This window comes from Zootoca vivipara, chromosome 9 (genome assembly GCF_965207765.1).
Source record: "Zootoca vivipara chromosome 9, rZooViv2.hap1.1, whole genome shotgun sequence".
Lineage (NCBI taxonomy): Eukaryota > Metazoa > Chordata > Lepidosauria > Squamata > Lacertidae > Zootoca > Zootoca vivipara.
The window spans coordinates 36,281,500-36,425,678 of NC_142592.1; the positions used below are offsets into that span (position 1 = coordinate 36,281,500).

Below are 144,179 nucleotides of genomic sequence, written 5' to 3' on the forward strand. Positions count from 1 at the left end.
CTTCACGCCATTTAGGTCTCGTGGTTTTTTACGATCATTCGGGTTTGTTTACGGTTTGTTTTGTTTTCCATTTTCTTATTATGTCAACTGTGCTCTTAGAATTTTCATTGCCTGTTCAGACCTTTCAACCTCCCCCATAAATGAGTTCACACAAGACTCATAATTTTGGTTTGGTTTTTGGCAGAATTTAGGCCACAACTTTATTGATTACAGCAAGTGAGTGGTTGCATAGGCTCTGGTTCGACTAGCTCACTGCCTCATAATTTGCTGACCCAGGACACCAGCATAGGTCAGCCAAGGGTGAACACCTGGATAGGTGGGAAGCCGGGGAGATGCTATGTCCACCACCCAGATGTCCCCTGGACTCAGGCATGGGCACAACCCCTCTCAGGGTTGACCAAACCATTGAGTCCCTGGATTCCTTCACATAGGGGTGGCGAGAGCGTTCCCCCATCCCTATCACCTGAACCAGAGCCTACCCACAACCTTACAAGTTGTGACGATTTGGTACGCGGCAGGCAAAACCCAAATGGCACCAGCCAATCAGACAAGTGGGGAAAATTCCTACCGTGCCCCTGTCCCAACGACAGACGACGGCATAATAAATTAAAATAATAATAATAATAAAATTGTATTTATACCCCGCCCTCCCCAGCCAAGGCTGGGCTCAGAGCAGCTAAGACCAAATATAAAACAACGAGTTAAAATACAACTCAACAACAAGACTAAATACATTAAAATTAAAAATTAAATGGCATAGCAAGGCCAAGCACACAAGCCCTAAAAGTAGGGAGCAGTGGATGGGTGTTCCGATGCACGCACCAAAAGAGGAAGCTCTGGGTCACATGCATGGGCACGTGCATGGGGATATATAGGTCCCTTGATCCGTTTAGCTCGCATCCCATTGTCCTGATTGAACCCAGCATCAACACCAATAGGGTGTCCATTGGATGACACTGTCCAATCCTTCCCACCCACAACACAAGGGTTTGGTTGCCAGGTCTTACTGCAACGCGTGCCCTCTTTAAGGGAGGAAGTGATTTAGCAGACGATATAAGAACAGCTACAATAAGGAAAACGTTTTTAAAATGGAGATCTCCTGATGTCACTGACATTTATGATATCAACGCACTCTCAGCTGAAGATTTTGGAGAGCTGGCTAGGCCTTTGCTTTTTCCAGAGCCTTCCTTGGATTTTTGTTTTGCTTTTGCCTATCATCCAGTTGTCTAACCGCCCGCCCCCCGACCCAGCTTCATGCTTCCTGCATTTCCCAGTAACTGGAGCCAAGAATATAATATAATGCTGGGCTCAGACTTGTGCCAATTTAATGTCAGGTGAATTTAATGTCAGATGTTTGCATGGAATATGATGGCTAGGGACCAAAGCTGTTTAGCATAAAATAAAAATCGTGTTTGTGAATGCAAAGCTCCTGCCACATGAATGGAAGGCTCATCTGTACCTGTGAGGGTGGGTCGATATCAGCTATTTCTCTGCTCCAGTCTCTTGTCCCTGGTGCCACATGAAAAGTTGCTCTGGAGAATCTCCTCATCACCTGGAGCCCATTTTAGGCAAGCAGAGAGAGGGGACTGTCAACATGTATTCTGTGTGTTCCTTCCTCTTGCACAGTAGGTTTTGGCAGGGGCGTAGCGAGGCGCCACGACACCCGGGGTGGCAAATTGTCATGCACCCGGGGGGGGGGGGTGCGGTGTCGCTACGTAACGACGCATGCATCGCTACGTAACGGCGTTTTGTAGCTGGAGGTGCGCGGCTTTGGAGGCGCGGGGGCGACGATACCCCGCTATGTAACACGCATGCGCAGCGGGTATCGCTGCCCCCGGCGACTCCAATCGGTGCGGTGCGGTGGGGGGGTGCCACTTGGCGCCCCCACCCCCACGACTCCCAAGCTGAGCCTCCAGCCTCCCGGTAAAAAGTCCACTTGGCACGGGGCGTACCGCCCCCATGGCCCCCCCATTGCGATGCCCCTGGGTTTTGGATCCAACTCTCTGCGGTTAATTATTTTTATAAAATGTTGCTGCCTGGTTCTGTTCATATGCTGAGCTTCAGCCAGTTGCAGGAACATTTTTTATAACATCTTTGTCGGCTGCATTAAAGAACAGATTATCAGAGTCCACAGCTGATGTTTAACTTAGTTAATCAGGGATCACGTCCTACTTGCATAAGCAAACCAATTATACAAGCTCACTGGGCAGAGAAGCTTTCCTATCAAGTATCCCCTGTGGATGGATACAAAATAATGTGAAAGCAACAGATTAGAGATATTGGGAACACACTCTAAATTTAAGCTCTTTCCCCGGATACTATATATCTTTATGCCAGACCAGACCAGTTCAATTTACCTTCCAGTGTCCTGTTCCAAGTTGCAGAAATCGCAGAAGAGTAAAGAACGTTAGTATATATTTATAAAATGTAAATGTAGAATGTAGAAAAGTAAGCTCTGGTTACAGCTTTTAATAGCATACAGTCATTCACATCTGATACAGATAGTATGTGTAAGGGGTTGCATTGTTCTGAAAGCTGACCAAACCTTTCAAGCTGCTCTGACTTTGGGACTAGGAATCAGACCCGAATCTTAAATTGCCAGATGAAAGCTCTTGATTTAACTACACATCCATGCATGGTTTACACAGGATTGCAGAAGCACCAAAACTTTCTTTTGGGGGGGCGGGAATCCTTAATGGGAGCGATGCAAAACAATTGCCCAGGGGTTGGTCTTGGCATGCTCGGTTGCTCTGGAGTGCTAACCAACTGCTTGGGGGTGGGAACAGGAAACTGGGGGCGGGAGGGAGGAGTTTCATGAAGTGGGTAGAATTCTGAGCAAGACACACCATGCTGCAACATTTTGTTGTAGGTGCCATTTGGTGCCAAACTATTGCATGATTCATAGCTGATGGTTTCATAATTTAGTAATAATCTGTATCGAGACCAACCTTCCAGTATCAAACTTGGCACAAGGCTGGTCTGCATGAGATAATGCTGTGAAGGCCATCACTTTTATAGGTTTGGCTCTCTCCCAGTGTGAGGGTATCTGTAGCTTTCCTTCAAACATCATGGAATACTACAGAAAAAAACATGACCATATTTTTAAAAAGCAGCACAAAGGGGCAATGACAGAAAGCAAACCACAATCACTGGGGCATTTATTCATATTTTCTTTCTCCGGTTGTCTACAATATGCCTGCCACAAGTGCACAAGATGAATGGGACATTTGCTCCAGTTGCCAGCTCACTTAGGAGTTGTCAGCTGTTGGTTTCCAGCTGCCTTCTGGGTGCTAGACAATAGTGCTTGGTTGTCCTGCATACCTTCACATTGCCTAGCTACTATAGCATGCTTTCTGCTTCCCTGAATCTGAACCTGACAGTAAAGGTGGCTGGATGGAGGGGGACACACTTGGAACAGGAGAACAAAACTGAGTGGCAGAAAACTTTGGATGAAAGGTTTGTAGGCAAGGATAGTTCCTTTGCATAATCATTCAATCAACAGTGGAGGAAAAATCCATTGTTCACAATTTAGATACCCAGTCCTTTTTTCATGTGTATCAAGTAAACTCATTGTTGTTATATATATTCAGAGAATATTTGGTGTAAGCAAGACTTTTCTGACATTAGCAAGTGAAAACTGTGTGAAGCCATTCATCATAAGCAGCCCTATGGACATTTATTATCTTCTGGCATGGATCATTTACTAACAAGACACAAAAGAGGTGCTTCATTATCTTTCTTGGAGAGAAAGTGCACAAAATGTTGTAAAATGCAGCCAATAGAACTACATCAGACTGGAGTCACTTGGTTGATCTTACAAGGTGTTTTGTATTCATCTGGAGCTGTGGATGTTGAAATCTCTTCATCTGGTTTTGCCAGAACAACTTGGCCACAAGTTATAAATTCAACCGCGCACTCACGAAACTGCAAAAAGAAAAAAGAGGGAAATCAATATGCTTGTGCTTTGTGCTGTCACAGTGAGATAGAAACCCTTTCGGGTATAACCCTAAATTAGATTATATTCTGCTAACTGGGAACAGTGTACATGTCATCCTGTGGTCTTTCAGTAAGGTCTTCCTATCCATTTCTTGTTCACCAGAGTACAATGCATATGAGCTTCTTTCAGAATTATTGCAAGGCCCTTTCTATTTGGGCTGACCAGAGTTAATAGTTTCTCTGGGTGGGGTTTGAACAACTTCCCTTCATGTAATGGAACTTCTCTTTCTGTTCACCTCGTGTAGCCCCCATAACCTTCCCAAATCTACCTTGGGGGTTCCCCAACCCCAGAACAGGGAATGCAGGAGGGAGGAGAGGTTACATTGCATGAGTGGAACTCACTCTGCTCATGCAGTGACTTCACTGGAGTCATCCCAGAGTCAACCCAGCAGTGGCAATGCCAACCATCTGGAGAAATGGTCCAGCAGTGGGGGAAACCCCCCCCCCAACACACACACAAAAGAGTCCTGCTACTGCATCCAGAAATATTGATGCATGAGCAGACCCGAAAGAGGAGTCTGTATGTGAAAGTGTACAAATTGCCTTTGCCCAGTCAGTATGCTTGTGTAAATGTATATAAAGTCTCACCTAGATAAATAATTTCAAATATCCTGTTGAGGGACAGGTAGGGGAGAATAGGGTTGCCCAAACAAAGGATCTACAGTGACTAGCAGATTTGAAGTTGGAAGCATGCGATTGAATCTACAAAATGAAATACACTACAAAAGTAACTAGCCAACAAAATATACAGAAGACGGCGCCATACCTGTTTGTTCAAGAAAATGTAGATGATTGGGTTGTATACTGGGCTTGTTTTGGAGAGATATGTTGGGATGGTTGCAGCCAGAGGGGAAATATTCAGGGCTGGATCAATAACAATACTAAGAGCAAAGACTGTGTACGGTAGCCAGCAGATCAAAAAAGCCACCACCATCACAAGCACCATAACTACGGCTCGAAACTCTTCTTCTGGATTACCTTTTCCTCCCAGTTCTTCAACTTTCTTATTTAGCTGTTAAATCAAATCAACAGCATTAGCCATTCAATAGAGGCATTTATTCAGCTATGTGGACTCATGCAAATCCTATGTCTACATTAAAGCCTGCATGTTGTATATCTACAAGGTGCATGAATGAAAGCTAATATCTTCCAAATCACCATTGCTCTTATTGCAGTCTGGGCACCTCTTCTGTTAACCTACATTTATGTCCTTGAATTTTTTGCGTTTTGTTCTTATCACGATTTCATCATTGAGCTTTTAAATGCTGCTGTTATTTTGATTCCGTGCTGTAAATTACTTGGGAACTCTAGAAAGCAGAAAAGTTTGAAATTAAAACCAGCAGCTTATACTATGGTAAGATACTAGGCTTCAGAATTGGCTTTAGCATAAAGGGTTGTGATCTTCACATCATTTAACACTTGCTTTGAGTGACAGTTTCTAGATGGGGCACCATTTTGCAGCCCAAGACTTGTGTGTCTTTTTAAAAAAGAGTTGTGCTCTTGAGTTGTATATGTGCATGCACATGCTTTTGATTTTTAACATCAAGTGCAAAGATAATGTGGCCATAATTGCCTAAACTGCTTTGGTCAAGTCACTCTATAGTGCCTTCAGATGGGAACTCAAACATAAAAGGAATTTTCTGGTATTTAAAAAATCTGTCCATTGCTTATATAGGCATATGCAAGTTCTTTTTAAAGCTCTAAAAGTCTGCACTGTTTTACATGATGATGCTGACATTGACCAGATACAAATATGAAAAGAGCCAGGAATCCTTTGGGCTTTCATTTAGGCTGCAAACTTGTGCATGCATTAACACCAAGAACAAATTGGCTCGGTGACATAAAAGTATGGAGGTGGCATTGCTCAGCAAACAGGCACAGAGGTGGAATAGGATGGAGGAAACAGTTGACTACTTACCCCACGCAGTGACCTAATGACATTGCCATATGAAAACCCAATGATCAAGACAGGGATAAAGAAGCAGGACAAGAAGTATACAATCAGAAAGCTATAGTTGTTCCAAGATCTCTCTTCCCAGCCAATGGAGCATGATGTCTGGACTCCTTCGGGTCCATAAGAACTCCAGCCTAAGAGTGGGACCACAGCCCAGAAGAGACAGAAAACCCAGATAAAACCAAGGAGCTGGTAACCTCTCTTCGTGCTCATCTGGAGAGTTCCCAAAGGCTGGCAGACCACGTTGTATCTTTCATAAGCTAAAATGGTCAGGGACCAAAGAGAAACAATTCCTGGAAGATAATAAGAAAGGCAAAAAAAAATAATAATGCTAGGAATAATCAAACCACAATATTCCACATTTCAATACTGTTACTCATATTTCATAGGAAATTCCAAACATTTTTGAAATCAATGGGATGTACTTTTTCAACCCTATGCACACATATCTGGGAGTAAATCCCACAGGAGTCAATGAGACATACTTCTGAGTAGAAATGTATAGGATAGCACAATAAGTGAGCTTAAAATTTCAGCTGTGCTACCCAATCCTATCTATGTTTAGCTACTCAAATGTCTGTCATACTTATTTCAGCGGGACTTACTCTGAAAAAGGTGGTTTGAGCAGTGGTTTAGAAATAACAACAAAATTAGTTATTTGAATTGGGCCAAGATGTTCCAGAAATTTTGTTAAAACTTACCTTTATTCTTTTTTAAAAAAACTGCAAAGCACCTTCGTGACCTTCTTTCTTTTAACATAATAAAACCCAAAGATCTCACATCAGTTGTCGTTCAAGAGGGAACTAAACGTTTGGCTGTTTATTCTGGTTTTGTAGTTTGGATATTGTTGCCAACTTGTCTGTTTAAATGTATTTTAACTGTAAATTGTACTGTTATTTATCTTTGCAAACCACCTTAAAGAGGTTTGCCATGAAAGGCAGGGTATAAATGTATTTTAATTATAATAGCAATACAGCAGCAGCAGCAACAACCATATCTAGCTATTTTGCTTACCAAAATAATTGACAGCAAATCCCTGGAAAGTGCAGAACCTCTTTCCCAGGAAGAAATATCCACGGTAGTTTGTAGCTATAACAATGGTGGTGCCACAGAGGGACATCATAAGATCTGAAAAGGAGACGTTAAGAATGAATATATTGATGGGATTACGGAGCTGAGGATTCTTCAGCGTTACAGCAATAACCAAAAAATTATTAAATATTGAAAATAAAGCATTAAGAAACATCAGGAAAGCCAAGACTCCATATCCAGCTCTTGGGAAAGTGGTAGGATGCACGGTAATCTCTACAGTTGCAAGAGAACTATCATTCCCCATGGTGGTTAGACACACAGAGAACTACATGTTTTATTATAACACCTAATGCAAACTATGACTCATTTTCTAAATGGACTGGGAATCCTCTAATCGCACATGTTTTTTAAAAAACATTTGATGAAGTTAAATCCTAGGATGAAAGCAACAGCTGTCTTTTTTTTCTTTCTACCACCGTGAAGGAGTGGTGAAGAGTAACAAAGAAGAGTAACAAACAATTAAGTATCTTAATAAGATTACGCACAGAACAATAGCCTTCTCCAGTTGACAAAAAACACCACCTATTAGTTTAGAGGCAACCTTCCTTACACTAATTTTCAAAATGCAATAGAGTATTATTAACAAAAGAAGGGTGGGCAGAGACATCTTCACTAGCGGCTTGTGACCCCCGGGTATGGGATGGGGGGCAGCAAAGGGGATAACCAGAGACAGGATCAATTTCTTCTGGTTTTCTTGCCCCATCCTCCTGTCTTCCAAAGATGCTGTGGATTTTAAAACAATGCTGTTGTACAATTACTTAGAATCTAACTGAACTCAACTCTGTGGAATACGTTGGGCTGGAAGACTCTGTTTTGACAACCCACCAGCTTTTTAATGTTATGCTTGGTAGCACAAAATGGATAACACCGCTTCTCAATATTTTGTTGTTGTTGTTGTTGTTGTTGCAGGGGAGAGCTGAATTACCGGTCACATTATAAAGAAAAATAGCTTCCTGCCAACCTCCACAAGTGTAAGATGTATGTATTTTAAGATGGTAAAGAATAAACCCTGTATTTTGGGTGTGGCTGCTAAACTAGCTTCCCAGCAGGAGGGTCAGTGTTGCTTGCTCTGAAAGACAGGGGTGAGGTGGCAGGGTGGTTGGTGCAGTGCAAGTGTACCAGCAGTGCAGGGCCAACAGACCCATGAGGCAAGGTGAGCAAGCTGCCTCAGATGGTGGAAGCCCAAGAGACAGGGCCACCCCCTGCCGCCACGAGCAGAGAGGCAGTACCAGCATCAGCACCAGCTCCTAGCAAGGTCTCATGAGATCTCACTAAAATCTCACAAGATCTCACCAAGATCTTACAGAGCACACAGGATCTCATGGGATTTCAGCATGATCTCGCCGGAACCCACCATCATCACTGCTTTGCTGGCACTGCCATGCAACCCACATAAAAGAGGGTTTCAGTGGTGGGGCAGTGTGGTGGCAGAATGGCAAGTTCCTATTCACCTTGGGGGGTGAAACGGGATGTTGTGCCCCCGAGACAGGGGCACCAGATCGGTTCCTTCACAAGTTCACTGAGAGTTAGTAATTTGTATATACTGGTATTTTATCTCTATATTTTATATTCTAATACAGAATTATATACAACTCATTTTAGTAAAAGTTCAGAGGGGCCCTATCATCTATTATTTTAAAAATAATAATCTTTAAAACCCCACAGTTTAAACTTGTTGTTTTACTGAAAATGTCAACAACAATCAAACCTTTCTGCTCCAGGTACCTGCCAAGGATGTTTTAATGCTCAGGAGTCAGGGCCAGTCCAGACACATCTGAAGCAGGTATAACATTTATACAGTATTTATAGAAGCCAGTCACTGAGCAAACAAGCCAGGTGGTTCTGCAGTGGGCAGGCTGCCTGCCTTCATAAATTTAACTCTAGGCTGAGGAGTTACACCATGTACCATACAACACCAAAGTCAAATTCCTGATTTCAAGTGGTTGCGTCTTAAGAGTAGAGGTAGAAGATTCAGAATTGCATGTATGTATCCTATTTTCATGATACCATTACTATATAGGGACTGTCATTTTAAAATATTTACATTTTCATTTGACAAGTTGTTAGATTGTTAGATTGTTTTGTGAATTGTTCTTCCTATCATGCTTTTGGCATGTTGTTCGTGAAAAGTTTTTCTATATAATATTCAGTTTGCTAACTATAAATGTTTTTATTAATTGCAGATTTCACTAATGAAGGACCAGAGTACGTAGTTGGAAGTGCATTGGACAAAAAAACCTGTTCTGTTTTTCCTACCCTGTGCTTTTTGCTCCTTGTTTCAGTTGTTTCCCCCTTTTTTGTTGGCATAAGGAGTTGTAGCATGCCGACCAGTTTATTGGGGACAATCCCCATTTTTTGATACGTACTATCTCTGGTAAATCACCAGCCCTATTTTGTCCATATTTTGTTTGGTGTTGTTTTGCCATGTTACATTTTGCAGTTGCTCAAGTTTCATTGGGCCACATAAATCGAAGCTGAGGTGAGATTTGAAAACACAGGGATGTCCCGGCTCCCTGGTAATGCTCATTGCTACCAACAGAATTGGTCTTCAGCTGGTGAGTCAGGAACCTCTATGGGCTCATGAACTGATCTCTGGTAGGTCAAAACAACAGCACTACCACCATACATGCTAGAAAGAGAGAGGGATTGGGAGGGGGGATCCCCGAAAGCATTTGTGGGTGGAAGGTTGAAAAACTGAAGACTGCTTTGCTACACTATGTCATATCTAATAGTGTATATATAACACTACGATAATGGGCTAGGTGATCTAGCTAGAAAATATAGTGTTATCACAACCACAAAACATTCTACCAGTATTATGTCAACATGAGTCATCTATGCTATTATCAGCAGGGGTGGGAATACTTTGTACATTCACATGATATTGAAGGGAGATTTTGATAAGAAGTTTAAGGGGGGATTTTTAAAAGGGCTTCATTATTAAGGACACAGGAAGGTTCTTTGTGTGGAGGGACAGCAAAGGGAACATCACAAAGGAAAGGTTGAGCTGTTCTAATTGTACGCTTATTCACAAAGGACAGGCACTGGCTGTCAAATCTCCCCTGTTGACATATTTCTTGATCCTCTTTCATCCGTTGTTCTCCCCGAGTGAAGCTAATGTGTCAAAATGTTGAACTCATAAGCTGGACGGGGTGGGTGTGGGGTGGGTGGGTGGAATAAGAATTGGGAAGAAAAGGAGAATTCAACAAACATGCCCAAAAAAGCATAGAAAATCAGTTATGTGTTGCAGCAGATCATGTTACCTTCTGTAAACGAGCTTGCTACCACTTCCCTTTGCACTGTTGAGATAAATAAATCCCTTGGAAACATGCAAAGAGGAAAAACAAGTTCCCTATTCCTGCATTCAGAAAGGAGGCTGGGAAAGCGAAAAGAGGAATTTCCACCCTTCAGTCTAAAAGGGCAGAAAAACTACCCGTGGCTTTAGTCATTGTGTTAAACAACTTCCCTGTTACACATTTTCTCGTGCAGGATCATGTTTACACCCAAGGAAGCTGGCTGTATCAGTGATCCCTGCGCACCTGCTGTTGAAACAGTAAGTACTGAGCTAGAGCGTTATCAGATTCATGTGTTATGGTATCATGCTTCTGTTTATAGAATACTGCTAATTAACTCCCCTCGGGTGCTTTTCAGTTTTGCGTTGTAACCATTCAAAATGCTGCGAAATCAAGCTACTTTAAAATGATGGGCAGCACAACTTTAGCCCGATTTACTTGGAAATAAGCCCCATGCTGTCCAGTGGTGCATCGGATTGACCCTAACATTTCACCAACATGAACAGGTCTGTGCTGATTAAGCATCAAAGTCAGGGATTAGCCAGTATAAATTTATAATTGAATCCACGGCCTCAGAACAAAGTGCCTTGGTTGATTTCTGCTTCTTCGTGGAAAGCTTTTAGAGCCTCTCCTTCTGACTGCAGAACCCATTCCAATCTCTTACGCTGCCCCCTAAAACCTGGCATCAAAAACACCTTCCCTCCAGTGAATCACAATCGGAAAGGGTGTTGGTATGCAAGTCTTTCATTGCCAAAGGGGGTTCCTTGGATTGTAGCAGCACAAGGGTGTTTTTAAATATAAAATGTTGGCTTTGAGAATGAAATCCTTCCTTTCATCTCTGTTCTAATGGCTGTAGATCTTTCCGCTGTGATTAAAGGATTCATAAAAATGGAGTGCAAATCTTTTGACGTGGATGAAGCAGTCTGCTTGGAGGATCAATGTCATATTCTTGAGGTGACCGAACCACAAGAACACAATTTGGATTTGGCAGGAAAGCGTGACTTGGGAAATGCTGTCTTTTCATCCTGCGAAACCCCAGCCCCATCCAGCCCTAATAATATCACCAAGAGGAGGGCCTTTAGTGACAGCCCAAATCTACTCCAAGTTCCATCTGTGGAGCATGACGATGGTGACTTCACACCTTACCAATTTAACAGGCATGCTCCAGGGAGGATTTCTACTTCTCCAACTCTTAGGAGGCTAAGAAGCAGCACCTCATCACTCACTCAGGTCTTTTCACTACAAAACAGCACTGAGAGTGCAAGGGGGCACAACCAGATGCCACAAACTGAACCAACTCTTCTTGCTTATCAGAGGTGTACTCTGCATTCTCAGAGTTGCTCTTCGACCTCCAACTCTGGCATGCACACCGATTCACTGACACTGAAAGAAAACTCCTCATTGGCTGACGCACTATCAGTTCCACCACATCCTAAAGATTATTGTGTTGATGATAACACATTGCAGAACATGAGGGAGATCAGCCCTTTTTCCCTAACTAAGGGGAAACAGAATTCTCAGGAACGTGTTCAGGTAAGTAACACATTTCCTCTTTCCTTGGTTTGGTATGTTTTGCTGATTGCTCAGATGGAGCTGAAGACTGGTACTATAAATCAAGCCATTGCCTCTCTTAAGGTTGTAATCAACTAACTTTTACTCAGAGTAAGCCCATAGAAATTTCATGGCCATGACTAAATTAGGTCCATTAATTCCAATGCGCCAACCTTGAGTAAAACTTGGTTGACTACAGCCATTAGATTTAAGGAGAATGTGACAGTCTAATCCATATTTAGCTAGGCCAGATTACATGTGATGCCTCTCTTTGAGAGCAGGATAATAGCCATAATAATAATAGCACATAATAGCCAAACACCTGCACATTAGGGGGCTATAAAGTGGGGCATATTTTGTTTGCTTTTACTTTTAAAACTAAACTCAGTAGGGGGCATGGTAATGAAGCCTGTCCCCCGCCCTATTTCCTTTCTTCTCTGCTTTCCACTGAAGCCTTTTCTCTCCAGACTTCCTCCAATACGGGGAATTATTCCAAAGAGCAAACTGTGTGCAAGTAAGGAGGTGGAGGTGATGCTCATGTCAGAGGTGGTTTTAGGATAGCGTAACCGGTTTGGCTGGACACGACAGGGGGTGCTGCAGCAATGATGTGGAACAGAAAGTGAGAGGCAGGTTGTGTTTGCCGAATTTTAGCATCACACAGGGCGCCACTGAAATTTGAGAGCCCAAAATCTACCACTGTCCATGCCTGAGCCACCGCCATATTCTGTCTGGTCTGAAAACAAAGCTCCCCCCACCACCACCTCACTTTATAGCCAAACCAGCACACATCTAGTTGCCCATTCCTTATTTGTATCACTGAATCTTTTTTTAGAATTGCAGTAGCAGCTGCAATGAGAGTTTCCCTTCGGAAATAAATGGGAGCTTAAGGAGGAGGGAAAGGAGGAAACTTTCTTTGGGATCCCAGGGGAAGGTGAAGGGTTAAACTCCCCTTCCCCAAAGTTCCAAGCCTAACTAAAATGAGATGCACTTATCTCCACTGTTATGGAGGTTCGGTTTTTGCTCAGGGGTTGGGAACAGGTGAGTTTCGATTCTGTTCTGAAACAATTGTTTCACTGAAATGATTAAGATATAAATTCCACTTTGCAATTCCTTTCTTCAGCAAGAGCATGTAAGGATAAAAGTGCCATTCTTGTGGCTTTTTATAAAGACTAACATAGAATGCTTTATCCTTTTTCAGGAATTACATTTGCATAAACCTAGCAGGTACGTATTTCTTTAAAAAGAAAATGGCAAAAAAGAAACACTCCCTCGTTCGTTTTTATACTTTTGTTGACTCTTAATGAGCCATTAAGAGTCAAGAGTGACATATTTACTGTAGCTAGCAAGATCTGTTCTATATAAATTTATGGGACTAGCACTGTAACTTTCCGCCACTTGCACACCTTAATGAGAGTTGCTTTACAGGCTGAAAATGGACTCTCAGGCATGCCCCAGCTATTGTTTATTGAGAAGTCTCATAAACATCTCTTTTATTTTTGTGTTATTTGTTATTAATTTTTGTAGCTTTTCTAAATACATAAAGGTCACAGCCCAGAACACTGAAATCAATGGGTATGAGGCATGTGCCTAACTGACATCAAGACCACATTAATGCTACTTGTGGGCCACAAATCAAATCTGATCCATCCAGCAATCAACAGAATGCATTGTTTCTAGCAAATCTTGGAGGGGATAGCTCAGTTGATTAGAGTGTGGTGCTGATAATGCCAAGGTTGTGGGTTCGATCCCTGTAATATGGGGCAGCTTCATATTCTTGCATTGCAGGGGTTGGACTAGATGATCCTCAGGATCCTTTCCAACTCTACCATTCTATGATTCTCTGTCACTTAGGTTCCAGTTTTAGAATTTATGATAATCTCTATGTGACCTGAACACACCATAGAACAGAGGGTGTGACATTTCACTTTGTTGTTAAGGTTGACTGACCACAGCACATATTTGCTTTTTCCAAACCCGAAACATTATTGACCGTCCACAAATCTACAACGCTAATACACCATTACAACAAACATAATTCAGAAAAATCAGATCTGTCTCATAGAAAGTCAACCAAACAGTATCTTCTTCTTCTTCAATATAATTTTGGAGGTCTTATGCTTATTTCAGCTTCATTACAAATTTTTGAACATTCATCCATCTGTAAATCTAAGGTACACAACTCGCAAGAAAAGTCAGCAGAATAATCTTGTCATATTAGATTTTGGGGACAACTTAGTTTGCAAAACTGGCAGCAGGACTATCAACGTCACAAGGCTACCCTACAGTCCCACTGTGGCATGACACGATTCAGGCCAATTCTGGACCTGACTTGACACAGCAGAATGCCCCATGAATTCTGTGGTGTGCTTAGCAAAGCCAAATCACAAAATCCACTGACAATTGCTGAGTTTTTCCAGAGCATGTTAAGGTCACAAATGTCATTTACATTTGGGCTTCAGCTGCGATATCTGCACTGTAGCTTGCTAGCTACCTGCCATGCCAACACTATAAGGCTATCTTAGGGAACGGTCGCAGGTTCGCATGTGTAAATTCTTGACTACCTTATGTGAATGTTTTTATTTTTTAAAAAAAAATCTATATGAAAATTAATATTTAGATATTACTTAAATCTTAGACATTTTTGTAGTAAACAATAAGTAAATGTAATAAATAAATAAATAAATGTGCATATGGGTACATTTTTAAGCTGTATCGTAAAATTCACAGAAGTGTAAAATCTAGGATAATTGTGTTCTAATGTGCAACTTTGGTCACTATTTAAAAATGTGAACCAAACAAAATCCTCTCCCTTCCCTACCTAATGGTCATGTATTTGAATGTCATTTCTATTAAAAGGGTATACTGAATCTTCATTCGGTCATCTCACAGCTCTTTGGGATGGTGCACATGAAATGGCTGCTGTGTGGAAACCATTCTTAAATTAGCACTACAGCATCCATTGCCTTACCATGCCAATCGGACGGTTCTCTTCATGCCATAGTATTTTACTTTTTTTACTTTTGAAGTCTGGGATGGTTTGAAGAAACTGCCAAAGCCACTTCTTTGAGATTGTAATATTAAAGATCATGCACTATTTTCACACGGAGACAACCAGCTTCTTCACACACACACACACACACACACACACAAGTTGAGATAGCACACTCAGGTGACACAATTCTCCAGCAGCTCCATTGAGTTTAATTCTCCATAATATAAATTATAATATATATTGGTCGTTTTAATTATAATATAAATTGGTCGTTTTAATATTCAGTTGTTTACCAATACTGGGGGTCTTTTAATGGAAGATAAAATAAAGCTTAGTGAGTTTCAGGTTTTTTTTTTACCATGACTGACTCTCCTCAAACCTGAGTATCATTTCTTAGGAGGACAAAAGGCGTACATAAGGGTTGGCAAAACCAGCAGAGGTGCAGGCCCAGGGGGAGAGCAAAAAACACTACGGGATGTATGACGCATGTGTGAGGGGTGGCATGACACCACTGTTGCGGTGAGATGAAACACGGGAGAAGCTTCCTGTCCTTCTTGCACCACAGTAAAGTGGTTTTTTTAGAGGGGGGCATTGGTACGGCTCCTTGCCAAGGGCACAAGGAACCCTAGATATGCCTGAGTAGTAGTAGTAGCAGCAGCACACAATGTTTGTGTTTGCCTTGCAGTCTATACAACTCAGCTGAACGCAGGCACAGCTCGGTGGTGGTGAGCTTGCCTGGATTCGAGATGTTCCCAGGAGACTTGCTGATATCAGACAGTGCAGCAGAATTCCTTTACCATTCAGCATCTCTGCACAGCTCAGGTGAATACAGATGCCAATGGAAGAGATGGCCCTGTTTTTGATTCCCACCTTGCACTTCCCATGAAGTCAAATTTACCATGAAATACTTTATCGTTTCTATAGCTAACCCTTGTCCTTGTTTCTATACATTAGAATCCAAAAAGCCCTGGTGGCCATTTACTAAAAAAGGAACTGTGAGTATTTTGCAAATCCCGCTTTCTCTCCCTGCCCCAATATTTCTACAGATTGAACAAAACTCTATGGGTTTGTCTCCACCAGCAGTCCCCAGACCACATCTTTATTGCACATCTTTATTTTGGAATGCTGTTTTGAATAAAATGCAAAGAGAGCAGATTTTTAAAAGTTGCAGACATGTACTCAAACACACTTCAGGTATTGCTTGGACATGCAGATATTTATTAAAAAAGGAACAGGGAAACATCTCTAAGTGAGTGTGAAAGAGAGTGAGAGAGAAAGGTAGCTGCTTTACCTTTTCAGCCTTTGGGAATGCAGCAGCTCCTGGAATCAGATGCAGAGGCCTTGAGTTCTGTGCAACATTACAGCTGAGCCAGCACCTCAGCAGCCACCTGTTTTAAAGCAAATTTAGGCTATATGGCTCTATGGACACAGAAGCCTTGCTTCTAACTTTTCCACTCTGGCACTTTTTAATAGAAAGAGATTGGTGCACCACTATGTTTATGGAGGATGGATAGTGTGATTAAGGTTCCAGTTCTGTAATTCTGCTGAATACGAGAAATTAAGGAAATATATCTACCTAACAATAAATATATTAGGGGAATATATCTACCTCACAAATATTGGTATGACCATCTTTCACTACAGTGGCATACATATACTTTGTGTCAAACCTGACTAATCCATTATTCTAAAATAGACTAATCATTTATGGATCTATATCTTGTAGTAGTTAGTAATCATGTTACAATAAATTCAAAATTTGGTACATTTTCAAAATTCAGTTTTGAGAAAGCTGTCTGCTTGCACAAATCAGAATTTGAGGAAGAATCTTTAACATCCTCTATCTCCAACATCTTCCCCATGACTATGGATTTCACAGATTTATTGCTGCGTTTTTTGGTCTTTACAGAGTAAAGACAAACACAAACAAATATCAGATCTGGAAAACTGTCTGTCCACAGTAACCCTCAGGATACCAGACTATAGCGATTATGAATTTCAAAGTGTTAAGGTACGAAAATGCTTCATATACTACAATGATACAATTTGTGTGTTGGTCCTCATTTTTATTCTTCTGTTTGGTTTTCCTTAACTCTGCAATCCTATACCCGCTTATTTATAGATGAGCACACACACATATATACATGGTGCTTCCAGACTGCCACTATTTTGAAGGAGGGTTTCAAGTGCATACCAAAACTTTAGGTTTGTGCAATTGAAGTGGATAAAGGCACTCTGGGCTCATTCACACTTCCACATGTGCCATGCCTAGGAAGCACAGGTCAGAGCAGTTTTCCGCTTGACCTTTCCAAGGGAAAACCCACTCTTTAGTGTTCAATTGGAACAAATGGCAATCCAGGGAAACCCCAATTTGACATTTGCTCTCACTAGGCACTAAAGAACTGTTTTCCCCAGGGGAAAGCAGCAGGAGAAGCGGAAACACAGATAAGCCCTCTGTCACCTTGGTGACAGCACCACAAATCCACTTTAATAAAAACTCTTCCTTCTTATGGTTAGGAAAGTGACATACTGAATGCGAATGTGTGTAAACACTCTACAAACAAATCAGGATAAATGCTCAATAAACTGGTCATATGGAAGAAAATATACATGTATGCATGTATGTATGAACTTCTAAGCAGACATGGATTATACTTCTTTTCGGTGTAAATTGTAGAGTACTTCTAACTATACTTTAAGAGTCTTTTACAATGTAACACTGAAGCATAAGCAGAAACCAATGACAACCCAAACAAGGGTATTTAGCACCAACAACAGCTTCAGTGATTGAACGGAAGAGCTGTTTGTATAGAAATGTGCATAAATATTTGTGTTTGTGCTCTCAACTGATAGGGTAAATCTTGGCAGGAAATCATGAATATGCATCAGCTTGAGCCAAAAGCCAGTGGTGATCCGTTAGATACGAAGAAGGAAGAAGCCTTGTGGGAGCTTTTCACAACTGAATGCACCTACCTTCTTGATCATCTCCAGGTTCTCAAAACGGTAGGTTTGGATTTTGCAACCATTTCCTTCACATTGTAAGGTGTTCGCTATGTCACTAGCTATCAATCTAAATGGAAAGTACCTTCACACAACGGTTTGTTCCTGCAGGAGGCAGCCTTTTGCAATTAGCTCATAGCAGTACTTAAACACGGATCTCTGTATTGCAGCTCACTGGAGCATCATTCTGACAAGCGTTAAAAACAGGCTACAGATTAGAAAGTGCATTGAGCCATTCAGCTACAGAGACATCACTTGTTAGAAAATAGGGTCACAAACTTGGAAGGGCATCTAACCTCCAACTGATGCAGGAAATTCACTGCTCCAACATTCCCAATAGGTGACCATCCAACTTCTGCTTAAAAAAAAAAATCTAACGAAGGAGAGCCCACTATTCTCTGAGGGTGCCTGTTCTACTGCTGAATGCCTGATACCTTCAGGAAGTTCTTTCTGATGATTAGTTAAAATCCCTTTTTCTTGTAAATTAAACCCATTGATTTGACTTCTAGACTTTGGATCCCAGCAGAAATCAAGGAATGGCTCTGTTTTTCCACTGCCCAGTCTGCAGCTTCTCACTTTTGGCTTGCACACACAGCTCTGGAATTTGTCTGTCTAACTACCAGTATGTTGAGGGAAGGGCCCCCATCCATTTTCTGTCTGGCACAGAGCCACTTCCTTTGTTACCTTAATGACCCATACTCAGAAGGTCATTACCTCACCAGGGAGCTAACCTGGCTATACCAGGAACTGAATCCATGCTGGATCCAGGAATTAGAAGGGGGCTCGGGCATACAGCCTCCGAACCATCTACCCCATAATTCATAACAGCATTTAAATTCCTGAGCTATGTATCATCACTTGTTTTGAATGATAATTAAAACAAGGTTATACAAGGTTATCACCATATCAGCAGTTGGGTCTTTCAAAGAGAATGTTTTCAGAGACCAGCAAAGTATTCCGTGGAAAGTCCTGTTATGATGAAGATGCCTCATCCTCAATAATATTATATGTCACTTGAATAACTTGGTTACACCTGTTTACTGGGACGCAGGTGGCGCTGTGGGTTAAACAACAGAGCCTAGGGCTTGCCTATCAGAAGGTCTGCGATTCGAATCCCCACAATGGGGTGAGCTCCCGTTGCTCGGCCACAGCTCCTGCCCACCTAGCAGTTCGAAAGCACGTCAAAGTGCAAGCAGATAAATAGGTACCGCTCTGGCGGGAAGGTAAACAGCGTTTCTGTGCGCTGTTCTGGTTCGCCAGAAGCGGCTTTGTCATGCTGGCCACATGTACGCAGGCTCCCTCGGCCAATTGAGCGAGATGATGAGCGCCACAACTCCAGAGTCAGTCACGACTGGACCTAATGGTCAGGGGTCCCTTTACCTTTACATGTTTACTAGATGTAAGGGTCACTTAGTTCAGTGAGACTTACTCCTTGGTTAATGTGTAAGGATTGCAGCCTAAATTCTTTAGAATCTAAGCCATCAGGATAGCTTGATTCAAATTAATTGAGTGACCATTTTACTGAGACAAGGAAATTGCTCTTTTCAGCATGTCAGCAATACAGAATCTGCAATGTTTCCTAGAATATGACTGCTTATGTGTTTAGTGCATGCATGGAGGGTCTGTAGGGAAAGATTTCAAGTTTCAGGGGGGAAGGAATGTTTGTTGAGTGCTAGAGGCAGGTGTATAGCAGCAAGACGACAAATGAAGTCCATTTGTTATGTTTACTAGAGCTATAATGAACTTGGGTAGGGAATGTTTTTCAAAAAAGGAAATCTGTAGCAACCCTGGGGTTCAGGGATTTGGAGAAGAAATAACTAACTAGGCATTGATATGTTTTCTGAAGATATTTATGGATACATTAAGGTACCTGCAATGCAAGGAGTTTCTCTCGGATGTGGACTCTGGGCTACTGTTTGCCAACCTAGAGGAGTTAAATCAGGTGAGAAAACACTTTAATTTGTAGATTGACCGTAAACAACATGTATCAGCACTGTGGCTTTTCATTCTATAGCTTTAATACAATGTTAAATCAAAACTATTTTAACAAGCTCAAAGCAATGTGGGTCCTACTATTTAAATACTCCCTTTGGGAAAATTAGACATCTAAGACCTGTGGAATTACATCTTCTAGTGCATTTGTCTTAAAGCAACGATGGCTCACTTATAGTCTATGTAGCAAATGTTGCATTCAAGTCATCCCTGGGTATTTGTTTGGAGTAGTAAAGCTGAATGTGCTCACTAGGCTTTACATTTTTCTTCTACTAAATTATAAAAGCACAGAGCTCATTTAGTGCCTTGCAGTTGAATGTTTCATCCAAAGGACATCTTAAATAAGATTCTCTTACAGGTGAGCCTCAGTTTTGTGACCAGTTTCTTCAGTGCTATAAAGGATCACCTTGTCCAGCCTATGCCTTCCATAGATTTCATCCCTGTGCTCACAAAGGTAAGAGTGAATGGGTGTTAAGCTTAGCTTATGCATCAGTAAAAATGGTTAAATAACAGAAAGAAGAGACTAGGAGTAAATGGACAGTTTTCACTGTCAAGAAATGAAACAGGGATCTGTATTGGAATTGCTGCTTTTTAACTTGTTTGGAAATGACCTAGAGTTTACATGCTGACCATGGCATGATCCATCCACAGTTAAGTTGTGTGTGTGTGTGTGTGTGTGTGTGTGTGTGTGTGTGTGTGTGTGTGTAAAAGTAAAGGAACCCCTGACCATTAGGTCCAGCCGTGACCGACTCTGGGGTTGCGGCGCTCATCTCGCTTTACTGGCCGAGGGAGCTGCTTCTGGCGAACCAGAGCAGTGCACAGAAACGCTGTTTACCTTCCCGCCAGAGCAGTACCTATTTATCTTCTTGCACTTTGACGTGCTTTCGAACTGCTAGGTGGGCAGGAGCAGGGACCGAGCAAGGGGAACTCAGCCTGTTGTGGGGATTCGAACCGCAGACCTTCTGATCTGCTCTGTGCTTTAACCACATGCTTAAAGTTGTAGCCCCAATGAAACTACAATTCCAACTGCAATTGAGTTTGACTGACAGAGGGAAACCAGGGCAAAGGGGAAGGGGAGCATTATTTCTTGGCCTGACTTTGTTTTTAAAGTATTTTCCTCTTCTCTCTGTACATAGGGTATATAAACACCCACTTAGATAACCACTTCATAGCTCCAATGAAGTAGGCTCTGGCCCATGAGAGTTTTTATCACAGTACATTTCTTACAGTGCAGCCCTATACAAGTTTAGTTGTGCTCATGGAGCAATCTTGCTTGTGTCTACTCAGAGTAAGTCCCATTGACTTCAGTGAGGCTTATTCTCAGGTAAGTGGGCACAGGAGTGCAGCTTTACAGCCAGGTAAGTGGGTATAATGTTACAGCTTTAACATTTAAGATGCCAGCATGAATTTGTTGGCTGCATGACTACCGTTCTGGAATTCATCTTATTCTTGATTATGTGGAGGGGTTGATGAGTTTTAAGATTCAGCACCACTAAGCAAAGACCCGAGAATGACCTGAAACAGCCAGCAAGAATGTGAAGTTAAAATTCTCCAAAAGTTCATTTCTCTTTGTAAACAAAAAATACAGTCCAGCGAAAGGTATTTTAAAATTCATTTAGTTCAGTGGGGATTTTCTGTAGCACAGTGCTATGTATATTTAGGCAAAAGTGAATCCCATTGATGTCAGTGGAACTTCTTATGAAGGTAAGTGTGGATTGGGCTACTATCTTAAGCACACACTGGGGGAAAAGACTTTAACTGTGGGTGGATCATGCACTGGGAGTGGGGATCCATCCTTATTATGAAGTAACAAGGAATTATTTGCCATCTCAGATATCTCTGATCACATAGGGTTGTGGACAAGTACCAAAAAAAATATGTGCAATAAAGGTATAGGCTCCTTCTGGAGGAAAGGCAAGGTATAAATCTAATAAATGAATATTTGGTACTCACAATGCCAAGAGAGATATGCAACATTAGTCATACTGCAAGTGGACTCATTAGAGCATAGAACTGTAGAGTTGTAAGGGATCCCAAGGTCTTGCAATGGGCTTGAGTCTATTCTGAGTATAACTTATTTTTTGATATTGCCCTCAATGACTTACGTTTTTGTCTTGCAGTATTTCCAAGGGAACCTGTGTCAGAGTCATGAGATGTACTGCCTGAATTATACCTCTGCTATCTTTTACTTGGAAAAACTGAAGAAAAGAGAAGATTTTGGGATCTATTTGAAAGTAAAGCAATTGTTTTCCTGTTGTCCTTGTTCAACATTTACAGTTGTGATATTACAGCAGTTTTTTCAAAGTCAATTACTATCACAGTTCACCGATATGATTAAGGGTGAACTAAAGTACACATTTAATGAACTAATAATAAACATCAATACCCACCCTTGTTCATCAGAAATCACTCTCTCTCTACTATCATCCCCCTCCACTTCATGTGGCTTATACATCAAGAAATGTGTCATTTTAAATTAAAATATGATATTGCGGGGAATTATTGGGGATGATTTTCTTATGTTAGCCTGAACTGGGGACACCTGAGCGTTTGTAGGGAAGGAATGGATTTTTCTGGTATTTGGAGCCTATGTTGTTTAGGGTTTTAATCACTAATGTGAGTGCTTTCAATTGGGCCTAGAAATATGTGGAAATCTAGTTCCTGTGGAAAAGTGAATGCGCTCTGCAACCTTTTCCACCACCACCTTGAGGCCTGTACACATAAAAGACTTACCTGCATGATATTTCCCTTCCTTTTTTTTTTATTTAGGCGGATGATTCATCCCAATTATTACCACATTAAGTGTGAGGTATGAGAGAAGGGGGTGTATTTATTCCTCTGCTATGGGAACTGGGTTGCCATTCTGAAAGCAATGAAAATGCAGGGTTCTCATGAAATTTATTTCATTTGAGAAATGTGTATCACACTGCTGGTTGGCGGTATGAAGCATTATTTTGCTTCCTGTCAAGAGTACACTTGTTAATCCTAATACAAAATTTATATGTATTCGATAGTGGTGTGAACAGAACGAGCGGTGCAAACGTCTCCATCTCGCAGAACTGCTGGTTGCCCCTTTGCACAAACTGACCCGCTACCCCCTTCTCCTGAAGAATATATGGAAAAATACAGAGGCAGCCGAGAAATCTGTCATTGGTACAATTAAAGAAAAGGTGGAAAAATCTATAAGTGAGTTGGAGAAGGTCTGAAACTGCATTCTTGGTTCAGAAGTTGTTCCGAGTTGTTTTCACAGAGCCAGCCCTACCAAATAGGCAGAGTGGTAGGGCTGCCTCAGGCAGCAGGTTTTATGTGCCATGAAAAGGCACCTATTTCTTTAATTTGTTGTGCTTGTATTTTTATACCAGGCATGGGGAGAATTGCTTGTGGGATTTCATGCTAAGGCCCATATTAATGAAGGACAGAGATTTCATTTTCAGTAAGCCAACCTTGCTGCTCCATGGTGTATCTTTTCAGGAGATTTGGAAGGGAAAGTGAAATGGCTGGATAACTTCCAGAAATTTAAACAGCTACAAGAAATTATAGTTTGGCCTTCACTTTGGGATCAAGAAAAAAGATTTTTTGTTCCTGAGGTAAGCAATTTTTATTCATCTTAAAAATATGTCCTTAGCAGGGTCTTCTTAAATCTGCATAAAACACTTAAAATAACACTTAAAATATGGCTTAACTGCAAAATAGGTAAAGCGCTTTATATCATTAAATATAAAGCGGGTTGTGGAAGGGCTGGGAAGAAATCCAGAAAGGGTTTGGCTGGGGCCTAGGCCCCTGCAGGTGATGAGTAATGGGGGCGTGGATATTTAAATGTAAGTAATGTGATTGGAGGGAGGGCCCCTATTTAGACTCAGTTTCTTTCACTTTTGGATCACTCTGGCTTGGTGTTTTGAATCTCCCTCCCACCCACCGCTTTCTTTTACAGGTTTTAGCCTGACCTTGCTTCGCCTCTCACGGGGCCACTTGCTTTGCAAGGGTCCAGTAGGAAGTTTGCCATTTGGCTGATTGGCTTTTCCACTTGGTTTTTGCCTACTGCTTAGCAAATCGTCACAACTTGTTAGGTTGGCGGTTAAAGGTAAAGGTAAAGGGACCCCTGACCATTAGGTCCAGTCGTGACCGACTCTGCGGCTTTGTCATGCTGGCCACATGACCTGGAAGCTATATGCCGGCTCCCTCGGCCAATAATGCGAGATGAGCGCGCAACCCCAGAGTCAGGTTGGCGGTTAGGCTTTTGGTTATTGAATCTGGTTGGAAGAGGGGTGTGGCATCCAGATGCCTACCCCCCCATTCCTTTATGTTGCTCCACATAGAAGTATTCAGTTAAAGGAATCCTGGGGCTTACTCTCTCGCCCTTACATCCCCGCCATAGGCGGGGCTGGGGGGCCATTTATAGAGTACGAAGCCTTGGGAAACATTCTTGGTCGAGAGGGGAGAATGTCTGGGCACAGCTACCTCCTCTCACAGGGGTGTTTACTTGACTTCCCTATACCCATGGGAGGTCGGAGCTGGTATTGTCGCAAGTGGACAGATTGTGAGTCCTGTCCCAAGTGGACAGATGATGTGAGTCCTGTCCCAAGTGGGCAGATGATGTGAGCCCTGTCCCAAGTGGACAGAAGATCGGAGTCCTGTCCCAAGGGGACAGATGAATTGAGTCCTGTCCTAAATGGACAGAAGATGGTCCTTCTTATAGGACAAATGGTTAACCAAAAACCTAAGCCAACACTCAAATTAGAATTGTATTTGAATAAAGTTGTGGCCATAATTAATGCCAAAAACCCAAACTAAAATATTATGTCTGTTGTGAATTATTAAGGGGGGATTTCTGGCAGCCTCGTCACACAACTAGCTCTAGAATGTTCTAAATACACTCTGGAGAGGTGCCTCCACACAGACTGCGCAGATCTTAGACCAGCTCCCATACAAGTGAGCACTGAAAAAGTAATAAGCAAATATGGAGGGAGGGAGAAGAGGGAGAACTCTTCATGATGAGAAAATGGAGTGAATAATTTGGAGGACAATAAAATAATATGGGGGCTGAAGGTGGGAATGTAAATAGATTTTTTGGGGAATGATTCCTGGGGAAATCAATGGGGAGGAAGCAAAAATGGAAGGGGAAAAGAAAAGGGGTAGTTCTTTGTAATGATACAACATTTATAAATGGATTCAGTCAGAAGGCAAGGAATTAATTTGACATTGGCCATGCCCATTTTGACATGCAGCCCTCAAAGGGTTGGGCGTGTGTCAAGGTGCCCCTCAGACTGAGAAAGGTTAGTTACTGCTGCTGTATAGGATTGGCTGTCAAGGTGGTCTCTGTCTAACACATGTACCGAGTCACCCAATTAAATAGTCCATTATATTATTTCTGTTACTCAGAATTTTAATTGCACTGTTACCACTTTTTATTCAAAAGTTGCATGATTATATCTCTTTCTCCATTACCAGTGTCTCAAGAACTTATTAAGAGAAAACCCAAATGAAAACATCTTGTCACCAACAAAAAGATTTCTTGTTCATGAGGGGAGATTAACCCTAGCAGGTAAAGAGTGCTTTCTGTATCATAGTTACATTACACAGTGAACAGAAATGTATACCTAACTCAAACTACTCTGCAAACCTAAAGAGAGGATATGAATAAAAGCTGGACAGGTGTTGTATTAAGATGTTATGAACCTCCATGTTCAACATGGGAGCACAGAGTGGGGTGCACCACTAAACCCTCCCCTGGTGTTATGTCCACACCTGACATTTGCTCGTACAGCATGAACATCTGTAAAGAGAGGGCTTGTGTGGCAAGGCCCCAGACCAGCCCCCCTTATTAAAATAATTCACACAGACACAGAATTTTAGTTTGTTATTGGATAAAATTTTGGCCACAACTTTATTGAATTATTTAATTACAGGAGTGGTATTGGCTTAGGCATTGGCAAACGCTATATCTGACTCCTGCCCCCTTTGCAGGTAGTCAAGTAAGGTAAACCACCCAAGAGGGAGCCACATCGGGGGACCCCGCCTGCAGTTTACCTCGGTGTTCCCAGAGGCCTGGCATGGCCCTAGCCCCTCAAGCAGACTTCAAACAGGATCCAGGCCCCAGATTCCTATAACGGAATACCCCATAACAAATGGAGGGGCAGGCGATGGCTGACCTTTCCTCCCCCCAAAAATGAATGAGCCAATGCCTAACCGCCAAACCTTTAAAAAATTCTGACGATTGCTAAGAGGTAGGCGAAAAACCAAGTGGCGAGTGCCAATTTGCCAAATGGGAAAAAATTCCTACCTGGCCCCTACCCCAAGACAGGTGACCAACCAAAGGCCAAAGCAAGGCCAAAGCACACACATATAAAGACAGGGAAGGTGGGCGGGTGTCCGGCAGCGAGAAGCAGGTGCTCAGCACACATCGCGCTGCCGCTTTTAAACTCCCCACAATCATCCAGCTCAAAATTGATTGGCCAGATAGGTCTGGGATTATTGTGGTGCCACCCTGGCATGGAGGTGGGGGTGGAACTGGGTTGAGGTCCTGCCCGCAACCAGGACCATTCTAAAGATGATCCCATTTCCCTGCATAGAGTTATACATGCAAAGGCATGCCCACGCCCAGAATATGGAACCTCAATCATTCAGTGTTCCAGATTTTGATGAAGGCTTTGCATATACAACTATATGAGCAAAGGCCCTTGCTACAGAGGTTTGTGTACAGACATCACAGAAGGGGTGTGTGCTGTTAGTGGGGTTACTCAATTTAACACTACTCCTTGCTTCCATATTGTTGAACATGAGTGCTCATGACATCAAAATATTGCAGTCCAACAAGGTCAAAGAATAAAAATATATTCAGAAAGGATAAAATCAGTGTGAGTGATGTCTCAGTACCACTCTTCTAGATGGGGGGAACAAGATGTGTAAAAGTAGGTCTTTTAAATAAATATGCTTTTCCAGAAGAGAAATACGTTAAACTTCAGAGTTTTCTGTTCATAATTAGCAGCCAAATTTGAACTAGATTGCTGAGAGTGAAGCATAAAACAGATTATTTTTTTAATCTGCTGTCTGCTTTTGAAATGAACTGGCAGGCGGTGATATACTTAAAACTGATATGGAATCTTACAAATAAGTTGACAATATATATCCCTGGTTATTTTTGCTCTATAATCTGTTTGATAATCTTTTACTCGTGGGAGATTCAGTCATGTCCCTAGCTCTGCTAAAAACTATTAAAATATTATGTGAGTTATGCAAGCAATAGTGATTCACCATTCTTCCATACTACTTTGGCTGCTCATGTATTGCAAATGTTAAAGAACCCAAACTACAAAGCTGAATATTTCTCAAATCCAGAGTTTTTAATACTAAGGAGCAGGTGATATGGGGCAGCTGTTGGCTTCCTATTTCCTTTAAAATTAATCTCTAGAGCTTGAGCCACAAAACTTGAAAGTTCAGTTCTATTAATTAAAACAAACTTCCTAGAATTCTGGAACTAGAAAAACTATGCTTGAATCTATTAGCAAGTAATTTTCCAATTTTTTTCAGTCAAGATAAATCCAAAAGCAAAATGTAGTAATGAATTTAATGCAGAAAATGCGAAGTTTTGTTACAAAATAAAAAAAATAAGAACCAGTGTTTACTTTTGCATTTATTCCTCAGAACATATGAGACTTGTTGATGTCTACCTGTTTCTGTTTGACGATTTGCTGTTGATTACAAAGCCTAACCGGCACAGAAAGGTAAGAAGAAGCGAAGAAAGATCAGCTACAGCTGTCGTGTTCATGCACATTTTGATCTGTAGGTGCAGTAAACATTTACGTAATATTTTAAAATCATTATTTTAAAGTAAAAATGTTGAGGGAACAGTTGTGAATTGCTGACATATCAAAGGAATGAAGAACAGACCCTGACAATTATACAATGCCTCACAGTGGGCACATTTTGGTAACCCCTTAGGGGTACAGGTCCATATTTTGATTTCGTGCAAGTAGTCACTTTGCAATATGCACTTATTTTTTTAAAGAAGATGCAGTCCCCGGTGGCCCAAGCCTGGCTCCTTTTAACCCACCACCTCCTATTACCTTGTTGACTTAGATGTAAAAAGCAGGCATCTGAAAGTAGACGTGCTTTATTTAAATGTATAGTGTTGATGTGACTAAGGTTTCGTGTGCTTTCAGATACATTGAGGCACCATAGTTTGTATTTTAAAGAACTGGAACATAGCAGTCCAACCGAATGCCTACTTGTTACATTTAACAAAAATTATTAGAGCTTGCAATGTGTTTATGATACAAAGCTAGTGCCATAGAACAGGGGGGGGGGAGCATTTTAATCTTGTGGCAATTTTGACTTAAGTTCCAAGAGCTGCCATTCACAAATTTAAGTCAAGTACTACATGTCAGAAATGCCACCACTACAATCCAGAATATAGAATGCTTAGGTAATGTATTGGTTTTCCTTTCTGTTTCAGAAATCTGCAGTTTCTGACCTGAGTTTAACACCTGTTGGCCCCTTTTTCACTCCCGAATTGCAATCTTTGCTTGAAGGTGGTGGCTATTGCACTGTGCTTGACCAGCCTATCCCATTAGACAGAATGGTAGTAAGAAATATTGAGTCCTTCCACATAACAGGTATGTTAAATACATTTTACATATGGCTTGGTTACATTCTTCAAATATTGAGTAGATGCATGGCATATATGTAGGGACAGATATTTTCTGTGCCCATCTTAAATAGTTCTCTTTTACAATATTTGGAACACAATACAAATAAGCAAATTGCTACCCCTTGAGCAAAATACATATTCATTTCAGTCATCCCACCTCAATTTTTCTTCAGCCTCTGGGATGTACATAGGTCCAACAGCTTACAATGGTAGTGAAGAGAATTTACATGGTAAATCAGAGAAAATGTGATGAAGGAAATCAATTTTGATCAGACAGACCTGCCTCGCTTCAGGATTAAAGATGTAACACCACTGCCTGTGCTAAACCAACCAATGTTCAAAAGAAATTTAATTTTTTTGGAACACTTCTCATTTTGCCCACTATTCTAAATTGAAGGAAACTATCTTCACTCCTTTTCCTCTCCATGGATTCAGACTTGCTCCTGTTTCTGTATAAAAATAGAATCCAGGTGAAGACCTAGCTTTTGCATTTCCTATCTATGTGATTTTATGCAACCCCATGTGATCACTGGTTTAATATCCATCTAAATCATGTCCTCGCTTGAGTTTTTATGATATGCAACTATGTCAAATTGTCAAAAAAAGGACAGAAGTGCAGCTCATTATATAATTGTTGTTGTTTAGAAAATAGTTACACCACATAGCATGTAGTTTTATTTTCCCTAAAGGCAGAAGATTACTCTCAAGATTGCAGCTCACTCTCAATCCCTTATCCCCGGTTACTTACTTGTATATCCAAAACCAAGCTTAAGTACTGTTGATATTTCATGCAGTCTGAAAGCCAATCAATGGATTGTTCCATTGAAGTAGTTCATGTGGCCTGTTTCAAAGGTGACATATATTTGCTCCTTATAGAGGTCTGAAGTAAAAGCTGTGGAAGATGTCTTACCATATGTCAATTGTTTTCTTAGTTTTTGGACTACGAAACGCTTTTCTAATACAGCATAGAAATCGGTTTCAGCAGTGCATAGCAGCCTTTTTACTACAAGCACAGACTGAGTCTCTCAAAGTAAGTATTTTATTTTACGAACATTTAAAAAAATAAACACAAGCAATTCATCTAAGAGAGTGCTAACACCTTTCCACAAATGATTTGAGCTAGTTTATTTGTCGGTCTTGGGTAATGTCCCTACCCCACTAGAGTGAAATACCCTTCAAAAATATGAATAGATGCTATTGCCTAATTAGCTATACGGAAAGTATGTACAGTATCCCTACATTACTTTTGTTATTAAATTAAAACTTCTTTTTCACCTTACAGAAAACATGGGTGTCACAGATGGAAACCGCAATATCAAATTGCACAAAGAGAGAAAATAAACCTAAAACTTCATTTTTTAGTTTACCTGCTGAATCATCTGAAATTTAAGTTGTGGTTCATTGGGAACCACTAGACAATGTAACAAACTTACTTTAAAAACAACAACAAGGCATGCAAAATGTCTGTGAACATTTTTGGGAGCCTGGAAAGGTGAAACTCTGGAAACAATCTTGCTAGAACAGAATTCAGAGAAGGAAAAGAGCAACTTGGATGCTCATTCTTCAAACTGTAGTGCTATGCTTATGGCCTTTGTTCCTCTCAGGGGGGCATTCCATGATAAAAACTAGAAAATATATGTGATGTGATATGATATGGAAAAGGCAAGAAAACAAGTGTCATTAAACCAACATCTTTATAACTGCCTTTACAAGTTTTTCTGCAGTCAAACTGGGGTACCAGTAATCATGAGACCTGCTTAAATCAGAATATTTTGTTTTTTGATCAAATACTACCAGGTTATGAAAGAAAGAAAATCCGCACAATTTTTTCCTACCTCAGAAACCATTTGTCCAACCACCAAAATGTCAAACAAAGTAGCAGTCTAACACCAATCTTCACAAAAACACCTCTCACATTATAGAATCACACAACTCATTTTTAAGCAGTGTGGTCACCTTGAGATTACCTTCCTCACCTCATCAGCGCTTTGAAGAAATTTCATCAACATTATGATACAAAGAGAGATACCTACACAACTTGGAATGGGGTTAAACTAAGAACTGGGAAAATGTAATTTCTGGCTGTAGTGTTCCAGAAAAAAATTACTCCAACCCCCCCCCCCCAATTAAAACTGCAGGGTTAAATCAGTTCACACTGACTATACAACACCACACAGGGTTGTACATACTTTTGAGGTATACACTTTTTAGTAAAATTCTGGGTAAGAACCACATGGCTTCAGTAATTATTAGTTCAAAGAACTGTAGAATGAAGCAGAATGGCACCAATTAGAAGAGCCATTTTTATCACCTTTACCACAATTATGTTCATGATGTAACACCAAAAGGATACTTCTCAACTTTGCCTGACCACTATCTGAATTTGCAAATGAATAAAAGTGGATACAGCGGCAACAAAAGCACAGCAAATTAAGTCACTGCAAATGGTCTATTAGAAATGTCTAATTTTATTTCAGCCCAATAACAGATTAGAATACAAAAGTAACATTTCCACAAGTATCCACTCATGTTATTTCATACAGAATTAGCTGATGTAGGGTGTCACTCCTCAGCTTTCATTACTTTCCAAATGCAGAGTTTAGGGATTACAGTGCGTACTGAACTAAACTCTTTCACAATGTAAGGCACAACTACATGACCACAAGTCATAAACACACCACTGAGAGGAGGACTTGAGAGAATCCAACTGATAAAAATGGTCATGCAAGACTATCTACAGATAATGTGAGTTTAAGGGTCCAGTTGAAAAAGAAGTGCAGTGTTGTGTAGGTAAGGCTACCTTAAAACATCTGTAAATATAAGGTAAGCACAGAAATTTTCCAATTCTAATTTATACAATTATACATAAAAATCAGTAAATATTATGCACAATATTCACATCTGCGACCATAATAAACCAGTCATTAAAAAGAGGCCAACAGGACAGTACATTTTGTGGCACATATCCATTATAAGCTTAATAGCATTTGTCAACTTCTTGTCGAGACGGTTGCAAACAAGAGGCTAATTTAATGGCATGTTCATGTTCAATCCAGTTTGCCAATATTAAATACAGGTGATAAAGTCCAGCAGATTTATAACCAGGACAGCTTGAATTGATGGTTTCATTCCTGTCCAACAGCTACAAGCTTGTAGAACTAAACTACATTGGTCAAAAGAGCACAAGTGAGCCTAGAATAATTGGAAACTACATTAGCATACATATCCAAATATTACATTTTTGGTGAGACAAAACACTTTGAAAATTTGGCAGTTACCACAAATCATACCTAACATTATAGGGAAGGAATCCTATCAAAATGCACGAAAGTTTAATTTCATATCAAGAGGTAGTTTAAATGAAATCTTACATAGTGGCATCAAGTGTCAGAATGAAAGGGGGGGTTGTGTGTTTATTTTAAAGGTTTTTTAAAATAATAATTTTATTACAAAAGTGACAAATCCTATACAAGCAGCATTTTGGACAGATTTCTATTATAAAAGGTTTCAGTGTTTGCTAACCCAATGTGACGTTCTTTCTTATCCCTTTGGCGACGAGAGTTGGGATTTAACCACATGGTAGAATGTACATTGTATGAGCATCAACACTAGGAAATCTGGATCTGCCACACCAGTCTGTTTATATATCAACAATGAACAATGTGTTTAGATACTTTAAAACTCAAAGCCAGTAGTAAAACTTTTCCATATTGGGGTGTAAGGAGGGAACGATGACTAAAAAAGAAGTCTTCACTGAACTTAGTGGGTCTTTAATTGGCACACAAGAGAAAACAGATTAGTTTCCTACCATCAGATATGTTCTACTATGTTCTATTTGCCTGCTGTACAATGACTGCATAGAATATTGCATCACTCCATTAACCAAGACAGAACAGTCAATGCTAACAAATTGCAGCATTGTAAAATTGTAACTATTTTATAAATGCATACTACTCTTAAGTAGTATACTGGTTTTAAGATATTTAGCAGTTGAAAACAGAATGTGAACACAAACATGTCTGCTCTTAGGTATAGGGATTTTTGTATGTACTTATTGCTATGGCCTGGAAAACAGACCATCCATGTAAATTCTAGAGAAACTCAATACTAAGAAAACAAAAGCTCATACATGAACTATGGAAACCAGTCAACTAATAACACAAATGTGCAAAACTGCTATGTCCACATTTTTCGATTCTTAAGTCAAACAATGCTTGTTAAAACCATGTAAATTCCTTTGCTATATATACACGTGTCCTCTGGAGCACTTAGGAATTAAGGATGCAATATTCCGAACAAAAATGAAGTTTCTAGGAATTTCAGTGAACACTCGTCTAAGAATACATAGCCTTGTGGACCAATTACTACGTCAATTCTTGCAAAATAGCTGTTTCATTTCTTGCATATTATGTTGGTTACACGAGAAAGAAAGTGCATAGTGCAAGTGACAATGCTATTATCTTCCCCTTCCTGAGGTTCTTAGGGGGAGTTTCCACTGAAGTAGCTCAAATTTCTGAACTACGGATCCAACCTTATGCTTTTTCTCTCCATATATACGTGTGCAACTTCTAGAGCTGTGATGTGTTGTCAATTAACAAATCAAAGCACTTCAATATATATTCATCCGTTTGAATGAGGGAGCAGATGGTTTTCAGATATTCTTTTGAATGCAAGTACTTACAAAAATTGTGAATGGCAAAGGCATCTCCCCCTTCTGTTGCACAGAACAAAGGACGGCTTTTCTAAGATGGTGCCTGCTGCAACCCATGCGAGCATCATCTAAAACCAAAATACTATTTTCCTTCAAAACTAGAATTTATTCATAAGCATGCTTAATTGAATAAAACTGGTGTGGTTAATCAACTAAGAGTTATTTAATCAAGTAAAAGCCCTAATAATTCCCAATTACCTTATAGATGCTCCAGATATTACTTTACCGTTTAGTCCTAAAAAAAACCCACACCAAGTAAATGGGGGAAATGTCTACACATGTAGCCGCTGAATGATTAGATGTAAACTTGGCATATGGAGCATGCATATCCAACTCAAGAGGTTTTAAGGTTTCATACAGCCTATTTGTACTTGTTCATCTGGACATTTTCGAACAGCTTTATACTAAATCAGGCCATTGGATCAAATGTCGTCTGCTCCCATTGTCAGCAGCCTCTCAAAAGTTCCAGGCAAAAAAATGGTATTTGCTGGACCAGGAATGTATGAAACATTTTTTTTATCTGGAGGCATGAGGGATTGAACTTAGGACCTTCTGAGTACAAAGGTCATGCTAGCCATGACCCCTCTACAAATATATCTGTGTTAAGCTGTTTGTTTCTCTATTTCTTCCTAGCGCTGTACTTCAATTTTTCAGTCTACAACATTCTTCCTTGCTGGCATCACTTCCTTCATAGCATTTTAAATAGACCACATATCCAAAAGGTGTTAATTTTAAATGTCATGCTGTGTTTTAGTCACTCTAAATTTTACAAAGTACATTATTTTGTGTAATTACAATGTGCATAGAAGTATGTATATTATCCTCACCTCTCAAATCAAAAGAGAAGGGGAAAAAAGAATTTCTGTGTTGGGACTGAAAGATGACATTTCCTGCCTAAATCCAATCTTTTAATTTTAAAAGAGCAATTTCAGTACCTTTTCATTTGGACAAAACATGACACCATTGTACTATAAAACCTACGACTGAGATGTACCTCATTAAAGCAAGAGAAAGGCTCTTGGTAGTGGAATCTCAGTTACTTTAAAGCTATCCCATTAGCAGAACCTGGAGCTTCACTTCCGTTTGGCAGGGAGGTATGGCAAATCTCTAGCAAGAACTAAGAAACTGGAGACAAAAATTCACACTGAGAAAGGTGGAATTCCAAGGTGACTACTTTCTTTCCTAATGTTGTATTTTTTTAATTCCCACACTTCACGGTATTTTTCCCTGGGAACTTCCATGCAATGTTTCCTGTCATGGGAACTGAACAACAATGAAGATATAATAATAATAATAATAATAATAATAATAATAATAATAATAATAATAATACAGCAGAAGACCTCTGAAAGGGTATGCAGCAAAAACATGTCCCAACCTCAAAAAGGTTCAGAGTAAGACCTTGCATATTAAGGATGATGTAGTCCACTTAAGTACCTTTGATATGATGAACAGTATTCTTAGAGATGTCAAGCATACACTATACGCTCGACACTTGCTTTTCATTTTCAGTGAAGTATATAGTGACACTGTAGTGAAACATCCTGAAAAGTTTAAAACGTCAAGACAGTTTCCCACTATCTAAGCATTCACTGTAAGTGGAATCCCCAGAGAATGAGAAAATAAAAGAAATAAGCAAAAAAAGCTGCTTGTTTGGGCCTGCTACGTATCGTTCACACTTCAATGCAGCTATTAATTTGTAACCATCCCATTAGAGCAGCAGCATTTGATACACAAAATCCCTGCAAATGTGTTTACTTTAAAATGTGTTAAACAAGAAAATTAGGATTAAAAAAATACATTGTTACTCCTCTGTTTAAACTTTATTTACAAGTTACTGGGGACTTAAAAACTAGACACAGAAGCTCTTGTAGGATCAAAACCAAACAAGCCATAGATAATTTCAGCCTCACAAGAAGTACAATTGTTTGACTTTTTTATATGTATATTTTCAACAATACTATAATTTTGCCCATTGTTACAATCATCACCCAAACCAAAGAGTAGTCTGAGTGTTGTACGAAGTGCATAACAGAAACTTTATTCTAGCATAACATTTAAGAGCTGTGAGTAATTATCCTTGCAAGTCGTTGAAACATGTATCACAGACACGAACAGGTTTCTTAGAAGAAGGAGTTAAGGCATTCTTAGCTGAGCACTCGGCACAGAAGATATTTCCACACTGTCTGCAGTGATGCTGTGAAACAGGAAAAACAAAGCACGACAATGATATACAGGTGTACTCGCCCCCTCTCTCTTTAACCTCTTCTTAAATGACCTTGCCCCCATTATTAAAACTGGTGGATGCTCACAGCCCAAAACTCAATGCATCAAAAATTCCCATCCTCCTATATGCAAATGACATGATCCTGCTCTCACGGACAAGAATTGGCTTAAAGCGTCTGTTAAATGCCTGTATTGACTATCTGTCCAGAATGAAAATGAGCATGAACTTTGATAAAAGCAAAATAATGGTTTTCAGGAATTCTCGTAAGAGCTATAGTTGGGGTTTTTGTGGGGAGCACATCCAGCAGGTATCCGAGTTCAACTATCTGGGGATCACTTTCCACCACAGGCTCCGGTGGTCCTCGCACTGCGCAGCGGCGGTCTATGCAGGCCATAATACGCTTCTTTGTAACAAGATGCAACCAACACAACTCTTCTGCCCTTAAGGTTTTTAATGCCAAAGTTAGAACTCAACTGCTCTATGGAATTCCAATCTGGATGTCAGGGTTTACCCAGTCAGTGGAGCGAGTGCAGGCAGCCTTTCTATTTAAGATTTTCGCTGTCCCATGCTGTGTACCTTATGCAGCCTTATGTCTTGAGGGAGGCCAACATAAGCTAGAGACAGTTGCCTGGATGAGTTTTCTCTTATGCTGGCTAAACATTTGCTTTTCAGCAGACACAAAGTCACTTTACTTAGCGAAGTTCTGTCATACTCCTTCCCTTCCCCAGGACTACAATTGGTTTGTACAAAGATACGGCAACTTGGGCTTTCAGAGGATCTCCTAGGTGCCGTGGGTTTCCCAATCGCCAAAGCCATGTTAAAAACTAGGTTATGGGACATAGAGCGCCAGGAACTAATTTCAGCTGCGGAAAAAACATGTTCCCCTTTTTATTTTCGCCTCTCTTGGGCACAGGAATTTAACCCCAATTATTTACAATTTTTGTTTAACCTGCAAGAAAGAAGGGCTTTTTCGCTAGCTAGGTTCAATTCTAATCCCTCTAACCTCCTCTGGGGTAGGTTCGTGGGGATGGCAGAAGGAGATAGGATCTGCCCATGTGATGCCCACCTGGTGGAAACTCTAGCTCACATGGTCCTCAATTGTAAAATGTATGATGATCTCCGTCAACAATTCCAAGACCAACTATGTATCCCAATATGGAAACCAGAGGCAGAGGTTATACGCTTCCTATTACAGGGGAGAGATCAGGAGCTCACCAAGACAGTAGCTAAATTCCTCTATTCGATCTTTTGCCGCCAAAGTACATTACAGGACCCTGCCCTTGTTGGAGACCACAGAGGTGAAATAGATTGCTGGCCCCACTTCCCTGTGGCAAGTGACTGTACTGATGATATGGCGATGAGATTGTACTGGCCTATTTACTTTGAATGTTTGTAAGTGATGCCAATAAAGGTTTTGATACTGAATTATATACAGGGGGAGAGAGATAATGCCAAGCCATGGCTTGGTGCTTCATGAACACGCTCTCCACTCCTATGTGCTCCAAACCAACTTGTTATTGTGAACCTCGCTTTCACACCGCTCTCCTCATAATCCTGTCATTGTTTCCATCTGCAAGTATCCATTCAAATGACAAGGGAGGAAGATCCCCATGCCAGGCTGAGCAGGCTACGTCAAGTTGTACAAAAATATACAAGGCCTGAACACGGCTTGTACTGACAAGTCTCTCACTGCATTGCTTACAAAAGAAAGCATGAGACTTATACAAATATCTCCCTTACATAAATATACCAGACATCACCAAAAAGCTCATTTTAAACAATCACCTTTTAAAAATGCTTCCTTAACACACATTGGCTGTGATGGCACATCATGCTAAACCATGGTACCATATTTTTTGTGTATAAGACTAAGTTTTTTTCCTTAAAAAATAATGCCAAAAATTAGTGGGCATCTTATACACGGATAGTGTCTTCCCATTTTCTTAAATCTGAGTTCCCAAAAATAGGGGGCGTCTTATACATGGGGGCGTTTTATAGATGGAAAAATACGATATATCACGTTCGTGAACCATAGTGATCCTTGAACCCCTCTCTTCCACAGGGGGGTGTTTCAAAATTTTGCTTCCACTTTTATGTTAACTGTAGCTTTCTATGTTTTCAGAATGATTAATGTGATCCACAGCCAACTTCAACAAGTCAGCTTCAAAGGCCAGAGAATGGTGTTTGTTTCTTTGAAATTAACCAGTTAATATTAAATCACTTTGTTGCACCAAACAATACAAATACTGTAGTTAAAAGAAAGCAGCAACTTCTCAACCTGGCTGCATGGAAAATGGAGATGGGTATGTGAGCCTGTGATTTGCTCCAGCTCATTCACAGTACGCTAAACCATTATTATTTTTTAGCAAATACAGCCACTGCTTCACTGCTTTCACAAAAATAATTCTCAAAACACACACACACACACACACACACTTACTTCTCCAGAAGATATTCCCAGACATACATACCTTTCTTACTGTTACAGAAAAACCTTTCCCACAGGCCATGCAATTCTGAACCTCATTATCTTCAGCCCATTTCCGATTCAGGGCTTGTGAATGTTTGATCTAAAACATGTAAGAGTAAAGATTTTTATGAAAACCCAAATCACGTCAAAGCTACTTCAAGAAAATTCAACAACAAGTGTTATACACACCCACACACAGTACTCCCAAACCAGAATTGTTGCATACAATTTTACACATAACCACATCATTCTTACCACATTTGGTTTCTCTCCTATACCCATCTACTTGACTCACCTGAACAACTTAGCAAAGAGCACTGTTTACTTTAATAAATTTAAAGATAGCGCAGAGTCTGTCTTTAGGCACCAAAATGAAATACCTGCAGCGACTGGTTCTCTCTGCCTAGCTCTTGCATGGCAGCAGTAGTGTCATCCAGTTTTCTTCGTGCATCCATCAATTTGCTCTGAAGTTTTTCAATTTCTCCTTCACTTTTAAGGCACCTAAAGAAGAAATCATAACGCTATTACATTGCCATAAACTGAGGAAAAATAAAACCATCATTTGCATGCAAATTCATACTGCTAACCTGCCCTCAGACTATTGTCAAGAACCAAGGGTGGGCAGGGAATTGATCCTTTTGGTTTCCTTTGTATTAGTGAGAGAAATATTCCATTCCAACACTTTCTGAGTTGAAGCTACATTTCAAACTGTGTGAATCCCTATTCCAACATGCTTTCAACCATACTAGTAAGGTAACCTCCCTTACTGTAGAAGCAAATAAGGCCATTAAGAAGTCTACACTGAATAAGAACTGAGTTGGCTTCCTGTGTTAAGTGGCTAGTTCCATTCCAGGAGTAAGTCACCATATGCAGTACACGCCATTCCATCTAAACTGATTAAATCTAAACCGGAGTGGTGGGCTCCGATATTGGCTGATCTGTTCACGTTGGTCGATAGTTCAGGAATTATGCCCAGTGCCTGGCAACAATCCATAATTATCCCTATTTTCAAAAAAGGTGACAAAAAGCTGCCGGCAAATTATCGGCCAATAAGTCTCCTCTCTAACATCGGGAAATTATACGCTAAGCATCTGTTAAACAGACTAACTACCTGGCTCGATGACAATAACATCTTAGGCCCTGAACAGGCTGGGTTCAGACCAGGTAAATCGACCCTACGAAACTGCATGGTGCTGTCTCACCTAGTCGCTAAATCCATGCGATTCTATAAAGAACATCTACATGTGGCCTTCCTGGATATTCAAGCGGCATTTGATACCATCGACAGGAGGTTGCTTTGGGCCAAATTGGAGGCTATGGGCTTAGAACCCAGACTTCTTTACCTGATCAAAAAGCTTTATACCAATAACACCTGCTGCATAAAAATCAATTCTGGGAACGAAATCACAACACCAGTCAGTATCAACAGAGGAGTAAAACAGGGCTGCGTACTTGCTCCTACGCTTTTCAATCTTTTTCTCAATGATCTAGCCCCATTACTAAAGCAGGTGGATGCCCACACTCCAAAACTCCAGGCCATAAACATTCCCATCCTCCTGTACGCGGACGATATGGTTTTGCTCTCGCGGACCAGAATAGGCCTTAAGCGACTGGTAATTGCCTGCATCGAGTACATGTCCAAAATGAATTTATGCTTGAACTTTGAAAAAAGCAAAATCCTGGTGTTTGGTAACTCATGCAAGAGTTATAGCTGGGTTTTTGGAGGCAAACCCATCCAGCAGGTCTTTAAATTTAACTATCTAGGAATCACCTTTCACCACAGGCTCCTCTGGTCTCCACATCGAGGCACGGCGGTGAACGCCAGTAAGATATCCACGCAGGCAATTACGCGATTTTTTACAACAAGGGGCAACTCGCATATCCCTTCTGCGCTCAAGATCTTCAATGCCAAGACCATATCACAACTGCTCTACGGCATTCCAATCTGGATCCCGGGGTTCACCCAGACAGTAGAGCAAGTGCAATCAGCCTTCCTCTACAAGATTTTCTCTGTTCCAAGATGCGTCCCATATGCAGTTTTATGTTTAGAGGGAGCTCAACACAAGGTGGAATCTGTCGCCTGGGCAAGATTCCTTATATTCTGGCTAAAAATCTGCCTCGACCTTGACAGAGATCCCTTCCTCCAGGAAATGCTTTCGGACACCTTCCTCCCCCCAGGGATACAACACTTCAACAGGAAGGTACAGCAACTGGGGCTTTCAGTAGAATTCCTCCGCTCAATGTCCTTACAATCTGCCAAAGCCACAGTCTTAACTAGGTTGTGGGACATTGAGAGACAGGATCTTATAGCGGCAGCAGGCACAACATGTTCCCCCCTTCTTTTCCACCTCCCGTGGGCTCATGAAACAAAACCTAATTATCTTGACTTCCTACTGAACCCACAAGAAAGAAGGGCATTTTCGTTGGCCAGGTTCAACGCAAATCCATCGAACCTCCTGTGGGGAAGATTCTCGGGCAGGGCGAAGGACGAGAGGTTCTGTCTGTGTCATGACCCTCAGGTGGAAAGCCTTCTACATATGGTTTTTCACTGTAATCTTTACGCCGACCTTCGTCAACAATTCTTGGACCGGCTCGGCATCCCCAGAAGGAGACCAGAGCGGGAAATCTTACAATTTCTTTTGCTGGGGAAGGACCAGGCCCTCACCAAGATGGTGGCTCAATATCTTAATTTACTATTTTCTCGTCGCTGTACTCTGCAGTCGTCTGAATTATTAGAAGCCCCATTGTCGTGAGAGCGGATAGCGGATTATTCCCTTCTCTCTCTTAACACAGCGTTTGCCACAGTGACAGTTTTAATCTCTTATTATTTTGTCTGTGAGTTTGTTTGATGCCAATAAAGGTTTTACTTACTTACTTACTTACATGCACAGGGCAGTCTAAATGTCACATAAAACTGGGGTCAGTGTCAGAAGTTTGAATTTTAGCTTGAATTTTAGCTTCTCTGTCAATCTGGGTGATTTATTCTGACTGCATAAGCTTATTTCCATTATAGATTTGTTTTTAGCACAAAATTACACAATAGGAAGTTTTCCCCATTCTATTATATAAAAAAACAGATGTCACCACATACACACACAAAAACTATATTATTCTGCCTCTAATTCACTGACTTACCTTTCCAACAGCACTCTCCTCTCATCTTGGTTATTTTGCACTGTGGCTTCCAGTACTGCGATCTCTCCACGTAAATCATCTGTTTGTTTTTCTAATTCACTAACTCTTCTTTGGCTGCTTTGCCACTCTTTCTTCACCGTACCCAGATTTTCATTTAAAGCTGTGATCTGCATGCTGAGTTTACCCTCAGCCTCCTCATGACTTTTATATTGCTCATCTTTTTCCTTTTTCTCAGCTTGCTAAATCAATAAAAACATTTTTAAAATGTAAGTATTCTCCTTATTCCAAAATGGTATTTTACCCCTGGGATTGTAGCCAAAGAGGGAACATCTGACACCACCCCATTCTGCATATCTAACTTTTCTTGCTATGGAAAAAAGTAAACAACTAAATAATGAAATCCTGGCTAGGATCCCAAACTGCTTCCCTTCATAAAAGTGACTCCAATCCAACAGGTAGGTAGCCGTGTTGGTCTGGATCGAAGTAAAATAAAAAAATAAAATAAAAAAATAAAATAAAGTAAGTAAAATAAGTAAAATAAAAAAAATAAAAGTAAAATAAAAAAAAAAATAAATTCCTTCAGTAGCACCTTAAAGACCAACTAAGTTTTTATTTTGGTATGAGATATGAGGTATCTGAAGTATCTGAAGAAGTATCTTCAGGTATCTGAAGAAGTGTGCATGCACACGAAAGCTCATACCAAAATAAAAACTTTGTTGGTCTTTAAGGTGCTACTGAAGGAATTTTTTTATTTTACTCCAATCCAACAGCAGAAGATGGAAGTAAGGAATTTCCACCTCAGCCTTCCACAACATTGTCCCTCCAACCACCAGAGTAGATTTTTGAAATAAACAGGGGAAGCCAGTGAGAAAGGAGAAATCAGTGAAAATAACTTTCTCTTCATTCCACCAGAAACGGTATCTCATGAGTGGAGTTCTGCTCTTGGGAAATTAGGATAGAATCCTCTGTGTTTTGTCTTACTTAATATGGTATTCTCCCTGATACATAGTAAGTTAAATTGAGCAGGTTAAATATCTTGGATTAAAAAGACTCTGATAATAGTCTGTGAGTCCTGAAAGACCTCCCTCTGCCTTGCTGGCCTTTTCCACCTGGCCTGGGGGGGCGGCAGCCTGAATGACTCGTTACAAAAGTTGAAACTGCTGAACGGATGCTTAAAAGTATTTAAGCATGGATACATATATATACCAACCAGTTTTGCCTCAATCTCAGCACATTTCTTCTTCATTTCTTCTTCTCTATTTTTCAACTGATCTTTGATAACTTCTTGGTTCTTTTTCTCCTGCTCAAGAGCTGAATGAATGTTATCAACTTTTCCCTGTAATTCCAGTTTCTGCTTGATCAGTAGTTGTTTGGCATCCTTTAAATTTGTTATCTCCTGTTAAAAACATACAGTATTTACAATGACAAAAATAATACTTGGGTGAGAGCTAATTTGAAATTATACTATTTCCCACGAAATAGTGTAATTCTCGGCACAGAACAAGACAAAGATTCAAGTGAGTTGTTTTCTATATTTTAACAGGTTAAGTTTATAAACCAGATGAATGTGTCTTTTTGCCTCAGAGCATTTGTCGAACTGCTTACAATATTTTGGGAGAGCTCAATTTCACATCTCAAGGGGCCTGGGGGGGGGTGTAGGAGAAGTTCTGCAGGCAGGCAGGAGGAGAAGCTGAATGAATGAATGAATCAATTTATTTCAGTCACTGACCAGAGTGCAACATATGCAGCAGCAGAAACCATACAAACATAAATGGACACAGTCAGCAATTGACTGTGGTGAAAGAAAGAAAAAAACATCTTATGTTACAAACGCTTTCAAAATTCATGCTTAAACTAGCTGTTTTTATTTGAAGAAAAACCAGCCAGGGGGTCCAAAGCAAGGACATGCTTCCGATTTTATGCTGGAAATCCATTCTCCCCACCCACCACCTCAGCCCATTGCTATTTGATCCCGAAGAAGATATAGCTGATTTTTTTCTCCAAGATATAAATGTTGCCAGTTTAATCTATATTTCGGACCTGAAAAAAGGCACCAGTGGGAAGGATTAAACTCGGGAGGTAAAGTAAAAAGCAGCACAGCCAAATACTCACAGCTTTAAGAAAGGAACACTAATTAAAAAACCAACAAAAGGTTAACAGATATGAAAGGGTGAATGCAGTTGGCAGGAAAGGTGAGAAAGTTCACCAGAGTAAGCAGGCAGGGAACTTTTGAGTGAAATGGTAATATACTGAACAGAAGAAGTGGCCCAGCATAAATGGAGTAGCAACTCAACATACTTTTTCCAATTCCTGTTTGCAGGTTCTGGCTTCTTCTCTTAGTTTGGAATTCTCTTTTTCCAGTTTGGTGCTTATGTTCTGAAGCTCAGTTGTTTTAGATCTTTCATTAGCCAGATCCGTTTCTTTTCCAGCCTTGAAGCAGAGGAAATGGACAGGTATTTTTAAAGAGACCTCTTTTAACTGATTTACAAAGCAATGGTCATTTTCTGGCTGCCTCTTTAAAATCCTGTTCTAATGTATTTCTACTCTACAGTGGTACCTCGACATCCAAACGACTCGACTTCCGAAGGTTTCGACTTCCGAAGTTGACAACCCCGGAAATCTTTTCGCCACGCGCGCGTTCTGCACCTGCGCAGAAGTGGCGCTTCAATAACCAAAGACTTCGACTTACAAAGACAGTAGCGGAATGGATCGTCTTCGTAAGTCGAGGTACCACTGTACATACATATTCTAGCAGTATCGATTTTGACATGGCAGAAAAACATCACCTTCTAACCTAATGATGACAAATTAGTCCAGCAGTGAAAACATGCACGTTTCCTCATAAATAAGCTTCAATGTTCAATGAAACTTAACAATTGCATCTAGAACCATAGCCAAATGGCATATCACCATTAAATAAAAAATAAATTACCTTGTCTTTCTGTATTTCCTGTAACAGTTTATTCTGCTCTTTCAATTGTTGTTCTTTATTAGACACATCTTGCTCTAATGTAGATCTTACAGTCTTAAGTTCTTTGATCAACTGATTGTGATTACTAATTTGATTTCTGTTTGAAACCAATTCTTCTTGGGCCAAAGCAAGCTTCTCCTCTGTGGACTGAATTTTTGAAAAACACAGCTAAAGTTGCAGTCAGCCAGTCACAGTAGCAGATATTATTTTGCATTAATGTAAGAAACAGGAGTTGATTTTAATAGTAAAAAAACTGTTAGCAATAACAGTGCTTTCCAATTCAGCTCCAAATACAAACATGAAGAAATAATATTAATAAATGCTGATACAAAATTCAGAGTGCAAATAAAAGGACTTGCCATCGTCCCACTTCGCCAACCACAAGTCATCTGAGTCTTGGAAGCCCCTTGCTTTCAATTTGGGTCTCTGCACAAACTGCCATACAAACCACGCAAATGGCTGTGGTTGTAGCTGCTTTCCTATAGCCATTTCAAAATCTCTAGACATTGCATGAAGTTGGGCCATTCCATCTCCCTAGTGCCAGATATGTTGTGATGTGTTTGTGCCATAGTTCTGATAAGCACAGCTGAACAGTAGATTGTGCCATAAACCATCTATTATATTTGTTCAATTTTGCAGAGGAAACTTCAGGTATGTGTTTTCCTATACACCTTCTCCCAGACAGTGAAAGAAGTAGTAGCTAAACTGATGTGAGGAAGAGGAGAAAGGAAATCATTTGGGTGGGGGTGGGGAGGGAATGGAGGGTGCCAAACGATATTAGCGGGGGTGGGGGGGAAAGAACCTGAGGTTGTCTTCTTCCCTTTCTCCCAACTTCTAATAGGTCCCTAGATCACATAACTAATATTAATATATCACAAATGGCCTGAAAGCACTTTTGCCCCCAACTCCATGCCTCTTGCATCTGCTGCCGGGAGCCATCAACTATGACTTATAGAAGCCATAGATCAGGTGAAGGGCTCCAACATAGTAAGTCAGTCTTGTTATAATTTGAATAGGTTGAAAGCCGCTTTGAGAACTTCAGTTTAGAAGATCAGGTATAAATATTTCTAATAAATAAATGCGGCCAACACTGCACCTGCATTGAAATGAGCATTTACTGTTTTAATGATCAAAGTGGGCTAACTGTAATATTGTTAGAGGATGATACTTCTGCTGCTGTTGGTTGTAATTCTTTCCATTAGTTGTGTTTAGGATTACATATACGGTGGCTTGAGCACTTAAGTATAAAGCTAGTTTAATTTTAAAATGTCTTAAATCCTGCTATAGCTTTAGTTATAAGGAAAATGGGAAAAAACACAAATCAGAAGTATTTCTCCCAAATATTCCAGCAGAGGGTGCCATTATCATAGTTCAGACAACTCTGTATTTATAGGGGGTTTTTACCCTCAAAGTTAGCACTTCATATAACAGGGACTTTATCAAGGTCTTTCTTGTTTCCTTACAAATGTTTTGCAGTATATACACCTTAGACACTAACATTTTTTCCAAAAAAGAGCAATTGGAAGAGAGAACAGGAGCATTCCACACTGCAGTATTTTGCTGCAGATTCCACTTGTATCCTCTAAATGCCAATTTAAAAGGCACAGGAACAATACACTGCACACAATGAGAGAAGATGCCCTATAGCCTTAAAAGTGATGTAATGTACCTGAAGATCTTGTCGTGTAGCCAAGAGCTCAGATTCTTTGCCATAAAAATCCAACTGAAGTTTTTCCATGTTCTCTTGGGTCTTTTTATGGGTCTTCTGTAGCTCTGTTATCTTTTCTCTCTCTGCCGTAAGCTCTTGTGCTGACAATGTTATCTGCTGCTGCAGTTTATTCTCCAGTTCTGCCTAACACATACATGACAAGAGAGTTTTCTTTATACATAAGAGTAACATGGAAACGTACAAGTATGAACATTTTCTACTTGTGTTATTGCTAACACTTTCGCTGTTCCGTTTACAGAGTACTTTACAATACTTGTCCCTATGAAATAAAGACCTATGGTTCATTTAATCTTGTTAATTTATTCAGAGGACAGCAATGTTCAGATCAATCCAAACTGTTTGCATTTGGTAGCAAACCCTCTTTGTATGCTGTGGGCATTACCTTTTCTAAGAGAGCTGATTTCAATTCAGCTTGCTGTGTTTCATTTTGCTTTTTCTTCTGGTCAAAAGATTCCTTCAGTTCTTTCACCTTCAACTGCAACTGCTGTTCATTCTTTTCTTTTTCTTTCAGGACACTTTGAATCTGCAGGACTTGCGCACGTGCTGAATCAAGCTCTGTTGCCAGCTGCTTGGAGATCTACATATAGAAGAAAAGCAGAACAGTACTGTGTATTATCTTTACCATATGTAGTATTATTTTCGTGCTGCTTTTTAAAAACCCACTTTATGAATTGGGTTGTAGAAATAGAATATTGCAACATTCCTAGGTACATGTTCATACTTTTCTGAGTTAACACATGAACATGAACACAGCAGCTATTTAATCTTGGAGTGGTAGTCCATAGTTTTATTAAGTGAAATCTGTTTTGGGTATAGTCTTATGGAAAGTTAGCACTCTGTCTCTCTCTTTCAGGGTTTGATTCTAGCAACAACTATTCGATAAAGCAATTGCTGGTTTCACGTGCTTGCAGTCAAAAAGTCAGCATTACCCCTTCTTGCTTTTCCAGTGAGTTTTTCAGTTCATTCTGCTCTTTAGCTATAGATTCCGACTGAAGCTGGAGTTCATGTCTAGCTTCTTGACAAGATTTCTCCTGTGTGAAAAGGAAGGACTGGTGAGCTCATAAAATTTCCAAAATATAGACCTCTTTTTTAAAAAATAAAAAATAATAAATTGGGTAGTTTCAGCAATGAATTCTAACAGATTTTAAAATCCCATTCAGTAGAAAACAATGGACAGTTTCAAAGAAACTGAATATAATAAATAAATAGTGAAGATGGATGGATAGATAGATAGATAGATAGAGATACTGTGTAGATCAGAACCTGGCACCACAAGGTTGGTTATGAAAGAAACAAAGGTAATAATCTACAGTACTAATAAACAATGAGAACTTTTCTCTTTTCGCAATGGACCATTTTCATTAAACAGTGTTCATCATAAAGGTCAGTAACAAAACTAGCTATGTTAAAAGTCAAGGCTGCCATCTTATATCTACTCATGTGTATGCCCCATTTAACTCAACGGAACTTACTTGTGAGTAGAAATGTACAGACTTGCAATGCAACCATTTTTATACTTTTACATTTAATTGATGAGTGAAAATAAAGTTTTTGGAAACAATCTTTAACAACAGTAATCAAGGAGAGGAAATGAGACCTTTTTTAAAATAAGAACTCAACTAATTTCAAGGATTCTTTTATTGTTAAAACCAAAGCACTGAATCATACCATTTTTGGGGTAAAAAAAAATCCTAATACAGCACCTCTGCACAGATTTGAATTCTTTGCAGCATTAAATAAAAGTTTTGTGTATAACTGGTATAAAATAAGGAAAAATATTTAATTTACACATATTAAATATTTTAGAATGCACCACACTAAGAGAATATATTGTCATCATAAAAAAAGAAAATGAAATTCTGAGGGAAAAGCTTCTATAGGCTTTTGAAAACAGAAATTTCATCAAATGTATATTACTATTGTACTCTAATGTTGGCCTACAAAGAATTCAGGTAAGAGAGGAAATATGTGGATTATATTCATCTTTCAAAACAGATGTGGTTTTATTTTTCAAGGCATGGGTCATAGTGTCCTACACCAGCTGATATAGTCATATTGTTTATAATTTCTTCTAGCTGATATTACTTTCCCCCCTCAAAGCCAGCAATTTCAGTCGTCATATTCATAACAACAGGTGCTTACTCAATTTTCCTGCCGCTCATCTCCAACAGGGTACTAGGGTCACTTGCCTCTCTAAAAGGCCTCAAAACGCTCACAAGAGAGTGACAATTTTTACTGTAGTATTATGTTGTACTGTAGTACAATATAAGGAATTCTATATGATGTTCGAAGAGTCGGACACGACTAAACGACTAAAGAGTCACGAAGAGTCGGACACGACTAAACGACTAAACAACAACAACATATGATGTTCAGGAAAACACATGCGCATCTTTTTAAAGTTATGACAGTGTTCCTTAATAAACTGGGTTCTCCCCACTGCCAAAAACACACACAGAGATATTCCATGAACTTTTAGTTGCATTTCTTCCACAAACCACATCAAACAAACCTGTTTCTTTACCTCTCCCAATTCTTTCCAATTCCATTCAAAAATTAATCACAGCAGACGGACTTCTAATTCAGCCAGTGCCCAAAAGAACCACACATGTGCAGGCCAAGATAATACACTTAATTAGTGAAAAGCTCGATTTAGTATACTTGAGAGTATTAATTTCTCATTGTCAGCTTCATCAATCCTGGCATACTGCCCTAAAATCTCACAGCAAGTAGCAAAGGACAGCTAGTATTCATAGATGCGCAAATCAGTCACACAGGAAATCTCTATTTGTTTAAAAATTCATGACTCACTATTTCTGCCACTGCTGCCTTTCCTTTCTGTTTCTCTTTTTCCAAATCATCTTTTGCTTCTTTCAAAGATTCAGTGCTTTTTGACAGTTTGTCTTTGATGACTTCAAGTTCCTTTAATAGAGTATCTTTTTCCAACTTCATCTTCTGCAAATCCTCTGTCACTGCTTGCAGCCTCCCATCCAGTTCCTTGTGATGTCTGTCTGAATCTTGATGTAATTTCTCAATATCCAATTTCAGTCTTCCATTTTCTTCTTCTTGCTTCAATATCTGCTTGTTCGCTTCTTCCAGGCTATCACATTTCTTTTGTAGATCTAATTTGGTACTAGATATTCTGTACAGAGGGAGGGAAATAAAATTCAAAAATAGTTCAATACTAAACTGCAGCATAAGCCAACATTCACACTTAAAATATAACAAATGGGTCACATGTGTTATCCCCTTAAATAACTAGTGTTTTAAGTTTTCATCTCCTGATAGCTAAATGATACGCTGGCAACTCCAATAAACTATATATTGTGAGTTGAAATGCAAATTCTAGAATGAAGAGCCATTTAGATTCAACTCTTTTCCATTTAGAAATACGCACACTCTTCCGTAACTCTGCCCCCGTTTTGTGGAACAGCCGTCCTAATGAGATATTATCGAGGCTCGCTTTCTGAACTTTTCAGAAACAATTCAAGACATTTTTGTTTCAACAAGCTTTTCCAGCCGGAATAAAAAAATCTCCCTTATGTGCCCATTTTTTATTGTCTTTAAGGTGAAGTTGCTTTTTGTATTGCTTTTAAAACTATTTTTAGTTTTGTGGTGTAATGAGAAACATGTAAAAAGCCAATTCATAATTAGGTAAGTAACAAAATGCAGGTCTGCTTGGTCAGTTGTGTGAATTCCAACTAATCTTATTTGTATTCTTGTTGCTTATTCAAAACAATTTATTCATAAAACTTGGTACTAATAGTGAAAACAATTTATCATTGACATATCAATAGATCTGAATTTTCTGATGAGGACAAACCAATGACAAATCCCTGCACTTGTGGAGAGCATAGCTCAGAAGCAGAGCATGTGTTTTGCACATATAAATGTCCAGGATCAATTCATGGCACCTTATAAAATGCTTTTTGGTAGAAGTGTAGACAAAGACATGTCTGAGGCCTTGGAGAGCCTCTGCCAAACTCGGCCAATGGTATGATTCATTGGACCATCACTGAAAGGACATGTGCTACTGTGATGTGTCTAAGTAACTGTGGCATAAGGAGAACAGTGGTTCAAGTATGAAAATCAGAGACACCATAATGCATCTTGATCAGATGAGCAAAGCCTACAATTAGGTGTACTGGCAGCTGACAGCAACAGGAGGGAGAAATGTTTCCTGCTAAGATGCAGGGCATGTGAAGGGAGCAAAAATATGTGCCGTTTCTAGCTTTCTGCAGTTAAATCTCCAACCCTGCTATAATCCCAAGGTGGGGGTGAGAAGAGAAGAAGCATTCTGCAACAAAAATGCTTGGGGTACACATAACACTTCAATCCAGAGTTGGAACATAGTATGTTTTATGATATTTAGCCTACATTTCTCTTTCTCTGTCTAGTTGTTTGGTCAGTTCTGCAGCCTTCAGACTTAAATCTGTGCATTGTTGCCTTTGCTCCTGTAGCTCCTGAAGTGCCTTTTCCTTGCTTCCCATGACTTCAAGAATGTCAGATTCAAGTTTCTGAAATGGAGGATTTCAGAAAGTTAACAATTATCACAAAACAAACTGCCACATTTTTTTTAAAGTTTTTTAAAAAAAATAAAAATAAAATCCCATTCTTCTAAGTAAGCAGAGGGCAATACTTGTATCTGGTATAGCATATACACATGATATTTTAATGGTGTGATTTCTTTTCTTTAATTCCCCCAGTAACAGATAGAAACAAATTAAAAACCTTTCTCCACATTTAAGCAGGAGACGACCACAAATATTCAAAGAAATTGCCATTTTGAAGATTACTTGAGTAAGATCCTTACATACAGTCCAAATATTTATCCTTAAGCAACATATCCTGCTTAAACCTGAACTTGACTTTGATCAACATCTCAGTCTCACCCACTAAAACACACTACAGAGCAGGATATCCTCTCTGCTCCATGATGTTTAGGGATCAAATATGCCTCACCCACACTGACAGTCCAGCTGTGGCACTCAATGAATAATAATAATGAAGTTACACTCAAAATGCTACTTCTGAAAAAATATCCCTCCCCCTTTTCTGTTCATTTGTTCTGAAAAGAGATCGTGTTTTTATTTTGACGCATGTTGTTCCAGACACCCATATTTCAGGGAAGCTTACACAAATTTTATGATTAAATGTGAACTAGCAATTGTTATTTAAAGTACTATTTTTTAAACTGCGCTTTCAAAGAGACAGTCAAACGTCAAATAACCTCCAAACTCAATCATGCTCTAATAATCACTTAAGACTATTTATTTACTGTTATAAAGGCAAGTACATTACTGAAGCAGTGCTACTCACTGGCTTCTGTGCCATAGCATTTTTTGGAAACCTCCATTTTTCCACACCATACCTTTACTTTTCATTTTCTCCTTCCTTTTCTTTTTCTTTGTCCTACATTTGGTGGCCATTGAATCAGGTGAATAAAAAGGTTAATCCTACCTTCAGAGCAATTCTCCACCCATACCATCCTCACTTTGACAATGTTGATAATGCACGTATCATATATGCAGTATATGAACAAATATTTTTTTAAAAAAGGTTCCTGGATGCTAACCTTATGCTGACCTTCCAGTTCTTCATTTTTCTGCTCTAAATGAAGATGCTTTTCTTTGTACTCTTTAAGATTGGCTTCCAGCTGAGTACAGAATTCTTGTTTGTCATGCAGCTTAGCAGTAACCTGATCCAACTGTGTACTGACCTTATTTAGCTCCTTTTAATAAACATTGAAAAGGGTAATTTTTAGAGAAACCTCGTAACTTCCACACATCTTTAACAGGAAAAAAAACTTTGCAGCTGAAAGCCCTTATCTAATTCATTTTTAAAGTATTAATTATTGTTATTATTATTAAAATTTCCATACTGCCCTCCATCCAAAAATCACAGAGCAGTTTACAATATAAAAACACAAAAATGCATGCCATAGTAACAAACAAAAAGAATACCCCTCCCTCAAGTTTAAGAAGCCATAAATTCTTTCATTAGCCAATATGCATCAAGAAAAATTCATTCCCAGCTGAAAAAATATGGGCTAGGAACCAAAGAACTGCTTAATTTCCTTCATGAGCCACCCAGAGAACTCCATTATGGGATAGATATATAAATACAACAAACAAATAAACAAGAAGTATTGATTTCTGAATTTTACACCTACCCACCCATTCATTAGCTACCATAATTGAAATTCCTACAGTGGCTTCAGACAATCCTAAAAAGTTGTGTGAATCGAGTCAAATCTGACACATTTTCTTCCACCACAGTTCATTCACAATTGTAGTAAGTCATGTATGCATCTCCCGTCATACTTCATTAAAAAAAAATAGCTTAACAATATTGTTTTAAAAATTTCAACTGAAGAGGTCATCACAGAGTTATATTATTATATACAAGATTTCCCCAAGTGATGGTTTTAAGCATATCAGATTATCATTGTTAATCATGAAGGCATTTTACATGACCTTGTTGTTTCTCTCACCTGCTGTTTATCTTGTAATGCATTCTGGGCAGTGTCCAAGTGATTCTGGAGATCTGCTCTTTGAGCAGCTTTTGCTGCTTCTGCTGATAGAAGCAATTCAGTTTTTGCTTTTACCTGACAGAGAATTAAGAAAGTGCTTCAGTGTCAATCACTAATATTACACAACTGCAGTTTCTTTAAGTTTTATTTTCCTGAGGTAAGCAGTTTACTAAGTATTCTGATACCAAGTAAATCAATTATTCTTCCAAAGGATGCCACTGAAACAGAATTCATCACAGCAATTCAACTGTTCATCAATTCAGGGAAAAGCCACAATTCATCAGTTCAATTCCAAAAATGTTGTGAGTATTTTTGAAGAACTTTCCAAACGTACCTTAGTTTTTCTGAGTTTTAAACGGACTTTTAATATAGAAATGGTTTAATATTTCATATATTCTTTTCTAAGCCTATTTTCAATTCAAAACAGAGCTAAACCAACATTCCTCCAGTATAGCAGTTTTACAGTTCCAGGGGCTAATGGAATGTCCGTCTTCAGCTATGAGCAAAAAAGAAGCCCATGGAGCTGACCAAACTCTGGAGAGCTTCTAACCCACAAAGCCAATAACATAAAGCAAAGCCTTTTATTACTCTGGCTCTATGTTTTCTTACCCTCTTTAGCGTATAGCAAGACAATAAAGAGACAATAATAATACTTCCTCCAACCTGCCAGGATGTTCAATGCAAATGTAATTTGCAGGTAATTACATGGTTCAGCAATATCACCAGATTCAAGTCAACTACGCTTGCTGTTCATGCAAATCTTTGCTTCGTTAACTATAGCAGAACTGATAGCCCCAAGCTAGCTCCTGTCATCCATAAACACAAAAATACTGTACTTGCTTTGAGAGATCTTTTAAAAGAAAAGAGCTTCCAAAACAAACTGACAAAACATTGCAGCAAGGTGCAAACCAAAAGGTGAGCAGTGGCAATGCACAGGTGAGGAAAGAGGAAAAGGTACAAACAACTGGATGAGCAAATCAGAGCTCAAAAGCTATTTGAATAAAACTCTGATTAGCAATAAGGACACATCCATGCCATATATTTAAAGCACATAGCTTCTCTCAAAGAATTGTGCCAATTGTAGTTTGACTGATGAAGAGCAAACAATTGCAGCATGCAAGTTACAGAGTTACAAGTTACACAGCATGCAAGTTACACTTTTTTTTTAAAAAAAAGTGATGTTCGCATGGATACTGAGATAAGATAAGATATCTTTATTGTCATTGTCCCCTTGCGGGAACAACGAAATTACTCGGTTGCTACATCCACTCAGATAAAGCATTCCGCATAATCCAAAATTACAAAAACCTAATTAAAAACAGTAAATATACTACAAAATAACAAGTAAAATAAGATGACTTCAATACTGGTTTAATTTAAGGGAATGATAGAAGCAAATTTCTGAAGCTGATCAAGATAGATTGCTGTCATCAGGCTTACTGAAATTACTGAAATTAAACTAGTAACCCTCATATATTTTGATTCACACGCAGCACAAAATTAAATTACCTGCAAATCAAGTTGTATTACTTTTTCTTTGCTTTCACTTAGCTGCGTATTTAGTTCACTTATAGTTGCCTCTAAGGAGAGAACGCCGTCTTGAGAGGCTCTTAGGTGAGCCTTCTGCTCCTGCACCTGCTCATGCAAATTCTCCAGGGCCTGTTTATGACTTTCTGACTGGTTTTTCAGTTTTTCCATCAGCTGAGTAACCTATAAAGAAAACAAAATGATAATCAGAACAGGGAAACTTACAAAATATATTGCCTATAATATGAAGACCAACACTGACTGTTGGCCTTTCTTCTAAATTTTAGTAGTATAAGCACTACCTACATTTACCCTGCTATCACTAGAATCAAACGCAAATTAAAGTTGTGCTGCAAAACCATTTATAAAATTTAAGCATCAAAAGGGTAAGGGGTAAGGAAGTTGACTCAGAAGGGTCTATCTGATTATAGCCCTCCTATTAAGCTCTTTTTGAGTTCTTGGTGGAAGCTCAACTTTCGGTTCATTCCTATAAAGAAAGTCATTTTATATACACCATACATTGGCTCTTCTCCCCAGAGATCTGCCACACTTCGGCTCTCCATGGAGTTCTTGGGTTAACAAGAATAATCTTCCTTCTCCCTCGCAGTGCTCCCTGGCAAAACGTTTGGGGATTATAGACTACCACCCACCGTTTGGGCTGCTGAGGGTTTCAAGCCTTTGCCTACAGAGGCACCTGAAGCTCTTGATTGCATATATCAATTGCCACCTTTCTACATGTACCATGGAGATCTGTACTAAAGAAGGCGCTGACATCTCTTCCTGTTTTGCACTATGCCTAAGAAAGGATGTGAACGAAGGTGGGTGATATAATGGTATTGTTAAATGCTGTCATTTAGCCTTCACCAGGGCTTTGACTGATGCTTTCCATGCATAACTAATCTGGGGGCATCTTCAGCAAGCACGATCAGGGCAGTGTAATTGCATGAATGCTATAAGGAGTGGCCTTCAGTGTTGCTAGGTTCTCTCTTATTTCTACTGACATTATTTTGCTTTGTACTTTGCTGCAACGGGAGCACAGGACTCTGACAATGTTGTGCTAATTTGGCTAGGGTACACTGGTGTAGCAGTATGGAAACAGATCGTATCAGTGTATCCACAAACAACATACTCAAGTATTTATCTTACATATACACTAGAGGGGGGAAAGCATCATCTAACATTGAATCAGATTATCATATCCAATGTGAAAATAATATGTTTAAACTACAAAATATCAGCAAGATGGGTGTCGGCACTCTATAATATGGGTAGGGCTAATAACATATCATTGTATGTACTGAACAATTTTTCACATATTCAAGAGTATTAAAACAACAAACTTACAAGGGAAAAAACAAGAGTCTGATCTTTAAAATGCCTAAACAGTATTCTTTCGATTTATTTTTACTATTTCAGTCATGACACACTTTGTGAATCAAACAGAAAAGCAACAGCTCTTTTAAAACGAACCCAGAATTCTACCTTAGAAAGCTTACCTGTTCTTGCAAAGTGTGGTTCTTTTCTTGTAGCTGGTTAAGAACAGCAGTTTCTCCTTCACCAGCTTGAATTTTGGCATACAAATCCTCCCTTTCCTTTTCCAACAAGGTAATATTCTCCTTACTCTTTTGCAACAGGGCTTCAAGATTTTGGATTTTTTGATCCTTATCCCCAATCTGACGTAGCACTTGCTCCAAATCATTCTTGCGGGTGGCAGGAGAATAAAAGAGTTCAATTAATTATAACACATTTTTTTCTATCTATTTAATTATTTATGTATTTATTTACTTTCTGTATTTTGATATTGCCATTTAACCATAATGGCTCCTGGCACAGTTTACAGTAAGAACGTATTAAAATGATTAAAGTCTTTAAAAAAAATGTAACAGGCAACAAGCCTAACCAGAAAGCCACAAAAGAAGGACAATTAAAACGGTTTCAAAATGAGCAAAAGACAAAACAGAATTTACTGAATCTAATACCTGACCACCACCAAAAAGGGACAAGTTTTTAGTTCCTGCGCTCAAAAACTGTCAAACCTTCAAAGAGGTAGAGTTCGAAAAAGCAACTCTTCCCTGAAAACAACTGCTAGCTAAGGACAACCAGATGTCCACAACTGATGATACCTCGAACAGGGCCTCAATGGAAGATTTACTACTCCCTGAGATACACAGGACCCAGATCATTTATGGATGTAAAAGTTAAGACCCATAGCTTGGATTGGGCCTCAGAAATCTAGCAGCCAATGAAGATAACTTCAGCACAGATTTTATATGGTTGACATACCATTATACCATCAGCAGATAAACATCAAAACTCTGAACCAGTTGAGGTTTTCAGTCCATCAGCTGTAATGCTTTTTAAACTGGGGTGTCATTAATCCAATGTAAAAGTCACTGAAGCATGAATAAAAATGACAGGAGTCAAATCCTTGTTTTTTAGTGGTGGGCTCGCCTGGTGCATCAGAGGAAATGGATATTGCCACCTCTTGTACCTACTGCCAACATGATCTTTTTTTCTAGTAGCATGAGCTCTCTTACCTGGGCTTCTCGCAGCTTTGCTGTCGTGCTTTGCTGAAGATTCTGTTGCTCCTGGTGCTGCTGTTTCATTTTATCTAACTGATGCTGCAATTCAGTTGCATTTGCTGCTTTCTCCTTTAGCTTAGAAAAATAGTCACAGACTGTTGACTGAAAACTGATAAGCACAATTCAGTAGTTTAATAGCGTTTATTATTTTGTCTAATACTGAAGCAGTTTACAATAGATACCTTTTAAATTAGTTTAGAAGACATGTATTAGGTTTGTACTAGACAAAATGAAGTGTCAGTATTTCACCAGGGAATAATTTTTATATACCAGCAGGTGCCAAAGTACAAAAAAAGTGTGTAACTTGGTATGGTGCTTTACATCTGCATGTGAAATTTGCATGTGAATAAAAAGAGAATGGCTTCTGTTTCATTAATAAGAATTTTGACATAATTAGAATTTTGCATGCTGTGCCTTAGATAACAGTAACAATAATCTTCATAGGTTTAGTTAAAGCTAGATAGGGACCACTGCCTTAACCCCAGGATAAATCTTGATGGGGAAGTAAATAATAAAGACCTATTGTTTAATCAAGGAGGACCAATACTTTGATCCATTAAAATATATCACCTTACCTACTTTGTATGTCTTCAGAGTGGAGAAAGAGGAGAGGGAACAGAATAAGGGATTTTAGAAGGCACAGTTCTTCAGCTAAGACTGAAACCATTCGGATCCCCACCCCCCGTGTAGCTACAACTGAAGCACACAGGATACCCCAGAGAAGTACTGGAAGGGGAGCAGAGGGAAGAGACGGTTGGCAGCAAGCAGGATTGGCTACTGATCTCAGTAAGAGAAAGATGAGCCACGGCTCGTTCCACAAATTCCGGAGAGAGATCATCTCACAGAGCCCTGTGAAGACGATCAGTGTCTGTTCACCCTCTTTGCAGTGGCCACTTCAATTTTGACATCCCATCCTCCTTTATTTTAGTACTGATTAATAATTTGTGTCTTTACTGGGTTTTTTGGAAACTGTAAGTGGTCAAGAGACTTCAAAGTCTTCCCTGGATTAATTTGTCAAAGCAACTTGCACATTTATAGGGTACTGGCTTATACTTTATTAAAGTTCCAACAATATGATGAAGGATATTCCAGATATCTACTATGGAACATAATTTAAAAACTAAGCAAGAATTGCATGTTGCATATAATTCCTACCTGCTCCTCAGCCCGTGAAAGTTTTAGCTGAAGGTCAGCCACCTGCTGTTCCTTGTCCATCAGCTTTTCACTTGACAGTTGTCTCTGCTCTTTTAGCCGGCCATGTGCTTCCCCAAGCTGATGCTCTGTCTCCAGAAGTTTATTGTGCAACTGGAGGGAGAAACTGGTCTCATTACTCTCAAAGAAAATGTTTGGCAGACACTTAGCACTTTATCTTTTAATCTGCTATACTCGCATGCAAACTCTATCAGCACATCCACTAGGTAATGTGTATATAGTTCACATCACTGGATTGGGAACTGCACATAAAAAGGCACTGCCTTGGTGATATTTGTTAGGTGGGAGTGACTCAAATAATTTCCTTTCAAGGATACCTCACCTAAAGGATGGGGTCAATTTCATGGCATGTTTTTATTTACTTGTTCATTTTGTATATTCTGCATATATAAGCAGCAATTGATTAGATTTTGACAACTGTTTTATCTGTGCTGTGTTAAAGTACACAAAGGAAAGGTGGGTAACATCTACAGACTACTTCTCAAACTTCATCTAAAAAAGAGAAAGGGAATCAGAAAAAATGGGAACCAAAATACCAGACACAGCTTGGAAATGGATTGGGCACAGAATGAACAAAATATAATAGCAATTAATTTAAAATAAAATCATTTTAAAACTTTTTATCAATGGTATTTTACACCTTGAAAATAATTTTACCTGTATATTTGTAGTGAACACTAGGCATATTACCCACATATCTTTGGGAAGTGTTGTAAAAAAATTCTGGAATCATGTCTTAGATAACATCAAATAATTAACTGTATATGAGATTCTAAAGAACCCACTGAATATAAACTTACATTAGTTAGAGACTGTGTTGTTAAGGTGGACACTGAAATGGTCACTATTCTGTTAGCAGCAGTTGGAATGCCAATTTCAACTTAAGGATACCCTCCTTTGTCAGAGTACTTAGTGTGTCAACGCAAGAGAAAACAATTTATACGAAAACAAATTAATTGAAATATGGATAACATTCCTATTTTGGAATGAAAAAGTAGGGGATCATATAAGGCCATGTTCGTTCTTTGCTTTGGTTTTGTGAATTCACCTTTTTCATGCATTTTCTTTTTCTGTAATAAATATTTGTAATGATAATAAATGGCAAATATTTTAAAAACACACATATGAAGGCTATGCTTTTATTCAGACGTACAGTTTGTATGTGCACATATGAACTGCGTAAGTACATTTGCAGGAAGTTTGACTAGATGACCCTTGGCGTCCCTTGCAACCGTACAATTCTGTGATTCTATAAAAGGGATGTCTACAATAAAGAAGCACATACCATAAGACAAGGGAAGCCAACATGGTGCCCTTCAAATGTTGTCGGACTACAACTCCGATCATCTCTGCCCATTGACCCTGCTGGCTGTGGCTGATGGAAGATGAGAGTCCAATAACATCTGGCGGGCACCATGTTGGCTACCCCTGCTACGAAACTTATGTCAGTTGTATAGCTAAGGCAAATACAGAGTGCAAGACTTGAGAATGATTCTGTAAGAAATGTCTCAAAGAGCCAGAGACAAACAAACAACCTCTTTCAAGTTTGAGGCAAGTACAATAGCCCGGGGACCAAACATCCTTTCTATCTTTCTTCCATTAGAAACAGCTGGAACAGCACACTTGTCAGTTATTAGGCCTCACCAATCACACAGTAACACACAATCTAGTGTGTGTGTTAAGCATTCTCAGATTAAAGAACCAAGGCTTGCAAAATCTAACCTTATTTGAGATTGTCTGGATCTTTTTTATTAAATGCCATTTTATCAGGACTATGTCCCTATTAACATGTGCCACACATTACACCTGTGCTTTAGAACCTATACTGGCTATTCTACATCTTTCAACAGCCTTGTACTTAAGCACTAGGCGGCAGCCGTGAACAATAAAGATCTGCCTGCAGGCAATTGAGTTGGCTGACAGATATGGGATGGAGTGTTCTATCCATCCCCTGAGCCCAGCATAGAAACCAAAAGGGATGTCCAAGCAGGAATGTCTCCTCCTCCAGGCCCAACACAGCAATACAGTCCTCTGTCCCTCTTCTGTCTTTCCCCAGCAAGCTAGAAGTTTTTGTGGGATTATTTACAGGGTTGTCTTTTAACATGCTGGGTTTATGGATGAATTTTCTAGGAGCAATAAATGAGCTAAGAATTATAAAGCACTTTACAAAGAAGGGTTAAACGTGAGAAATATATTTACAGCCTTACAGATTTGTCCCAAGAACAGCCTCTCCCATCACACTGGATCACACTTCTGAAACAGACCTGCAGTAACACCTTGACTATATTGTCAACAGTTTGATAAACAACTAGAAAGAGGTCTTCTCAGAGGACATTCCTTTTGGAACCTTCCTGTAACACTGTGAAACCTTTATATTTAGTTCTGCCTTTAGAAATCAGAATTACAAAAAGGTACTGTGGATTCCAGACTGGTATGGTGTTATTTTTTAAGTATGTTGGAATGCTTTGTGGTCTACAGGGATAATATTAAGATTCTCCATTATGAAACCTCAAGTCTGGATGGAATGAATCTCTTTGTGATGTTATCACAGAAGAATTTCAGTGAGCTGCACTTCTTTTTCTTGAAATTTATTATTCAGTCCAGTATTTCTCCTACAGAAAATCATCTCATTCAAATCCCATTAATTTACAGCACACTATGATGATGAAATGAATTTCCAGATGAACTCATCAGTTAAAGATGCTGTTGCATTTACTCTTGGTTGCTACAGAGACAACTGCAAGTTCTCCAATCTAAATTCCAAACAGGATGTCAGAATCTTCAGTTCTGGCACATCACCAAAGAACATTATCAACCAATAGACTTCAATAATGCCACAAGAGGTATGTTGCACTAAAAACAGGCACAGCATGAGCACAAGTCTACTACAGGTAATTGGTTAGAAAACCAAAACGGCAAACAAGCTTTTCTCCCTGCTGGGTTAGAGGTTGTTTTTTCCTCCGTAAGAAGAAATCGCACACCACCGAAAAGCTACAGATTTGTATAAATTGTCTATATGCTACTTTATATTTATAGATGCAAATTTGGAACTAGCTACTCTGCACAGAAATGCAATAGACCTGGTTTGGGCATGGAAACTGCCTTGGTTGCAAGGAGTGTCTGATCCTGTTAAATCTCCTTGATCTCTCAGCAACCTTCGATATCTGTGACCATGGCATCATCCTGGAGTGGCACTGCTTTTGGCTATTTCCAGTCCTATCTGAGAGCCAGAGAGCAGTGACTGGGGTTTGGCCCCATAGAACCTTCAATGTGAGCTTCCACAAGGGTTTGTTTTATTCCCCCATGCTATTCAACATCTATATGAAAGTATTGTCATCAATATTTCAATTCTGGCATGGGCAAAGTGCCGTGCAGGAGGGTTGCTGACCATTCTGCTGCAATGGCAAGGCTGAAGTGGTGCTTCTGGAGTCCTAAACAGAAACGGGTGGGTAGGTGAGTGCCTAGGTGAGAGCATTCAAGTCTGCTCCCTCCCCTCTTCCCTTAGCACTGTCCGAGGCAAAAGTCTCAGTATGGCTAACAGGCAGGCTTGCCCTGTTCTTACACCACAGAACAAGCAGCCCCCACAACTTGCTTCCACCACCACCACTATAAGCCCCACTTTCCTCCAATGTGGGTTACCTCAGCTGTGAATTTATGCTCTATTTTGTAATCCACATATGAAAATGAATATATTGAAATATGTGTGTGTGTGTGTGTGTGTGTGTGTGTTCTGTGTGAAAACCATTCATCTTACCTGATTTAGTTCATTTTGAAGTTGTAGGCCATGCTGTTCTTTTTCCTCCCTTTGTTGTTGTAGCTGTTTGAACTCAGCCTTGAGGTGTTGGTACTTGGTCTCAGCTTCTGACAATTCCTCCTTAAGTTTCTGACTTGCTTCTCTCCTTTCACCCAATTCTTTCTGTAACCTCTGTAATGAGTCCTCAGATGCAGACAGCCTTGCCTGAAGTTGCTGACAGTCCACGTCCCTTTGATTAAGGGTTGCTTGCAGATTTTTTTTGCCGAGTAATTCTTCATTTAGACTTTCTTCTAACTGAGTATAACCCAACTCTCTTTTTTTCAACTTTTCTGACAGACTCTACAGTATTAGATTAATTCAAAATTAAAGTATAGGTTACTCCATTATGCTGTGAAGTTATTCTCAACTAAAATTCTTATGAAGCGTTGACTGGTATCACAGTACCGTTCTTTTACGAGGAGATAAAAACAAAGTATGCAACAAGTAAGAAGGCCAACTGATTCAGCCTAAAACACATGCATAGTATGCTCTGCTCAGTGAATGATATCTATGCTACAAGTCCTGTTTGTGCTTGTTTCCACACAGGTGCCTTGGAAGTCTCACAGCTAAGTAATACTCATGTGAAGCTGCTGCTGCAAAAAGGGCCACATCCAGGGGCGGAGCAAGCACGGGGCAGGGGCGGTCTGCCACGGGTACTGCCCTGGAGGGGATGTCACTTGGTGCACGGCAGCCTGAGGGGGGGAAAGCTGCAGGCGTGCCTGCCGAAATCGCCGCGCGGGTGCCTGCTGGAGGGGCGGTAACACTCAGGGCCGCACCCCCGCCCCGCAATCCGCGCCTGAGCCTGGACCATTTAGGCTCCGTTTAGAAGTCGCGGGGGTGCGCGATCCCCCTCTACCTAGCACGTGTGTGCAGCATCCCGCTGCCGCACCAACGAGCTATCTACCTGGAGCCTGGACGCTCCATTTAGGCTCCGTTTAGAAGTTGTGGGGGGCGCGATCCCCCTCTACATAGCGACGCATGTGTTATTACGTAGCGACGCCGCACCCCCCCCCCCAAGGGCATGGCAATTTGCCGCCCCGGGTGTCGTGGCGCCTCGCTACACCCCTGGCCACATCCACATCATAGATGAACATTTTACACGGTTGTGGCGGCCCAAGAAAGGTCTGCCACCAAGGCACAAATTATAGCAGCTGCACACATGAGCATACTGTTTTTCACTATCTCTATACCTGTCTGTAAACATCACAGCAATGTCATGTATTTCCAAACCTCGGGAGTATGGGAAAGTTGACATGGGTATGAACCCATAATTTCTATCTTTTATCTCTCCCCAAAATCAAAATGCATGCCCCTTTAAATACCAAGGGGAAGTACCATGGTCTCTGTTTTCTTGTTGTGTTCTTTTAATAACAGAAAGAAAGAAAAAAGTCAAAGGGCACCTGTACCACTGAATTATTTTACTTCTGCCAGCTTCATCAACTGAGTTCTACACCTCTGAAATTCCAAGGATGCAACGTTGAGAATTTTAGCTAACCACTTGAAAATGCTAGGTTTGGTGTCAATTGACATTTTCAAATAAAGTTAATAGCTCTAGGATTCTTACCTGGTTTTTCTGTGTTAATTCATTAACTGATGTTTGAAGCTTCTGAAGGTCCCGTACATATACTGCAACCTCCTGTGGTCCTTTGGCAAGTTCAGCTCTTAACTGATTTATGGTAGTCTTAAAAAGAAAAAGATAGAAGAACAATTCACATATTTGGTTCAGTGTGTGTGTGTGTGTGTGTTCCCTGAGGGTTTTCTAATGAAACTGAGTTTTTATTAGTTTAGATTACCACCAACAAACTGAGCATATTTAATTGTATCTAGAATCTCTGGAAGGGGATGCTTTGCTCCTGTATCACTTCTTTTGATTTCTTCAGGATAAGAAGGAAACTTTGTTTCCCATTTTATTGTGGTAACCAGAAACAATTTTTCAGAAAGGAGACGGCAGTGTGCTATTTTTTTTCACAGTTTTCTGATATAGATGGATACAGGGCAATGTGATGGTATAAAGCTCAAAAGGTTTTACTAACCAATTACTAAATCAGTGTTTAACTTTTATGTATGAAATGCAGGCCCCTTACTCTTTTACCACAAGAAGTTATTGTTTTTAAAAAATGAAAGTTAAAAATATTGAGTGTCCTGGTGGGGTGGGGAAGCATGTTTACTATCAACACGAGAGAGAATTTGGTGACACAGCTCAGATCCTTGAAAGGTATGTGTGCATGTATGAACCCATTCTGCATGTGTATGCACTCTCATATGCTATGGCTACGAAACAGCTACCGGGATGTAGTTCGCAATGAAACTACTGGCTTTCCATAACATAAAAGTATAAGCAGTCACTACAGACAGGGTTACTTTTGAACAACTGGTCCCTTTCCATGGTCATTTTTTGTAGTTTTATAAAGCAAGTACATCTACAGACTGAAGGTGTTTAGACTGCTTGTGATAGATGGAATTGGTTTGTCTACATTTTAACACAAGCTTTGCGAGTGGTCAGGTACCCCACCTTGTCTTTGGACAAGCAGTAGCGATTGTAGGGTGCTTCCTAGCTACTACGCTTTTTGTATAAGCTCTAGCCCTTTTTATTTCTATAACTTAACACCCCATTCAACCCAATGAGATTCCCAATAAATTCATATAAAGCTACACTTCTTGGCCATGAGGGACCTTGCCACGCTAATCCAAGTTGTCATAATGTACAGGATTAGCTGCTATAATGTGATTTATTATGCCATTTTTGTATTTTCTAGCTGTGTGTTTTATGCTCCACTCGCAGGCTGAACTCAGCAGGATATGGCAGCTGTACTGCTGTTCTGCTCTCCTCCTTCTGACATAATTAGGAGCATAGGACTCCTGTTCCACTGATGTTATATCAAATGAGGTTCTATGTCAAATTTCCAAGTCGCTTTTTAAAGCTTAGGAGGACATGTTTATTTTATTTAAGTAAAAAAAGGTGAGTTAAGCAGGGGTTGGCTCTAAGGTACTGAAGGGGGGGAACCAAGCCACATCCCCCAACGCTTCCACAGATGTGAAATAATAACCACAGCCATTAGTTTTTCTTCCTCTGTAATCACACTCTGTGGCATTGTTCATCTACTTACCCGAACGTTTTGCTGAATTGTTAAAATATTTGCAAAAGGTTTACTGAAATGTCTTTGATTTGCACACAGATACACAGTAAGTTCCTACCTGATGTAACAAGATATCGAAATGATCTTTAGAACTGAACTCAATGTAATAGGTTGGGGTTTTGTTTTTGTTTTTTTAAAAGGTATTACCTCAAGTTCCAAGACCTCCATGAGAAAGCAGCAAAAAATAAATAAAACAGATGGGTGAATGGTGAAAGAAAGCAATGATAAATGCGAGTACTACGTTAAACACAGATTTCATGAATTTCATGGGTGTACTTTTAGCAGGGCTAGGCTGCAATTCTGTACACACTTTCCTGGGATTAAATACCACTGAATTCAATGGGTCTTACTTTTGAGCAGAAACATAGAGAGCTGCACTATCAGGCTGCAACACCTATGCACACTTACCATTGGACGTATTAGGACTTTTTTCCAAGTAAACATATATAAGATTAAGTTGCAAGTATTTAGATAACTCTTTGTGGGCAGCACCTTTTTAATTCAGGGCCCCAGGCCCACTACAGTTTAAATTATTCGAGTAAAGAGTATTTGTTTTGCTTTTTCTTGCTGGTTTATCCCCATTATCTATCAACAGCAGTCCGCTTTGGGTAAGGAACCTGTTACCCTCCAGATACTGTTGGCAGCATGGCCAATGCTAAGAGACAATGAGAATTTGAGTCCAACAACATCTGACAAGCCACAGGTTTCACACCCATACTCTCCATCAGTGGTTCCCAACTGGTGGTCTGCAGACCCCAGGGGGTCCACATTACCCACCCAGGGGGTCCGTGGTACCATTCACATAGCTAAAACCACCATAAGAGATATTAAAATTTTCAGAAGTAGGGGGTGCATGGCTTAGCTTCTGAAAAACGGCGGGGGGCAATACTTCGCTAGTTGGGAACTATTGCTCTATATAAAAAAGGTAAAGGGGCCCCTGACCATCAGGTCCAGTCGTGTCCGACTCTGGGGTTGCGGCGCTCATCTCGCTCTATAGGCCGAGGGAGCCAGTGTTTGTCCGCAGACAGCTTCCGGGTCATGTGGCCAGCATGACAAAGCTGCTTCTGGCGAACCAGAGCAGCGCACGGAAACGCTGTTTACCTTCCCTATTTATCTACTTGCACTTTGATGTGCTTTTGAACTGCTAGGTGGGCAGGAGCTGGGAGCGAGCAACGGGAGCTCACCCCATTGCAGGGATTTGAACCGCCGACCTTCTGATCAGCAAGCCCTAGACTGTGGTTTAACCCACAGTGCCACCTGGGTCCCTATTGCTCTATATAATCAAGTTATAAAGCATTTTTAGTATCTAGTATCTAGAATCCAAGAGGAAGATGAGCACAGATGACTAAAAAGAACATGTCACAAACACTGAATAAACAATATGATAAATGCAAAACTAACAATCTAGACAGGCAACTTGTTTATAGATTTTCATATAGCTGACCACCACAATCTTAAGCACTTTTTTTTTGGTTAAAAAATGAGATGCCAGTGAGTACTCATATATTGATTAAAGTGGCATGGGTGCCAGCAGAAAATGGCTCCAAGGGCAGAGGCACACACACACACACACACACACACACACAGAGAGAGAGAGAGAGAGAGAGAGAGATGCCAGTGCTCTGTACTAGTGGGTACTGTCACAAAAAGCCCTGCCTAGAGATATCACCATGTAATAATGAGAATAATGATATTGTGAACTAGGAATTGACTTGGAAGTAGCAATGCATGCAGGCTTCCAAAGATGATATGATTTGATAATGATAACATATTATAGTAAAGGTTTTTTTAAAAATATTACAGTAAAGAAAGAACTCAAGAAAGAGTCCTAGATTAATATTTATTTTTACATGATAAATATTTTTTGCTAGATACTCTACCTCTGAGGTTGAACATTCTGCTCGCAAATGATTACACTCATCTTTCAGTTTCTCATATTCTTTCTCACGCTCCAAAGTCATCTTGTCCATCAGCATTTGAACTTGAACTAATTCCTTCTTTAAAACAGCAACGTCTTCCACCCCGGGCCTCTGAAGCTTTAGAAAAATGAAAGAATGACAAATACATCTTATGGAAATCAGACTGGCAGCATATTTTCAATATGGTTTGCCAGAAATTTTCTGACTTGACACTTGCGATCTGGGATATTAGCAGCACACAAAAATATTCTACACTGCACTGGCCAGATTTAGATCTGCTTAAAACCAACATGGTCACTGCATCATGTGCAATATTTCTGTATTTGAACAGTTCTAGAACAGCAAATCCAGCTTTCATTTCTTAGGTCCAAACAGTTGGTTTTAACTTCATGGGATGTCTTTACACTCAACTCCTGTTGCTACAGTACTGTGTAACTACATCTACTGGAGCTGCTCAGAGAAATTCAAAGTCATGTGAAGGTTAAAACTTGCAACAGCTGTGGGTAATAACTTGTATCTAGTTACTTTTTGTACTCAGGAATAGTTTCCTGGGTAGAAAATTCACTGTGTAGTTGATTAATTGTGCCTACATACATAAATTTGAATGTGGCAACAGACTGTAAAAAAAAAGCCATGATAAATTTAGTAAATGGGGGAAAATAAGTACAAAATCCATATTTCCTAACAACAATTTCTCTTTCCCTCTTTCATTAGTTTTTTTAGATTTGGGCAAGACAACAGATTCTTACATCAGGGCCTTGTTTTGTAACATTAGTAAATCACTGTCAAAGATGAACAATAACGACTTGTTTTAAAAATGCAGTTAAAATGATCAATAGCTAGAACCGTCCCCTTTCAGTTTGGACAAAGCAGAAGTAAAACATGAGCACAAGATAATAAGTTACCAGCTCTGTTTTCAAATCTTCGCATGCACCTCTCTCTTTTTGTAGCTCTTGTGTCAAACTGGCCACTTTCTGTTCAGCAGCTTGTCGAAGGCTTGTTTCTTCATCATATTTGGCTTTAAGATCTCGTTAAGAGAAAGGTCACACAAAAGGTCATTCATTTAATTTAAACTGAAACAAGCATTGTGTTGCATAACAATTATGGACACTTACCCACAATTTCAGTGGCCAACTGTGCTGCTTTCTGTTCAAATAAGTCTTTCATCTGCTTAATATTAAAGTTTTGTACATGACTCTCTTCTAGCTGCTGTTCTAATGATTCTAATTCTAAAAAGAAAGCATGTTTATTGAATATCTCAGAAGTGGAATAATGTTTTACAGACACCTCTACTGATAAAAATAACATTTTTTCACATTAAATAGAATCTTGTCATGTGAATAAAAAATGATGCTTAACATAATCAAATCCTATATAAATCAGTACATTTTCTAGGAACTCCAATTATATGGCAAAACAACTATGCAAACATGCTGCATTTTCATGCAAAGTACAGGCATGTTTCACATTTACTCACAGCAATCTTGAGCACTGTTATTTAAATTTATTTTCCCACATTACTCACTTAGATTATAAGGATTTCCTCCTTATTTTAACATAAATACTAAAGTGGAGGACTACAAGTAATTTCCATAGCAAATAGATCATCAAATTAATCAAATTAACTGTGTGTTAATTGTGGTTTCCCAATTATTTAACCTGGTAGCAATTGTGGTTTAAATCATTAACTATAACAACCTGCAGCAAAAAGAAATTGTTCTAAAAGGGAACAAACAACAGGAACATTGTACACTTTTACAAGAAAATTAATCTCATTTCCTCTAATTAAAACATAGAACCGGCATGACTTTCTAGAGGTACAGAAATGGCTCTAGACAAAAGCAGAAAACAAAATTTTAGAATATTTGTCAGCTGCATTTCAAATTGAAATATTTGCACTACAGCTGGTTGAGTCACTTTCTTGAAGCAGACATAATGGAAAAAAAATGTTTCAAGAGATATGTGAATCATGAATAATATTTTCTTGACAATTACATTTGTTTAACCACCACAAAACTGTGTTTAAAAAAGTATGTTACCTGTAGATGCAGCAGTTTCCAGTCCATCAGGTTTAGACTCCTTAAAAAGAAAAAGAAAAATTTTCAGAAGTATTTAAAAATATTGCCATTTAGTTCCACACACTTAAGTTGCAAAAGTTAAGAACTGGTTAATTTCAGCATATTTTATTGATCAAATTCAACAGTTACCACTAGAGAAAAGAATGCCAAGGTGTTGTGACTAAGAATAATCCTGCACTTGAGTAAATTACCAAGACAAATTATTTAGTACATACAAGTGCTTCTATGAGTCCACACTCATAGGGCACAATAAATAATGCTATGCTTTTATGCTATCTCCATTCACAGGACTCCACTAAATTGAATAAAGATTGTAAAGTAGTTGCATTTGTTGGATTACTATGCATTCATTCTGCTAGGATCAAAGGACGGAGCTGCAGGATGAAGCCCCCATGGTCTAATCCCACCTGGCACTCAAACTGCCAGAGAGAGGCAAAGCGACCAGAGAAATGAAGACAGATGCAGATAGGATCAGTAGGTGATATTAAATGCATCATACTCAAGAGTAGGCTGATTGAAATCAATAAACCTAAGTAACTAAGTACACTGATTTCAATGGTCCTAATGCCAAGTATGACATAGCTGGATATCACCCAGTAAAAATAGAGGGGTGTGTTTTTCTCTTTAATAGAATTTTGATCAGTACATGCATATTTGTTTTTCACGTGTTTCACAGGTTTTAAGAGTGCATTTAAAAAAAAGAGAGCACACTTTAAGCAATTCTTCCTTAACTGGCACTGCATTAAAGAGGGGTAGAAGGAGAAGATCAGCAGAGTAAAGACAATAGAGAAGAAAAGGGTGGTAGGAGGAAAAGGAAGCCATGGGGAGGAAAGAGAACAAGATGGGAGGGAAGGGGACAGAAGACTTAAGAGAGGGGGGGGGGAATAGGTCCAGAATAGGAATATGAAAGCTTTGTAGCTGGTCATACTGTTGACACTACTACTGTATAGTTGAGGGGTGGGGAACTGGTGGACTTACAGATGCTGCTGGACTTTTAACTCCCCATCAGGGGCACTGAAGTTCAACAGTGTATGCAGTGCCACAGGTTCCCCACTATTGGTGTAGGTTAAATAAATCTATTAAATAAATCGATTAAATGATACACACACACACACACACACACACACACACATGCAATTCTTAAACTACTTCAGTAAATGAGTTATGGAACTAACTGAATCAGGCCACGTGCCTTACAAAAAAGGGTTTTAATCTTCCATTTCAAGGATGATAACAAACTGCTTGTGGTAAACCTGCTTCAAGTATTTTTAAAGCAATTACTTGCTGCCTCTGCCCTTGAACTTTCTCTAATTCTTTCTTCAGCTCTTCAGAGTACCATCGCTCCTCCTGAGCAAAGGAAGTTAAAAGCATTTTATGAGCTTACAGGTTTGGCAATCTTCTAATGCACTTTTTAATTTTAAACAAAGAACTGCATTCACAAGTAATGCACACTTCCAACCTTAAGTGAAGCTTGCAGGTCTTGAACTTCTTGCCGTAGTAGGGTTACATCATCTCTGAAAACATCCCATGTTAAAGAGGAGACAAATAATGTTTGAACTTGTGTTAAAATCAATTTTTGCAGTTAAATTAAATCACATTTATTTCTCTGAGAAATATTCAAACAAACTACTTTCAATTAGTCTTCTGAATTCCAGATACAAGTTAAGCATATTTCCATTAGCTCCCCCTCATATTAACTACCATATTTAGAAATGCTGCAATTATTAACACAAGTACCTTAAGATGCAGCCCAAACTTTAGCTGGGTTTACTTCCTAGTTAAATAAACTTGGTACTGCAATCCAGTTTTGAAATGGATATGCAATCATTTCTCTACATGAAGCATTAGGAAAACATCTTTTAAGAAAAAAAATGTATTTAAAAAGGTGAACCAGAACAATCAATAATTACTACAACAATGATATAATATTACAGAGAGAGAAAAGCATCTTTGCAACTGCAGCAACTTATTTTATTTGTGTGTTCCTTTCCTGAAAAATCTTGAAGCAACCAATAATAAACATAATAAAAATAAATCAGTATTAAAAATTGTACACTAAAAGTTCATTCATAGAAAAGAAGTGATGGACAGTTCAAAGGCCTAGCAAGTTTTTACAAACAGGACACAAGAAAATCCCATTGTACCTCATCTGCTACAATCAATAGCATGCAAGCTGTTGAAGATTCTAACACTGGTAGCCTTCATCCTTTCATTTAACTGAACCATTTATCTACTGCAGATTAACATGCTTCAATATGTTATTCTATGCTCAGATTACTACATGCTTAATATGCAGTTATGATAAGTTATTACTGCTCAGTATTGTTTAGTACCTGTTTGGAGACATGTTAGTTTCTCTTCCTTGGCTTGTATCAATACCAGATTCATGAACTGCTTCATAGTGCTTAAAAAGTTCTTCAGCTGATCCATGAGACTTCATACAAAGAGGACAAATAAATCCCTGTAACATAAAGAAAAAAAACAAATATTTAATAGTCTTCCCTTGCTTTTTATATTACTTCTAATTCATCATCATATCTAAATATAGAATATTCTGTAAAGAAACAAGAAAACTACATTTCAACAATAGTTTTCAAACCACTCATAAATATGTGTCAAACGAAAACTATAAATTGAGATGGATGAGCCTCCAATAGTTGCAGTAGTAAACAATAAATTTAATTTTGAATATGATAAGCAAATAATTGCTAATTCAATGCCAGACATGCCATACTTATCCACTTTGACTTTTGGAACACTTTTAACTTACATTTTAAACCTATATCACTTCTGTCATTGGGTTTGTCTACACTTTGTCTTAACACATGTATGATACTGATCCATAGGATCTTTCTGCAGAATTCAGATTCCAGACTCCAATTCAGACACTGTGCCAAAACACAGCTAAGGAAACTTACCTCTAGGCCACATTTGTATATAATGCTGAGCTATGTGAGTGAAGTAAAATGAGCCCAAACAAAAACTCAAGCTCACAGACTCTGCCTTCACCTTTCCTTCCACATTGCCAGGAGGAACACCTCTGGAACATTTAGTTTCCCTTTTATAGATGCTTGGCTTAGCTTTACATATTAAGCAGAGACAGTGATTTAAACTGCTTAGCTAAATAAGCCAGCTTCATAACTCCTGGACTGAAGCAGAGGCGGATTTAGGGAAGCACAACAGGTTCTGTCACACAGGCCGTGAGGCCTTGGGGTCGCTACATGGGGTACAGCAACTATTATGCAGAATGGAAGGCGAGATGTGGGGGATGCCAAATTTTGGAGTTGCATGGGACGCTGCTAAAGTATGAGACCCGAAGATCCACCAATGACTGTTGTAAACCATGCATACACGTGGAAGATGAACATGTTTATTTTAAATAAATTCTGGTTCATACATAATGCTAAGCCAGCAATCTGCAGAAACTAACTGCTGCAAAAGTTTTTGTCCTGGCAGCATGGATGGAAGAGAAGGAAGAGGGACCATTGTCCAAAGTATAAGGCAACTCCCTATTGGCAACTGCAACACATGACTATCTTTGCAAGCTTCATGCTTCCCCCCCCCCAATGTGGAGAGAAAACACTTCTAAACAGGAAACACTTACAATGTTAGAAATTTATGAAATAGGCCAATGAGCACAGATTGCTGGCTCAATCTTTGAAACATGCCAATGAGTGGATTCCCCATTCTCCTTGATGAAATGTTCCCTCTGAATACTGGGGTTTCTAATTTGCATGTAGAGCATTACAATGCTGCAGAAGAGAGCAAGAAGCACCAGCACTGAATTCTGCAAGCACACCATAACCACTAGATTGCACAGATCATATCAGCACAACCCAACAAGTTAAGTCTACTGTAAATACACATTTGGTATAAAACATCAATATACTAATAATGAAGAATGAGCTCAGCAATTCCCTTTGAGCTATTAAATTCTTATTACTACCTGCACCACTGCCAACCTCCTTTATGCTTGACATTAAGAATAGGTAGGTAGTATCCTTCCTATGACTTCCACTTTAAAACAAATTGTATATTCACTGTAGAGCTTAGCTTACGCTATATAATTGTTTTATATGTAATTTTTTAAAAAAATATATGCAATGTGTGAGGGACAGGGGATATCGCGAAGTCCCTCCCCTCCTAAGTTCAAGCCAATCCCCGAGCACAGGGGGAAGCAGAGAGAGTTCCGATTCCAGTGGGGAAGCAGGAAGTCGTGTCCGAGGCTCAGGCAAGGTAGAGGAGCCAGGGTCCCAGGTGGGACAGGAAGGGGCGAATAAGGGCGGGAGACCCATCCCCCCAACTCCGGAATTACGCAGAAAGAGGAGGGGAAAGAGGATGGGTCTGCCAAAGCTTTTGTGTTGGAGAAAGACGCGCCAAAAGCCATTAGGAGGTTCTGAAACCGACTGACAACATCACTCCGTGTAAATAGCAATGACTTGAGCACTGTAAATACGCAGCACCAATAAAAGAATAAAATGCAGAGCTGCGTAGCGTCGTTACTCTGAAGTAGTCCACTCCGGCCACTGTGACAGCAACCTCCTAATCCTTTTTGGGCTACTTTGGAGTTGCCGGGATGAGCGTGTCAGAGGCGGAGAAATGGCGGCAGATCGCGGAGCAAGCCCAGCAAGAACTGCAGCAGCTGTCGCTGCAGGCGCAGGGGGAATTGAAGGCAGCTAAAGAGGAGACTAAGAAGGTCCAGGACGACCGGCTACAACTTGCGGAACAGGTGAGAGCGCTTCAGGAAAAAGAGCAGCAATTAAGGGCGGTGGCGGTAGACCTCCAAAACAAGCTGGATGCAGAGAAAAACAAGGCGGGAGGGGCACCCCAAGTCCAAGTGCTGCCAGGAAGGAGAGCTGGGACCCTAGTAAGCAAGTTCAATGGAGACCCGAGGGAATTTCAGGGCTTTGAGACTGAGATTGTGTATGCTCTTGAGCTGCACCACGATGAGTTCCCTGATGATGAGCACAGGGTAGCGTTTATTGTGGAGCACCTTACCGGGGCAGCCAGGGAGTGGCTAAGACCGTTAATTGCAACAAGGAATCCTTGCATGAAGAATGTCAAACTATTTCTAGAAGGTTTGAAAACGATGTATTCGTCCGATAGTCATATGGATCAGACTAAGGAGGAACTTCATAATTTACGCCAAGGAAATATGACAGTTCGCGCGTATTGGGCGAAATTCACCATGCTGGTGCACAGATTGGGGTGGGAACTTGAGTCCCCCCCAATGCAAGCGGCGTTCTACTTGGGGTTGCATGAGGAGGTGAAGGATGAGCTCTCGAGAGGTCCAAAGCCCAGTAATATGGATCAGCTGAGCAAAGCGGCTCTGGCGGTGGGGGTGAGACAGGAATCCCGGTGGAGCGACAAGCAAGCAACGCGCGCAAAGCGGGCTTGGTTCCCACGGTCGCAGGAGAAGCCACTCCCCCAACAACCCTTTCAAGCCACGCCTGGGGCCAGTCAGGACCAGGAACCCATGCAGATTGATAGCGCGCGCGCGCGGGCTTTTCAAACCCCAGCGGCGCCAAGACGCAAGGAGGGAAGGGGTGGGAATTGCTTTCTCTGCAACTCCCCCCAGCATCTCGTCAGAGACTGCCCACATCGCAGGGAGTGGCAAGGAAAGGCGGGAACGGTTGTGCCCTCCCCCACTGACGCAGCACCACAGCAGGGAAACGGGAAAGCCTGGCTGCAGGAGACAAGGGGCGGCAGCCAGGCACAGTCAGCAGACAACAGCCCCAGCCCACCCACCCGCACAGAGAGGAGCAGAGCCAGCCCACCCCTCCCAGAGCAGGAGTGGTTCTAGAAGTGACGCTCACGCTTCCAAATGGCTATCCCCTGACAGTCCTCGCCCTAATTGACAGTGGGGCGTCAGCGAACTTCTTCTCGAGAAACTTTGCAGAAGAGCACCAGATCCAGCTTCTGCAGCTGGATTTTCCTCTGCACGTGGCAACCATTGACGGCAGAGAGCTGCTGGGAGGGGCCATCACGCATCAAACCCCCCCCATGAGAATGACGGTTGGAAGGCACTCAGAGACACTGGCATTCAACGTCACCACCATCTCAGACCCCCCCATCGTTTTGGGCATGAGCTGGCTGGCGCGCCATGACCCCTCCATAAGTTGGCACCAGAGATGCATCACTTTTGGATCGGACTTTTGCCTGGAACATTGCATGCAGCACCAACCAGGGGAGGGGCCTCCGATAGCCACGGTGGCCACCATGCACGTCAAAGGGGGTGAAGCGATACCCAAGCCGTACTGGGACCTGCAGGAGGTCTTCAGCGAAGCGGAGTCCGACCACCTACCCCCACACAGGCCTTTTGACTGCCAGATCAACCTGGTGCCAGGGGCAACTATACGCCCAGCCAAGCTGTACGCCATGTCAGACCAGGAACTGGAAGATCTGCGCGCTTTCATCGACAAGAACCTCAAGCGGGGGTTCATCAGAGAAAGCAAGGCAGCAGGGGGCAGCCCGGTCTTCTGGGTGGACAAGAAAGACACGCAACAGCGCCGTCTTGTGGTGGATTTTAGACGGCTGAATTCAGTGACAGAGCCAGTGGCTTTCCCCATGCCCAGAGTGGATGATCTCCTGACAGCGGCACGCAGGGGCAAGATTTTCACCAAGCTAGACCTGAGGGGGGCGTACAACTTGATCAGGATCCGGGAAGGCGATGAATGGAAAACCACGATGTTCACGCCTCTGGGCTCTTTTGAATATCTGGTGATGCCCTTCGGGTTGCAAGGGGGCTCAGCATGCTTCCAGGCCTTCATGCACCACGTCCTGGGGTCCCTCCTCTTCAGGAAATGCTTGGTCTTCCTGGATGACATCCTTATTTACTCCAACGACCCAGTGCAGCACGTGAAAGATGTCAGGGAGGTGTTGCAGCGCCTGAAGGAGAACCACCTGTATGTGAAGCTGGAGAAGTGCAAGTTTCACACCAAGGAGGTGGACTTCCTGGGCTACAAGCTGTCAGACAAGGGGCTGGCGATGGACAAGGACAAGGTGCAGGCCATCCTGGACTGGCACAGCCCCAGGACTCGCAAAGATGCCCAACGCCTACTAGGCTTCGCCAACTTCTACAGGAAGTTCATCAAGAACTTCTCTCGCGTTACGGCTCCCATCACTGACTGCCTGAGAGGCAAGCAGAAGTTCAGGTGGACACCAGAGGCGCAAGCAGCGTTCGAAAGCCTCAAGAGGGTGTTCGCCTCAGACCAGAACCTGTTCCACGTGGTTCAGGACGCGCCCCTACGCGTGGAGACAGATGCTTCTGATAAAGCTGTGGGCGCCATTTTGTTGCAACTGGACGCCAACCGAGAGTGGAGACCCTGTGCCTTCTTCTCCAGGAAATTGACTCAGCCAGAGCGAAACTACACAGTGTTTGATCGGGAACTTCTGGCGATCCACGCTGCGTTCCAGCACTGGAGACACTTCCTGGTGGGCGCCAAGCACCCCATCCAGGTGTGCACAGACCACAAGAACCTGGAGTTCTGGAGAACTGCCAGGGTGCTCAACCAGCGGCAGATACGGTGGGCAGAGTTCTTCTCGAACTTCAACTTCTCCATACACTACATCCCGGGAGAGCAGAATGTCAGGGCGGATGCCCTCTCCCGCAAGCCAGAATACATGGAGGAGGAGGCGCCACCGGCACCCAGGCACATTTTCCCCCCGTCAGCATGGTCCTGCGGAGCAGCAGTGGTGAGCGAGGCAGAACTCACAGCACTGACGGCAGCGGATGAATTTGCCAACCGCATCTGCAGAGAACTGAGAAGGGGGGGGGAGCAGGCAAAAGACTTTGCAGAACGCAGGGGGCTGCTTTTCTACAAGGGTGCACTGTACCTGCCCACCACCCAGCTTAGACATACGGTCCTCAAGCAGATGCACGACAACCCAACGGCGGGTCATTTTGGGAGGGACAAAACCACTCACCTAGTCATGAGACACTTCTGGTGGCCAGGGGTGCGGGAAGATGTTCGAGACTATGTACGGGGCTGTGACACCTGCCAGCGGGCAAAGGTGGTCAGAGCAGCGCCACCGGGATTGCTGGAGCCCTTAGCCACGCCACACAGGCCGTGGGAAGTGGTGTCCATGGACTTCATCACAGATCTGCCTTCTTCCAGGGGCAAGACCGCAGTGTTGGTGGTGGTGGACCTCATGTCCAAAATGTGCCACTTTATACCGTGTGCCAGGGCGGTCTCGGCAGAAGAGACAGCCAAACTGTTTGTGGATCACGTATTCAGACTGCATGGATTACCCTTAAGGGTTATTTCGGATCGTGGCCGCCAATTTGTTTCCAGGTTCTGGCGGCGGCTCATGAACCTCCTGCAGGTGGAGGTCAGCTTGTCGACGGCTAGACACCCGCAGACCAATGGACAGGCGGAGAGGGTCAACGCCATTCTGCAGCAGTACCTGAGATGCTACGTCAGCCAGAGGCAAACGGACTGGGTGGATCGCCTGCCACTGGCAGAATTTGCCTACAACAATGCGGTGCACGTCTCCACAGGGGTGTCGCCCTTTAAGGCCAATTACGGGCGTGACCTCAGATCTTTCCCTGAGAGGGAGGGGGAGGAGGAGGAGGAGGGCCCACAGGCTGAGGATTGGGCAGAGGAACTGGAGACGGTGCACCAGCAGCTCAGAGAACACTTGGAGAGAGCCAAGGAAGCGTACAAGAGGGGGGCAGATCGCCACAGGCGACCGGGGGAGGTCATTAGGGTGGGGGACAAAGTTTGGTTGTCCTCGGAGGGCCTTCCCATCAGAGGGCGATGCAAAAAGCTGGCGCCCAGAAGGTTGGGCCCCTTCACGGTCACGCAACAGGTCAACCCGGTGGCATACAGGCTGGCACTGCCAGAGGACATGAGGGTGCACCCAGTGTTTCATAGATCGCTGCTGTCACCGTACAGGGAAAGCAGCAGGCTCCGAGACAGTGAACAAACCCCTGAGGGAGGGGGGGAGAGGGAAGGCAGGGAGCAACTCAATGAGGCCACAGCCATCCTGGATTCAAGGTGGGGGGTGGGGGGCCTGGAGTACCTCATGGCATGGGAGGATGCTCCACCGTCCCAGAATGAATGGGTCCCAGCCACTCAGATACAGGAGGAATTCCTGGTAGAAGAATTTCACGCCCTTTTTCCCCATAGACCCAAGCCCTGGCACATGGAAAGGGAGGGGGAGGGGGAGGAAGCACGGGAGAGCAGTTCACCATGGCGCTGGGAAGCGGAGTTTGAGGAACCAGAGGATGAGGTATGGGTGTCACCGAGATCCACCCAGTCAGAGGAAGGAGCAGATTGGCAGAACATTTTTACCCCCACCAGCTCTGACGCCACAGACTTTTTGGGATTCCCGTCCTCCCAGGCGGAAGGGGGGGGCTTGCAGGACTGGGGGGAGGTGTTCACACCAACGGGCTCGGAAAGCACTGAGTTCTTAGGCTTCCAGTCGTCACCGACACCTGGGGGGGACCTGGGGAGGGGTGAAGGAGAGCTTGGGAGGGGGGTGGATGTGAGGGACAGGGGATATCGCGAAGTCCCTCCCCTCCTAAGTTCAAGCCAATCCCCGAGCACAGGGGGAAGCAGAGAGAGTTCCGATTCCAGTGGGGAAGCAGGAAGTCGTGTCCGAGGCTCAGGCAAGGTAGAGGAGCCAGGGTCCCAGGTGGGACAGGAAGGGGCGAATAAGGGCGGGAGACCCATCCCCCCAACTCCGGAATTACGCAGAAAGAGGAGGGGAAAGAGGATGGGTCTGCCAAAGCTTTTGTGTTGGAGAAAGACGCGCCAAAAGCCATTAGGAGGTTCTGAAACCGACTGACAACATCACTCCGTGTAAATAGCAATGACTTGAGCACTGTAAATACGCAGCACCAATAAAAGAATAAAATGCAGAGCTGCGTAGCGTCGTTACTCTGAAGTAGTCCACTCCGGCCACTGTGACACAATGTTTATGTAATATATTGTAAATGTATCATAAATACCTTCAAGAAGCCTCAGAGAAAACAATTCACAAAGGAAATAAATAATAGCTGTTGAGTGCAAACTATTATAACATTGCTGAAAACAGACATGTTGAAAAACATGTTTTTAAAAGTATTTACCAACCCTATGAGAAAAAATTTACATAGTGATCAAAAAGTTGTTAAAGGCACTTGTATACATGGCATTATTCATCACTAAGAGCTGCTTCTAACAGTACATTTTCCTTATATGCAAGTAGAATCAGGAAGTATGGGTAACTAAAATGCAGATATAGCATTCAAATGGAAGCGCCCTCCATTTTATTTGCAAACCAATCACTCAGCTTTCAACCAGGCAACCATTAGCAACTAAAATGCACAACTAAGGCTGCCGTGTTTTATACAAAAAAATTCCTTAGGGCTGGATCAAACGCTCCAGCTCTCTCACGCAAAAGACCAAGATTTAAAATAATAGTAAACACATTTAACATAAAAACAATGCATCATAATCTACTTAAACTATAGGAAGACTATAAATTTAAAAGTTTGTACACATTGTAATGCTGTCAACTAGCAATTTTATTCATGTGCTAAAATTCAAGAGATCACGTCGTAGTTGCTATGGTGATCCCACAAATGATAGGCAACTATTATGTTGTTATCTAGGGCAGAGTTAACTAAACTTTTATATTAATTTTTTTTGCAAACAATCTTTAATATTTAAAAACACTATATTTAGTTAGGATTTACATGGCAACATTTGGTCAAAAAGAGATGGCAGCAAAAAGAAATCTCACTTGGGGGGTAAAAATGGCACTCCCAACAAGTGGTCAAACTTAGCAGGAGGAGAATGAGCACAAACTAAAAAATGTTTTCATAAAGGGCTATCAGTTCATACCACACAGATTTAGTTTACAGCACAATCCTATGCATGTCCATCCATAACTAATTCCAGATGTTTCCAATAAAGCTTACTCCCTATTAAGTGTGTTTAGGAGCCTTAGGCATTGATAGAATGAATCCATTGGCCCCCAAAAAAGCAAAAGCCTGTTATATTTAATGCTTTCTTCCAAACATTTCAACAAAGGCATGCCTAAATAAAGGGGAAGCTAAAATGGACTTACATATAAGATTTAGCACTTGTATCAAGCCACTCACATTTACGGTTGTTGGCATCCGTCTGTCTCAAGAGAAAATGGAGTGAACCTCCAGGGGTGAAGTCAAATAGCTGTGTTAGCAGCACCAAAGTGACCTGCAAGTCTGTGCAGTGTATGGAGGTCCTGGGCTGCCCAGACGACAAGACCCCCCCACCCAGCTTCACTGATGTGGTCCAAAGGAAAGCAGAGCAATACATTTGGCACCAGCTGGGTATACAAGAACTCTTAGGATTTGTGTTGGGTTTACTCCTCAGCCTTTTCTTCTCCTGAATATATTCTGCAAGGCAGCAGAGGTTTAGGATCAGAGTTCTCCTTCTCCTAGATCAGGTATCCCCAAACTTCGGCCCTCCAGATGTTTTGGACTACAATTCCCATATTCCCCGACCACTGGTCCTGTTAGCTAGGGATCATGGGAGTTGTAGGACAAAACATCTGGGGGGCAGCAGTTTGGGGATGCCTGTCCTAGATGGACAACCTTCCCAGGTTAACGTCACATCTGCTCACTTCCCTCTACAACACCTGAAGACCGCCTTCTTGACGATTGGCGGGATTGTCTGCTCAATCCGCCAAAGCCTGTCTTTTCATGCAGGGGAAGTCCCTAACTCAATGAGAGTTTAAGACCCATCAGCTACCCTCACCTGGTTTAGCTGGCCAGTCAAAGCCTTTTCCCGAAGTGTGGCTGCTGTCACATGCTGACAGCTTCTAGGAGCCACAGGTGATGACCAAAGGTGGACAAACTACTCCATTTACTGTGCCTCTTTAAAATATATATATATATTCATACTAGTATGAATGAAGCTACAGGAGAGAAGTTAAACATATTCCATATCTGCCAATGCTAGTATGTAGAGTTATGCTGCAACATTTTAATTGTTGAATGTACGTGAAAGCAAGACCTTTTTAAAACGCACAGTGCAAAAGCTACTTGAGCTCATTCCCAGATTATCCTGACAGTGCCTGAGTGCAATTGTTTTACTATTGATTGGTGTTATATTAAAAAGACGGGGGGGGGGGGAATTGCAGCCCTTTACCATAAGAGGTAACATTTTCTAAGAGAGGTTTCACTACATACACTACAATTTTTTATTAAAAAATCCTGACTTTTCTTGCCTTCCTTGTACGCCTACGATCTCTCAATAGAAAACCCCAAGCAAAACTACAGCTGCCTATGTATGAGCCATGTTGAAGATGGTGGATTCTTCACCACTCTAGCCTTCTAAAGGTTTGAAATGCTCTGGCAAAAATCTCCATCTTGGTCCATAGCACAGACCAAGCTGCCCAATATCCAGAAACCTAGAAGCAGAATTTCTAGTTAACAAGTCTGTCAAGCCTCAAACACCTAAATGGGAAGATGATTTTATATACTGTTCTGTAAGTTCACAATGAAATATGCAGGAGAAAATTCAAGTAATGTATCAAGTTGTTCAAATAACTACATGAGGAACAAAAACATGCAAACCTATTTTCAATATGTAAATGCCAATCTTCGATACCACAGCCATTCCACAAAAGGCAGCTGCAAATCAGAAAGAAGGAACCACAAGACACCCTCAGGACAATACACAATATCTGGCACTGGCCTTCTGTTGTGGATATAACACCACCACCACCACTTAAAAAAACGAACCACCACCAATACACCTTGTATATTCCTAGAGTAGGAAGTATCCAGAAAAGCTGAAGAGGCCCACGCCAGAGCAACCAGAAAGGAAAAGCATTTATTTTTCCAAGCATCCCAGAACCAAGCCACTGAAGCCAAATAAACAAGACCCACAGTGGCAGTAGGCAGTTCATGAAGCTCCAGTCTTCTTGTTTCTATCCCAACGTGCTCATGGTAATGTTCGGACAGATCAGTGGCAGTAACACACTTTTTCATGCACACTGGACAGATGAAGCCCTGTGAAACAGTTGCTTTTAGGCATGTATATATTCTAAAACATTGTAAACAAACTGAATGTCAGAAAGGTAGCACAGTGCTCAGATTTTCTGTGACAGCAAATATATACAAAATATGGGATTCACTAAATGGAGAACCAAACACAATGCAAAACAACATTTTATGCAATATTGCAAGATATTCAATCCAATTAAACACTGAACATTGAAATAAGTAGGACTGGGGAGAAAGCATTCCCAGGCAATTTTTCCAAAGAGGTCAGATCCAAGGTTTAGAACAAATCTAAGTTCAAGCTAAGGTAAAGTATTATTGTAATACAGTACCTCTGAAGAGCTCTCATTGTTGACATCCACCACATTTCCTGGGACTGCAGATGAATCAGAATCAGAACTCTGAGATCCAACTCTGCCCGGAGTCTGAAAACAAAAAGGCAGATGTAATATATTAAATTTCCTTATTGCATAGCAAGAAATAAATAGATATTAAATCAGTCATACTTTATAAAATCTTTCACGACAGATGCACATGTGAATTGTTTAAATTCTCTGTTCTAGCATAACAGGAAATTACATTAGTGCCTCCAACTATATTCAAATGTACAAACTGAGCAGGAGTGATAGGGCTATAGCAACAAGCATACAGGCTTGCACCATCACAAAAGAAGAATCTTTATCTTATTAGTAAAATGTGTAGAATGTGTAATAAAAACTATCTATCGTCCAATAATTCTCTAGGTTCCATGGATGTTTCAAGACACATGTATGTTGCTTTGGCTTCACGCATTTCCCATATGCAACACAGTGCAATACTGTAGCACAAGCTTTGTTTTTAAAGCATAGATCTCCCCTTATTTTTTAACACAGGCGTTTTGTGCATATGCTAGACACTGAATATGTTCTTAAAAACTTTTGCGGAACAGCTGAACATTTTTAAGGCCTAGTGAATGCATGAAACTTCCACCTGTCCTTCTCTGGACTGAAGCTACCATTGGCAGATTATTATTTTTTTCAAATATGGCAGCCATTCTACATTTTAACAGACACAGCAGTGTCGAATTTTAAAGAAAATCTGATTGACAATAATGTACACAGTACTTATTTCATCTTTTTAAAGAAATCACATATAGAAAACTTTTCACTTGTAAATGAAGGAAAAGTACAGTAATCATCATCATCTTCTTCTTCTTCTTCAACATCATCATCATCAACAACAACAACAGGGCGACTGGGCCATCTCAGAGTTGGGACAATTAACCTTTTTGCCCCAAGGACCACATTCAAGATAGGTGACCCCCCCCCTGAGGTTTGCAAACCCTGAGGTTTGCACAACAGTGGTCACAGTCAAAGTGGTTGTGCCTAAGCAGATGTGCATGGGGCCTCCTACCTACCCTTTGGAACTCCCTCCCATTATATATCAGACATGTGCTCTCTTTATTTTCTTTCAGTGCCTACTAAAGATATTCCTCTTTCATCAAGCCTTCTGTATGGAGATATTTATTCCAGCTGATAGTTGCACAGAGTTTGAATTTATTTTATATATTGCTGTTGTTTTAATCATAATGTTTTATATATGAAACTGTTTCACAGGTTTTTATTATATTGTAAATTGTCTTATGGGAAGCAATTTTTAAATGAAATACCTAGTAATAGATGATGGTGGTGGTGATGATAATAATGTACACACTCACCACATATCACACAGATGCATAGTGCACACACAAAGGCACACTTCACTCACACATACACATACACTTCTCTCACACACATACATACATGCAAGCAACCCTACATATATAGGCATATATTACTCCGTCCTAGCACTCTCGTCCTAGCACTGCAATGAGGCCATTTCTCTATCACAGCACTGAACTAAGAGGAGAAGTTTAAAACTCTACAAAGCCCAGCACTGTGATGGAGCTTCAAATTGCATCAGTGCACATGGCTAAGATAAGAGTGTGCTGATGGGGCGATTTCTCCCCATCTGTTTAACTTCAAAGGCACCTCTTCTTCCTCTGACTCTGCACCATTATAAAGAAGATCTTACTGGTCAGGAAGAGGAAGAAGTACTCATTCCTGTTTCCTGAGCACCTACCAATGGCACTGTGCCAAAGGGAGAAGAGGTGCATTTGCAGATAAGAGAAGGCACACCCAATTCAGCAAGCAGGTGGAAGACTACTGGCAGCAGTTTGGCAGGCTTCATCCAGCCCTCTCATGCATTCACTACCTCTAGCTCAGCACATCAGAGGGCACCCTTTTTGTTCTTATTAAACTTGGTATATATAAAGTTGGTAATTACCTGGGAAATCAGAAGTAGATGATGGAAACAGCTAGCTAAAACTATAACAATCCTGTAGAAATTGCACCGAACAATACAGTACACACATTAGAAGAACTAAGTTTCTACCTACAGAAGATCCTTCCTTGTCCCTTCTCCTGCTTCCATAGCATCAGAACAGAAACCAGCCCTTCTCTTTCTTACTGATTAGTGCGCTGAAATATTTCATATCAGGGTCAGTAACCTTTTTCAGTCCAAAGCTACATTCTCTCATGGTCAATCTTCTTTATATGTTGGGGGCATGCCATCAGTGCTTGGGGCAACAGATGTTACTCTTATCTTTGCATAGTAGGCTACACTCCAGCCAAGCAAAAGCCAGAGGTTTCCATACGTACAACTCTCCAGCCAAGCAAGAGGCATTGTTACAGTTCAATGACATTTTCCAGCATGTGTGGAGAAGGGTGTGGAGCAAAGTAAGGGAAGGATGTAGCCTGAGGAAAGTCCTGAGGGGCTGCATTTGGCCCCTTGAACCAATGCTCCCCTCCCCCAGGTGTATATGAAAGTATGGAAGTGTCCAAGTCAGACCATTAATGAATCTAGCTCAGTGCTACGGTATCCATAGATATTTTTCCAAGCCCTGCCATCACAGATCCTTTAACTGGTGAAGTCAGGGACCGAAACTGGCATAAGCATAGCATGAGCTATGGTCTCCTCACAATATCACCATGTGATAAATGAAACAATTAGCAAGACAGATAACAGCAAGTGTTGCTGTAGCCAGGATTTGGGGCAGGACAGGCTTTGGTTGGGGGGAACAGGCTTTTGTTTGAGGGGTAGAGCCTCAGATTTGTATTGATTTGTATTGATTTTGATTGATTTAGGGGGGCAGCTGCTATGCCCATGACAGCAAGATAGTTTTGAATATACCGTAAGCAATGACCAAGATTAAGGGCAGAGCTATAGAAGACAGCCACACAGTGTTCATGGAGTAGCAAGGTATTCAACATACGATATGCCTTAACTTGGGTTTACAAGTCAACAGAAGAACAGGAAGTCAAATAATTGTGCACTACCCAAGATTACTGTGGATATGAGCCTGAAAACTCTCACCACATAAATGTGAAGCAGAAATGCCACTATTCTGTACCTCCAATCCAATCCAAATAAATTTATTGTATTAGCCATTGGCCATGGCAAATCTGAATAAAAAATACAAGCAAAAGGGGTGTTGTGAAAATAATGCCCTTCATTTAGATCTCTGCGACTCCCTTACAGTTTACTGCTATATTGCCCAGGGTCTTCTTTCTGATCTTTTTGGCTGCCAAAGCAAAAAGAACAAATTTATGAGTCACTGAAGTGTCTACATTGCTAAGAAGCCATAGGACCTCTGACAGGTGAGAAATTGCCTCTGACCATTATGTACCTTATATCTGACACATCTCAGTATTCAAGCGTATATCAAAGGTGGTGATAAAGAAAGTGATCAGCAAGATTACAGTCGTACCTTGGTTTTCAAACAGCTTAGTTCTCGAACGTTTTGGCTCCCGAACTTCGCAAACCCGGAAGTGACTGTTCCAGTTTGCGAACTATTTTTAGAAGCTGAACGTCTGATGGGGCTTCCGCAGCTTCCGACTGGCTTCCTGCAGCCAATCAGAAGCCATGCTTTGGTTTTCGAATGCTTTGGAAGTCGAACAGACTTCCGGAACGGATTCCATTCAACTTCCAAGGTATGACTGTACTAGGAAGGGTGATGGTGCACTTACTCTGAAGTAATGGTCACAGTAGTAGTTCCAATTTATGTATGTGTAAGTTCATATCATGGGCCCATATGCGAATGTGAGACACTTCCATCTACTCAAATAAGCAAATACATAATCACACAATGGTAGGAGCCTCTGCCTCCCAAAAGTACTTTAAGCACCATTCAGTTTGCACAACACAGTCATTCTGCCACTGGTTTTAAAACTCCCCCTATAATGGAAGAGGGGGGTGGTAAGCATAGAGAGGAATGTTAGGCCAGTGGTTTTTTTTATTCTGGGGTAGGAAGTCTCCATGCTTTCAGTTGAATATAATTTCAAAGACCAGGGCAGAGAGCATGGAGGATGCCATGGCTTCTGAAGGCATATTTTAGTCAGGAGCTTTTAATTGTTCTCCTAGCCCTGGGAATTACTTGACCACCATAGCAGGCTAATGCCCTATGCACTCTGTGCACGAACTGCTACTAACTACTGTACTTACAAGCACAGGACTCAGCGGTGTTTGATTTGCTTGATTCTCCCCCTTTTCATTCCTCTCCTCTCTCACAGTCCATGTCAGCGGCAAATGGCATGTGCTGCCCCAACCAGTCATCAGCCACTGAATACACACTGCCACTATTTTCCCACCCACTTCATGTACCTGAGAACACGGCCAACCCACCCCCACCCCCCGAAGTGTGCAAGATTCGAAGATATGCATACAAACATGTGCAACTTGAAACAGAGATTTAATCTGCTGCAATATTTAATAGCACGAGCCTTGGAAGAGTCAGTGAGTAATGCCTTCCACCCTCAACAGAGACACCTCCCTGTCAGAGGGAGAAACCAGCCGTGATTAACCCCGTCAAGTGCCAGGAGGCCTTCAGCACCAGGCTACTCTGCTAAGGCAACTGGAACCAGATGGGCAGGAGGAAGGCCGAAGCCCCTTCAGAAGCTGCCTGGGCCCCACATATTGGGGGCAGGGGAGACAAATGAGACTCCATTTCCTTCGCACTCCCCATTGCTCCCCTTCTGTAGTTCACCCCTCCTTCCCTTCCCCCCTCAGTAGCCCTGAACTTCCTCGCCCCCTATCCCACCCTCGTCTCGCCCCCAACCCTCTGGCAGGGACCTAAAACCTAACAGCGCACCCCCACCTCCCCAAATCCCCCCACGGGAACAGGCGTGGGTCCTGTGCCCCCTCCTTCCCCTCCCCCCCATACCCCGCGAAGCGGCAGAATCGCCCGACTCCCCTGTTGCTCCAGGCCCGGCTCAGCCAGTTGCCTGGGCCACTTTCCCCGGCCATGAATGCAAGGGAAGAAGAAGGGCCTAATCGCACCAGCAGCTACGGCCTGGAGAAGAGGGAAGTAAGGGAAGCGCCGCCGCCGCAGAGGTGGCGGCGGCGGCTGGCGAGCCGGCCCCAAGGGCCAGGAAGCGGGCAGCCAGGTTCCCTGCTACTGGGATGGGCTCGTGTCTATAAGCGTGTGCGTGAGGAAGGAAAGACCCCGGTCAGGTGCCGGTTGTCTGTTCCTCGGGCAGACTCCAGGAAGTGCGGCTCCCTCCGTCCCTCCCCATGTTCCTGCTCCTGCTGCTCCTGCTCCAGCCCGGGCAGGCAAGCGCTGCAGCGGCGGAAGAAACGCCCTCTCGCCGCCGCCGCCGCCGTCCTCCTCGCCGCCGCTCTCTTACCCTCTGCAAAATCCTCCTAAACATTGTGGCGGAGGTCACGTCCCCTCCAGGGCGGCGGCGGCGACAAGTCCGAGCTCACCACGGCGAGCTCCCGGGAGTCATCCCCTAATCACGGGGCCACTCCAAGCCCTGCTCGCACGGCCCGGCCCAACTGGCTCCGTCGCTCCCTGACAGAGGAGGAGGCGGAGGCGGCGCTGCCAGGACTGGGGCGGGAGCAGGAGGCGGCGCCGCGGCGGCGGTGGCGGCAGAAGGAGGTGCCACTCTCTGGGACTGGCTGCGAGGTGGGCGGAGGCCTCGAGGCTCTTTCCTCCTCTGTCCGCCCCGTGGAGGAAAGCGGACCGGGAAAGCGGGGCCGAGCTGCTCTTCGAAGTCTCTTCCGATAGACAGGGCTGGGTAGAGGCGAGTAGCATTGGCGGCGCTTTCCCTCAGGCACGGCGGGAACGGCCGCTTCCTCCTCCCCTAAAGCGACGCGCGGCGGAGAGGGGAAGCTTCTCATCCTCACGCCCAACTTCTGTTGACAGGGCTTAGGCGCCCAAGGATCGCACGTGAGGAGGAGCGGGCCCCACGATCTGCTCCCAGGACCTAATCCAGCCACGGATAGCCATCAAAACGGAAGAAAAGCGTGCTCCTAGGCATGCGTAGAGTGCTCTGCTCCAGGTATGGCTCCAGCCATGTCCACACATAGGAGTTGTGGTGGCATCTCCTGAGGCCTTTATATAGGAAAATTGAGCATTTGTGAGTTTTCAGTCTAGGCGTTCAGATATCTGAGGTAAGCCTGTAAATATCAATCCCACACTTTCCTCTGGCCTCCTTAACTCCAGATCCCAAGGTCCCACAGTCGTGCTCCACAGTCCCCACAGTTTCTGCACAGAATAAATTCTTGGAGAGAACTAACCCCCTCCATTTAGTACCAGAATCGGTGAACAAGGCAAGATGCCACAAGACTCTGTCGTTTTAATCACCAAAGCAGTCTTGAAAGCTTTACGAAGCAGTTGTTTTATGGGCCCCTACAATTAGCAAAGAACATAAGAAGAAGAGCACAGCTGGATCAGACAAAAGGCCTATCTAGTCAAAAGTCCTGTTTCCCAGAGTAGCAAAACAGATCCCTTTGGAAAGCCCACAAACAGGACAGGAAGGTGTGAAGGAATGAAAGCGTTTCAACGATTGTTTATTTTGAGGGTTGTAAAATGATTGCTTTGTGCTTTAGTTAGTGGCTGTTTTTCAGTGGAGGATCAAAAGATCACGGAGTTCAAAAGTTCTAGAGTGGCTGGGGCAACCCAGACAGATGAGTGGAGTATTATTAATATTAATATTAGTATTGGTATTAGTTACCCTTGAGGTTCATCCAGAGGCTGTAGCTAGGCTGCTTGCGGGCGCAGACTACTAGGTGGCTGCCTGGAGTGGCAAAATTAGAAGGGCAGAAACAATTGAAAGGTGGCAAATGGTGGTGGCAGGAAGGGGCCAGCAGCTGCAAATCACAGTGGTATTTGTTATCTGGAATCTAGAGATGCATTTTATGCCAAAGAGACTCACTGTGGCTGTGAAGATGATGTGGGCCCAGTCAGCCTTCTTCCAAAGGGAACCATCCAAATATGTTGTTAGGACTATAGCTCCCATTGGCCAGAGAGAGAAGGGGCCAAGTGGGCAGTGATTTCCAGCACTTATGGGAGTTGTAGTTTGAATTCTCTAGGGGAAGCTGCTTGGAAAACCTGGGGAAGTCCACTTACCGGTATAATAACAACAAGCCTCTTAACTGTCAAGTCACAGAATTGTAGTGAACAGGAAATGGATTTCTTAATACTCTTGCAGCACTTTATTTGCTCTTCCTTCCAGAGAAAGTCTGTCACTTTTGAGTCTTCTGACAGATGCATGGTTGTTTACTCAAAAGTAAACTATTGTGTCCATGTGGGTGGTTCTTCCCACTAAGACCAAAGGATGTGAATGGGAGCTGCACATTCCAATGTACAGCATAGAAAGGCAGCATGTGCCTTTAGATGTGCATCCAGTTAATGTATGATTTCTGATCCAATGTGTTGTACACACTTGCATCTCTTTATCTGGATCAAGGCCAATATAACATAGGATTAAGTAAAGGTGGAAAATAAGGGGAAAGGGAAAAACACATCCTTTCAACCAGTTCTTTAGTTTTCTTGAGTTTTATTCAAACAGAGCCACCAAGCTTCATTAAGGGGGAAAGTTGTATTACAAGGAAGAAGCCACTCTTTGCTAAAAGTTTATATTTTGAATTTCCTCCAAACAAAGCCATGAAAAACAAACCAGTTCACCACCAAACAAACCATAGTGCCAGGTTTGCACATAGCAACAGGCCAGAGTTTGGTTTATGTCCTTCCCCATGCTGCACATTTATTTAAAACCATGGTTTAACATTGCTTATGGACACAAATAATGTGAAATGTCTATTTGAAGTCTGCTTGTAGACTGTTTTAAAAATTTCATATGAAAACAGAGAAAAAAACATAAATGAGGTATTAATTAGTTGTTTTGGTTCTTATTAAGTAGTTGGGATTAAAATTTACAGAAACAATCATTAGACACCATGCAGTTTAATTAAGGTCAAAATCTTGGAATATTTTAGTAGATGACTCAGAGAAATTATATCCTGTCATTGTTCACATAGAAAAAAATAAAATTTTAGGACCCAGTGCTTCACAATTAATTCACATCATACAACATTGAATTAAGTATTCTCTTAGAACAGAAGAACTAATTTAAATCTTCCCTGAAACTGAAAAATATTTTTTTTATTACTATTATTATTACTATGAAGTAAGAACTGTCTGCAAACATCAGACCTGAACCTCAGTTCCATGAAACATTATGCATGTGCCCACCTTTGAAAACAAATTTAAAGAAAAGATTATTTATATTATAACTGGAAAGCTAGAATTTTGGTCATTGTGAATGTGATGTACTAATTCTGTGTGTATCTACTCTCAGTGCGTGGGGTACTGACATAAGAGACTCCTGCACCTTCAAGGAAGCTGCTGTTTTTTAGGAATGTTATAGATATGCTATCTAGAAAGAGCAAAACTGGGAACTGTAGCTCTGATGGGTCACCTAACAACTTTCAGCTCCCTTAACAAGCTACAGTTCCATGATCCTTTGCAGGAAAGCTATGAGTATAAGTGTATTAAATGTATGGTGTGGGTGTGATGTCAGTCTTCAGACTGTCAAATCACTGGATCTGGCTGGCATCCCCTTGAGGGTTCTTAAAGAACTCAAATGTGAAATTGCTGATCTTCTAACAAATATATGTAATTAGTCCCTAAGATAAGCCTTCAAAACTGAGGACTGGAAACTTCAGCAGTCCAAGGGGGAATCCTGAAAATTGCAGGCAAGTTAGCCTTATGTCTGTTCTTGATGGAAAAAAGAATTTCCAAGCATATAAAAGAGCAAGCCTTGAAGAAGAAAAACCCACCTAATGGCTGCGCCAGCCCTGACCAACATGACTTATGCAAGGGTAAATCCTGTCTCATTCACTGTTTAGAGTTCTTTGAGTGTCAACAAGCATATAGAGCAGGCACCCCCAAACTGCGGCCCTCCAGATGTTTTGGCCTACAACTCCCATGATCCCTAGCTAACAGGACCAGTGGTCGGGGAAGATGGGAATTGTAGTCCAAAACATCTGGAGGGCCGAAGGGGATGCCTGATATAGAGAGAAGTGATCCAGTTGACACAGTGTACTTAGATTTTCAAAAAACTTTCAACAAAGTACCTCACCAAAGATTTCTGAGTAACTTTAGAAGTAATTGAATAAGAGGAGAAGTCATCTTGCTGTTTAGTAACTGGTTGAAGAACAGGAAGCAAGAGTATAGGGATAAATGGACAATGCTCCTAATGTGGGATGTAGAAAGTGGAGTTCAGTATTTGGACCTGTGCTTTTTAACTTGTTTACAAATGATCTAGAGTTAGGAGTGAGCAGTGAAGTAGTTTGCTGAGGATAACCAATCGTTCAGAGTGATTAAAACTAAAAGGAATTGCAAAGGTCCAAAAGGATCTCTCCATACTGAGTGAATAGGCAGTAAAATGGTAGGTGCAATGCAATGTAAACAAGTGTAAAGTGATGCAAGTCAGCACAAAAATCTTAATTTCATATATATGCTTACGGGGTCTGAACCGGCAGTGACTGACCTGGAGCAAGACCTTGGGGTTATAGTAGATAGCTCAGTGAAGATGTCAACCCAGTATGTGGCAGCTGTGAAATACTGTACTGTAAAGCAAACTCCATGCTAGGGATCAGTGAGAAAGGAACTGCAGTAAGAACTGCTATTATACAGCATCTACAGTATGGTGTGACCACAGTTGGAATAATTTGTACCATTCTGGTCGATCCACCTCAAAAAGGATATTGTAGAATTGGGAAAGATTCAGAAAACAGCAACCCAAAGGATCAAGGTGAAGGAGCAACTCTACTGTTAGGAAAGGTTACAACATTTGGAACTTTTTAGTTTAGAGAAAAGGCAAGTAAGAGGAGACATGATCAAAGTGTGTAACATTATGTATGGTGTGAAGAAGGCTTTTGTCCCCGTCCCCGTCCCCCAGAACACCAGAAGTTATGGACATTCAAAGAAATGGAATACTGTATTGGAAGCTTCAGGCAGACAAAAGAAAGTACTTCTTCACACAACATATAGTTAATCTGTTGAATTCACTCCAGCAAGAGGTTGTGATGGCCAGCTTGGATGGCTTTAAAACTGAATGAGACATACCATGTTTCTCATATTATAAGACATGTCTTATATTTATTTTTTCCTCAAAAAAACACACTATGGCTTATTTTCAAGGGATGTCTTATTTTTTTCTTCCTTCTCCTGCTGTGGCCGGCATTGCTGCTGCACCTATCACTATGTCTTATTTTCGGGGTATGGCTTATATTCCTTGAATGCTTAAAAATCCTGCTATGGCTTATTTTATGCGTATGTCTTAAAATATGAGAAACAGGGTATTCATAGAGCATAAGGCTATCAATGGCTATTAGCCCCCATAGCTGAAGCAGTCTGCCTCTGAATGGCAGTTGCTAGGTGTCAGCAAGTGGGGAGAGCACTGTTGTGTTTAGGTTCTGCTTGTGGGTTTCCATTGGGCATCTGGTTGGCCACTGTGAGAACAAGAAGCCGGACTAGATGGGTCTTTGGCCTGATCAACAGGTCTATTCAGATGTTCTTTTTTTCTTTGTAAGTATTAATAATAGGTTCTGCCCCCAACTTTTTGCTCCAGTGTCATATCATAATCCCTTGGACATGCTGTGCTCAATGTTTGGCAGCAGTGTCTGTGATTGACACATATGGCAGGTTTCTGGCTGCATTGTGAAGACATCTAGTACTGTATATAATTATAGATACATTGCCCTTGTCCACAAACCACTCCATCCTCTGACACCTGCATCAGCCAAGTCCCCATGTGCTTTGAAAAAAAATCTGCTTTGGAGGTGCATTAGTCTTCCCCACTAAATCATCTATTCCATGATCTCATCTTTCCCTGTGTTTCTGTTATTTAATGTGTGTTAATCCCAGTCACTATCCTTCACCTCTTCCCTAATTTTTCTTTCTATTTTCTGAAAACAGTTCCCCCACCTGTCCATCTCCATTTCTCCTTGCAGTGGAATTCAGGTTCTGTGCCTCATCCTACCTGCAGTTAGGAGTCTCTCAGTTTTATGACTGTGAGTAAGACAAATGATGCCTTTTTTGTGAATTCATAGCCTTTAGATGTTTGCTTAGCACCACATTGTAATATCAGGGTTCCCAAACTGTTGTCCGCAAGGTGTTCCATGGCACATCAATCATGTTAAATATTCACATTTGTTTTAATGGTATTTTAATTGCTTATTTTATTTCTTATAATATCATTTTTGTATTCTATGCAATTCAAATTCTAATACAATATATACGAAATCATATATAAGAAATGGGGGTTGGACTAGATGATCTCCCAGGATCCCTTCCAACTGTACAATGCTGTGATTCTACATATACCTAAGATTAGAGCCCTAGACATTTTTAAAAAGTAAAATAAATGAAATAGCAGTTGTTTGACATGCAGTTTCAGATCAGCTTCCATGGGAAGGGGTTTTTAAAATTTTGAATACAGGAATACCTTGTTTTATCGTGGTTCGCTTTATTGTGCTTCACAGATATTGCTCCTTATGAGGATGTGAGGTACAGGCAGTCTGGCGGCTTCCAAGGGAAGAAAGCCCCCACCCTGCCACCCCTTTTCTGGCCATGGGAGTGGAGCTGACTAGGTTTGGTGCTAAGTTTCCCCCCTCCTACTCCTGCAACCTGTGGGACTTGGCTTAATAGACTACAGTACAGTGTAAGCATAACTTATATATTTATGTGCTTGGCTGGAAAAGGGGGGGGAGTGGGGGGAGTGTCAGAAGGGGCTAGGAGAGCAGGAGGGAAAACCATCAGAAATCCCACCTGCCAATGCACTCACCTTGGGGGAGCATTCAGAGGCACAGGTTCAGTGGCCTTGGGAGCATGGAGGTGGTTGGAGAGTCTTCCACAGCCTTGGGAGAGAGTGCGGCCTTCAGTACATCACAGTACTCCTATTGTAACATTAAGATTATGCAGATGGAGAGCACACACTGTTCAAAGAAAATATTAAAGCAATATTTTTGAAATGGTAGGCCTCCACTGTGAAAGAGTAGGTCACCCTGTGCTTTTCTTTTTAAAAAATACATAAGTGATTATCTCATGATATTATTATTATTATTATTATTATTATTATTATTATTATTATTATTTGTCCTCAGTGTACATTCTGCCTTGCAGAAGAACACTGGCAACAGAACTGAAATCTGAAATACACAGTGGAGGGAGGGAGGGACTATGGGGCACAAATTTTATACAGGGAGAAGTGACTTGCCTTGGTAACACACAGAGTATGGAGAGAAAGTCAATAGAATTATTGAGGATGAAGCCAAGGCTACATGCCTGATCAACAGGGGATGTTGTTGGTGGATAGGAAGAGGAATCAAGGAGGGGAAAGCTTTTGAGGAGAGAGAAGTGGATCAGTTTTGGACAGGTTGAGTTTGAGATGGTAGTGGGACATCCAAATGAGGAAAAAAGTGGTATATGTATTTTTAAAACTTAAAACCATGCCAAAACGGTTTGAATAAATGTGTTGCTTATTACAGACTATGACAGTCACACCAAAATATGAGTGGTCAAATCTCTGAATGCTAGTTTCAGCTATCTTATGTGCTGCAAAAAATATTCAAAACAGATTTCACAGAGGCAATAGCAAAACAGAGGAATGAAAGATGCACAGAAATGGCAATGATGGCTGTGCAATATTCTCTTGAAGTACTCATTTGTACAGTCATAAACAAATGAAACCTGACCAGGTATCTGCTGTCAGTAGTTTATGTTGAAATGATTGGCTGCCTTAAACTGAAGCTGCAGGAGGGTAGATGATCTCTCCTCAGCCACAAGAGGGTGCACACAGTCCCAAAGTAGTTTCTTTGGCTAAAGTTGTTGAGCTTTTTTAAGAAAACCCCAAAGTTGTTGAACTTTTTTTTTTTTACAAAACGCCAAAAAAAAAAGAGCAGCATGTATTCCTAGCCAGAAGAGGGTGGTGTGTGTTTCTATAAAGCACAGTCTGAAATTAAGTTTGTCATCTCTGCTCCCAGACAGTTTACTTGGTATAAGCCGTAGGGCAGTGTGTCCATTCAGAAAGGTCATCCACACTGAGACACATGATGGAGCCATTTTGCTGACACTAAACAGGCCTGATCTGAGCCTAGATGAGGGTCCACCCACAGACCCCATGTACATCACTCTGAGTTGAAGAATGTTAGGAAATAGATGTACTAAAATTAATGAATAAGTAACCTACTCGAAATCGAAATTATAGGGCGATACACACTCTAGCTACCTTTCGGTTGCAATGGAGCATGTGAATGGAATCTTTAAAATTATAAACTGAATTGGAGTTACAGTGCAGTGCCCTTAAAATATGTACATCTCTTCTATGTGATTTCAAACCCCAGAGACATAGAGACATTCTAGTTTGAACTAAACTGATCCCAGCACAAAAAAGAAGGGAAAATAGATTTCAAAAATAAAAGCAGTTATTGAAAACAGTATGTTCAGCTTGAGTTCTCTCAATAAATAAGAACGGAGATCACAATTATAAATTTACAGTTCTGAACTCAAAAGGGGGTGGGGAAATGATTCCACTAATATACAGAATTTTCAAAGTAACTCTGGTCTATTTGTAAAGGGGTATAACCCACCCAGCTCAGAACAATGTGCAATGGATATTCAAGTTACATGTTTTCATGGCAGAATAATATCCTTCTAATCTACAAGCAGAGTTAAGTAGGGTTCAGGTTGGTGGGATCCTGAGTGCTGCCTGAGAAACAGAAGAGACCTAGTAGGAGCTGGGAGCAAATTCAGCAAGATATTGTCAGCATCGGCAGATCCTTCACCTATTTACTGCAACTTCCATTTTGAATTTAAGGTGTGAGATGTCAAGAAAAGAGCTAAGAATAAATTGTAAAGAAAGAATAGGAAAATATGATGAATTATAGTGAGTCATGCAATAAAGCCCTGACAGAAATACAAATTAACCTATTTGGAATTATTGTTGAAAATTTGGAATAAATAAAACCATGAGAAATGTATGCTTTCTGCTGCAGCCTGGGGAGATGACAGACAATTGGGCAACATACATTGTTGAGGAGATAGCAGACTGCAGCGAAGCTGTCTAGACAAGTAAATTACAGGAATTTATGTAGTCTCAAGAAGTAAAAAAAATCATTAAATTAGGTTGGGGGGTTGAATTACTGCATATTACCCTGAAAATGTACTAATCCTAATTGCTAATGAGTGTGAAAATTCTCCAGATACAAATAATGCATTGAAGGTGTCATAATAATTATTATGCCCAGGAATATTTAATTATTTCATTAATTTTTCCCTCACAGCACTTCGCTTAGAAATTAGCTGAAGCGCAGTGCAAGGCTTGGCAAAGGGATAATGCTGAACTCCAGTCTCTACCATAAATATGCTTCAGGGATGCGGGTGGCACTGTGCTCTAAACCACTGAGCCTCTGGGGCTTGCCAATTGGAAGGTTGGCAGTTCAAATCCGCGCAACAGGGTGAGCTCCCATTGCTCTGTCCTAGCTTCTGCCAACTTAGAAATTCCAAAGCACGCTAGTGCAAGTAGATAAATAGGTACTGCTATCGCAGGAAGGTAAACAGTGTTTCCGTGTGCATGCTGGCCACATGACCCGGAAAGCTCTTTGTTGAAAAAACACCAGCTCCCTCGGCCTGAAGCGAGATGAGCGCCGCACCCCATAGTCGCCTTTGACTGGTCTTAACCTTCCAGGCGTCTTTTACCTTTAAATATGCCCATTAAGTTCCAGATGGTAAAATATAATTAAGAGGATCACATTTACCCCTGAACTTTCACTTTTCAAAGTGATGCACTTATCTGCCTTTTCCTTCATTTTAATAATCTTAAAAGGTTGTGTGTGACTCACCATTTATGGTAATTAGAGGCATCTTTCTTTTATCAATAGTTTTTGAGCACATTGTACGCACTAATTAAGAAATTATTTGATGATAAAACATGAAAATTGAGCAGGTCGCAGATCACAATGCTGTGTGAAAAGATGTGTTAGGCAATAAGCTCAGCTGCTGAAGAGAACATTCTGCTATTTGCCTTCATCTGATACCGGTAGGACCAAGCAGAGGCACCATGATGTTGCTAGAGATATTTGCCATGGAAAACAGTGTACTGTATGGTACATTTTCCTCCATGTCTGATTTTCAAAGGGCTATTACTCATTCTGTGTATGCAAAGCCAGGTTTTCAATAATCCTTCCTGCAGTAATATTTACAGCCTTTTCAATGTAGCTGCACTTTCACAGTCAGGCTCAGTGTGGTGCAAATACACAACAGGTGAAAAAAGCTAGGAGAGTTTGACACCTAAAGTTGTAAACAGAATTATATAGTGAGCCCCATGACAATCTCCATTTAGCCTCCAGAATTTTCTAAACATGCTCTTTGTTGTGCCAGAAATACATAGCATCAGCAATCAGGAAAGATCACATCAGTACAACAAACCCAGATTACCCGACAAAGGCATAGAGACAAGCTAAATGCCAGCATCAGGCAAGAAGGTACAGTTTACTGGGAAGTGCTAATATACATACATGATTTTATTTGTATGCCAGCTTTCCATAGTTAAAACCAGTTTGCAATGTGAAAAAATACATAATTGCAAACATAACAAAAAATAATGAACATAAATAATGAACATAAATAAAACATCAAAAGATAAAAAAACCAAATTAAACAATGTCCACGTGAACCATAAGATCTAAAATAATGATAAAAAAGCAACAACAACCCCTGCATGCTGCCACCGCTGCCCAAACAAAAGCCCCTAAACAATACTTCAACCCAAGAGTCTGTTCAGCAGCCTCAGATTTTGTAGCAGGAAGCCGGTATGTTTTAGTGTTGCAGCTACAGCCCTCTGGACTCAGAAGCAAGCTGAAATTAGACAGGCTATTAGCATCTTGATGTTAAGGTGGCTACTGGAGATGTTTTGTGTTTGACTTGTCTGTGGGTGGCTCGGTTCCATATTACCTTTGTGGCAGAGGAGCAGTTACAGTGTCAACAATGGTAAAACCAGAAGTTTCAGAGCCCAGGACCACCCATCCCATAATCTGTACAGTTTATTTACGGACAAATTAAATAGCACTAGTCTCAAGGCTGTTTTTTTAACCTTCCCAGCATTGAGAAAAATGTTTCCAGGACTCAGCTGTACAGCTGCAAATAAAATGTTTAAAATATGTTGTAAAGTGAGCTATGGCAAATGCAATATATATTTTTTTAAAAAAGCATTTTCACAACATTTTTATATGTGTCTACTGGTAGATTCCACCCCAGATTCCTGTTTTTATACCACTTAAAGGTACTGTAAAGGTAAAGGGACCCCTGACCATTAGGTCCAGTCGTGACCGACTCTGGGGTGGCGGCACTCATCTCGCGTTATTGGCCAAGGGAGCCAGCATACAGCTTCCAGGTCATGTGGCCAGCATGACAAAGCCGCTTCTGGCGAACCAGAGCAGCACATGGAAATGCCGTTTACCTATTTATCTACTTGCACTTTTGATGTGCTTTTGAACTGCTAGGTTGGCAGGAGCTGGGACCGAGCAATGGGAGCTCACCCCGCCGCAGGGATTCGAACCACTGACCTTCTGATCAGCAAGCCCTAGGCTCTGTGGTTTAACCCACAGCGCCACCTGTGTCCCTCTTTACCAGTTCTTAAAAGGATGAGTCCTCTTATCCCATGGCTGCCAAATTTTATAAGACGCCTTTGGCGAGGGGTGTTTTTGAATGTCATAGCAAGGGGCATTGCTAGTGGTGGATCCCAAAACACCTGCCTATTTCCCCATTTTTAAACCTTCCCTCCACCTTACAAGGTGGCTTGGGGCAAAGCACAGTGCCAGTGAGACCCCAGACAGCCACCAGCTTCTGTGCCCCAAGACTTTTAAGTACCCAGCAACACCTCCATGCACAAATACATAGTTCTAGAGAATCACCTCTGTTGCTGTGTTATTTTGTGTTCCAGGCAAAAGGAGTGTGCCTCTACACAGGGAACCTTTTCATACCTAAAGAGTAAACAAAATGCAAATGGCATTCCAAATGCCTATATTTTAAAGTGGGTTGCTGCTTATCTCTGTGTCAGTCAAACATGCATAGTGTAAAAGTTTCATAAGGCAGCCAGCAGCAAGGTGAGAGATGAAGAGATTGCTGAATAATAGAGAAGGGCATCTTCCAGACAGCTTAGGTTCATTTGAGAACAAACACAAAATATATTATACAATCTTTTCATTCCACCAGCAGAGCTCGAGCCTCCCTCAGAGCTTTCTGCCACTGAAAAAGCCATACAAACAAATGAGGGCTTTGAGGAGCCAAGATGCAAAGTTAAGGCCAGTATTATTGAGGGAGACAAATGGGTGGCATAGTGGTTAAGACTAGAATAGGGAGACCAGAGTTTCTTGGAGAAAAGGTGGGAAATAACTGTAATGAATACTAAATAATAATAAAAATCCAGGAATTAGGAGAGAATCAAGCATAAAGCCAAACTCCCCACCCTAACACACACACACACACACAGAGAGAGAGAGAGAGAGAGTAAAACTCAACAACACTAATGTATTGCTCTGTGATCCAAGACAGTTAAGGTCACGGAGCCAGTTGATCCCATAAGGTGGGTGAACTGTCTGAAAGGAGGAACCCTCTCTTCTTTCTTCCTGGATTGCTTCCTGTAGCCATATAATTTGTGGCCATAATTTTGGCAAAAATGCTAGCATATTTCAGCTAAGGATGTTGTCATAGTGAACACTACAATTTCCTGAAGAGATTACAAAGTCTTGCCAAGAATTGTGCAACCCTCTCTTTTATGATGTTAAGCAATATTAAGACAGGCATTGTCAAGTCCTTCGTGCAGCCTCTGCCCTATGGCACACTTTAGGGGGAAGCAATTAAATGCACATTATTTACAAGGTATCTCCTTAATCTGGCATGATTTATTGAACAGAACCGAGGGTAAACTGTGCTGCCTGAGGAGGCCTGCTGTGGGGAAATGCTGTATGTCTATGTTTGTGTTTTGAAGGAATAACTATCTTGTGACCTCTGTGACTGTCAACATACTATTACTGTACTGTATAGCAAGCCTGTTTAGCAGTAGCTGTTTGGTGGCAGGTTCAGAGAGGAGAAAGATGGAGGATTGCTTTGAATATTTATTAGGTGGAGCTTGGATCAGGTAAATTCATTCTAATTGGTCTGCGTGACAGCAGAGGCTAATTGGCTGCAGATTCCAGCCCTGACAACTGAAGAGATGGGGGAAAGGGATTTCATGAAGGAGGTATGAGGAACAGACCAGAGAAAAGCTGAGAGGAAAACAGGCCTGGGTATCTGTACTCAATGTGTATATAGACACTTATCTAGTGAAAATCAAGAGAAGAGAAACGGTAGCTGAGTTAGTCTTAGCCACTTTGCCATCCAGATAACTAAGCACCCTGCAGCCATTTTGCCATCCCATAATCCCTTTCAGTGTCACAGAGGACATACATAAGGGCATAGCTCTCTTGTTCCAGCACAGCTGCACTCAATCCAAGAATTGTGATGTTGCAAATGGCCCACATCTCAGATCATATGTTATTTCACTGGCACTCATAATAGTACCAGCCACCCCCACCCCCCAGCAACTGCGTCAAGTGTTTCTGCAATCAGGCTGGCCCTGGTTGTGATGACAGTATACCAGAAATCACTTAGCTGTCATTTCAAGACAGACCTTAGGATATGTCTGAGGAGGATACATGAAATGCTTGGAGATCTACACCTGGTCCCAAGTTGTTCCCTTGATAGGGGGGGGGGGCTCCACTTCAGTCATTTCTTCCCACTCCCTGCCATTGACTCCATCCTTCTTGTCATTCCAGATCCCAACACCCAGGCTATAGGATATAATGATGTTACCACCTAGCTTTGGATAATTCCTTCTGCGTCTTTATTCCTATTTATATATAAATGACAGATATAATCAGAGAGGAGCTTACGGTCTAAATTTAAGCAGGGGAAGTAAGAGACAGGAGGAAAGGGGGAAAGGAAAGGGGGGCACAAAGCTAGCAAGGGATATTTGCAAGCAAATTCAGTTTGCATGTCATTTTGGTTGGAGGTGCAATCCATTGGTACTTGCTGAACTCAGTCACCCTGTGTAGCAGCAGGCTCTCCGGGCATGGAGAGTTAGAATGCAATTCGTGACTAATGAGTTGGCTACACTTCTTTGCTTAGTTCATGCACATCTGGGTGCAGTGGACTGGTAATCCAGCTCCATCAGAAACTGCAGGTTAATGTTTAAAACACAGTGAGTACAATAAATCAATTACAGGGCAGTACTGGGTATGCTGCAACATACGAGGAAGAAAAAGCCTTGACACTGCACTTGACACATGGTGCCAAAAAGACTAATGTCACAGCATGATAAGGTGCCAGTGGCCCTATCTACTTTCAAATAACTTACAAGAAAGGGGGGTGGTAGTAGAAGAGATGAATGAATTAGCTCTTTTCTGGGAGTTCAGTAGCTAACTGCAAGTATAACCTTCAAGGTTAATGTAGTCTAGCAAAAAGTCATTCATCAGATCCCCATTTCAGCATGAATCCAGTATCCTGGAGCTGTTATCATAGATCCATATGAGAGGATGATGCAAATGAAACACCATCAATTGCTGTTATTGTTCTACATCGAATCCTTCTTGCCAGTTGCTGGTTCTACTCTTAGAATTGTAATCTAAGACTTACAATATATACAACGTTTATTCAAGTATTATAGATGCGCATAACTCTTTATAAGGTAGGATCGAAAAGTAGGTAGTTCTCTTGTTTTGAAGGATGTAATTAGATATAAATATTTATAAGTAATTACAGATAGACTGAGTCCTAACAGCACAGTGTGGAGGGCATGACCCAGCCACAGTTAAGCACATAATTTAATTCTCTCTCATGTAAACCAAATGGCTTTTACTCTCCCTCACCTTGGGAAGCAATTTGCGATGACTCAGCTTTAAAATGTGACTTTTGGCTATTTGGAGCAGGGGCATTTTAATCAAAGTTAGTCTCCAGGTCCCTTTCTGCTTTCTCGACATTGACACCAAAGCTGGCTCTACACTGCAGCAGGACACTGTAGTTTATTAAGGGTTCTGGGAATTGCAGCTCTGTGAGGGTGGAACTACAGTTCCCAGGATTCTTTGAGTGAAGTAAAGGTAAAGGGACCCCTGACTGTTAGGTCCAGTCGCAGACGACTCTGGGGTTGCGGCACTTACCTCGCTTTATTAACCGAGGGAGCTGGCATACAGCTTCCGGGTCATGTGGCCAGCATGACTAAGCCGCTTCTGGTGAACCAGACTGGTGCACGGAAACGCCGGTTACCTTCCCGCTGTAGCAGTACCTATTTATCTACTTGCACTTTGAGGTGCTTTCGAACTGCTAGGTTGGCAGGAGCTGGGACTGAGCAACGGGAGCTCACCCCGCCGCTGGGATTCAAACCGCCAGCCTTCTTATCGGCAAGCCCTAGGCTCAGTGGTTTAACCCACAGTGCCACCCACATCTGTGTAACATGCTTTAAATGTGCATTGAATGTATATGGTGTGTGGAAAGCAGTGGCGAAGCAGGAATTATTAGAAAATATTCTGCCAGAAAGAAAAAGGTAGTACCACAAACCAGTAGGGATGCTGCAGATAGGAGGCAATCTTGCCTAAGGAGATGCAACATTCCATTTATAAGAAGTTATGTGGGAAAATCAGCTTCCTGAGATTGCAGATCTAGGTTTTAGAATATCTATCAGTGTCTTGTCAAGGCAAACCTGGCAGCTGAATTCTTTCACAAGAGTTTACTGGCAAAGATTGCCTGCTTTACTGCCAAGTTGTGGAAACAGAATTAATGCCAGTTCTAAGAGATGTTCTAAGCCAAGGTTACATCTTTCTTATGTCATCTCTCTTTCCTGTATTGTAATAGACCCTACTCCTTTACTATGTGTTTGCACTATTTTCCCCACTCTTGTTTTCAAAAAAAACAAAAGCAAAAGCAAGGATAGCTCCTGCAGAACCTACATTTTGTCATTGTCTCAGCTAAGTGCCAGAGCATTATACTAAGTGTTTAAGACAGATCTAAAATGTTCAGGATACTGATTTATTCTGCTAGTAAAACTGGGAGAGTGGTGTGCGTTTCTTAATTCTTACAGCAATTGAGATTTCCGATGTGCTAAATGGGTGGCTTTGTTGTGAACTAACACACTTCACTCTATAATTAGGTAACTGCATGCTAGTCTAGCATTAAATTGAAATGTAGTGCAGAGGAGGGAGGCAAAGTGCTAAATATAGCCTATTTCAAACACTTAATTGGCTGAGGGTTTTTTCCCCCCCTACCTGTACTACAGATATATTACTGCTGAAACAGTATTGGCTTGGTTATATAAATATATCCTAAGCAAGACATTGTAAAATCTCTCAGTATATAAAATGTGTGTTTCACTGATTATTGCTTTAGATATTGTATCATTTCTAATGGCACTTCCAGATGACTTTATTGAGTATTCATCCTGATTTGTTTGCTGGGAGATTAGATGATGTTGACATTTGGGTCCTGAGGTTCTCCGCTCAAAGTTTAGCTCATGAGTAGGGGTTGGCACTTGGCAGGACTGGCCACCAGCCTAAAACCACCATGGCACTCTCTGGTTTGCTCAAAGGACTGCAGCCTCTATAAGACAAAAAAAGAAACAGAGGAAACCATATCTACAATCTGACATGGCAAATGCACAGTAATCGCTGCCAAAGAAGGGAGAATTATTCTCTGGGTTTTGGTTTTGTTGTTTTGTCTTCTTAGCTGTAGCAAGGAGAGCAAATGTAGGCTGCATACACACCATGCTTTTAAAGCACGCACCCCTCCCCAAAGAATACTGGGGACTACTGTTACCCCTCACAAAACTACAGTTTCCAGCACCCTTAGCAAACTATAGTTCCCATGTTTCGGGGGGGTTGCTTTAAATGTGCTTTAAATGCATGATATATATGCAGCTGTAGAGATAAATCTATCTTCCCAAGGCACTGGCAAGAGGAAGGAATCAAAGAGGTAATGCCACCCCTCCAACTTTCTCTAGATTGTGCCTGTCTAGAAGCCTAACTGACTATGTGACTGCTCTCATTGCTTGCTGCCCCTTGGTCTTTCACAAGTTGTGTTCAGATTCCCTTATACCACCCCAGTGACCCAGGGCACAGCAGCATATGTAACCTTCCAGATCTTCATCTCTTTCTAAGAATAAGACTCATCATGCTATTCCTCTTACATAATGAGTTGGCATGGCAAAATCTCCTCTCTCCTCACTCCCAAAAATATATACTGCATTTTTGGGAAGTGTATCTAGCTTTGTCCACGGCATCTCCATAAGTGCATTAAGTGCTGCCTGTCAGCTAATACTTTGTAAGGGCAATAAGAGAGAGACAATGACATCAGATGTACGCCAAAGGGAAAACGTGCCAGCGTTAGCTTTGGAAAAGGAGGAGGGAACTTTCCGAAGTATGCCACTCATATTCATCAGACTCTTATAGACTCACAAACACACACACACACACACACACACACACACACACACACACACAATAGTATGGCATTTGTTGCTGGCAAGAATTCTGCTTCTGTCACCTGGTACATGGCCAAATGCGTCCATTAGCAACTGCAAAGTTTAAACTGGATGAGAAGTTGCAAAAGATACGAACTCTTGAGTGCAAAATTGCCAGGGCCAAGAAGGGTTGGTGTGAGCCACCAATAAGTGCCATTTATTGCTTATTATAAGTCCTATTATTTTAGCATGCTAAAGGGGAAGCGGCTCACATTGCTTAGCAATATTCATTGTGCACACAAAGCCTTAAGAAGTTATTGAGCCACGCAGTGTGTTCATCTTGTTAACAGGGATGACTGAAGGAATGTGCTCTTATCTTTGCATCAAGCAAAGATAATCATTTTGATGCTGTCTAAACTGAATGGCTCGTTTTTAGCAGGAAAAGATCAGTTTGGCAACTGTAGGATCAATGGTCAGCTTTGGCAGAGATTGGGAAACTGATGTGGACTCGGCCACATGCTCCAGCAAAGGATGGTTCATCGTAGCCAAATGATCATCTGCTTGCTGTAATCTCAGCAACACAAACTAAAGACAGACAATTGTCTGTTTGTTTTCGGATACTTGGAAATGGTATGGCAGAGGCATCATTGCCCTTAGTGTGAACATTCATCCCACAGTTCTCTGGTTTCACAGGGCTTGGAATCTGCTTAACCTGTTGATGAAAGACCAGTTGGTACACAATGAGAAATGAATTTGTATACCACAAGAAATGATGCCTCCATGCTACCACATTAAAATCTAGCATGCCTCTCCTGTCCATGCAGACTGCTTTAAAAAGATGTTTTAGGAACAAGACAAGGAGCTTTGAAAAGCAAATAGCATAGCTGCCAAGTTATCCCTTTTTTTAAGGGATTTTCCCTTATGCTGAATAGGCTTCCTCGTGAGAAAAGGGAAAACTTGGCAGCTATGGCAAATAGGCAATGAATTCCTTCCTTCCAAATGAGAAGCTATGATGGCTTCACAGAACAAACTCCAATGCAACTCAGAGCCTGCCTACACATGAGCAAGGCCACAAAGCAATCATTGTAAAGAAGACTTGGCTTTTGCCCTCTTTTTCTGTTTCCGCAGATTATCTATGCCAAAGTTTGATGACTGCATACATTTTATGGCTTGAGGTTTGGACTTCCAAAGCATGGCCCACACCTATCTAGGCTATCAGTGTTTTCAGCAGAGGGCAAGCTTCTCAATCAGAGCTTCAATGTCATCATCCCATTCCTGTGTTTACAGAGTGCTGAAAGCATTTGTGTACATACGAAAGAGAGGACCAATTCTTCTATTTTTGAAGTTGACACATAGAAGGAACAGTGGGAAGAAGAGCCCCATGGCCCCTATGTGCATTATTAGAATGAGAGGCTCTCATTCATCCACCACACGTCTGCATGGCAAACGCCAGTTTGTGGCTTTAAAAATGTACCCAAGAGCCTTGGCCATTCACAGCTCACAGGTACATTTAATCACACGTTTCAGATACCCATCTCTTTTTCCATATTTTACAATGCTCACCACACAGACATGCAGTAAACAAATTGGAATTCATCGTTCCTATAAGTGTGAAGCCATGATTAGAAGATACATATGCTTCTGACTGGTTTTGTTAATATGCACTATGGATAACGCACCATACGGTGTTTTCCCTGCTAATAAAGCAGACTCCTTTTATAACTAACTGGAATGTTTATTGTAGATTGTATATTCCTTTACAGTGATTTCTATCTGTAATTATATCACTTTAAAAGATGTATATACTCAATCATTCAACCATTCTAGAGGGAAATGGACTAAATTTCATGAAACATGTTCCATTAAACAGGTTACACAGATTTCTCATGCTTTTTAATAGATTGTGCATTCACAGCTAGGGTTGCCGGACTCAATAGAGGACAGGACTTCTGTGCCTTTAATTGCCCTGCTCTCTTTTGAGTCTGGAAACCTTAAAGAGAAACCAGCAGACCCTTTGTTTAATTTCCAAGCAAAGGGTCTGCTGGTTTCTCTTTAAGGTTTCCAGACTCAAAAGAGAGCAGGGCAATCAAAGGCACAGAAGTCCTGTCCTCTATTGCAGTGTTTCTCAACCAGTGTGCCTCCAGATGTTTTGGGACTACAACTCCCATCATTCCTGACCACTGGTCTTGCTAGCTAGGGATGATGGGAGTTGTAGTCCCAAAACATTTGGAGGCACACTGGTTGAGAAACACTGCTCTATTGAGTCTGGCAACCCTATTCACAGCAATAGGTGAAGAAATGCACTGTTTCCACCTTGTCTCCATTCCTTCTGTTTCTACCTGCCCACCAGCAGCCAATGAGCGCCTAATAGGCACTGCCTATATTTTGGCTAGGGATGCAGGTGGCGCTGTGGGTTAAACCACAGAGCCTAGGGCTTGCTGATCAGAAGGTCGGCGGTTTGAATCCCTTCGACGGAGTGAGCTCCCGTTGCTCGGTCCCAGCTCCTGCTAACCTAGCAGTTCGAAAGCATGCCAAAAGTGCAAGTAGATAAATAGGTACCGCTCCAAGCGGGAAGGTAAATGGCATTTCCGTGCGCTGTTCTGGTTCCCCAGAAGTGGCTTAGTCATGCTGGCCACATGACCTGGAAGCTGTACGCCGGCTCCCTAGGCAAATAATGCGAGATGAGCACCGCAACCCCAGAGTCGGTCATGACTGGACCTAATGGTCAGGGGTCCCTTTACCTTTACCTTTATGTTTTGGCCAGGGCTATGTTCAACCTGAGAAAAAATACCAAATGACTCATTAGTGGAGCTTTGCTGGGCAGTAGGGAAGGATTTGGGTTTTTTGTTTTGCCAAAGGCAAACCACTGGAAGGGTCACTACTAAACAGGATAGTCTCTTTGGGATGTCAAATGATGTGGGTGTCTTTTGGACCACTTATCAGAAATAATTGCCTAGTGTTTGTGTGCATTTAATAAGCCTAGCTCATGGGCCATTGAGTGGTGTGGGAACAGGTTTCCCTTTGTCATTTATTGCTTGCCCTTTATTATTTGTGGCTCATCCATTGAGATTAGTGGCCCCTGCAGACATACTTTTTATTGCACAGTCATGATGATTTGTGCTCTTGATGTTGTTGGGGCAGTCACACACAATCCCACTTTCAATACTGTTTGCACCTGCATAAGTTTTGGAGCGGTCATATTGCTTCACTTCCAATCAATGCATATCCCATAACTTCCTGTTGAAATCCCATAGCTTTTTATACCACAAATGTTCTGGTTTATTTTTGTCCCACTTCTGTTGTGCTGTAGCCCATCCAGAAGGAAATTATATGATAGCACTGCAAAACAATCTAAAGCAGAATAAATCCACCACTAATGCACTATTATTGTGTAAAGAACATGCTGCAGAATAGACCTGCAATAAAAGTCAGCCTTGAGGGCTCTTGGGTGAATGAGCTACATCAGTTGACTCAGTTCCAACCCAATAAAAGTGATTAGGGTGGGGCAGATCATAAGACTTTCATTGAGAAAGGGGAAGTGTTAGTTAACACCTTATTGGCCTGGATCACACATTATACTAAGCCAAACCTAGCATGAGTATATGGGCTTGCAGGCTGCCAGAGAGGAGACCCCAACCAATTTGTTCTTACCTGGTTATATTGTTGCTGTGCAATGCTGAGCTATAGTTCATTAGCTCATGGTTTAGCTCTTGGCAGACTAACCACAAGTAGTTACCAATATCTGTCCCATGATTTACGGATTGCGGATCATCTGAGAGAGCTAAACCACGAGCTTGGGTTTGGGTGATACAGTGCATCAGCCAAACAAGCGGGGAGCAACAAAGCAGCTGGGTTCTTCTCTCCAGGAGCTGGCATGCTTATTTGGTTGCACAAAGTCATGGTTTGGCTTTACAATGCCTTCTTACCATTTCCCCATTGGTTCAGGTAATGGCCCACGCTGACCAGCCAGGCTGTTGCTACAGAGATCTGCCAGTTCTGAGAGCTTGCTCAAGAGAGCAATTAAAAGCTTTCCTTTTGGGTTTGTATTTGTCTTAAGAGACTCTTAGAGTACACATATTTTTACTACTGCATTTATTAAATAATTACCGGTATCTTGTATATTGGTTTCACCTTTTAAGTTGCATTACTGAAATAAATGCACTTTTTGACGATATTCTAATTTTCCAAGTTTCACCTGTATAAGGGGCACAAAATTTCAACACCTGGTGCTGCCTCAATACAGCTGCATGCTTCTATCACTGGCTTCTCCATACAAGCCAGGAAGTGACCTCTCCAGACAAACTTTTTCTGATCTCTGTGGCTACAATCCAGGCATCCCCAAACTTCGGCCCTCCAGATGTTTTGGACTACAATTCCCACCATCCCTGACCACTGGTCCTGTTAGCTAGGGATCATGGGAGTTGTAGGCCAAAACATCTGGAGGGCCACAGTTTGGGGGTGCCTGCTACAATCTCCTGGGTGATGCAGACGCCATTAGGCAGTTGAATGTGCATGCATACTCCATCCTTTTCCCTCCCCCCTCCAAACAGCCCCGTGTGCTGGCAACCTACACTACACCACTGATGAGAAAGACTAGAATGGGAGAACCATTTTTTCTGCTCCTCAAACATCTATTGTCTCTGATCCTAAATGTGCTCAGGAGAGACAACAGAAATGAACACACCCCGCTTCCAGTGCAGAACAGGGGAGAGTGGAACACAACACCCGCTCTGTGCTATCATCATGTGCGTAGACAGGTTTACAACAAACTTGCAAGTGTGTGCTTTTGTTTTGAATGACAGGGAAAGAAGTTGCTTTGTATGTCAAACAACCTTGGCTGCTTGTTATCTTGGTCTCAGTTTTCATTTTAGTGAGAGATAGAATAAATCCTTCCTTTATGACTGCATCAAACTTATTAAATGCCATGATCACAGCTTGATAATAATTAACAGATTCTCGGATTACCCAGTTTATGGTATGATCATTCAAGAATCAGAGTTCTTAGTCACATCATTTCCCTGTTTAGTTCTGTAGCAAGTTTCACACCAACTCCCAAATCAACCCAAATCACAGCACATCACTTTATTGTTATTTTTTAATAATATGCTTCTATACAAAGAAAAATGATACACATTTTTTCCCCAGGCTTTCAGCTCATTGCAGTCACACTTTCACGCTTTTTAAGCGGAAGTGCAAAGTGTGTTGTTAAGACACACCTTGTCTTTTTGTACATTCAGCTTGAGGGGGGGAGGGAGGCTGGAAGAACCAGGCAGGGATAAAATAAGCCCAAATGTGTAAAGTCATCAAGTAATATCATTTGTTGCTGTTTGGAAAGTTGAGTTTATTTCTCTATCTCTTGCTGGGGTTTTTAGGAACACTAAACTCCAAAGCCTTGATTAGAGCTATTCATTTAGCAGTCTCCTTCTCTACAGCATCTCATCTTACAGATATAAAATCATAGGCATGGAGAGGACCCCAAAGATTACATCCAGACCAGTCCCCCACAGAACCCAATACAGCACTGCCAAAGAAAGTAGTGTTTAACATTGTATTTAGATAATATTATTCAGACCAAAAATGTAGGAATTCTGAGGGAAATTAAATGATTTTCAAATAAAATTGGCAACAGTTTCTCATTGAGGTGTGGGGAGGATTCACCTTTCTAGATCTGGGTTCTAGACTCAGTCTTTGGTGTAATCCAGGTGTTTAAGTGTCTTGTGTATTATAGCCACTAGATGTCTCCATCTTAAACTTCATGCAACATAATGAGAGACTGGTAAACAGGATTTCAGGATTTCTGTTGCTCGCAATATGTGAGCAAACAGGTATGGATCTACAATGTAAGGGAATGATTTCATTCACTTAGTAGCCTGAAAAAACATCTGCTCCCGTATACACCTGCAAGATCGCTTATGGGAAATTCTACTTGTGCTGTACATTCCCTACTGAATATCACAAGGCAATGACCTGAAAATATTGTCTCTGAACTATGGAATGCACTTCATTTTGCCATTTGTGAAACAATCAGTTGCTTCCTATGTCTTCAATCTAAAGGCATCTTTTTGCCCAGGCTTTCCCTGGCCCATAAGATCAGACCCTTTTAAAAATTATTTACTTGTTTGAATTCCCTGAATTCCCTATGTGTTTTTATATGCTTTTACTGGTTTTATGCTGCATTTTTCTTCTACTTTTACTGTTCATTGTTTGTATGTTGTACCCTGCTTAGATTTTTTTTAAGTATTAAATGGTTTATATATGTTTCTAAATAAATAAAATAAGTCAGAGCAAGCTAAGCCTGGCCATTTCACAAGACACCCACGAAACCTTGGAGTGGAACAGGACTCATTGCAACACAACTAAAGGACCTTTGATTTCTTTTTTCTCCACTAGTCTATCTTGCACCGCCTAACACACAAGACTGTGCAAAATGCAAGCAAAATTGAAAGAGCATACTTCAAAATAGTATAATGTCTTGTTGTAAAGCCAGTAATGTAACCTAAACCTACTTTTGAAAGTTCATTGAGGCCAACTTAGAAAAGGTTCTGAAAATAATGGGTGACTTCAGAGCATGTCACACAAGCTCTGCAGAGCTCACTCTAGTGTAAGTTTACACCAGTGATCTATTTTTTACAGATTGGTCTCATGACAAGTTAGTGTGGGTTACATGATGGGCCCACGTGGCTAGGTGTCAGTTTTGGCTTCTGCATCGCTGAAGGAATTCTACTCAGAAGAGCTGAATTATATAACCTGTGTAAATCAATCCCTCCTACAGCATCCCAGAAGCTAGTACAAGCAAAGGTCATAACCACCTTTTATTGATACACTGAAAATACTGCGGAATTACTGGCACCCCCAGTCTTCCCCTTTTCACTGCCCAAACATACCAAACAGATTACTAAGAAAATTTAGTTCTTCTGAGCGACTCACTCGCCTAATGGCTCCAAATCTAATACCCAGGGGGGGGGGAACTGAGTGTTTCATTGACAAACATCCCACCAACTGTGGTGCTCAGGCAGAGCTGTATTGAGGGGAAACATTTTCTCCTTCTACGGTAATAAGGAACCCAACCTGGTGCCCTCTGTTCCACATTTTTAAAAGATGTTTCTAATGCTTTTATGTGCTTTTAAATGTTTGATTAAAAAAAAACAAATTCTAGTCAACACCTTAGGCATATCATCATTAATCTGGATGTTAAAATTGTTCTTATTTTGATAATAATAAATTGCATTAACCCAATGGGTCTATGTAGGTATCTTGAAAATGTGAAAACTTACATTTCACAATAAAAAATAAATACTGATGGAAATTTAACTGTTCGTTTTGAAGTATGTTGTCTCTGCTCTTACTGTAACAAGAACTATTCTACATTTTGAATGTCCAAATAATTAAAAAGAAAACATTAAAGATGAACCTTTTCCATCTTGGGATAAAAAGAGAAAGAGACATCATAATTTTTATCTCTCATTTTTTTATGACCTTATATGTGTGATGGACTGTAAGAAATGCTGCTGTGGTTTGGGTTGTTTTAATGTTGTTTTCTTATTTTTTATTGTTAAATAAGTAAATAAAAAGAGCAAAAAATGAGAGATTAACCTTTTCAGGAAGTATAAACTTGGTTTCCTTAACTGTCCTTCCAACAACAACAAAAAATACAGCCATATTATGTTGGTGTTTTGGTAATATATACATTTACTTAAATAAACATATTTCATAACTTCAACTAACATTAGTCTTATCAAATAATAATTTAAGCACTCAATAAGAGTGATAAGAATCCATGCTATGAGAAATAATATAAATACTTACATGAATAAGCTACTTCGGTGTCATAGGAGCCTGTAACCCTCCAGATGTTGTTGGAATCCAATTCCTACCAGACGCAGCCAACATGAGCAGTGACCAGGGATGATGGGAGGTGGAATCCAGCAACATCTGGAGGGCCACATGTTCCCCATTCCTGATTTTACATTTCAGTACTGTATATGCCTGCTTACAGATTCACTTCAAAACACTTTGGTATGAACATTAAAACATTGGGCTTAATGGGTTATATGGATAATCTTGATGGCCAAAGGAAAAATGTAGATCAAGTACGGATGATAATCATTATGATGATTGAGTTTAAAATTGATTTTTAGATTCAAAATACTGCATAAGTGAATGTAATTTTGACCTCCATGACCTTGCGGTTTTAAAGCTGCTGGCACTGCAACAAAGTTGCTAGTCCCTAAAATTATATTGTTTGAGGTTTCCAAGAAGATAATACTAGCTGTTTCCTACTTTAGTGTACAAAATTGCAAAGGATGCTGTAATTTTAACAATCATGTCTGGATTACAGGATATCATAACAAGACATGGTAATTATAAATCCCTTACAGTGGAAAAGTTAAGGAAAAGGCTATTGAGTAAAGTTCCTTTTTCAGCTACAACTGGCAGATTTCTTTTTGTCTTCTATTCTTAATTTTCATTTATTTTTTCTTCCTACCCTACCTTCCAATCCTTACATTAGAATAATGTGGCTCTTGACTGGGGGCAGAATTTGATGGACATCATTGAAACTTCCAAGCTATGCACTTAGTGCCTTAGGGTCTTCTATGTAAGGCTAGAATGCTATGTAGGTTTTGTGTGCACACGCCACAGTTTATGTTTACGCACCAGAGCCATTGAATTACAAGGGAAGCAGTGCCATCCCTAACAGTAGGCAGAGTAAGGTACCCATCTTAAGTGGTGGATGCAGGGCAGTGATGGAAGCCCCCTCAGCCATCCAGTCCCAGGTGTGTCTGCCCAGCCAACTCTTTGTCCACCTCCCCAGTTGCCAGGGACATCCCTCTAGCAGCTGGAGGCAAGGCAGGGACAGGTTTATGTAGAGACATCCAGCACCTGCAAGGAGGGGACATCTGCCAGGTTAGTTAGCCCCTCCCCAGCATCAAGCTTAACACTCTCCAGACTCTTCGACCCTTCCCCCTTTGACCAGTCCTTCCAACAAGTCATCTTGGGATTCACGACACAGTAGATGGGAGGGGAAACCCCTGTAATTTGCAAGCACAGGTCTCATAGTTTCTCCATCCACTGAGCATGGCTGACTCGGAAGCTTCAGCAAGGGCTGCTTCCAGATGATCTGTTTATTGAACAGTCATCGGATATGTTTCCAGGGAGATTAGATAATGTAGGCTATTTAATGAGCATTCATTCTTGTTTATGGGGAGGCTAGAGCTAGACAACATTGCATCAAGCAAATGTTTCCCCACATTTTCCAGTGCATTTCCCCATCGCTTTCCAATTAGATGTACAAGAGCTCCCAGTCAACTATAACTGTGCAACCTGAATTTGCTGGTTTGTGATTGAATCCCACCCAAAAAGCAGCCGTCTAGAAGCACCCAGGGAATTGCTGGTTGGGTATCATCTGCATGGAGGTCTCCTCGGCTAGTGTGGCTGTTGCAGTTCCCTTGGTGAAAGCGTAGCACACAGACTGACTCCCTGCCTGACATTTTTCACGGCATAGCTGCCAAGTTTTCCCTTTTCTCACGAGGAAGCCTATTCAGCATAAGGGAAAATCCCTGTAAAAAAGGGATAACTTGGCAGCTATGTTTCAAGGTCACCACTTGGTTTGCTGTGGGCTCAAGTTAAAAAAGAAAACACCATGCAAGGAGCCAACATTGCCATATCTCTACAACTGATTAGAGAACCACTGCCTATTGGCCTTTGGCATACTCCCTCTCAAAGCAATCTAGTTATCATAGCTAAGAACAAGTGATATTATACTCCAAGATCCACATTTACAAGGCACCTCAGTGCTGGGGTTGATAATTAGGTCCTACACCACCCTTCACCAATCTTTGGAGAATTGCTGCAGCTCAGTGGCAGAGCATCTACTTTGCATGCGGAAGAATCTATGTTGGAATTCTCCAACATCCCCAGGAAGGGCGGCAGAGGAGGTCCTCTGCCTAAAACTTTGGAGAGCCACTGTCAGCCATTGTAGGCAGTGGTGAACTAGATGGAACCAATGGTCTGATCCAGTATGAGGCAGCTTCATATGATGTTCCCATAACATGATGTGTTTCAGATGTTTGGACTGCAATTCCCATCGGTCCCATTCAATACAACCATGCTGGCCGGGACTGATAGGAAGTTGTAGTCCAAAACATCTAGAGGGCACCAGGTCGGGAAAGGCTGTCCTACGTGCTTACAAAATGCTTTAGTCTTCATATATGTATATGTTTTTATTGTCCTAACATATTCCAAGGAATTCAGGGTGGCACATGTGGTTCTCCCTGTACCCATTTTATCCTCACAACAAACCTGTGAGGTAGATTCGACTGAGAGGCAGTGACAGGCTCAGGCCATCCAGTGAGCTTCATGACTGAGTGGGGACTGGAACCCCCAACTCTCAGGCCTTAGTCCAACATTCTGATCAATACACCACACTCTCTCTCACTGAGAAACCTAGTACAGTTGTACCTTGGAAGTCAAACGCCTTGCCAGTCGAATGTTTTGGCTCCCAAACGTTGCAAACCCAGAAGTGGGTTCCGGTTTCCGCCTGCAGGAATGGCGGACCTGTTTTCCATCCCTCTGACCTTCGTAAGGAATTTGGCGGTTGCTAGGGGAGTAAATGGCAACCCCCTGCCCTCTCCGGGGGTTACGGAGAGGGGCCGCTGGTCCGCGATGCCCCCAGACCCACTCCGACTGTTTATGGAGTGGGGGGAGCTTGGGCTCAAGCCCTTATGACGGCCAGGACTCCCGGACGCTAATCTGCATGGCGGGGATTTCCATGATTAAAGAAGATAATTAGGCTTAAATCTATGGACATACTTCAGAAGGAGGGGCAGAAGCGCTGTTTACTGCCGAGAAATCTATGCTGCTGAAGGTGAGGAGTTAAAGGCTGTATTTCATCTGGAAGAAGGATTGATGGGGACAGAGCGATAAGGGAAGCGAGTCTTTTTTTTATTTTTTTTTCATATGAGTTACTTCGTACCTTCCCAGACGCGATGTCCTGGCTTGTTTGGAGTGAAAGAGAAGCAAAAGACTGTGTGAGTTGAACTTTATAAACTGTTGTTATTGAGCATATTCTTTGAAGATGAGGAGTTGCTGACGAGAAAAGCCCCCCTCTAGTTGGACGGAAGGAGTGCCTGGACGCGTTCGGAGGATTTATGAGTTGTGACGCACTTTGAATTGGAGCAGCGACCTGAAGCTAAGTTCAGCTATAGGGCAAGGAGAACCATTAATTTACCAAGAGTCAATGCATGGTGTGAGATCTGGTTCTTCGGCCTGGAAAAGCTGTAAATTTTATAAATCTACATGGTTATGAGAGAAAACGAAAGTGATTTGAGTTTTTTTAAGATGGCGCTGCTTCGTGTTGAGAGCCGACGCAATAGGGACGCTCCGGACCAAGAAGATTTATGGGGGGGCTGGACTGATTAACTCACACAGGAGAAAGAACATTTGTGAAACTTTGTTTGACATTTATCTCAGCAGCTGGGAAATAATCGGTTGAAAGAGGAAAACATCTATGTGACTGTAAAGGGAAAGATCTGGATTATTATGGATTTGGAGAGACGATTTGAACTTTAGAAAAAAGACGACAGTGGACGGTTGCGAGGAATCCCCAATTTCTTGAAGCATGGGAACCCTAAAAAATTTTTTTAGATGATTTGGCATAACATTCGGTTTGATTGATATATATGTGTATAATTTGAAATAATGAATGTGATATAATTGGTTTTAATTGGAAAAATTAATAAAAATCTATTTTTAAAAAAAAAAAAAAAAAGCAAACCCAGAAGTGATTGTTCTAGTTTGTGAACATTCTTTGGAACCCAAACATCCATCACCACTTCCGATTGGCTGCAGGAGCTTTCAGAAAGGATTCCGTTCAACTTCCAAGGTACCACTGTGTTATAACATATTACATGAAACCTAACACCTCAACTGACAATTTAATTAACTTTCAATGACTTGTTCTTAAATTGTCGGTCAAGGTGATGTTTCTCTTTGAGAGTGCAATCTGGGAAATTTAAAGCCAAGAGGAGCCTGGTAGCTACTATAACAGAAAATAGATTTGTCACACCCTTATAATGCCATCCTGTGCGCACTAACTTAGAAATAAATCACACGGAATTCAATGGCACTTACTCCAAAATCAGAGAATTGTGTAAGATTGCACACTTAATCTCACTAAATTGGTCTTATTCTATCTGAATGTTGTATAATTAAAGCAAGTATTAGTAATGGGTGAAATCTGTCAAGGATCTGAAATTCCTGGGGAATTTGTGAAATCAAGCTTTACTAAAGGTTCATACCGCCTTCTGTTTCCTGTTTTGCATCTGGCAGATATGCGACACATACAAAAAAAAGATGCATTGGTATTCTAGGATTTCTATTCTGGATCCTGTCCAAAATCTACAAAACAAAAGATCCTGAAATAGAAAAATAAATAAAGCTGGGAAACTCAAGTCACAAGATTCCTTCCATCCTAAAGTTTACACGTTTTCTTTTTCCCAAGCTTTGAGCTGAGTTTCAGAAGGAAACTGTGTCCATGCCAATAAGGCACTATCTTCCTTCTTATATCCATTTTATTTTAAGGCATTTAATTTGTTGTTGCTGTTATCAAGAACAATATATAACCACTCAGTTATGCCAACAGTTATTTATTTTTAAAAATCTGGTGCTGCTTAATACCTCAAGTATTAAGCCGTATACACTAGGAATACAGGAGGGCTATAGCGTAAAATCAATTAAAATTTAATTAGGGAAAAAAACATACCAAAAATGCCTGCTGGTGTTTTATTTTGGGGGATTTTTAAAGTCTTTACCAAGTACCAGAAGTTCCAACAGGGAATTCTACAGAATTAGATCCACAGGACTGAAAGCACACCCCTTGGTGGAGATGACCTGTGCATATATAGTTAACCATTGGGAAGCCTGCAAAACTGAATTGAACTAGTGTCTCATGCTCCACCACCGAGAGACCCTACTTGGGCTCAAAGAAATGGACTCAACGCCCTTTTCCAGCATGTGGGTCCTATCTATCCCACAACCCCAAAGAAACACTTGGAATCAAGTATGAAAGCTCTGGTAACTTCACAAACAAGTTTTGGATAAACCCACGTGATGTGGACCTGCCAGGGCAGAACTCACAACCTATACACATCTGGGTCTGGATTTATGTGCATTTATGTATATATATGCTTGTGTCCATCTGGAAATCCATGCCCTTGGGCACTGGGGAGTGCATGGGAATGGAATGCAATCAGTGTTTTCACTCTTTTTGTGCATTATTTTCTGTATTTTATGTATGTATTGTGTCTTGTTTTTGTAAACCTGGGTAGTGTGCATGCAGGCCGAACGTTGACCTAACAAGAGTGGCCAGGCTAGTGAGGTGCTGAGAAGCCACCCTCTTCCTGACACAGGGCTTGTCCACACTTTTACTTGTCCCACCACTTTCCCCCAGGGAAACCAGCTCTTTATCACTGAATCAAAGCAAACGGGCCTGGATGGTGTACATGTGGGGCAGGGTGGCAATGAGGTCAGAGCTGCATGGGCAAACCAGTAGTGCCAATCCAACACTCCCAACGATGCGCCTGCCCTGACTTTGCCTCTTCCAAGCCCCTACACCATTCAGACGGTGTCAGGAGGGCAGCTTCACAGCACCACCACACTGTGCTGGCAGGACAAACTTTGGTAATAAGCCACCTGGTGCAAGGCCATTTGACGCCCTTCCCTGGTGAGGCTCTGGCAGGGTTCTAGAGCCCTCCCAGCACCTTCCCAAAGCTGGGTAAGCACTAATAGGCTTTGAGAAGGAAGAAGGAGGGCTCTAGGACCCTGTTAGAACCCTCATGCCTCATTCCCAAAGCAGGGGGAGGGCTTACCAGGCTTTGAAAAGGCATCCTCCTTGGCTGCGCACCTGGTGCAACCCTACCACTGCCCTAAATCTGTCTCTAGTGCTGGTCTCCCCTGGATTCTAGCAACTACTGTTTAAGACTTTCCTCATATTTGTATATCGAATGATAGTCACAACACTGCCGTCTTATTTCCAGTGCCACCAAACCTGGCTACTTTCCAGTTAATTCTTAACTGCCAACCTCATGTCCATTAATGTCTGCCTTCATCCCCGCAAGCCACCCCATGCTAGTATATTCCAGCAAAAGCTTGTTACAGGCTTAGCAATTGAGCCTGTGACTCCCTTCCAAAGAGATTTTAAAGAACTGTAACCTCCAGATAATCTTGAAAATGTAAGTTGATCATTTACAGATGTTTAACTTCACAAAAAGATTTCCACTGACTTTATGTCCAAAGGTATTTATAGAATTTACAGCAGAGGCTGCCCAGCCTCTGTGTGGGCAGGCAGGGTGCAGTCAGCAGCTTGAAACTGCCACATTTGCCTGCAATCGCTTGCCATTCCCCAACCTCCCAGCCTCTCTCTCCTGTGGTGATAGTACAAGGAAAGCAATAAGGGATTCAGTGCATTGAACTGGATCCCACCCTCTCACAGACCCTTCTGTTGTGCGAGAGACTCCAAGGGTTTCTGTGCTTACCCAGGTTTCAGGTTCCTTGCAATGAAGGTCATTGGAAATAGTGATAGGATATGTGATTTTATTTACACCTATATACAACCTGGTCCTAGGACAGAAGGGCTCACAGCATTAAGACTCCAACAGATCTTCCCTCCCAGCTAGATCTCTCAGGAGTCACAGCTCTGGGTCCAGCATAGAGCAAGACCAGCCTGTGTCTCCAGCTTCCAGTGTCAGCTGAAACTCACACCCACACAGCTCCTCTTGGGCCTATTGTTCTCCATCCTAGGATGACATGGGATTCAGCCACATGAAGTGGGAAAAGGCCCACCAATTTGTCTCTATGGCAACAGGGCAACTCCTGTCCAACCTCTTTGGACATGTAAATGGCAGAACTTACCTGGCCATCTAAGGCCAGTTACCAAGAAACTTGTCCGACTGGTTCAGGAGCCTCTTACACTAGTTTCTAAACTTCACTGAGGACAGGATCACAGACCTGAAAGGCACCCACAGATATCATCCAGACCAGGCACCCCCAAACTGCGGCCCTCCAGATGTTTTGGCCTACAACTCCCATGATCCCTAGCTAACAGGACCAGTGGTCAGGGATGATGGGAATTGTAGTCCAAAATATCTGGAGGGCCGAAGTTTGGGGATGCCTGATCCAGACAGACCCCCCCCCAAAAAAAAACCCTATAACAATACTTTTACATGAAGAGGAGTCTCATTGCTATTGCATGGACAGCATAGTGTGTGTCTTCCATCTTTTTCTTCCTACATACTTTTTCTTTCTACATACTTTTTTCTTCCTACATACTGTATTGGGATAACTGTTCCAGGAAACTACGGTACTTGATGGAATATGGTTCCGATAGTTATACCAGTTTCCCTTATTTGTTTTAACTAGCCTATATTTTACAATAATTTTTAATGTTCTGCCCTTATCTGTGCTAAATGATGAGTACCGATTGTGCTTTTATGATACTCTGCTTTGATTGGCGATGATGTCCCCAAAGCTAGCATATAAATAGTATAATAAACAAATAAACTACTTTAAAAAATGATCCTGACTGGTATTATTTTGCTACATTAAAACTTACTGTTGTCATTATTATTACCAAAAGTTTACTATCTTTACTATCTGTTCTTATATGGGCCTGCTGTGGTAGCATTATCCTGAGCAGGGAACCTCTTAAGATGGTGCAATGCCCCTCCCACTACCACCAGCTCTCAGTGTACATTATGCTATCTATGAAGGACTCCTGACCATATGTTTTTGCCTCTGCAGTTAACAGCAGCTTCAGGCAGTGCAGAGCTTCATGCTCCAGCACCAGGGGCAGAGAGCAGGCGGGGGTGTGCCTGGCGCACATCCTGGGGGCGTGGTGCACCGCCTGTGGGGGCGTGGCTCCCAGTTTAGAGGGGCAGCCATGATGGCACCTCACCGGGATCGTGGTGCCGGAGTCAGTGCGCTCCCCCTTCCCCCCCTCTTCCTCCGCCAGTGGCTTCAGGATGGGGTGACTTACATCTGGGAATTGATGTAGGGACGAAGAATTTCTCTTTCCTTCCTTCCTTCTCTCTCTAACACACACACATATTGTGGTCCCAGTGCAAAGCAGGGCTGCTTTTTGGCTTACTCACTTGGGTGGCTTGTAAAACTTGACCCTAAATGAGCGAACCAATCGTTCATGAGTGGCCACTCCTGTCTTCTCTTGCTTATGCAAAAGCACTGACCAGCACACTTCCCACACCTCCCCCGCTCTCTTGACATGCGCAAATACTTGCTGTCTCCTTATGCTCAGGCATCTGCTGTCATCGCTGGCAGGTTCTTGCTCTGATGTTGTTCTTATAGGGAAAGCTATGCAGCTTTTTATTTCATGACAAATGCCAGTGCCTCTTGTATACAATAACAGCCTATTAATAATCCCCAATAGCTGTAGCAATGGAGTCATAACGATGCCACCAGAACCAAAATGTTAACATCTGCAAAGGCAAGTCAGACCCATTTTCGCTATATGTGCTCACACAACTGGCTCGGTCTGCAAGACTTGCACTGTCATGTCATTTTCATTTTGCACTTGCAAGAAATTGGCTGTTCAGTGTGGCAGCACCTATGCTCTGGAACGGCCTGCCTGTTAATATCAGGCCTTCATTGTGTTGCCTTTGATGCCTGCTAAAATACCCAGGCATGTAATTTAATTGTGTATATTTGTTTTCAAAACTATATTTTATCTGTGGTTTTATAATTTACTTACATCTAATGCTTTTCAGGGACGTAGGTGGCACTGTGGTCTAAACCACTGAGCCTGGGGCTTGCCGATCAGAAGGTTGGCGGTTCGAATCCCCGCCACAGGGTGAGCTCCTGTTGTTCGGTCCCAGCTCCTGCCCACTTAGCAGTTCAAAAGCAGGTCAAAGTGCAAGTAGATAAATAGGTACCGCTACAGTGGGAAGGTAAACGGCGTTTCCGTGTGCTGCTCTGGTTCGCCAGAAGTGGCTTAGTTATGCTGGCCACATGACCTGGAAGCTGTCTGCGGACAAACACCGGCTCCCTCAGCCTATAGAGCGAGATGAGCGCTGCAACCCCAGAGTCATCCACGACTGGACCTAACGGCCAGGGGTACCTTTACCTTTAATGCTTTTCAGGTCTGCTTTTATCACTATTTTTAAAACCAATGCTTTATATATCTTGTTTATTGGATTTCTTACCCACTGCAAAGGAAGGTTTTACCATTTGAGGGAACATTCTTCTGATGTAAAGTGTTTTTAATATTGCATTATTGCACTATTTTATGTAAATCAGGCTTCCTCAACCTCGGCCCTCCAGATGTTTTGAGACTACAATTTCCATCATCCCTGCCCACTGGTCCTGCTAGCTAGGGATCATGGGAGTTGTAGGCCAAAAACATCTGGAGGGCTGAGGTTGAGGAAGCCTGATGGAAATGGTTCAGATATGTAAGTTTTTAAAATCATTACTACGCAGCACATAAATTTTGGGGAACTTCCAGACCTGCCTCCATCTGTGCAAGTAGAGCAGGGATCAGGACCCTGGGCGGGCAGGCAGCAACAAGCTCAAGCGCAAAAACTGTGGATTAAATTAAAGTTTATTTTAAAGGTCACATTAAATAGAATAAGGAGGCATTCAAAGTCGGCACTGTTGGGCATAATACTGTACCAAATTATTAGAAGTTTCTGTTAGCTTTCCACAGCTTCAGTTAACACCCCATCCTGATTCCAAATGAAAAGCGCAAGACTCAGCTCCAAAGCTTTAGTTTCGTTCCAACTCAAGACTCATGTTTCCCTACCTCATTGTGGACTGTCCCCTGAGGTTTGCTCCCCATCCTAGTAAATATCCACTGCCAAGTCAGTAGCTTTGCTGTAATCCAATCTTCATCTGCTTTTGCCCCAGGGTACATTTTAGTCCACAGCAAAGTGAAATGAGATGGGTTCTTAGCAGAGCTTGCCCAAGACATTTTGCTGCCTGAGGCAGAAGAACTAACAGCATCCCATCCCTCCACTGAGTCAAGGTGCATAATACCCAAGGCCACACAAGTTATTCCGCCATCCGAAGCAGAAAATCCCACAAAGCACCTCTCCAAACACAAAAATACAATAATAAGAAATTAAATTGGGTACAATTTGCTGTCCTTTCGTGACACTCACATTTTGCTGCTTGAGGCGGCCGATTCACTCTAACATAACACCCAGCCCTAGTTGTTGACCTCCGCTTTGAACATGCCTGCATTCACCAATAGGGTCAAGCGGGAGGCTTTCTTGGATGAAGAAAGAATTAATTTAATTCAGCCACTGGGAACTGCGACAACTTCATTGGCATAGTTACAGGTAGGTAGCCGTGTTGGTCTGAGTCGAAGCAAAATAAAAAAATTCCTTCAGTAGCACCTTAAAGACCAACTAAGTTTTTATTTTGGTATGAGCTTTCGTGCACGCACACGAAAGCTCATACCAAAATAAAAACTTAGTTGGTCTTTAAGGTGCTACTGAAGGAATTTTTTTATTTAACTTCATTGGCAGTTACACTTTGGAGGAGGGTAGCTACATTTTGGGACCTGACATAATCTCTGGGCTGCGGCAGCATTACAATCAGACCCACATTTTAAGATGTGTAAACTGTCTGAAATTAAAAGCTGCTATTCAAGCATGTTCAGATGCTGAGAATGGTGTGGGTGGGTGTGAAGTAATCTTCCCCACATAGTCCTTCCTATACCTTGTCCTGGAAAGGAAAGGCAGCACTATTGTTTCATTGTTCAGCCAGCTTTCCTTTCTTCTTTTTCAGACCAAGAAAGGAGGAGGGGGGAAACACAAAGAATTCCTTTCTTGCCTATTTACAAAACACACCACATGTTACTTTTCCAGAATTCTACGATGTTTGCACTTGCAATATATGAGATAGGTTGTTGGCGCAACCCATAGCAGCCATTCTTTTGCACACCTCCCGCTCATTTCAATGCGATTTGAAGCAACAAAACAAAACCCAGTGAATAATGCCCTTTGCTTGCTTCATTGCAGGCATTGTCAACATAGGAAGCTGTATTGTACCAAAATAAAAAAATTCCTTCAGTAGCACCTTAAAGACCAACTAAGTTTATATTTTGGTATGAGCTTTCGTGTGCATGCACACTTCTTCAGATACAGTATTGTACCAAATCAGACTATTGGTCCACCAGCACTATTGTCTTCCCAGGGTTTTTGGAAGGAGGTTTCCCCAGCCCTAGAGACAAAGCAAGTGCTCTATCGCTGAACTGAAGAGCTATGATTGCCCTCCATGCTAGAACTTTTCAGAAGTCTGAGCTACTATATTCCAATTTTTTTACTATATTTTAAATAGAGGTCATTTCCAGACTGTTGGTATTTTGCAGAAGGAAGTCAAGTGGATATTGAAAATGTAGATTTGTGCAATTAAAGTAGATTAAAGCACTATCTATCACCCAAGTGTGGGTGGTGGGGGACCTCTGACTTTTTTGGTTAGAAAACTGCTGAGGAAATGCCCTGGACAGTGTGGGATGAACAAATGGGTAATATGAAGGTGCATTAACATCCCACAAGCAAACCAGGATGAATTCTCGTTAACCTCCCCGCAAACAAATCAGAACAAATCCTCTATAAAGAACAAATTCTAACCTTCACGTAAGCTTTGTGCTAGGGAATCATGATGAATGTTCAATTCACAGGTCATTTGGAGGAGCCTGAAAATATGTTTCACTATACTGTAATGGGGAAAACTGACCAAACAATCTTCTGGCCTGCTCAATCCAGGTGCTGTTGATGCGACCCCACCGCTTCCTCTTCTTGGGGATCTTAATCTAGGTGAGGCAGTAGGGATTTTGGATCTGAGCTTAGTAATGGACTGGATGAGGCCCAATAAACTGTAAGATGGAGGTTTTGTTCAGGTTTGGTCTGTGTCTGGCTATTTATGTGAAATCCAACCAATCTTGGTTTCCCTTCCCCTAGAAGAGCAGGTTTGTGGGTGCGCTTAGATCCACCTGCATCACAGGAGACGCAGGTGGCCTCAGTCTTATGGAGCATCTCATGCAGCTTAGGCTGATAATACCAACTCTACCTGGACAAAGAGAGCCCTATGACTATCCATGCTCTAGTAACACTATGATTCTATTATTCTCACCTCCCAGCTGGATTTCTGCGATGTGTTATATGTGGAGCTGCCTTTGAGGACAGACCAGCAACTACAGCTGGCCCAAAACAGAGCAGCAAGATTGTTAATGGGTGCCAGCAGATATCAGTATATTATGCCAGTACTTCATCATCATCATCATCATTTTTTATTTCCACCCCGCCCATCTGACTGGGTTTCCCCAGCCACTCTTCCAACACACATAAAACATAAAAAGTCAACCATTTAAAACTTTCCGATGCAAGGCTGCCTTCAGATGTCTTCTAAAAGTTGTGTAGTTCTTTATCTCCTTGACATCTGATGGGAGGACGTTCCATCATCTGCACTAGCTTCCAGCCTGTTATCAGGCCCAATTCTAAGTGCTGTCACTAACCTTTATAATGAAAGCTTGAGAGCACCTCCTCCCAGGTGTACCTTAAGGTTTTTATTGGAAGCCCCATCTAATGCAGTGTGGCAAAGGGAGAGGGTATTTCCTGTGGTGGCACATTGGTTAAGAATGTCAGAAGAGCCCTGCAGGATCAGGCCAATGGCCCATCTAGTTCAACATTCTCCTTCTCACAGTGGCCAACCAGATGCCTACAGGAAGCATGCAAGCAGGGGCAATAGCACTCAGGGATTGCAAGCAGCTGTCATTCAGAAGCATATTGCCTCTGACAATGGCAGTAGAACATAGCCATTGTGACAAGTGCTAGCCATTGATAGCCTTAGCCTCCATAGTTATGGAATGCTCTCCCCAGAGAGGCTTACCTGGCATCTGCATTAGTGGGGCATTTCCCTCACTCCTCCAGGCTTTTAAAATCCCATGCTTTTAGAACTATTTTGTCTCTGGCTTGATGGTTTTTAAGTGCCGCTTACTGCTTTTATCTCACTCGCTAGATCATCACCTTGTAACGTTGCATGCTTTTAAAATTAATTTTACACTGGTGTTGCTTTTTACACACTGATTGTTCTTACTAATCTTGACAGTAATTTTATTTTATGGGTTTTAAATGGTGAACTGCCTTGACTGGATGGAGCCATACAGAAATCCATCTATAAATAAAGCAAAACAAAACAAAAATTATTCTTAAATTGGGCTTGAAGTGGACTGTGCTCTGCAAAGGAGGTCTCAGCGCAGAGCTACGCTAAATAGATCAATCATCTGGCTCTAAGGCTGCCCATCTTATTTCAGCAACTCCTCTCCCTCCCTCCCCCCCCTCTTCATCTACAGATATTAACAGGTGATTATGTTTCTCCTCATGCTGTGAAAAGCTTAACCTGGTAACTTTTGCAAATCAAGCAGCTGTTAAGTCACAGGAGGAGGCCAAACTGACCTGGACATGATAAAGCCAAGCTTTTTCTTTCTTTCTTCTTTTTAACTTTTGCAGCTCCCTCTGAGCTAATTCAGAAGTCTACCAAGTTTTAAAAGCTATCTGCTCTTTGGTGCAGAAAGTTGCTGCAGAGCAAAGTGCTGTTTGGACAGAGGCCAGCCTCTGCGCAATGTTTCTCACCCTTGTGTTCACAGCATGTTCTATTTCTGAATATAAAACAGAGTATAAAAGCCCCATGTAGGTTTAGTGCTGCTGATATCATCATACCCTTACACCTGTTCATCCGGCCTTTAGATCGAAGCAGTTACAAAGCTAATGAATGACATCTAAACGGTGCTGGATAAAAAAACCCACACTGACTCAACTCTCCTCATAACATCACAAAAAGCCTGTGATCTGATAGATCTAATCTAAAGGGTCTGATCTAATAGGCAAAGATATGTTATTGCTGTAACTTGTCTGAAGTGGAGGCTTCCTCATGGTTCTGTGACTTCTTATTCCATTCACAATGTTACACAGTTGCCTTCTCTGAGGGACATGCCAATTACATCATATGGCAATTGGGGAAGCCTAGGAAGGCATCAACAACAGGAACAAAAGGATTTTATCTCCTTTTGTGCAGCTGTAGCACAATACCCAAAATGCAGTTGAGGAAGAAGGGAGCCCTTGCTGCTGGGGAGTTGGCTTATCACATTTCCAGCTTTCCAGGCAATGGGTGAGATGCATGCCAAGAAGGGGCAACTGTAGGCCTGCAAAAGACCTCAAGTTTCACTAAATCAATTTCCCTGACATCAAAGTTGATGAAGGGTGATTTTAAATGAATTAAATCAGGGTAGCTATGGTTTTCCCAGTAGTGATGTATGAAAGTGAGAACTGGACCATAAAGAAGGCTGATCACTGAAGAATTGATGCTTTTGAATTATGGTGCTGGAGGAGACTCTTGAGAGTCCCATGGACTGCAAGAAGATCAGACCTATCCATTCTGAAGGAAATCAGCCCTGAGTGCTCACTGGAAGGACAGATCCTGAAGCTGAGGCTCCAATATTTTGGCCACCTCATGAGAAGAGAAGACTCCCTGGAAAAGACCCTGATGTTGGGAAAGATTGAGGGCACAAGGAGAAGGGGGATGACAGAGGACAAGATGGTTGGACAGTGTTCTCGAAGCTACCCACATGAGTCTGACCAAACTGCGGGAGGCAGTGGAAGACAGGAGTGCCTGGCATGCTCTGGTCCATGGGGTCACGAATAGTCAGACACAACTAAACAACAAGGTGCTGCAGCAAGTAAAGGTTATGTCATAATAAGCACGTGCCTTTAAGGCAGAAATTAGAAAGCTACTGTGTGGCCTTCCAGGTGTTGTCAGATTACAGCTCTAACCATTGGCCATGTTGGCTGGGGTTGATGGGAGTTGGAGTCTGAGAACATGTGGAAGGCCTGCTTTAAGGTGCCACAAGGCTTTTTGCTGTTTTTGCTAAAACCTAAGGCAGTTGTGTTCTGTGTCCAATCATGCTCTCAGTAACACCAGCCTCAGGCAGAATTCTCCCTGAATTCTGCAGCTGTAGCTGGACTGTAGCTTCCGTCCTTCCTGACTGGAGCTGATGAGAATTAGAGCCACACCTGGAAGGCCACAATTTCCTCATCCCTGTCCTAAACACCTAGACAGATTTTGTCAAACACATGACACCCGTCCCTTCATGCTGTTATGAAAAAATGTACCCCAAAATGCGTTGCCTTTTAAGAAGGACAGACGCGGGTCGGAAGCTCCAAAATTTGCTCTAAGTTCAGCTCCGCCGGGAAAATGACAGAGACCACACGATGCTGTCAGGAAAAACAAACTGATCCCTTTATTGCAGAATGCAATGCTACAGCTGTAGGGTCCCTGCCTCTGGAAAGAAGGAAGGAACCCCGGGAAATGGTGAAGCCCCTTTTTATACCCTCCTGTCCCTGCGTGAAAATCCCTGGACTGGGAGGGAGGGGAAGGACAAGGAGGATGGGTGGCGATCGGATTAGCTGGGTGGGGAGATGACTTTTTCTTTCAGATGGCGGGATGTCAATTGCTCTTCTCCTGTCGCTGATGGTGCTCCCTGTTGTTTGGCAGGAGGGGCAATCAGTCGAGATGGGTGCAGAGGTGGGGCAGTTCCTGGCGATTTCCGTGGGGTGGAAGTCCGCCCGGCAGGTGCTTTCCTCCAGGCCATGGAAGGGTGGGCTACGTTGAGGATGGCATTTTATTTGAATAAAGTTGTTCCAGCTAATCCCTCTATTGTCCGTGTGTCCTTGAATGGGTATAGGGTGGTAGTAGGGCAAGGTTCAGGTGGGTTGGGATCATACAGGGTTCATACAGAAAATATACCTGGAAAACATACCTAATACAGGGATTTCTAATTAAAAGGTAGCAGTCCTGACATATACAGTTCTAAGATATAAAACAGCAATTCTAATACAGAGAGATACTAGCAATTCTAATACAGAGGCAGCGGATAGAGATTTCATGGTAAGAGAACATATAATAGGCTGTATTATTAACTTGAGTAGAAAAGTTTCACTTTGGATTTGGGCGGTTTCCCCCCTCCTTCTGGAAACATTGTTTTGTTCTGGGCGGAGGGGAGGTGGAGAGGGGAAATGTGTGAGTTTATGCTAACTGTTGTGCATATGCAGATCCTTAAGCCTTCCTTCAGGCAGGGTCGCGTCCTAGCGGGAGGGGTGGGGAGACAGGGAAGATGGCATTGAACAGGATTCTGGGTATTGCAGCTGTCAAATTCTGTCACCCCTCTCTGTTCATTAATAATGGTGTCCTGCAAACCCCCCCCCAATATGATTTTATAACAGTCCCCTCTCTGAGGCAATATTGTTGTGTAACAACCAATCATTGCCTCACATAATCGACAGTGACGTATTCTCCATTTCCCAGGTGGTACATTGGCACAACCTCGGGGTATGTGGTGGCGGCTCAAAGGGGGGCTTGGGTTGAGGGGGAGTGGTCTGCGGAGCACTGTCATCATGGTGGGGAAGCACTGTATGCAGCGGTATTCTAGCACTTCTGGGAAAAACAAGTGGTCTATGCTTTACATTTACCAGAAGATCCACCAATATTGACTGGAAAGTGCAGTTTGTTTGTTTTTACCTTTTTGTGTGTTCTCAGGTGTCAAAGGTAGCTCTCCTCTGGTCTCACACCTCCATCATGGCACAGCAGCAACAATCCCTGGTGAATCCCCTTAGGGCTTTCATATTGACCATGTCACCTGGCACTTGCCATAGCTGCCACAGGTTTGGACATGTCATGAGAGAGATGCCTTGGCCTTTCTATGGGATTTTTTTTTAATAGGCTCTGGTCTTGCACTGTAGGGAGTTGCTCAGTTGCTCTTAAAGGGAGAAAGCTACTTGCACCTTGGATACACTTGCCCAATTAGAACTGACCCAATTAGAATTTATACAGCCCCATAAAAACCATTCTGAAAAGGGCACATGTCCAAATTGGCCAATTTAATTCTATAAGGAATCATTCCTGGTAAATCAAGGCATATACACCTTCTTGTATCTGCTGTTTTCATGGATCCTGAAACTGCTTCTTGGTAAAAAGAAGGCTGGCACACTCCAAAGTGCCAGGTGAGATAAGGAAATGTGGTCATAAATTGATCTAAATGATGGACTATGCAATAGCCTGATCTATCAGAAAACATGAGTCCTCTATTGGGCGTATAAGGAATATTACACTATACAATAACTTACTATACATTAAACGTGAAAACAATTACACACAAAAATTGTCCCCTCCTTTGTGGAAATAACATATACTTGTCAGACATAGGTCAATGTTTCTGCAGAATATCACGTAACATAAAAACATAATTATATATCAGTTGCACAGTCTTGAGGGCACAGTCTAAAATAAAAAAGAAATATCCTTGTAACTCATTTCCCCCCCTTTGTCAGTCCCATTTGACACATTTCAGCATTCCTACATAATAACACATAATGCATAAAACCTTCACATTGTTAATTTTACACCATTTGTATATCTTGAGGCAATTAGGTGAACTTGAGATAATTCTTGCTGCTTTTGCATGTATTTCCAACCTTGGGCACAAGGGCTTTTCTTGTCTGCCTTTGAGTCACTGGGAGGAAGTTAACAGCACTTCTAAACCTTGCTGAAACATTATAGCTTTCTAGGTTCTTCCTTCTTTGGTTGTGATCAAAGAGATAAAATGTCCTTCATAGTTCAATTACTTAGTTCCTCAAGTCTTTTATGGGAATAAATTGTTGTGGCCACTGTGTATGATTTTATAACAATGCCATAGGAAGCTTGGAGAGTGTGAGCCTCTGAATTGCCACACTTCTTCAATCATCAAGGTTTTTCCAGAGGTTTCTGCAAACCTCCTGTTGATTTTAGGGCATAGGGGTTAAAGAAAATGCTCCTGCGAGAATGCTGCATTCATTGCCTAGAAATTCCAGGTGCTCTCTATCAGCTTTGTGCTTTTAGCAATCTTGTCACGAACCTTTAAGTTTCCATGTTTTGACCTTCAATGCTTATCTGATATCTCTTTGATATTGTGCATAACTGCACATGGCTGCTGGACAACTGTGTGTTGGTGCCATCAGCAGCAAACACATTCCCAAGATGAAGACGAGCTCTGCCATTGTAAGAGGACTGAGCATTACAGCATCTGAGAGCCTTATAATAAGGGAGATAACTAAACGGCTTGGATATAAAATCCAAGGACACATCATATGTAAACAGGCTGTGATTTGACAAAATAGATCTGCTCCTGGATGAGAGGGAAACTGAGATGTGTGAGTTCAAGCGGTGGTTTAAAACTAACTTCCCACGTGGCTTCATACACAGTCTGGCAAGTCCAACTTTAGTAAATGGTCAGCTGTATCCACTGTGGTGGAGTTAAATGGGCTACTGCTACTAATCAGAATCAGGTGGGAAGATAATGGTTACTGCAACATTAACCTCTAGTTCCTGGGCCATGTCAGGTCCCAAAGTGGAAAGTTTTCTGTTTCCTTCCCATCCAGTTCTAGTTAAAATGAAGCTATTAATGATTACAAATCATTTGCAGTGTTTCCTAGTAAAGCACTTTAGAAGTCTGATCAAATGACCCATAACTCTCTTGTTAAGTTGCTGTCAGGTCTCTTGTCTTTGAATGGCAGATCCACACTATATATTTAAAGCATGCTCCATCCACATTTAAAGCACATGATGCCCCCAAAGAATCATGGGAACTGTACTTGGTTAAGAGTGCTGGAAACAGTACTTCTGTGGGGAGATAGTACAGTTTCCAGGATTATTGGGGAGTGTCATATGCCTTGTGTGTTGAATATGCTTTAAATGTATATAATGTGGAGAAACACACACAAAGAGGATTTTAAAGTCAACTAATTCATATTTTATGATGAAAATTAGCTGGTTGTCAGTGGGTCTTCCCTTTTTATTTTCCTTTTTTTAAGAAGTTGACCTATTTTCTGTTGTGCTGTGAATAAATGCAGCAATGCTTGCAACCTGAACCAGTGAGGGTGGGGATAGGCAGAAAGACAACATATTCTTCCTCCTGATGCTCCTTCTTGAGTAACCATTTGTTGCCACATAGATTGTGTTCTCAGGTCTCTTTCTTTCTTTCTTTCTTTCTTTCTTTCTTTCTTTCTTTCTTTCTTTCTTTCTTTCTTTCTTTCTTCCCTCCCTGAGACCCATTACTGTACCTGCTTTCTTCCCTCATGCCAGTTCACTGAAGCTGTCATCTGCGCATGTGCTATCATTTGCACATGTGCAACAGCTGTCTGAAATGTACACACCTCAGCTTAACTGCTGCTCCCATTTTCAAATTGACTGGAAGCTGGTTTGAAGGGAAGCACATTAAACAGGAGTATTTCTCAAGAAACAACAGGATGCATGTGGATTGTGGCTAACTATGTGTACTTGGCTTCAAACACCAGCGGTGGAAGCATGCTAGAGCTGGGGTAAGCAGCAATGTGTACACAGCCACAATCTATTGTTGTAACCTCCTCAGAGCTGCCAGAGTGGGCAGGCTAACTGTCCAAATAAATAAAAGAAACGTAGGAAAGGTTATTTTTAAAGAAGCCCTTCCCCCAACTCCCACACCACCCTCCTTCTGCTGATCGGATCTCCTTCAGCTACGTAATCCCTGACTTTTAAATGCCTGGACTTCTCAATTTCCCCATCTAAATAAAGATACAGGCATCCTTCAACAATAACATACATTCAGAATCATTTGTGCCTTCCACTAAAATTTTGCCTTATCTTTGTTTTCCTTGGGAAGGGAATTTAATTACAGTGTTACATAAAACGAGTATTTTGTTAACATTGGAAAGAGGTTATGCTCTGCATTAAGCTCCAAAAAAGTCTGTGTTTACAGTACATAATTCTTTTTCCAGCTGTTCCCTTACTCATTAACAAAGTAAATTAGATATTTCTTAAACCAGCACCTTACTTTGTTGACTTCATCAAAATGCAGAACATAATGGACATGGAAAATTACTACCCCAGAAGATGTTCAGTAATGGTGACTTCTTCAAATACTGTAATTATCGTTTCATTGGGAAATCAGTTATGGCTGCCACAGAACCGTACTAAAAAAAACACACCTAAATGTGCTCCTCCGGTGCCTCTTGTTACATAAACAGAGAAAAAGGGTGTACATTGTAAAAAACACAGCCACGGTTTCACTGTTAATGTGGAAAACACTAAGCATCTTCACACTGGATCAGTCAAGTATGTGAAAACAAGTTTTGCTCTGTACTTCCAGTCAAGAGGAAGAGACAGCTGGATGAGGAAGAACCCCTCCCCCATCCCCCAATGTTAGGGGAATGACCTTCCCCATGTCATGAAGTGGTTCAATTGGCTTGCAAGCTGGCTAGGCACAGTGCAAAGTCTAGTACTGGAGAGTCTGCAATCAGTTGCCCTCTTAATTTGCCCACAGGTGTGTTGTTGTTTCTTTGTAATCAGTTTTATACTTGTAAACCACTTAGAAGCCATTTTACCAGTTAAGCATCATATAAATCAATAAACAATATTTTTAAAATTGTCTAGACTTAGTACAGCTAGAGCTTTTTATTTAAAAAATCTCCATGATTGTCCTTCCAAAAGAGGCTCTATTCCAGGTTGTGGATTTAATGCTTGCTCCTTCTGCTCAGAGGTTGAAATTATTTGCAGATGTGGCCTGATCCTATGGACATTTATTCAGAAGTAAGACCTAAGGTGTAATTATATTATTATTATTATCATCATCATTATTATCATCATCATCATCGTCGTCATTTACCCCACCCATCTGGCTGGGTTTCCCCAGCCACTCTGGGTTGCTTAAAGGTTGAGCATAAGATTGCACCCTTTGCTTGTAAACTTCTTGGTGCTGTACAAAGTGGACTAAGCAAAGGGTGCATGCAATAGTCATCATCGTCCTTGTCCTCATACAAAAAAAAAGGAGATCCACTCAGACTTAGTCAGATGCATGAGGTAAATACAGTAGAACACTGCGTTCAGTCATACACGGGTACATTCAATATGTGGATACATGTACTCTGTACTCATTTTTTTAGGTTCGCATGTTTCATTATGTGTACAATCATTCCCACAAACATTTACAGTGGTACCTTGGGTTACAAACACCTCAGGTTACAAACACTTCGGGTTACAGACTCCGCTAACCTGGAAGTAGTACCTCAGGTTAAGAACTTTGCCTCAGGATGAGAACAGAAATTGTGCGGCGGTGGCACAGCAGCATCGGGAGGCACCATTAGCAAAAGCGCACCTCAGGTTAAGAAAGGTTTCGGCTTAAAAACGGACCTCCTGAACGAATTAAGTTTGTAACCAGACGTACCACTGTACAAACCCCTTGTACCTGTGAACAGCATAATGTGTGAACTACTCTACTGGAATTAATGGGATATATGTTAGCTAAGCATGACTAAATTTGGGTCCAATCCAATGAACGACACTCAACTCAACCTCCTGTTGGTCTTTGGCTGGTGAGTTTAGATTCAGAACACTGATATTGACTATAAACTCTTGTCTCTCTGCACAGTGTTTCATCAGGGCTGTTTTCCGAAAAACACTCTCTCCGTAGGTTTTCTTAACATGTTACATTTATATATCTTATTAACTGAAGGAGGTTGCTATGGCCGTCATCCCTCCCCCCCCCCCACTGAAACCAAGAGAGATGAAAGGAGCCCTGATTTATAGCTAAAAGCAACTGCTTTGGATAAATGCACATCTACATAGCTGTTGATTTAATCAGTGATTTGCAGTACCAAAATAGAGGTTTTATTGTTCAAGAAAATAATGAGGGAGTGGGTGACAAGACCAGTTTCTTTTCAGTTAACAAAGGTTTAAGTTTCATATGGAATTATCTCAAACTCACAGAGTAGGGCTCCATACACACTACACATACAAAGTACATTTAAAGCACACACACCCAAGAATCCTGGGAACTGTAGCTACAGTGCCCAGCATCCTTAACAAACTACAGTTCCCAGGATTCCTGAAGAGGTGTGTGTACACTTTAAATGTGCATTAAATATATGGTGTGGATGCAGCCTACATTTCAGAATGCACACTGACCGCTAAGCCACTGAATGGGAGGCTGCCCTAATGGGAATATCAAGCTACCCAATAAGAAGGTTAAGCGAACAAGGACTGGACTCAATGTCTGGACTCAATGACCGAGCTATCAGGTTGTTTTCATCTCTAAAGACCATGATAAATTATGACAGTACAGCCAAGGCTTTTAAACGTTTATAGCTGTGAGATGTGTTAGCGAGACCAAGCTGACCTCATAAATTCTTCTGCCTCAGTGACCCTTCCAAGTCTCACCACTGGTGTCTAAGGGCATACCCATGCCACACAGTATATCAACACAAACTTCCTTCCTGAAATATATGCCAATCTGTCTCTTGAGATTTGCCTGCTTCAGGTACAACAGAATGATCTCAACTGAGGCAATTGTGTTGCTTGGATACATTCTTCAGCAGGAAGAATCCCTTTTATTCATATCCTACCTCTGGAGCATAATTTTAGATGCTTATGTTTATAATGAAAATGCAGATTCTGTTGTAGCAAAAATGGCACGTCTCTTAATACAAGGAAGAGATAATAACTCTTGAGATCTGTCTGGGATTAACCTGGATTAATTAAATGAAGGGCTAGTTCATTAGACGGGTTCATTAGAAACCAATCCAAGTAGCCACAGTAGGCTAATACATTTACCAGGCTCAACTAAAATGTCACACAATAGCAAGTTTTGACTTCTGTTAATATGTCTCTGTCTCTCTCTAGGCTGAATGTTAAGCAAATGCCTATGGGGCAAAAGCGTGAGTAAATTGAGCACTATATTGGAGCCCAGGGCTTTTTTTCAGCCAGAACTTGCCAGAACTCAGTTCCGCCACCTCTCAGGTGGGCGCCATTGCCATTCTAGGAGAATGAGAGAAGAGATCGTGGTGAGTTCTGGCACCTCTTTTTCTAGAAAAAGAACACTGTTGGAGGCCAAAAGGCTAGCTTCACAACTACCCATGGCTTTAATACATTTTGAAGAGTACAGTACAACATTTAGCCGTCCAGGAGAGGGAGCCTAAAACTGAACAAAGGTTTTCTTCTGCTGCCTGAGGATGGGACATACTTTTGGCAGTGGAGACTGCTCCGTTATGGTGAATGGGGAGCTGCCCCACCAACCTCAAGTCAACCCACACCTGCCTACCTTCTTACTGACATCCAGTTCAGGGGGTTGCGCTGGCTCTCCGCTTCCTCCCTCTTAGTCTGAGTGTTGCTGTTGTAGAACTCAGCAGAGAAGAAGATGGGGACAAAAGAAGAACTAGTTGCTGGTGTGCCTGCCATTGGCTCTGGCCTCACCTACTGTAGGTCTCCCTACCTTCCACCCTACCAGTCCCAATGGGCACTACTGACATTTGGAGCTTACATACCCTCCAGCTTTGCTAATATAAATATTGCCAGATTTGTCTTTTTGACTGTGCCCTGGCTCCCATGGGTTCCAATGAAGTTGGGAGACAGACCTGAGCTGCTGATAAATTTTAATGCTAATGGTGAGCAGCAACTATTCTTTGCCCTAGAACAGGGGTCAGCAAACTTTCTCAGCAGGGGGCCGGTCCACTGTCCCTCAGACCTTGTGGGGGGCCGGACTATATTTTGAAAAAAAATTATGAATGAATTCCTATGCCTCACAAATAACCCAGAGATGCATTTTAAATAAAAGGACACATTCTACTCATGTAAAAACACCAGGCAGGCCCCCCAAATAACCCAGAGATGCATTTTAAATAAAAGAACACATTCTACTCATGTAAAAACATGCTGATTCCTGGACCATCCGCGGGCCGGATTTAGAAGGCGATTGGGCCGCATCTAGCCCCCGGGCCTTAGTTTGGGGACCCTTGCCCTAGAAGCTTTTAATGCAATTTGAAATCTGTTTTGCACCAGGAAGACATACTGTATATCGAATTGAGACTTCAGACCTCCACAGATTTCCCTGTAAGTCCCACTAAACTTCATGGGACTTTCCTGAGTAGACAGGTATAGAACTGTGCTTTAGATCTGCCTAGCTCCACTACTTTCCATTTAAAGCTTCAGGCCTCACACACTTAGCTTTTCTCCTGTGCTTTCTGGGCTTAGATCTGTGCTTTAAAGCTCCATGTCGGAGTGCTTTTCCTTTTTTGCCATGCCACTTTCCTCAGAAAACCCACTGTTTAACACTGAATACAAACAACTGGCAACTGAGGTTTTCAATGGATTGCCAATTGCCTCAATTCAGCAGTAACTAGTGAGTTTTCGTGGGGAAAGCACCAGGGCAAAAAGAAAAGGGGGAAAGTGCTAGGATGCAGAGCTTTAACGCATGGGCCTCTGCCTAGAAATGTGGCACAAAGGGAAGTCTTGATGAGCCCTCAGAAACAGCAGACTTTTGGGGCCCAACATTATGTTCAGAACCTGTAATAATGACCTGAAAGTGGCCATTTGTGAACAAAGTAACTTCAGAAGGAAACACCAACAAGAAACCCCAGGAAACAAGGAATCAAAAAGTTCGATTCTATTCACTTGGGCTCCAACATAATGCTCAATCATAGGGCTTACTCTCAAGTAAGTGTGAATAACAATGTAACAATTCTCTGTCCTGGACTGTGGCTGTTAATGTCTACAGAATGGAAAGATGAATCTATTTGCCTCCAGAAACTTTTCCATATGTAGCTTCATGGTATTGGCAGTTTTGAAGGACATAGGAAAGGGCACACCTTACAATAATATAAATTACCATGTTTTTCCATTAGGGAAGTCAAAAGACCAATAAAAAAGAGTGTAACAAATAAAGATTATTTTGGAACTTTTTAATGAACTCTGCAACCTCTTATAAAACCATAACATCAACTATCCAGTTATGTATGCAGAAACATTATATGTCAATATATATATATTTTTGTTATGGTATTTTAAAGGTAACGCTCCAACTTGTTATGTACTTTCAACAGTGACTGATGTACTCCCAGCATCCAATCCCCCACTAAATGGGTTGACCAGTTTTGTTTTGCTTTTCAGCCAATGGGTAGAAAAACACGCAAGTAAAGCCATTTCTCCCCACTAAGTCATCATTGATAGTTATTATCATAATCATAAACATATTTTGTGCTGAGCTGGAATTCTGGACTCACCAAAAACTTCACTCTGTAGCCCCAAAAGTCCTGCTCAGACATCTATGCACTGCTCATCCCTGGAGGAGTCTAAGGAGAAATTCCCATTAATTGAGTGACTCGCAGCTGAAAGGAAAGAACAATTCTGTTTTATAAACACATTATGAAGAAAGTCTAAAAATACCATGGGAGAGAGAATAACGAAGAGGAAATTTCTGCAGGCTTTTTGAATCTTATTTTCAGAGAGATGGGAATGATATCCTAGGCGGGGAACATGTTTCGTACTTTTGTCACACAACCTTCCATTTTTGCATCTGTCTTGCTGAAATGAGAACAGCCCTGCTTTGACTGGATATAATGATGTTTTTTTACTAAGGGCAAAGTTTAGCCAGACAGATAGATAAGACACTTGGCCATTTGGATGAAGCAATCAAATGTACATGCCAAATGAACAGATCTATAGACTTTGAACAAAGCTCTCCTCTCTCAGACCCATCCCTCCACTCCACTGTAGCAAATGAATCAGGGCCTAGTTAGTGGCTAAAGCTTGGGGATTGAGTCATATGACCTTGCTTGTATTCCTGGCTCTGCCTTGGCAAGGTGACTTTGGCAAGAAACTTACATCAGTGCGTGTGTGTGTGTTTGCTTTATAAAGTGAAGGTAGCTCCCATACCTGTTTTAATCTGTACCATACTTTCGTAGAAATGCAAAGCATTTCAGCATGTTTATTCTGGTTTTCCTTATCTGGGGAACATCCTGTAATATTCCTGATTGATCGGTGGATCTTGATAAAGAAATACTACAATGACACAGCTTCGCCCTGCTCTGCAGTTGCATGATCTGCAGAAGCAGAGGCAAGCCAAGCTAATTTGGCATGCTGGAGAAATTCAGTCTCTGCATAAAATACCAGGCTATTGCCTGGAGCTAACTAGGGCTGGGTGCCTTTGTCCACCCAGTGACCCTGTCCCTTGGTTTTGCATGCCTCCAGGTAAAAGCAGCCGCTCCTGGAAAGAGTGTCCATATGCATGCCAGCTTCTATTCAAAGATATCAGAGCAGATAGCAACAAGGCATTCAGGCTGCTCTGAATGTTGCGTCCAGAGGGAAGAGAAGCAGCAGTTTGTTGCAGCAAGTGGAGCGAATATTTCCGTTCCTTTTGGAATTTGGTGACAAGCACATCAAAACAAATGACAGTAATTTAAAGTGACCAAAGGTTCATATGGGGTAAATTGCAGGAGAAAGTGGCATTTGGAGAGGAATGCAATGTCTATGTTCTTTATAAAGGCATTATCAGAATCCCCAATGCTCTTGGGAAAGGATTGTAGCTCAGTGAGAGACCAGACCATTGACTTTGCATGAAGAAAGTCCAAGTTGCAATCTCGGGCTTCTCCACTTAAGGCTGGCAGAGATCTCTTCCTGAAACTCTGGAGAGTCACTGCCATTCAATGTAGACAATACTGGACTAGAGGGTCCCACCCAATTGTCCCACCCAATATAAGGCAGTTTCCTATGTCAAAGGGAGCCAATGCATTTTCCAGGTGATGCTTAACTAAAACTCCCATCACCCTGGCCAGCATGGCCAATGGTCAGGGATGATGGGAGTTTTAAAAACATTTCTTTTTATTTATGTTGATCAAAACTATATACCATAATTCAATAACATAGAATAAAACAGGAAAAAAATAATTAAGTGAAACATACAAAAAAGGAGGAGGTACAAATTTGGGTCACTGCATTCACCATCTCTTGGAAGAGTAATAATTATTGGTCTGGGAGGGTTATAACATGTCCTCGCCAACCCCCTTAATTTTTTTAGTATCAGGATATTGCCCATGGGCAGCTTGTGATATTGTCGTGTTCAAAGCTGGAAAATCTCCAATAATTCCCATAGTGCCATATTTGAACATGGTTATCATCATTCACGTATAAAAGAAGCCTTAGCCACATAGCTGAAAATGTTTGTTGTTGTTTTCCACTACTGTCCTTCAATTTGTGAGTTAATTTTTCATCTATAGCTACAGACCACATTTGACTTGTTCCATAAATCCCTCTTAATATTTCAATTTTATTTTACTTTACAATAACCATGCTGGCATCCTGGCACTTTCCTTATCGTAAAAAAAGAAAAAGAAAAAAGAACCCTGACCATTTGGGAAAGTGGGTTTGTTGCGCAAGTCGCCGCAAGACCTCTCGGTCAACTCTATTTTTTCTCTCAACCTGAATTTACCAGTATATGATTGAATCCCACTGCAATATAGCAATAGTCTGGAAGTGCTCTCCAGCTCCAAAAAAACAAAATTTCAGCCTTTCCTCATAGAAAATTTGCTCCAACCCCTTTCTCATCTTAGTTTCCCTTTTCAGCACCATTTCCCCTTCTGTGGCATTTCCTTTTGAATCGTTTTAATGATTTCCTGTCATTCAAATGCTTTCCTTTTATTAACCGGAGGCTTGCCATCTAGCTTTTTAACACTAATGGAACAGGCACATAATTGGATCCCTGTGGGAATTCAGACAGGACTACCTAGTGTTTGCTTTTCACCCTCCCATTGGAAATACGGTATCAAAGGGGCAAAACAAACAGGATTTGGTTGTAGTTGAGTTACGTTGGATGGAGCCAACTCATATTTTACTTCAGGCCGTGACCCACATTTGATCAGAGTGTGTTCCCCAAATATTAGGAATTATGGGTCATGAAATTCCAAGAGGGCAGAAGAGACTTTTTTATGTATGCAATGGCAGCTGCTCGGATGTTGTTAGCCCAGAGATGGAAATAAGATAAAGCCCCTACCAGAGAAGAATGGCAAATTAAGTTGTTGGACTATGCCAAAATGGCAAAACTGACCGGAAAGCTCAGGAACCAGGAAGACCAAAACTTGAATAAGGAATGGGGGGAAATTTATAAATTACTTAGAAGATCACGGTAAGTAGTTGAAAGCACTAGCAGGACTGAAATAACACTTGGAATGTAACAAGAACTATGGATATAATGGAGTTATAAAAGAACTTGGAATATTGGAATAAGATGCAGTAGAAAAGGTTTAACAATAGAACCCATAGAAGGGAAGGTGGGAAGTTCAGAGATTCAGAGGAATCTGTTGATTGTGGAAGTGTTGTGGTATGATTATAATTTTAATTTTGTAAAACCAAATAAAAATTATTGGGGGGGCGGAGAACCAGTTCCCCAAAGGTGACCTTTTTGAGCCCTTGGCCATAGTCAATTGAAACCTAAGCTAATGGTGTCTTTTTTTTATAAAAAATTGCCCTTTTGATTTTTTTTATAATATTTTTTATTAAATTTTCCAGAAACAAGAAGCACAAAAAAGCAAAAAGGGTATTACAGAAAAAATAGAAAAACAGAAAAAAGAAAAATACAGAATATAAAACCCTAAAAATTAATTGATTCTTTGGGTGTTTACATTGCATATGTGGACCCCCTCGGGATCCCTTCCCATGTGGTTCTTAATCACAATTCTATTTTAGCAAATTCTAACTCATTTTAATCACCTCATATAATCTAAATTTCATTCTCAATTCACATATACATATTTTCCACAGTTTATTTACAACCTAATTCTGCTCTTAATATATCACTTTTGCATATTTTTTTAGATATAACTTAAAATCTTTCCATTCTTCTTCCATCGCTTCCTCTCCCCGGTTGTGGAGTCTCCCGGTCATCTCAGCCAATTCCATAAACTCCATCATCTTCATCTGCCAGTCGTCAATCGTTGGTAGTGTTGGTAATTTCCAGTTCTTCGCAATTAAAATTCTTGCTGCCGTCGTCGCATACATAAAAAAAGACACATTTTTCTTTGGTATCTCGTTTCCGATGATGCCCACTAGAAATGCTTCTGGTTTTTTAACAAATGTGTTTTTCAACACTTTCTTGAGTTCATTATAAATCTTATTCCAGAAGTCACTAGTGGACATGTCCACCACATGTGGTAATAATGGTGTCTTTTGAGGCAGGCTCAATTGCACACCATTCACCGATGAGACTTCTCAAATATGTGACAACCTACTATAGGGTACATTTGTGTCTAAGTGACTATGTTTGTTATGGTCAGAAGCACAACAATTACTCATCCAACTAAAAATGGAGCATTGTTTGAGTGACAGCTGCTCTATGGCTTCCTGCAAGGATCTTCATGCGCTGTTACTGGCACCATGCAAGGGTGAACATTCATCATTAACTGAAGCACATTGCTTAGGTACCATGAGGTTATATATCCTAGAAATACCCCAGAAGGCAACATGTAAATTACCTATCAGAGATACCAGCTACTAGTATAGAAAATATATATATACTATATTTTTCCATGTATAAAACACGCCCCCGTGTATAAGAAACCCCCTATTTTGGGGGACTCAAAATTAAGAAAATGCACTATGCACTATCCGTGTATAAGACGACCGCTTATTTTAAACTTCAAAAATTTAGGAAAAAATATAGTCTTATACATGGGAAAATATGGTATTTTGTACAGTTACTTGTCCTTTTCTCTCACAAAGTATGGGAGGGAAAATCAGGCTACCAAACTGTAATATTGAAAATGTGGATTGAGTGGAAGAAGCAGTCACATGTTTGCACCACCATTCCTTCTGAGGGTGCTTCTAGACTGTGACTGATGAATTATTACTATTATTAGTAGATCTGAAACATATACAGCAGAATTAATGCACAATAATTAATTGTTTTGATAGAATTTCGGGGTATACAATTAATCAACATCTGAATCAAAGTCAGTGGGTAATTGTAGTTCATCTACTTTGTATGCTAGCTGGTGATTTTGTTGGTGCCCAGGGGTCTTAACATATCTTGGCCTTTTGGTTCCAAGAGAGACATTTCTCAAATTATTAAACTGAATTTGAATAGGTTGATAAAGGAGGTTTCTAGTTATTTGGAAAGACAGGCATCTCTTAAATTCAATATTTGGGATAAGGTTAATACACTTAAGATGACTATTCTTAATATACATACCTGGCGCAGTTTTGAGTGATAAGAATTCTAATGGTTTGAACGGCAATTTTGCACACAGCAAACATATGTACACTTCCCTCAAGTACGTGCCAAGGCTATGCTTAAACTTGTAATTTCTGCAGAATTCATTCATGAGGAAAACCATACAAGCTTATCAGTTAATTATTGTCTGAAACAAAATGTGCCTGGGTAGTTTAGGATCCATGTTGAGTTGGCAAGGTTACATGCCAAACTGCTTTACGCTATTCACTGTAAACTTTCTAACCTAATGGGTGGGATTTTAAATACTTTTGGAGTCTTCAGCTCTTACAATAGATGGGGGAAATGCAAGGTTACAGAGTTAACTAAAGCCCTAACTAAAATTTAAATCATCCATACTGTATTTCTTTAGTCATTTGTTCATCCCACACCCCACTTTTCAATGCATTTCCTCAACAGTTTCTAAACTGCAATTAAATAAAAAATTGTTGCACTATCATTAAAGTGCCCTGTCACTCACTTTAATTGCACCAACCTAAATTTACAGTATACACATGAATCCCTTCTGCAGAACAGTGACAGTCTGAAGGGCACCCTATTTCCCTTCACATTCAGAAGAATTCGTTGCTTGGGTGATAGTTTTGATGCATTAAGTAACCTAGAAGCTTGACTGACAAACACTTTTTTTTTCAGTTAATGGTTTAAACAGCCAAGTAGACAGACCTCCTACTGTGTGCTCAAAAATTACTGGTGTGAGAAGAAAGCCAAATGATCTGACTAGCTCTGGTGTACCTAATGTGAAAGAAATGTAATTAAGTTCCATCTTAATTAAGTTCACGATAACGCAGAGCTTGTAGAAAACAGGTTTTGGGATGGATTCAATGTCGGCAGGAAGTTATCTCCCTTCTGGCAAAAACAGACATTTTTTACTATAATTTACATTTTCATTCTTTTTTTTAGCAGACTAAAATTGCCCAATTGCTTCCTAATTAGATTTGATTGCACTGGTCGGGCTTATGAATAGCCGCTGTGGACTGAAAACAATCCACAATCCAACTAAGGTAGACCCATTGAAATTGATGAACCCATGCCCATCAATTCCAGTGAGCCTTCTCTGAGTAGGAGTAGTCACTTTTTGGAAGAAAGTAGTTTCTGCAGTCTTAGAAAGACCTGGATGAAGGCTGCTGGGTCACTCTGCTCCAGGAAACATTTCAGTCACCTCAGCAGGTACAGATGGTACAACGCACTCCTGGGTGCAGCCACTGACAGTCCACAAGCTGTGCAGAGCCCCCCAGAGCCCCCAAATTGTGCACCCGCTCAACTACTCAAGGAAGAACTCCATCATTGACTGGAGTCCCTCGATCACCCTAAGAGGACTAAAAATAAGTGTCAACACTAGTTATTATATTTAACCATCAGTGAAAGCACCCTCACCATACCAATCTCCGTAGAAGCAGGCTGGTCCTATCGTGAGCCATGTGGCTCAGATGGGCCAAGAGGAACAGAGGATGGTGCAGACCCACACCTCCAGCACTTGCAGGGCACCCACCACCACCATAGCAGCAAGCGGCTGGCTAGCTACCACTACCACCAATTCTCCTTCTTGTTTTCTCACCTGCATGCTGCTAACAAAACACCCTGGGTGCTCCATGTCCCACTCTGAGGAAGGGGTTGTTCCTCAGGGCGAGGCATCGCAGACAATGCTGCCAGAGAGTAGCTGCATTGCTGGGTGTTTACTGCAACAGCAG

At 41.5% G+C, this 144,179-nt stretch overlaps 3 protein-coding genes and 1 long non-coding RNA gene across 14 annotated transcripts; 1 reads left to right on the forward strand and 3 right to left on the reverse strand.

Moving 5' to 3' along the window:
- Positions 1–3,650: 3,650 nt before the first annotated feature.
- LOC118090744 (opsin-VA-like) lies at positions 3,651–10,514 on the reverse strand. 2 transcript variants are annotated; one of them, XM_088652584.1, is made up of 5 exons: positions 10,306–10,514; positions 6,965–7,078; positions 5,915–6,243; positions 4,763–5,008; positions 3,651–3,924 (listed from the first exon to the last, which is right to left on the reverse strand). In XM_088652584.1, exons 1-5 carry the CDS (start codon positions 10,370–10,372, stop codon positions 3,790–3,792), a joined length of 891 nt encoding a protein of 296 aa, XP_088508710.1. In that variant the 5' UTR covers positions 10,373–10,514; the 3' UTR covers positions 3,651–3,789. The 2 variants fall into 2 exon arrangements, with proteins under 2 accessions (XP_088508710.1, XP_034982726.3); XM_035126835.3 differs by lacking the exon at positions 10,306–10,514 and having other exon boundaries at positions 6,965–7,286.
- PLEKHG7 (pleckstrin homology and RhoGEF domain containing G7) lies at positions 8,887–30,221 on the forward strand. Of its 8 annotated transcripts, none has more exons than XM_035126831.3 (19): positions 8,887–9,025; positions 9,226–9,637; positions 10,532–10,595; positions 11,192–11,868; positions 13,085–13,110; positions 15,564–15,700; positions 15,833–15,873; positions 16,788–16,889; positions 17,732–17,881; positions 19,725–19,820; positions 20,229–20,324; positions 21,991–22,104; positions 22,885–23,056; positions 23,342–23,457; positions 25,319–25,412; positions 27,512–27,591; positions 28,323–28,482; positions 29,450–29,547; positions 29,800–30,221. In XM_035126831.3, the coding sequence occupies exons 4-19, from the start codon at positions 11,224–11,226 to the stop codon at positions 29,905–29,907; spliced, it is 2,235 nt and encodes a 744-aa protein (XP_034982722.3). In that variant the 5' UTR covers positions 8,887–9,025; positions 9,226–9,637; positions 10,532–10,595; positions 11,192–11,223; the 3' UTR covers positions 29,908–30,221. The 8 variants fall into 8 exon arrangements, with proteins under 8 accessions (XP_034982722.3, XP_060135683.2, XP_088508705.1 ...); XM_060279700.2 differs by having other exon boundaries at positions 17,747–17,881; XM_088652579.1 differs by lacking the exon at positions 8,887–9,025 and having other exon boundaries at positions 9,470–9,597; positions 11,185–11,868.
- A 746-nt stretch (positions 30,222–30,967) lies between these two features.
- EEA1 (early endosome antigen 1) lies at positions 30,968–87,390 on the reverse strand. 2 transcript variants are annotated; one of them, XM_035126828.3, is made up of 30 exons: positions 87,222–87,390; positions 81,852–81,944; positions 81,406–81,528; positions 70,874–71,001; positions 70,000–70,054; positions 69,822–69,887; positions 68,502–68,541; positions 67,578–67,691; positions 67,368–67,489; positions 66,424–66,579; positions 62,971–63,087; positions 61,368–61,706; positions 57,557–57,706; positions 56,357–56,476; positions 55,316–55,519; positions 53,802–54,002; positions 52,254–52,367; positions 51,336–51,491; positions 50,138–50,277; positions 48,572–48,902; positions 46,690–46,791; positions 46,143–46,337; positions 45,701–45,883; positions 43,993–44,178; positions 43,359–43,490; positions 42,271–42,456; positions 41,061–41,299; positions 38,306–38,426; positions 37,927–38,025; positions 30,968–35,425 (listed from the first exon to the last, which is right to left on the reverse strand). In XM_035126828.3, exons 1-30 carry the CDS (start codon positions 87,243–87,245, stop codon positions 35,303–35,305), a joined length of 4,359 nt encoding a protein of 1,452 aa, XP_034982719.3. In that variant the 5' UTR covers positions 87,246–87,390; the 3' UTR covers positions 30,968–35,302. The 2 variants fall into 2 exon arrangements, with proteins under 2 accessions (XP_034982719.3, XP_034982720.3); XM_035126829.3 differs by lacking the exon at positions 81,406–81,528.
- A 44,112-nt stretch (positions 87,391–131,502) lies between these two features.
- On the reverse strand, positions 131,503–137,822 carry LOC148684596 (uncharacterized). 2 transcript variants are annotated; one of them, XR_015945947.1, is made up of 3 exons: positions 137,759–137,822; positions 137,495–137,599; positions 131,503–133,038 (listed from the first exon to the last, which is right to left on the reverse strand). It is a non-coding gene; the product is annotated as an uncharacterized LOC148684596 (long non-coding RNA). The 2 variants fall into 2 exon arrangements; XR_015945948.1 differs by having other exon boundaries at positions 137,495–137,563; positions 137,658–137,798.
- Between the last annotated feature and the right edge of the window lie 6,357 nt (positions 137,823–144,179).

Bases quoted from the DNA above. Each gene is read 5' to 3' on its own strand.
- LOC118090744 (XM_035126835.3), bottom strand. From the start codon at position 7,286: ATGGGGAATGATAGTTCTCTTGCAACTGTAGAGATTACCGTGCATCCT. The intron at 5,009-5,914 runs GTAAGTAGTCAA...TTGATTTAACAG, and splicing joins TCATTAGGTCACTGCGTGGG to CTAAATAAGAAAGTTGAAGA. The intron at 3,925-4,762 runs GTATGGCGCCGT...TTCTTTTTGCAG, and splicing joins ACATTTTCTTGAACAAACAG to TTTCGTGAGTGCGCGGTTGA.
- PLEKHG7 (XM_088652579.1), top strand. From the start codon at position 10,536: ATGTTTACACCCAAGGAAGCTGGCTGTATCAGTGATCCCTGCGCACCT. The intron at 22,105-22,884 runs GTAAAGCAATTG...TGTATTCGATAG, and splicing joins ATTTTGGGATCTATTTGAAA to TGGTGTGAACAGAACGAGCG. The intron at 25,413-27,511 runs GTAAAGAGTGCT...TTTATTCCTCAG, and splicing joins GGGGAGATTAACCCTAGCAG to AACATATGAGACTTGTTGAT.
- EEA1 (XM_035126828.3), bottom strand. From the start codon at position 87,245: ATGTTTAGGAGGATTTTGCAGAGG. The intron at 81,529-81,851 runs GTACTGTATTAC...ACTGTTTCACAG, and splicing joins ACAATGAGAGCTCTTCAGAG to GGCTTCATCTGTCCAGTGTG. The intron at 35,426-37,926 runs GTATGTATGTCT...CCTGTTTCACAG, and splicing joins TTTCTGTAACAGTAAGAAAG to CATCACTGCAGACAGTGTGG.